The following is a 113,934-nucleotide window of genomic DNA, read 5'->3' on the forward strand; positions in this document are numbered from 1 at the left end:
GTGGGCTCCACTCTGCATGTAGGCTGGATACCCTGGCCTGAGCCTAGCCTGTCCTTGAAAAATAATAGCTGGAGGGTCAGTGAGGTCTCTGGAGTGTCATTGTTCAGACACATCTGCTGAACGCATTCATCTGGCATAGCTCATTGGGTTCACATGCAGTTCACACAGGCACGCATGCACGCACACACTCACACCTCAACAAAGAAAACACTCTCAGGAAGGAAGCCAGTGGCGACAGGCTGTCTGTCACCTGACAGTCAGTATGCAGACCTGACCCATTCTGTTGTATATTATGGATTTTCTTTCTTTCTTTCTTTCTTTCTTTCTGTCTCTCGCTCGCACGCACACACACACACACACACACACACACACACACACACACACATTTGTAAACAGATGGACACATGCACTCTGTCTCCTTTGAACAAATATTATTTCTCTCCCCCTCCTTTCTCTCTCTCACACACACACATTAACTGAGAGTTTGCGACTAGGCTACTTCCAATGATACATGAAGACAAATTATGTGAAAGGTCACTAATCAATTGTCTTTTGTGCTTTGCACCAATCTTTGGGTCAATCTCAAGTGACACCCTATTCCTTATATAGCGCACAGCTTTTGACCAGAGTTCATTCTTTGGTTCAGATGTTCCTTGCAGATATGATGTAAACATATGATGCCAAACATATAACATATCCTCTACATCAGTGATGGGCAACTTTGATGGGGGTGGGGGCCACAAAATAACAGAACTCATCATGAGTTCCCCCCCACCCAATGTTTTAATTTTTTATCCATGGGCCCACCAAACGGGGGCCATGGGCCGCCAGTTGCCCGCCCCTGATATATAGTATAATATGCGAAGCATTCTAAACTGCGGGAGGATGTCCACCTACAAATTTGCCCTGTCCTCTTACATTCAGCTGGTGACCACTTTATATCCACTGAGTTTTGTATATTTTTTTACCAGTAATGCTCATTGACTTGACATTCCAAATTACCCCACGATGACGTCACTCCCGTCCCCCCAGCCCTATAAAAGGGACCCCCATCTAAAAGTAATTCATAGTCTTATCTATCGATCATCTACAGTGCCTTGCGAAAGTATTCGGCCCCCTTGAACTTTGCGACCTTTTGCCACATTTCAGGCTTCAAACATAAAGATATAAAACTGTATTTTTTTGTGAAGAATCAACAACAAGTGGGACACAATCATGAAACTTTTTTAACAAATCAAAAACTGAAAAATTGGGCGTGCAAAATTATTCAGCCCCTTTACTTTCAGTGCAGCAAACTCTCTCCAGAAGTTCAGTGAGGATCTCTGAATGATCCAATGTTGACCTAAATGACTAATAATGATAAATACAATCCACCTGTGTGTAATCAAGTCTCCGTATAAATGCACCTGCACTGTGATAGTCTCAGAGGTCCGTTAAAAGCGCAGAGAGCATCATAAAGAACAAGGAACACACCAGGCAGGTCCGAGATACTGCTGTGAAGAAGTTTAAAGCCGGATTTGGATACAAAAAGATTTCCCAAGCTTTAAACATCCCAAGGAGCACTGTGCAAGCGATAATATTGAAATGGAAGGAGTATCAGACCACTGCAAATCTACCAAGACCTGGCCGTCCCTCTAAACTTTCAGCTCATACAAGGAGAAGACTGATCAGAGATGCAGCCAAGAGGCCCATGATCACTCTGGATGAACTGCAGAGATCTACAGCTGAGGTGGGAGACTCTGTCCATAGGACAACAATCAGTCGTATATTGCACAAATCTGGCCTTTATGGAAGAGTGGCAAGAAGAAAGCCATTTCTTAAAGATATCCATAAAAAGTGTTGTTTAAAGTTTGCCACAAGCCACCTGGGAGACACACCAAACATGTGGAAGAAGGTGCTCTGGTCAGATGAAACCAAAATTGAACTTTTTGGCAACAATGCAAAACGTTATGTTTGGCGTAAAAGCAACACAGCTCATCACCCTGAACACACCATCCCCACTGTCAAACATGGTGGTGGCAGCATCATGGTTTGGGCCTGCTTTTCTTCAGCAGGGACAGGGAAGATGGTTAAAATTGATGGGAAGATGGATGGAGCCAAATACAGGACCATTCTGGAAGAAAACCTGGTGGAGTCTGCAAAAGACCTGAGACTGGGACGGAGATTTGTCCTCCAACAAGACAATGATCCAAAACATAAAGCAAAATCTACAATGGAATGGTTAAAAAATTAACATATCCAGGTGTTAGAATGGCCAAGTCAAAGTCCAGATCTGAATCCAATCGAGAATCTGTGGAAAGAACTGAAAACTGCTGTTCACAAATGCTCTCCATCCAACCTCACTGAGCTCGAGCTGTTTTGCAAGGAGGAATGGGAAAAAATTTCAGTCTCTCGATGTGCAAAACTGATAGAGACATACCCCAAGCGACTTACAGCTGTAATCGCAGCAATAGGTGGCGCTACAAAGTATTAACTTAAGGGGGCTGAATAATTTTGCACGCCCAATTTTTCAGTTTTTGATTTTTAAAAAAAGTTTGAAATATCCAATAAATGTTGTTCCACTTCATGATTGTGTCCCACTTGTTGTTGATTCTTCACAAAAAAATGCAGTTTTATATCATTATGTTTGAAGCCTGAAATGTGGCAAAACGTCGCAAAGTTCAAGGGGGCCGAATACTTTTGCAAGGCACTGTACCAGGCGCCGTGGCCCCAGGGTGTCCCGTTGTCGCAGGAGAGAAGCATTAGACAGGCAGGGTAACCTACCTGACCTAACCACCCCTCCCGAACTACAATCATTTATTGATTCAACGGCTGGATTCCAACCATTATAAACAACATAAACATTTACATCTAAGCCTATAACATTGCACAACATCAACAGACAACTAAAGAAGAGGATCGGATGGACACGGGAATATCAATTAATAGGCTATTAGCTGAAAAGCATAACGTTTATAGGATAATTTCAATATCCAACCATTGATAAATGGTAAATCATCTATATTATAGTACAGTAAACATAAGCCTCTCAGTCGTTCAGTCGTGGGAGGGTCTACTCCTACAATTTTGCGCCTATTTTCTTAATTTTAAGATAAAAAGAAGAGCGTTATCCTCTTACATGCCACCTTATATTTAGCTTTGTTTTGTTTTTGCAATGGCACGGTTACTATGGGAGAATCAGCTGGCATAATGCAAATGATGTAAGCATTTGTAGGCCAATTTTGAATCTGTAGAATGACTACATTAACAGTAAGGCGACACTCTGGCCGCGTTCTGACGTCACAACGCGGGTCGGATTGGTGGATGCTGAGGACTAATTAAGCAGCGCGTGATGCTAGTGAAGATATGTTAATGCGTGCACCACAGCCTGAAGTAAATGTTTGCTGCCACTGAAGATACCGTGTGTTAAAAATGTGGATTTTGTGGCGTTCATTGCAACAGTTGTAAGCTGTACGGCTCAAGGCTCAAATAAGTCCAATAAACTGGACATTTGTGGCTGTTGCAGAATCGTTTTTGGTACTTTTACATCTGAAGACTTGCGAGGTGTACTGACCCCGGAAAACGTCCCGCCCTCCCAGGCTTCACTTGAGCCTGTGTCGGGATCGTATTTGTTTATTTTTCAACAGTAATGTTGTTTGATTTATTTGATTACATTTTTTGGTGATTTGGTACGTTTTTGGGGAGGGGGGGGGGGGGTCCTGTTTCCATCCCGCACAGTAGGTCGCAGGATGCACATTTTAAAGTGCAACAAAATTATTTTTCTGTGCCTGGTCGCACATACTTTTATGGTCACACAAGGTGCCACCAGTGGATTTAAAATGAGTAGCATAATTATTTACATGGCCACAGTTGCATCTTCCAAACTATTTTTTACACCCGGTCTCAGGGATGGCTAACTGGAAATGCCTTTGGTCTCAACCGAGTTAAGTAAATCAGCTTTTAGTTCTCTCGCACCTTATTTGTGGAAAAAAATCTTCAACATGTTCTTACATTTGAGTTTTTTGTGCCTCTGTCCAGGGCAATTCAAAAAGCTGATTTACGACCTTGTTTGTTATTAATTTTTCTTTCTGCTTGCATTTTGTATTTATATTTTCTGTAATTCTGGGCTCATCTGTAAAAGAGACCTAAGGGCTCACTTCCTGATAAAAATAGTGATAAAAATAGGGTGACAGTGAGCATATGACTGAGCAGTGAGTAAAATAACCATAGATGGGAAGTTGACAATAGCTTAAGGTTCTATGGTTGCAGTCCTCAAAATAAATAATAAATTGCATGGCATCAAATTAATCAGATCCAATGATGATACCACCTGTAGAGTGACGCTAGTGAGATTTAATCCAATAATTGAAAACAAGAACATCACATGTAGTCAAGAAAGTAAGAGACACATCAAAAGTATTACCGAATGTTTAATTCAACCATTTGTAGGAAGTTCTATACATAAGGTAGAAATTGTATCATTTCCATCAGTTAACACCAGGTGTTTACACAGAAGTTAAATGGGAGGCAATGCACACTATGCAGTTGTAGACGGTAGAATATTTCAGACCTTTGCTAGCTGTGTTCATACATTTGTATGGGGAAATAAATTAGTCAGTCAACCATTGAGATTCTTATATTTTTTTGTTCTTTAGCTTTTTGCTCTTGGAAGATATATTGTGCAGCAGTAATACTTTACTGACATTTCATTGTAACGTGTTCTATTCAGTAACTGAAACGCAATAAGGAAAAGGGTTTTTATTGACAACCTCTTTAGTTAAGTAATAGTGCTGCTAGTTAAGGGAATTCAGAGGGGGCGGCGTAGTCATTTGTCTGCAAGCAGTCAGAGAAAAGAGCATGGACAGCAACTTAGAACAGTTCAGCACCAAACCATATCTCTAGAAATTTACTGACACAAAAAGTGTCAAAAGTTGAATTATAACCACAGGTGGTCTGTGACAATGACATATCCAGGGGCATCAGACAAAAAGCAGAAAATAAAAATATTCCTACTGAGAGAAAGGAAGACGGTTAGAGGAAGAAAAAAAGGTGCTCAGGGGGAGAAACTACACCCCAGGGTACACTGACTCCAAGTGGATACAGCATACTGTAACCAGAACAGGTGGTTAAACATCACTTTATTATCATCATCGTTTCAACTTGGCAACAGAACATTGCCAATGCAACCTTGTGAGAAGATTTCTGCTGTAGGTAGTCAGCATCAGATCAGTGAGTTGTGCTTGAGCAACTTCCTGTGAGCTAAAATAGACATATCTTTTGAATAAGCGCTTCAACTGTAACAATTTGGCAACCCATCTCCTGTATAGGCAAGAAGTCACATACAGTAAGTACCATTCAAAAGTTTGGACACAGCTACTCATTCAAGGGTTTTTACTTTATTTCTCCTATTTTCGACATTGTAGAATAATAGTGAAGACATCAAAACTATGAAATAACACATACTGAATCATGTAGTAACCCAAAAAAGTGTTAAACAAATCAAAATATATTTGAAATTCTAAGTAGCCACCCTTTGCCTTGATGACAGCATTGCACACTCTTGGCATTCTCTCGACAAGCTTCTTGAGTTCCCACATATGCTGAAGACTATGTATGCTGCTTTTCCTTCACTCTGCGGTCCAACTCATCCCAAACCATCTCAATTGGGTTGAGGTCAGGTCATCTGATGCAGCACTCCATCACTCTCCTTGGTCAAATATCCCTTACACAGCCTGGAGGTGTGTTTTGGGTCACTGTCCTGTTGAAACACAAATGATAGTCCCACTAAAGGAAAACCTGATGGGTTGTGTATCACTGCATAATGCTGTGGTAGCTATGCTGGTTAAGTGTGCCTTGAATTCTAAATTAATCATAGACAGTGTCACCAGTAAAGCCCCCCCTCCTCCTCCATGCTTCACGGTGGGAACCACACATGCGGAGATAATCCGTTCACCTACTCTGCGTCTCAAAGACACGGTGGTTGGAAACAAAAATCTCAAATTTGGACTCATCTGACCAAAGGACAGATTTACAGCGGTCTAATGTCCCTTGCTCGTGTTTCTTGGCCCAAGCAAGTCTCTTCCTCTTATGGGTGTCCTTTAGTAGTAGTTTCTTTGCAGCAATTCGACCATGAAGGCCTGATTCACACAGTCTCCTCTGAACAGTTAATGTTGAGATGTGTCTGTTACTTGGGCTGCAATCTGAGGTGCAGTTAACTCTAATGAACTTATTCTCTGCAGCAGAGGTAACTCTGGTTCTTCCTTTCCTGTGGTAGTTCCCATGAGAGCCAGTTTCAACATAGCGCTTGATGGTTTTTGCAACTGCACTTGAAGAAACTTTAAAAGTTCTTGAAATAAAACATTTGAAATGTAATGTCTTAAAGTAATGGACTGTCATTTCTCTTTGCTTATTTGAGCTGTTCTTGCCAGAATATGGACTTGGTCTTTTACAAAATAGGGGTATCTTCTGTATACCACCCCTACCCTGTCACAACACAACTGATTGGCTCTAATGCATTAAAGAAATTCCACAAATTAAATTGAAATGCATTCCAGGTGACTACCTCATGAAGCTGGTTGAGAGAATGCCAAGAGTGTGCTAAATCTGTCAAGGCAAAGCGTGGCTACTTTGAAGAATATCAAATATATTTTGGTTACTACATGATTCCATGTGTTATTTCATAGTTTGTCTTCATTATTATTCTACAATGTAGAAAAAAGTAAAAAGATACTCTGGAATTAGTGTCCAAACTTTCGACGGGTACTGTAATAATAGAATTACTGCAAAAACTAAAATAAATTGTATGTCACAATATATAACATAATAAAAATAGATTTACATATCATTGAAATAATTTATATGTAGGACATGCAGTATTTAATCAGTTACCATGATTGGTTGACCTGAAGAATGGAGGATAAACCCATTTCCTCTCATGGCAAAATAGATTGGTCCCCCTGCAACTAAGAATTCCAACAGCTTCAGTATTATGATGGGTTTGTCCAGAGCAATAGAACAAGTCAATATGTTTCTAGCAGTGATGTCTTAACTGTTGGCATGCATTTCAACTCCCTTCAGTTGATCACTGAAAAAAGGAAGGGATATGTCAAGTCTATGGTGGAATTCCCACAGAAGTCTTCTCTGTATTGCTTTCATGTGATCAGGCCTTTCAGACCAGTGACTGAAGTGAAAGATGGAAAGGAAGGGGGAGCAACTAAAGGAGGAGGATCCATTTCTCTTAAAGTATTACAAAATGGTCTTTAGTTAGACTGTGCGACTGACCGACAGCTGGCCAATTTTTTCACACCCTACTCAGTGGATGAATGAGAAGAGGGGGGGGAAAGAACGAGTGGGAAGCTCATCATATGACAATTTTACTGTTAAGGCATCCCCCGCATACATAGATTTCGGTTTGCTCCCAGTAGAACTCGGCTAGGCGAAGCGAATGTTTGTGCTTGCGTACTCCCTTAAAACCTTCTCTTGAAAAACAAGAAAAAAGTGGCAATATTACTGTTATTTATCCCTCTTGAGCCAACACTTCCTCCAAAAAAATTGACGTTTTCACCGAGGAGGTCTTAGATTTTTGATGCAGTAAATCAAGTGAAATAATGTGCATGAAAACTAGTGGTGCAGTGCAGACAGTAGGGCCTGGCTGCTGCTGCGCTTTCCTTGTTGAATGACAGCATACACTTCTTTGAAGAATCCGGTTCATAGTTCCCACCTCTACTGTTGACCTATCACCGACTAAGGGACGTAGGCGTCGGCTACTGAACTTACGCTTGCCTCAAGAAAAAAAAAAAGTGTGCGTGAACAGCCGGAAAGGACCCTGCCGAACAACAAAACAAAAACGTCACATGATGTTGTCGTAATATATGCGTGAACTGTTTTGACTGGGAAGCACAAGATCGGCTTCAGTTTGGCTTATCGACAGTGCTCAGGTTACAGAACACCGCCTGGCTGAAAAAATACATACAAATAATACTTCAATTATACATAAGTAATCTAGCGTAAACATAAGTAAAATCATACATGGAAACATCTTACACAGACCCCGGGGTCAGGTTAACCTTCACAGTATGACAACACAGAATTGTCCCATGGTTTTAGACCCAACAGTTGTACACAAAATAAAACAAAAGGTATTGAGGTTAGGAGGTTGTAAGAATCTATAAATGTATATATGTGTCCATTGAGAAGTGAGTGTACTTCCTGGTCTAACAGGAGGGGAGGGGGCTCAGTGGCATGGAGGGAATTAAACTTTGAAGGTACAAATATTAACTCCTACTATCAGACAGTGTCTGGGGGAATGACACGAGGGGGGGGGGGGGTTGAGTTATCAATCAAAACCGTTCTATGATTGGCAGATAAATTGGGAGGTTGACTGACGGGTGTGAATTTGTACTGAAGGTATCCATATGAGGAAAGGAGAGTCAAGGGGGTTTGGTGATAGCTGATCCCAGGGTAAGGGCCTTAGGAATGGGAAAGGGGACGCCCATGGTTGCCGACGACCCTCTTATTTCTACAGGCAAGCAGAACCATCCCTTTTCTGAATATCAGCATCACAACCTCTTAGAGAGTTTGTAGCACAAACAAAATGGCAGAACAGTCTGATGATAACCCTGAACTGCAGGGTTAAGAATGGGTTGACCGTTGTAAAAAAACACTCCTCATCGGGAGAGACTACAAAAATCTGTTGTATAAAAATAGCAATGTTGATCATCGGTCGAAAAATAGAGTCGGGGAAATAAAAGTAGTCTTGGTTTTGTTGTGGCGTTGGTTGGGGAGCTGTTTGTTATTCTTCTGGAATACCTCTGCACCTTCACCACATTGAGAGCAGGAGACTACAAGCAGTCAACTGTATCAGTCCTGTCCAACCACAGTTAAAAGCTTGCTATACAACAGCATCAATTATGTCTTGAAACAGCTCAAATCAGGTTTTATAATATACATATATATTTGGGACACCCAACCACTTCCACGCATGTTCAATATGTGGTAGGGTGTGTATTACTTTGTATTAGTCCATTGCTCCATTCCCAATCAGAATGTCATTCCGTCCAGTCCAGACAGTCAAGAGACCCTGATGAAGTCAGTTTGCTGCCCAAACTATGGTGATTCTTTAGAAATCAATTGCATCGGAAACAAGAGTGTGCAGCTATATTCATAGTCATAACTCCCACCAGTCAGCACATTGCCATTTCAGGTATCCGTTTTCCTCAGGCTTTTATTTAAAAAAACGTTAGAATAAAAACGCTGACACACCTGACTCAACTGATCAAGGTCGTGATTGATTGGCTGAGGAGTTGAACCGGGTGTGTTAGTGCTGGAACAAAAAACATGCACCCCCTGTGACTCCCACTCACAGGAAACAGGAGTGAGTGAACAGCACCGCTGTTGTAGAAAGCTAAAACCAGTCCAGTCAGTACATGTCCTTGTAGATCTCCTGCAGCAGCGGGTGCAGTGAGGTCTCTGACTCAGTCTTCTTAATCTTCTGGACCAGCATGGCGTTCTCTGTAACCAGCTGGCGCAGGTCGGCCATCTTGTTGAGCAGCTTGGGGAAGAGGTAATGTGAGTCAGCGTGGTTGCCCAGCAGGTGCTGGTCCAGGGCCTGCAGGATGCTGTCCTGAATCTCCTCCACCTGCTTGATGTTCATCAGCCCCGGACGGTCTGGGAGGAGGAGAGAGCGGAGGTGGAGGGAGAGAGGAGGAGTGGGAGAAGCAGTTTAGTATGCTGTATGTCAACTGGTAGAAAACAAACTTGTACACGATTTCAACACTAAGCTCAGCTTGGCTAGGCTTATTATGACAGTGCATAGTACTGAATTATAAAATGGTAGTACCAGTACAGAACCAGCACGTACCTCCACAGAGGATGATGGCGGCCACAAACAGGGCCAGGTCACTGTCGTCCAGCTCCAGGGCGTTGAACTTAACGGCAAACTCAAACTTGGGCTCCATGATCTCGCTAAAGGGCCGCCGCAGACTGCGCAGGAACTCCCGGGTCACAAAGCCCTTCCCGTTGGCCACCAGCAGCCCATCCTTGTTCATGAGCGAGGGAAGCATGGCGAAGATGGCCTCGTGCACGCCGTACTTCAACAGCGTCACCTGGTGGGGGGGGAGGGAGAACAGCAGCCTGAATATCACTAGTCCAATATCTCAAATTGTTTTTGTTTTTTTAACTGGGTTTTTGCCCAGCATGTATACATGTTTTATGTTATATAGCCAACTATAGGATGACATTCCTGGCTGTACAGTGACTCACCCAACAAAACTATGGATTGATGATTTGATTGAATGTTGCTTTACTGTACCTGGTCTTGATTGATAATTGGTGTGTTCTTGTATATACCTGGTCGTTGAGGAAGAGGTCTACAAAGCCGGGGATGCTCTTGGCGAACTCCGTGAGCTCCCTGACCGTCTCCACCGTGGTGCACTGGCAGCGGTAGAACACGTGAACCCCTATCTCCTTGTTGGGCGGCGTCCCGTTGATCAGCTGGTTCCACACCAGCCCGTTCTCAGCCTGGTGCAACGAGTCCATGTCGTGGATCACGAAGGGCTACGGGGGGGGGGGGTATTTAGTTAAGTAATAGCAGTATGACAACACTAAAACAGACTTTTCACTGCATTCTGTAAGGCCATTCTGCCTGGGCCTAGTTTAGGAAGACAGTGTACGCAGACAAGTCCCGTGTGGCTCAGTTGGTAGAGCATGAGGTTTGTAACGCCAGGGTTGTTGGTTCGATTCCCATGGGGGACTAGTATGGGGAAGAAAAAAAAACATGTAAAAATGTTAATAATGTAAGTAAGTGGCTCCGGATAAGAGTGTCTGCTAAATGACTAAAATGTAAATAAGCACACAGCCAACCTGTAAATCAACTCATGAAAAAGAGTATGCTGTTCTGAGTGACACCGACATTTGGCCCATTGCCCTGTCCTCCACGATCTCAGACACAACAGTGATAAGGCATCAAGGCAACCAGGGTTTTTACAACACATTCATACACAGCGGCTAGGTTGCTAGGCAACCAACGCTACTGGAGAGCCAGGCAGAGGTGAAGTCAGTATAGCCTATGCTCCTTGGTGCTAAAGTGCCCTTCTGGAGTATAGGCGACATTCTTGTCACTTCGATTAGTGTGGATTGAAATGACAGAATCAAAAATGGCCATGGACACAATTGACGTGCATGGAAATTACTTCAATGCCCAATGCAGCAGCTACATTATCAAATCATTTCTGGGTAACAATTACAATGCCTTCAGAAAGTATTCACATCCTAAATTTTAAAATGGATTAAAATGTAGATGTGTCACTGGCACAATACCCCATAATGTCAAAGTATAATGATGTTTTTAAACATTATTACAAATTCATAAAAAAATGAAAAGCTGAAATGTCTTTAGTCAATAAGTTTTCAACCCCCATGTTATCACTGGTATCTCTGTACTCCACACATACAGATAAATGTAAGGTCCCTCAGCCGAGCAGTGAATTTCAAAACAGATTCAACCACAAAGACCAGGGAGGTTTTCCAATAGTTCTCAAAGAAGAGCACCTATTGGTATATGGGTAAAAAAAGAATTGAAAAGCAGACATTGAAAATCCATTTGAGCTCAGGGATGCCACTATGAAGCCAATTGTGACTTTAAAACAGAGTTTAATGGCCAATAACAGACGTTGATTAAAGAAGCCCCCCCCGCACCCCTCTGATGGGTTAAATGCGGAAGACACATTTTGGTTGAATGCATTCAGTTGTGAAACTGACTAGGTATCCCCTTTCCCTAATTGACATAGTGAAAAGGAAGCCTGTACAGATTTTTTTTTAAAGACGATATTCCAAAACATGCATCCTGTTTGCAACAAGGCACTAAGGTAATACTTAAAATGTGGCAAAGCAATTTACTTTTTGTCCTGAATACAAAAGTGTTATGTATTGGATTTGCCACAAACAACACATTACAGAGTAGCAGTATGCTTATAACCGTTAAGGTCTGGATAAAACGGACCCAGAATGGAGCTAAGCACAGGCAAAACCCCAGAGGAAAACCCGGTTCAGTCATCTTTCCACCAGACACTGGGAGATGAATTCACCTTTCAGCAGGACAATAACCTAAAAACCTAAAAAGGCCGCACGTACACTGGAGTCGCTTACCAAGAAGACAGTGAATGTTCCTGAGTGTCCGTTTGGACTTATATCTGCATGAAATATATGGCAAGACCTGAAAATTGTTGTCCAGCAATAAATCAACAACCAATTTGACAGAGCTTGGAGAATTTTGAAAATAATCAAAAATGGGCAAAAATTTTACAATCTAATCTTAGCAACTTACCCAGAAAGACTCACAGCTGTAATCACTGCCAAATGTGATTCTAACATGCAGTGCCTCAGAGGTGTGAATACTTACTTAAATGAGATATTTCTGTATTTAAATTTTCAAAACACTTGCAAACATTCCTAAAAACAGGTTTTCACTTTGCCATTATGGGGTGTGTCGATCAGTGAGAAGAAAAAAAAAAAAGATGTAATCAATTTTTAATTCAGGCTGTGACAACAAAATGTTGAATAAGTCAAGGGGTGTGAATACTTTATGAAGGCACTGTATGCATAATATTGACATGTGTATATTGTATTGAGCTGACCTGGTGTTAATGCATTATATGTATCATTTTTACATATGGATACAGTACTGAGCTGGTGTTAAAGTATTATATTTCATTTACATATGGATACGCTACCGGGCTGGAACTATTCTTGCCGGTGAGGATGCTGCGAGCTTTCTTCTTGGTCATGTTGAGGTTCTTCAGATAGGCGTTGTTGACCCGCTTGGCCAGGGATTTGAGGTCCGAGCCATTGGGGTTGGTGGTCGGAGCCGTATCTCCCGCAAGGAGGCCCGCCACCAGCTTCCTCTTCTCCGCCTCCGGCATGCGGCCGTACCGGATCGCTGGGAACACAATCAGTGTACATCCATAAATTGGGTATGCTCACAGGGTACACATCCTTGACTTTGTCTAAAGTGAAAATGAGGGAACGGAAAGGTGATCAGTGTGTGTGTCTCACCATCGTGGGACATGCCCAGCAGCAGACACTTCTGGAAGCGGCAGTACTGGCACTTGTTCCTGCTCTTCTTCTGAATCTTACAGCTGCGCTCACAGCGCTCGTACTCCAGCTTCATACGGATGGTCCGGCGGAAAAAGCCCTGAGAGAAAGAATAAGCAAAGGGGTGAATAAAATAAAAAAGCTAAGTGTATATTAGATAGACATTTTTAAATGATTAGATATAAAGAGCAGCAGATTTGATTGGAAAAGTGAAAAGGTCAGATTTATGAATTATGCAGTGGGCGACTCCAAAACACTGACATCCTGGGAGTCTCCTGGGATGTCCTCATGCCTTCCCTCTCGGCTTCCTCACCTTGCAGCCTTCACAGGCGTGTACTCCGTAGTGGAACCCCGAGGCTTTGTCTCCACAGATCCGACATTCCACGTTGATCCCGGCCCCCGTCCCTTCCTCTCGACCCAGGAAGAGCTGGTCCGACAGCGATGGAGACGACGTCTGGGACAGATCTGGAGACGGAGAGAGGTTCTGTTATTACATGGTCCTTTGAGTTTAACTAGGGACCGGAGTTTGTCCTGATCACATGACCAGACAAGGAACATCTCCTCATATAAAATGTCTTGGTATTATATTTTGGACTAGTGAAAAGGTCCAATTACTCATAATTCACAATCCACATAAAACATGTGTAATATGAAAGTATTGAATGCATTTCTCTAATACTGGAACGACCGTACAGAGCTGAACGTAAGACAAGGACGAGACTCGAGTCAAGACTACAAACTAAAAAGTTATTGTTGGTGACACCAGTCTGGACAGTCTGTATAGTATTTATTTGGCTCTGGGTATGACTGGGCTGTGTGTCAATTTACCAACGCTACCTCAAGATGTTATGTATATGTGCAATGTGAGCTGTGTGTGCTCATGTCCATGTTTCTATATGTGCGAGTGTGTCAGGAATCTGCTGGTGTGTTCCAGACAGTACCTCCCTGGGGTTTGATCTCTGCTGCTGCCTGCCAAAGAGTTCTCCCAATGGAGCCCAGGAGGTATGCCAAGAATGCTAATGGCTCGGAGACCCCATGGAATTACACTGGCTAGGAGGGACAATCAGATCTCAAGTTACGTTCCATTTTCAGAATATAGAACCATGCAAGTTTTATTATGTTCTAACCAAGATGTTCTGTTTTATCTGTTCTGTTTCTAGGGGGATGTCGCAACACCCTATTTAGAAGTAGAATGGCAAGGAGGGACATTCCGTTTTAAGGCCACGTTCCATTTCAGAAATTGGAACCGAGTGCGTTCTGTTCTATCCACTCTGTTACACTCCACATAACTAGAGTAGGTAGGACGGACAATACACCTCAATGTAACCATGTTAGAACCATGTTATGGGTGTTCTATTCTATCCGTTCTAATTCTAGGATAAAAACCTGAGGGCTGCGCTGCTAGGCCAGGATGAAAGCGTGGGAAACCCAGCACAGTCGGGGCAGGCGGGTTGGGCGACGTCAGGCCACACAACAGGAGAGACAGGGGGTCTGAGTTCCTCTGTGTGTGGGAGGAGAGGCCTAGGTGCCTGAGGAATTTATCACGAGGAGAAGTAACACCGCAAGAGCAGACTGACCAAGACCAGCATGGGTGGTGCTCCATGCCTCCTCCATGACCACTTTCCTCTGAGGCTTTTTCCTCAATTCATCTTTCCTCCATTCCTCACATCTCTCCTTGACTCCTTCCCAAAACCCATTGGAGAAGGTCAGAAGGGTACCAAGGTACCTTGGATTTTCTCCAAAACGGCTTAGGAGGAGGCGAGGACAGAGGATGCAAAGAATGAGTCAGTGCGCATGCGTCACAGTCAGTCCAAAAAGAGGGTTTTAATGACAGGGGAATTCAGTCAACTTGCTTTTCTATTTGTATAACCTAGATTCTGCTTAACAGCATTAAACATGAAGCCCCTGATTGCCGCCTTTGAGGTTGTTTTTTTCCTCTCCAAAAGTCACATGCAGGACACACACTGTGTAGCTCTGGTGTGGTTTTCCATCTCTGGTGTTTCCCCCCCATGGTCATCACTTAAAGGAGCCATCAGCAGTTGCTACATAATTGTTTTTAAAACCACACACACACACACACACAACCTCTCACTCTCTCTCTATTGATTCCCAAAGAATATTATTAATGAATGCCTCACGAACTGTCATACCCCATCAGAACCCAAAATATAAGCTTGTTTTACGCCAACGTTTGTAAACAAGGTAAATGTAAATAAGTACTGTATAGCCACAAAACATGGTTAAAACTATCATTTTGATTTCATGGAGGGTCAGTCTTTGCATCCATAGCTCGGTCTATGAATTTGAGAGTGGTTACATTTTACCAGCCCCATCCTTCAGCTTTTCACCGAAACAGGGGTGGGTAAACCACTGTTATTGTTTCTATACTGCTGATCTCCCACCTGCCAAGGCAAACACAAGCATAGCTTTACTGGCCAGAGATGAAAATGTAGGTTGGCAGAGCTGGGAGAGGAGGCCAAATCTGACCGGAATGTAGGAAATAGAAACGTATCCTATAAAGAAGAGTAAAGTAAAGAATTTCTGGACCAGAGTTTCCCAAACTCAGGGGCCACTGGTGGAGGAAAGTGGGTACAGTAGCTGGCTGGTCTGACAGTGGTTGGTATGATGGCTCAGAGGGAGAGCAGCTCAATGTTAAAAACACCAACTCAGAGCCCTATACCGGGACACACTAAACTGCTCCATGTACTGAGGATGTGTGTGGTTAAGTGCGCATGTGTGCGTATATGTGGATTGTGGATTAGAGATAACAATCTCTCGGCCGTTAAACAAAAACAAACAGCGCTCCGTATCAAAAGGGTATCTGTATCTGGAGGAGAAGTCAGTGGCCCCTCACAAGGACACGTGGCTGGCCATTCTAAAAAACATTTGTTGGCGAGATCTATTCCTGCAGATTAAGTTAAGGCTACTTGCCGACCGTTTGTTTATAAGGTAGTGAAGGAGTATTGTAAAGCATATTGTGATACAAAACGTTTAAATAAAGTTTGATTTGTTATTTTTCAAACCCTGTTTAAGCCATCACAGCTGGGTATGAAACATGTACGCCCAACTCAAATCGGTGTCAAGGGAAACCAGATTTTAACACTGGGGAGTCTTTTCTGAGTAGCTCCATGACGCTTCAAAAATAGATCAAGTGTGTTACGTGAGAAGACATTGTTGCAGTCTTTGGACCTCCTGTGAGGATTTCATCATGACCCAGCAAAGTGACTTCTTCTCACCACAATCTCAATGGACAATTCATTGTTGCAATGTAATAGTCAAATAAAGCGCTCTCTATACAAGCATGGTCACGTCGGCTGTCGCACTGTAGGTTGTCCTCCATGGGCCTTACTCAGATGTGTACAATTTGCAGTTGAAGTATAATGGACCCCGATTCCGACCTGAGTTAAGCGTGCTAAAAAATAACATAATTCCTTTTTATACACACACATCTCTTTAAACGTATTCTAACCCCGAACTTAAGAATGAGAATAGCATGCTATTCACCCGCTATTCCGTTTGGGGTGGAGATCTAAGAAATGAAGGTGTGGCGGAGGTGTGTCTACGGATAAGCCGTATTCTGACCTTCGACTTAATTCCACCACCTTTATGCACAAGGAGACTATGAATATGGTCGAGGGAACCTGTCGGTTCAAAGTGGAAAAAGCATGTATTTGTCCCCGATATAAATAACAGCATTCTCCATGCAGAGTCATTTCTAAATGGAGAAGAGCTATTGATAAGAGCTAGGTAAACGAGTAGTCCATTTCGAGAAGGGGATTGTAAGTGCACATAGCAATCGTTTTAGACGATTTTTCCTTATGATCCCTGGAGACAAATATGAAACCAGCAAACTGAAAAATCATTCAAATGGCATGCATTGCGGACCCTTTTCCACAGAGAAATGGGCTATAAACAGCTGCGCCGTTATTCCGAATAATAATTGTATGTCCTCATTTACGTGGAAGACATTTGGACACCCAAGCTATTAGGTTTCTGTGGGGAATAAAACAGCAGAGTTGATTCATGCGCTTTAGAATGGTGCAATTATAGCCTGTGTTGTGGGCTTGTCTCGATTAGACAGTAAAACTAGTAAAACGTAAAACTATGTTCAATATTTGCCACTGTAAGGGAGCCACCGTCAGTAATACCCACATACATTTAAAAACCGTCATTTTAGTGTTAGTTGTTTAAAAATTTACAGTTTATATTTTGGATCATTCCGTTGACCTTTCCTGTGTCACGTCTGTAAGTTGTTCCTGAGTGTCGCAAGCTTTAGTGGATCATATTAGGCTAACGTTGTGCAATAATGTTGGGACATGTAGCCTATTTTAATTATTATGGAATCCAGATCACACATAGGAGACTAAACTCGGAGCACGATTCACGACAACTGGACCCGTTGTCATACAGTTCCATGATCAGAGAGAATTAGGGTAGATTTATAGAACTATAGTTCAACCCCTATTGTACCATTTCCCCCCCTACCTTCCAATATTTCATGGCTATGACAACTTTCAGGATGAATCAAACCACTAGTTTTTATTTGTCAATATATTTTGACCGTAAAGGCTCTCCAAACCAGTTTTTTAAATTCATACTCACTTTCCTAAACCTAAAATGTACCTAAAATAATCTACAAGAGTATTTTTAAATCTACTAGTTGGTGCTGAAACAGAAACAAAGATGGATAGATGGCAGTCTTTAATTGATCCCTATTTTCTGAACCTTCTAATAAAAAAAAAAAGGTACACCGTATTTAAAAGGGACAGCTTAAGATAAATGTTTCATCTGTTGAATTGATTCAGTGCGCACAAGGGAATATCGCCTGCAAAGCATGTTACGTGACTGAATAAGAGAAGTCTGAATACCAAATACTGAGAAGTACATAGGAAAGGCGTGCGTAGGAAAGGCGTAAATTTTTAATTCGGAATCTGCCCATAAGTCTTTTTGCTGGGAAACAATGACAGGCTACTGAGCACCACTTTTCTCTCAGGGAGTATAAACACAGACAAAATGGAGGTAAAGGCCGACTGTACAGTTAAAACAGTTCTAGATTGCAGCATTGATTTCTAGATCAGCACACCGTTTTAAATCAGCACAGCAAGTTCTAGATCAAAATCAAATCTAATTTTCCACATGCTTTGCAAACAAGTGTAAACGAACAGTGAAATGCTTACTATCAAGTCATTTTCCAGCAACGCAGTAAAGATAAATGTAATTTTAAAAATTATAATATTGACATGAGGAATACATACACAGTAAATAACAATAATGAGTAAAAATAACATGGCTATATACAGGGAGTACCAGGTAATAACATGGTTATATACAGGGAGTACCAGGTAATAACATGGCTTTATACAGGGAGTACCAGGTAATAACATGGCTATATACAGGGAGTACCAGGTAATAACATGGCTATATACAGGGAGCACCAGTACCGAGTTGATGTGCAGGCATACGAGGTAATTGAGGTCGACCGATTAAATCGGAATGGCTGATTAATTAGGGCCGATTTCAAGTTCATAACAATCGGAAATCGTTATTTTTGGACGCCGATGTGCCGACTTAAAAATAAAAAAATATATATATTTTTTATACCTTTATTTAACTAGGCAAGTCAAGAACACATTTTTTAAACATTTTTTATTTTATTTTACCCCTTTTTCTCCCCAATTTTGTGGTATCCAATTGTTGTAGTAGCCACTATCTTGTCTCATTGCTACAACTCCCGTACGGGCTCGGGAGAGACGAAGGTTGCGTCCTCCGATACACAACCCAACCAGCCGTACTGCTTCTTAACACAGCGCACAACCCGGAAGCCAGCCGCACCAATGTGTCGGAGGCTACACTGTGCAACTGGCAACCTTGGCTAGCGCGCACTGCGCCCGGCCCGCCCCAGGAGTCACTGGTGCGCGATGAGACAAGGAGATCCCTACTGACCAATCCCTCCCTAACCCGGACGACGCTAGGCCAATTGTGCGTCGCCCCACGGACCTCCCGGTCGCGGCCGGTTACGACAGAGCCTGGGCGCGAACCCAGGGACTCTGATGGCACAGCTGGCGCTGCAGTACAGCGCCCTTAACCACTGCGCCACCCAGGAGGACACATTTTTATTTTCAATGACGGCCTAGGAGCGGTGGGTTAACTGCCTCGTTCAGGGGCAGAACGAAAGATTTTCTCCTCGTCAGCTCGGGGGATTCAAACTTGCAACCTTACAGTTAACTAGTCCAAAGCAATAATGACCTGCCTCTCTCTCGTTGCACTCCACAAGGAGACTGCCTGTTACGCGAATGCAGTAAGCCACGGTAAGTTGCTAGCTAGCATTAAACTTATCTTATAAAAAACAAATCAATCATAATCACTAGTTAACTACACATGGTTGATGATATTACTAGATATTATCTAGCATGTCCTGCGTTGCATATAATCTGACTGAGCATACAAGTATCTAAGTATCTGACTGAACGGTTGTAGGCAGAAGCAGGCGCGTAAACATTCATTCAAACAGCACTTTCGTGCGTTTTGCCAGCAGCTCTTCGTTGTGCGTCAAGCATTGCGCTGTTTATGACTTCAAGCCTATGAACTTTCGAGATGAGGCTGGGGTAACCGAAGTGAAATGGCTAGCTAGTTAGCGCGCGCTAATAGAGTTTCAAACGTCACTCGCTCTGAGCGTTCTAGTAGTTGTTCCCCTTGCTCTGCATGGGTAACGCTGCTTCGATGGTGGCTGTTGTCGTTGTGTTGCTGGTTCGAGCCCAGGGAGGAGCGAGGAGAGGGACGGAAGCTATACTGTTACACTGGCAATATTAAAGTGCCTATAAGAACATCCAATTGTCAAAAGGTTAATGAAATACAAATGGTGTAGAGGGAAATAGTCCTATAATAACTACAACCTAAAACTTCTACCACAAGTTTTCATATGTTCTCATGTTCTGAGCAAGAACTGAAACGTTAGCTTTCTTACATAGCACATATTGCACTTTTACTTTGTTTTTGCATTATTTAAACCAAATTGAACATGTTTCATTATTTACTTGAGGCTAAATTGATTTGATTGATGTATTATATTAAGTTAAAATAAGTGTTCTTTCAGTATTGTTGTAATTTATTTGTAATATTACAAATAAATAAATAAAATAATTTTAAAATAAAAATTGTCCGATTAATCGGTATCGGCTTTTTTGGTCCTCCAATAATCGGTATCGGCGTTGAAAAATCATAATCGGTCGACCTCTAGTACATATACACTGAGTATACAAATCATTATGCTCTTTCCATGACAGACTGACCAGGTGAAAGTTATGATCCCTTATTGATGTCAAATCAGTGTAGATGAAGGGGAGGAGACCAGTTAAAGGAGGAGCTTAAGCCTTGAGAATATTGAGACATGGATTGTGTTTGTACACTACCGTTGACAAGTTTGGTGTCACTTAGAAATGTCCTTGTTTTTGAAAGAAAAGCAAATGTTATGTCCATTAAAATAACATCAAATTGATCAGAAATACAGTGAAGACAATGTTTATGTTGTAAACGACTATTGGAGCTGGAAACAGCAGATTTCCTATGGAATATCTACATAGGCATACAGAGGCCCATTATCAGCAACCATCACTCCTGTGTTCCAATGGCACGTTGTGTTAGCAAATCCAAGTTATCATTTTAAAAGGCTAATTGGTCATTAGAAAACCCTTTTGCAATTATGTTAGCACAGCTGAAAACTGTTGTTCTGATTAAAGAAGCAATAAAACTGGCCTTCCATAGACTAGTTGAGTAACTGGAGCATTGGAATTTGTGAGTTTGTTTCTGTCCATTGTGAGCCTGTAATCAAAGGCTTTCTTCTGAAACTCATCAGTCTATTCTTGTTCTGAGAAACGAAGGCTATTCAATGTGAGAAATTGACAGAAACTGAAGACCTCGTACAACGCTGTGTACTACTCCCTTCACAGAACAGCACAAAATGCCTCTAACCAGAATAGAAAGAGTGGGAGGCCCTGGGGCACAACTGAGCAAGAGGACAAGTAAATTAGAGTGTCTAGTTTGAGAAACAGAAGCCTCACAAGTGCTCAACTGGCAGCTTCATTAAATAGTACCCGCAAAACATCAGTCTCAACGTCAACAGTGAAGAGGCGACTCCGGGATTCTCTGGCCTTCTAGGCAGAGTTGCAAAGAAAAAGCCACATCTCAGACTGGCCAACAAAAAGCAAAGATTAAGATGGGAAAAAGAACAGACACTGGACCAAGGAAGATTGGAAAAAAGTGTTATGGACAGACAAAACTAAGTTTGAGGTGTTCGCATCAAAGAAGAACATTCGTGAAACAAAAAAAAAATGAAAAGATGTGAAGCATGGTGGAGGCAATGTGATGGTCTGGGGGTGCTTTGGTGGTGGTAAAGGGAGATTTGTACAGGGTAAAGGGGACCTTGAGAAGTGACTGGAATGGAGCGATAGGAAGGCTATCACTACAATTTCCATCCTACAAAAGGACAATGACCCAAAGCACAGCTCCAAACTATGCAAGAACTATTTAGGAAAGAAGCAGTCAGCTGATATTCTGTCTATAATGGAGTGGCCAGCACAGTCACCAGATCCCAACCCTATTGAGCTGTTGTGGGAGCAGCTTGACCATATGTTATGTAAGAAGTGCCAATTTTTCCAGTTCCCCTGACTCTTATTTTGGTGATGGTTGGTTCTCAGATTATAATAATAATAATAATAAATTATCCTTTCTACATACTTTATATTTGGTTACATTGTTTAAGTTTACAGACTTTGTATTTTTTAGGGTTTCTATGACAGAAAAATCCCCGTTGTCATGATAATTACGTGCCGATACGATATGCATCCCAAGATTCTAAATGCGATTCGATACTGTGATTTTATTGCTATTTGATGTTCCAAACATATTTCTCATGTATGCTGCAGCGGGACAAGAGACCGCCATTAGTCATGGAAATAGGTGCTGAACACAAATTGGCTCCCTATTTTTTTTAAAGGTAGAAAATAAACAATGAATGAAAAATACTGGAGTTTGTGCAGGTACAGCAAACTAGACCAAAAATGATATTGCTATATCGTCAAAAATAATATCCCAATACGTAACTGTATTGATTGCCCCCATAGGCACTAAGTTCTAGATCAGAACAGTGCTATACTGAACAAAAATAAACGCAACATGTAACAATTTCAAAGATTTTACTGAGTTACAGTTCATATAAGGAAATCCGTAATTTTAAATAAATAAATTAGGCCCTAATCTATGGATTTCACATGACTGGGAATTGGCCACGGATAACTTTTTTTTAAAGAAAGTAGGGGTGTGGATCCGAAAACAAGTCAGTATCTGGTGTGATCACCATTTGCCTCATGCAGCGATCAGGCTGTTGATTGTGGCTTGTGGAATGACTGAAAAGTTGCTGGATATTGGCAGGAACTGGAACACTGTCGTATAGCTCGATCCAGAGCATCCCAAACATGCTCAATGTGTGACATGTCTGCTGAGTATGCAGACCATAGAAGAACTGGTATATTTTCAGCTTCCAGGAATTGTGTACAGATCCTTGCGACATGGGGCTGAGCATTATCATGCTGAAACATGAGGTGATTGTGGACGATGAATGACATGACAATGGGCCTCAGGATTCAAATTGCCATTGATAAAATGCAATTTTAGTCGACGTACATAGCGTATGCCCATACCAGAACCGCACTGGCACCATGGGGCACTCTGTACACAACGTTGGCATCAGCAAACCGCTCGCCCACATGACACCATACACGCCGTCTGCCCGGTATAGTTGAAAACGAGAATGATCTGTGAAGAGCACATTTCTTTGGCGTGCCAGTGGCCATAAAAAGGTGAGCATTTTCCCACTGAAGTCAGTTACAACACCAAACTGCAGTCAGGTCAAGACCCTGGTGAGGACGACGAGCATGCAGATGGGCTTCCCTGAGACAATTTCTGACAGTTTGTGCAGAAATTCTGCAAACCCACAGTTTCATCAGCTGCCTGGGTGCTTGTCTCAGACGATCCTGCAGGTGAAGAAGCGGGATGTGGAGGTCTTGGGCTGGCGTGGTTACACGTGGTCTGTGGTTGTAAGGACGGTTGGACGTACTAACAAATTCTCTAAAACAACATTGGAGGCGGCTTATGGTAGAGAAATTAACATTCAATTCTCTGGCAACAGCTCTGGTGGACATTCCTACCATCAGTTGCACTACAATTGCACGCTCCCTCAAAACTTCAGACATTTGTGTGACAAAACTGCATGTTTTAGAGTTGTCTTTATTGCATGGAAGTAAACAAACATGTGCACTAAATTTGAGAGAAATAAGCTTTTTGTGCATATGGAATATTTCTAGCATCTTTTATTTCAGCTCATGAAACTTGGGACCAGCACTTTACATGTTGTGTTTATATTTTTGTTGTGTTTATATTTTTGTTCAATATAGATCAGAATACTGAGTTCTAGATTGGAACATAGTTCTTTTAAGTCAAGTTAACGAGGGGACTCGTTATAGGAGCCATGTCTAAAAGTAAACGTCAAAGGGAATTTACTGTGTGAGGAGTGAAAGGTGATGCTGTGTGTTCATACTATAAAGAACAGCCCTGTCACTGGCTGATCAACACAGACGTAGCACACACATTTCATTAATAATCTTCAACTAGTACAAAGCTATCGAAGTTATGATTCTGTCCACAGTGGAGATTCCAGTTGTGTGAGTGTGAGGGAGTGTGTGCGTCTCTCTCACCTGTGCAGCTGCTGGAGGGGGCAGGGCTATCCGTATTGGAGGTGCTCTGGCTGTTACTACTACCCTTCTGTTTCTCCTCCTCTTTCTCCTGATCCTGAGAGTCCATTTCCCAGGAGCAAAGGACGTCCTCCCCCTCAGGCGACACCTCCGCTCCTCGCTCCCCCTCAGTATCCCATTTGCCCAGCCCCTTTGACAGCGGGTTTGGTTTCAGTTCCTTCAAGGCTGACTCCGGCTCCCTCTCTCCGTCCGAGGTGCACTCCCCATGTGGGGAGGCGGTCCTGTTCTGGCAGACACCCCCCTTCCTTACAGGACCCCCGACACGCCGCTTCCGATCCCGCCGTGGGTCGTCGCTCCTGACCGGCGCCAAGATGGTGGCCCTGGTGCCTTCCATGCCGCTGTGTGGCTTCCCCTGACTCTCAGCCACCCTCGATCATGGTGTCACCATTCCCGCCCTGTTGGTGAGGAGTGGAACAGCCAGTTAGTACAGATCTGTTACAGATTGGTTACAGGAATGATTTATTCCAAATTGGTGGTGGTTCAGGAGGATACATTGGTGTGTTGCAACCAATCGGAGCGGTTCTCACAGAATACAGTGACCGTTCAATCGGAATGCCTTTTACAAAGAGACATCCAATTAGATCCATGAAACACTTCTCAACGTTGTTTTAACTGGAGAGATAATGAAAGGCTTCCATGTAAGTGTAACAGGCACAGTCTCTTCTGGAAACACTTGTCATAAGAAGCTTTGACCTGGTCCCATTCAACAGAACCCTCCACAGCTGAGACAGCCTCACCCAGTGCACCTCCAAACCAGAAAGACAGAAAGAGCCTCCCCATAGACACACAGCATATGGGCCAGGTTAGAGGTCTCCGATGCGGGCCTGGAGTTGGCCTGCTGCAGATGAGCACCAGCTGTTAAACTCTAAACAACTGTAATTGATCCAGCTAACCACTAACAGAGGGAGTGGAAAAAATGGGGGGGATAGAGAAGTAAGCAAAAAAATAAAATAATGCACCGACACACACGCAGTGTAACTTCTGCGTCATTGTGTGCCAGAAAGGGAGGAGAGTGGGTGTATGCATGAAAAAAACACACACACACACACACACACACACACACACACACACACACACACACACACACACACACACACACACACACACACGAGTAGGCTAGCCTCCAGGTCACAGCACGTGTGGGCCATGGGGCAGGCAAGGCTGTTTTTCTTATACAGACACCTGTTGTTGGGAGGGAGAGCCCAAGGTCTGAGTGTCTGGTGTTGTCTGAGCTGAAGACGCTCTGTGTGCTGCGCGTGTGTGTCTAGGGACGATCTGCTCTTGGGATCAGCCAGAGCCACTGACCTTTCCCCACTTTCTGCTGAACAGCCATGCACTTTCCCCCACTGGCCTTGGGTGGCTGTTTGTGTGTGTGCATGTCTGCCAAGTAGAAATAGGGTTCAAGGGAACAGAGACTGTAGGGCTGATTTCATGGGGGATCACCAAGTTTATCAGTCTGGTGTGTTTAGAAGAGGGAAGAGAGAATACCCTAAAGACATGGAATTTAAAACGCCTCCGCTTTGTACAACATACACACTCCAGAACTGCCTGAGGTACTGATTTTACAAGGTGTCAGAAATGGCCGATGCTTCAGATGGTATCAAGGGACCTAACGTTTGCCAGGAGAACACTCCCCACACCAGCAGCCTGTATCAGGCCGGCTGGGTCCATGGACTCGTGATGCTTAAAGCAAATCCTGACTCTGCCATTAGCATGACGCAACAGAAACCAGGATTCATAAAACCAGGTGATATTTTTCCACTTCTCAATTGTTCAGTGTTGGTGACCGTGTGCACGCTGGAGCCGCATCTTGTTTTTAGCTGATACGAGTGGAACCCGGTGTGGTTGTCTGCTGCAATAGCCCATCTGGGGCGGCAGGTAGCCTAGTGGTTAGAGCGTTGGGCCAGTAACCGAAAGGTTGCTGGATCGAATCCCCGAGCTGACAAGAAAAAAAAAATCTGGTCGTTCTGCCCCTGAACAAGGCAGTTAAACCCACTGTTCCACGGTAGGCCGTCATTGTAAATAAGAATGTGTTCTTAACTGTGTTGCCTAGTTAAATAAAGGTTAAATACAAATACAATCTGTGACAAGGATCGACAAGTTCTGCATTCCGAGATGCCATTCTGCGCCATTATTTGTCTGTTTGTGGCTCGCCTGTTAGCTTGCGCCATTCTCCTTCGACCTTTCTCATCAGCGAGCTGTTTTCGCCCACAGGACGGCCGCTGACTGGTGCGATAAATAAAAACATCCATTCTTGGTAAACCCTAGACAATGTGTGTGAAAAGCCCAAGAGGGCAGATGTTTTTGAGATTCTGGATCTGGAGCGCCTGGAACCGATGATCATATCACGCTCAAAGTTGCTTAGGCCCACTAACGTTCAATCGGACAGTAACCAAATGGCTGTCTGCCGGCTTTATATAGCAAGCTCCAGCCATATAACTCACTTGCTGTAGGAGCAAACCATTTTCTTGAATGGGGTGGTGTACCAAATAAACAGGACACTGTATATTCACTCAATAAAAAAAGCAAGCTCCAATTAAGATTCATTTATTGAAGGCATAATATCAACTGGTTCTATTATATTGTGGAACACAATCTTAAAAAACGCAGTAACCTCAGCAGTGGCACTTGCTTGTAGAAGCCAATGGCATATCCTCGTTTTGTTAATTTGACAGATGCTCTTATTTCTCTAGCCATAACAGACACCTATTTTATAGTTAAAATAAATACAAACTTACAGAATAAAATATATATTTTTCCAAATGAAAAAAAGTTGCCAGCGAGGGGTAATGCGCATATTTCGTGCCTCAAACAGTTATTATCCAAGAGTAATCATTTGAAACAGGGTTCAATTTTGCGAGTTGAAAGACAATTCTTTCAGGGTTACAAACCACAATAGGTTCTCTTTTCAATATACAAAATATTGGATTTTATTTTTTCTGCCTGTTCTTCGTAATTTTCAAAATGGATGAACAATTCCATATTGAATACTGCATGGTGATTCATTCCGACAGCGACATCCGTTTGGCGAGTAGGCATATGCTTAATGATTCTGATGAAAGTACACTGTCTATAATCAGGTTTTTGCATATTTTCAGGGTGGAACCTGTATGTTTAGGGGGGTTATAGCCCAGTCTAACCAATTCTAAAAGGCACTAGCAGTTCACAAGGTAGCTTAATGGAAAAATAGACTGGACGCAATTATTCGAAAACTGCAGCTCATTGTTGCAAAACATATTGACCTACTTCAAAATCAACCAGTCCATTTTGAATTTGTGATAAAACTCATAATTTGGCAAGGAATGTAGCTTGTATATCCTATCCCATTTTATAGGCATTTATTTCTGTAGGCCTAACGGGAGCTTGTGTGCACACTCAGCATGTGTGTGTGAAGGGAGCCGTCGGAACGCAATTGAGTGAATGGGACACGGAGGGGAAAGGGAATTTAGGGAAAAGAACTGTGTGATGCTTGGCTTGGTTTCTTTTTTGTTGTGCCCCGCAATGCACATGTACAAATGAAACACTAGAGTGAAAGCAAATTATGTTGCCAAGACAAAATTTCACTTGCCATAATAGCCTATTTTTTTTAATTTAACCTTTATTTAACCAGGTAGGCAAGTTGAGAACAAGTTCTCATTTACAATTGCGACCTGGCCAAGATAAAGCAAAGCAGTTCGACAAATACAACAGAGTTACACATGGAGTAAAAACAAACATACAGTCAATAATACAGTAGAAAAAAAAGTATATATACAATGTGAGCAAATGAGGTGAGATATGGGAGGTAAAGGCAAAAAAAAGGCCATGGTGACAAAGTAAATACAATATAGCAAGTAAAACACTGGAATGGTAGATTTGCAGTGGAAGAATGTGCAAAGTAGAAATATAAATAATGGGGTGCAATGGAACAAAATAAATAAATAAATAAATACAGTAGGGAAATAGGTAATTGTTTGGGCTAAATTATAGATGGGCTATGTACAGGTGCAGTAATATGTGAGCTGCTCTGACAGCTGGTGCTTAAAGCTAGTGAGGGAGATAAGTGTTTCCAGTTTCAGAGATTTTTGTAGTTCGTTCCAGTCATTGGCAGCAGAGAACTGGAAGGAGAGGCGGCCAAAGGAAGAATTGGTTTTGGGGGTGACCAGATAGAAAAACCTGCTGGAGCGCGTGCTACAGGTGGGTGCTGCTATGGTGACCAGCGAGCTGAGATAAGGGGGGACTTTACCTAGCAGGGTCTTGTAGATGACCTGGAGCCAGTGGGTTTGGCGACGAGTATGAAGCGAGGGCCAGCCAAAGAGAGTGTACAGGTCGCAGTGGTGGATAGTATATGGGGCTTTGGTGACAAAACGGATGGCACTGTGATAGACTGCATCCAATTTATTGAGTAGAGTGTTGGAGGCTATTTTGTAAATGACATCGCCGAAGTCGAGGATTGGTAGGATGGTCAGTTTTACAAGGGTATGTTTGGCAGCATGAGTGAAGGATGCTTTGTTGTGAAATAGGAAGCCAATTCTAGATTTAACTTTGGATTGGAGATGTTTGATGTGAGTCTGGAAGGAGAGTTTACAGTCTAACCAGACACCTAGGTATGTGTAGTTGTCCACATATTCTAAGTCAGAGCCATCCAGAGTAGTGTTGTCGGACAGGCAGCGATCAGTTGAAGAGCATGCATTTAGTTTTTCTTGTATTTAAGAGCAATTGGAGGCCACGGAAGGAGAGTTGTATGGCATTGAAGCTCGCCTGGAGGGTTGTTAACACAATGTCCAACGAAGGGCCAGAAGTATACAGAATGGTGTCGTCTGCGTAGAGATGGATCCGAGACTCACTTGCAGCAAGAGTGACATCATTGATGTATGCAGAGAAGAGAGTCGGTTCAAGAATTGAACCCTGTGAAACCCCCATAGAGACTGCCATAGGCCCAGACAACAGACCCTCCAATTTGACACACTGAACTCTGTCAGAGAAGTAGTTGGTGAACCAGGCGAGGCAATCATTTGAGAAACCAAGGCTGTCGAGTCTGCCGATGAGAATGTGGTGATTGCCGATGAGAATGTGGTGATTGACAGAGTCTAAAGCCTTGGCCAGGTCAATGAATACAGCTGCACAGTATTGTTTCTTATCGATGGCGGTTAAGATATCGTTTAGGACCTTGAGCGTGGCTGAGGTGCACCCATGACCGGCTCTGAAACCAGATTGCATAGCGGAGAAGGTATGGTGGGATTCGAAATGGTCAGTAATCTGTTCGTTGATTTGGCTTTCGAAGACCTTAGAAAGGCAGGGTAGGATAGATATAGGTCTGTAGCAGTTTGGGTCAAGAGTGTCCCCCCCTTTGAAGAGGGTGATGACTGCAGCTGCTTTCCAGCCTATAGGCCAATATGCACAAAGATGTCTGCAAATTCTCTGAAAAGCCTAAAAGAAATTCTAGATCCTATATCTCTAGATCCTAGTTTGACAGGTTGCACATCAAAATATCAATTCCCTGGATATGTTATATGAAATAGCTTACTTTTTAAAATCATAGGCTACCATCTCAGTTGTCTTACTTGGCACTGGAAATTAATTGTCTGCTGCTAATGTAAAATAACAGTGCATTAAAAATAAAATTCTGCATTTATTGTTATTCAGCAAAATATTTACCTATATCCCAATATTACATGTCCATAATCGCCCAGCTCTAGCAACTCCCCAAAAAATATTTATCGTAATTTATGGCTAAAGTCTTTAAATCAGATTATTTTAATTGTGATATGGATTTTTGTCCACATCACCCAGCTCTACAACATAACCTGGTACTAAATAGGGCTGGGACGATACCAGTATCGTGATACTTATTGGTATCGTGGCAAGGAAACAAAACACAGAGGATAGAACTTCCTTAGGAAAACAGCCCTAATGTTTGAAACAAATATGCCACCCAGAGTCACATTTATTTATTTTCCAAGCTACAGCACACAATATTTTACATACAGTCTTTAAAAAGGATCAAAGTGTTCGGTCTGCTTTGTATTTTCCTTTTTGCCATAAAAAATAATAAGAATAAGAATAATATATACAGTGGGGAAAACAAGTATTTGATAACCTGCAAAATCAGCAGTGTTTCCTACTTACAAAGCATGTAGAGGTCTGTAATTTTTTATCATAGGTACACTTCAACTGTGAGAGACGGAATCTAAAACAAAAATCCAGAAAATCACATTGTATGATTTTTAAGTAATTAAATTAGCATTTTATTGCATGACATACGTATTTGATCACCTACCAACCAGTAAGAATTCCGGCTCTCACAGACCTGTTAGTTTTTCTTTAAGAAGCCCTCCTGTTCTCCACTCATTACCTGTATTAACTGCACCTGTTTGAACTCGTTACCTGTATAAAAGACACCTGTCCACACAGTCAATCAAACAGACTCCAACCTCTCCACAATGGCAAAGACCAGAGAGCTGTGTAAGGATATCAGGGATAAAATTGTAGACCTGCATAAGGCTGGGATGGGCGACAGGACAATAGGCAAGCAGCTTGGTGAGAAGACAACAACTGTTGGCGCAATTATTAGAAAATGGAAGAAGTTCAAGATGACGGTCAATCACCCTTGGTCTGGGGCACCATGCAATACCTCACCTTGTGGGGCATCAATGATCATAAGGAAGGTGAGGGATCAGCCCAGAACTACACGGCAGGACCTGGTCAATGACCTGAGGAGAGCTGGGACCACAGTCTCAAAGAAAACCATTAGTAAAACACTACACCACCATGGATTAAAATCCTGCAGCGCACGCATGGTCCCGTTGCTCAAGCCAGCGCATGTCCAGGCCCATCTGAAGTTTGCCAATGACCATCTGGATGATCCAGAGGAGGAATGGGAGAAGGTCATGTGGTCTGATGAGACAAAAATAGAGCTTTTTGGTCTAAACACCACTCGCCGTGGAGAAGAAGGATGAGTACAACCCCAAGAACACCATCCCAACCGTGAAGCATGGAGGTGGAAAAAATCATTATTTGGGGATGCTTTTCGGCAAAGGGGACAGGACAACAGCACCATATTGAGGGGAGGATGGATGGGGCCATGTATCGCGAGATCTTGGCCAACAACCTCCTTCCCTCAGTAAGAGCATTGAAGATGTGTCGTCATGCTGGAAGATCCAGCCACAACGACCCAAAACACAAGGAGTGGCCCCGTAAGAAGCATCTCAAGGTCCTGGAGTGGCCGAGCCAGTCTCCAGACCTGAACCCAATAGAAGATCTTTGGAGGGAGCTGAAAGTCCGCATTGCCCAGCGACAGCCCCGAAACCTGAAGGATCTGGAGAAGGTCTGTATGGAGGAGTGGGCCAAAATCCCTGCTGCAGTGTGTGCAAACCTGGTCAAGAACTACTGGAAACATGATCTCTGTAATTGCAAACAAAGGTTTCTGTACCAAATATTAAGTTCTGCTTTTCTGATGTATTAAATACTTATGTCATGCAATAAAATGCAAATTAATAACTTAAAAATCATACAATGTGATTTTCTGGATAAGTAAGTAGAAAAACCTGCATAATCGGCAGTGTATCAAATACTTGTTCTCCCCACTGTATATAGAGATACTGATATTGTCCCGGCCCTAGTAATAGCTACGCTACAAATAAACATCCAGACGATACACAGAACCAACAGCTAAAAGGATTGATCCAGGAGGCGAGCAGCTAGATGGCGGAAGGTGAGAGGAAGCACTGAAGGCTTATGTTGTTGCACTGTCAGTGTAGGCATCGCTTGTGGGGTCTTCACAATGACTTCAGGTGATCAGTTGTGGTTTGCTGATGATATCACACAGTCACCACTGGTAGCATCCACTCCGTCAACAAAAAAAATGTTAGTGGAAGGGCGGGAGTCGGGAGAAACCTTAGTCAAACTATGCCCTGTAACGTTACTGCCTATTCACTCAATCTGCTGCCTGACAGGCTAATGGCGATACAGGTTTTTTAATGTCATCTGGATCTTCATAACTATCAGCTAGCTATGTGTGAATCATAATAATCTAGCTAGTTTAACAGGCAAAAACAACCTTAAACGAATGTTATGCCAGGTAAATGATTAGCTGTCAATTCATTGTGGCTAGCTAGCCATTTAGCCTTATTGACTTACTATGGGCTTGCAATATATGCCCACTACACTGGGTATTGTAGGCAGGTGCCACAATTAACAATGTATTTATTAACGTATCAAAATAAAATATTGTAGTCAGGCAAACATATGAGATGCGAATGGGTAACATTTCGTTCCAAAGTCTGAGTTCTCCTAATAACAGTATTTCGCAAGTATACGTGTGCATGAGTCAAACAACCCATTCTGCATTCAAACTAGTTACGTCATCAAATCTCAATTTCTGAACACTAAGCAAAACAAAGCCCATTGGCTGAACTCCGATACATAACAGTGACAAGATCAAAGAGAACCCATTCTCTGATGAATCAATGACTGACTAGATGAGCCACACTGCCCGGAGCCCTTGGCAGTGGCTCATAATGCTAAACTTCTAAAATCTTTCCCAACAGTCCCCAGCTTTGGTGCGATTAAGACAAAGCAAAGAACGCATTCATTTCCCAGTGTTAAATAAGAGCAGCTTAGGCAGGAATGATTGAGGCTGGCTGCGTCATAGTTAATCTACAAGCTGGATTTAAAGAGCCAAAAAAATGACAGGAGAGAGGGAAGGAAGGATGGAGAGGGAAATAGATGGATGTGTCCCAATGCTTTTAAACAGGTTCCTTGTCACCTTCCCTTCACAAGACAGCAAATCCTTCCTTTCTTATAATCAGTAACTGATGATCTGATGTGACCGGATTGGTGAAGGAAATTGTGTTCAATCATTAGCTCAGGAAGGAGGGATGCATTTCATAAGTATTCAAACAAGCCCTAGGCCTTAGTTTATCATCATGTTTTGTTAAGTTATTTTAGACCAGTGATCATGAAGGACAGGACATAAGAAAAGGAAGGACAGGTGATGAGGAGAAGAAGCCAGTGGATTAGACATAACAGGGACCTGCTGGCAACAGCCTTTTAAACAATAGAGACAATCAAGGTCAAAGTTGCCTCGTAGTTAGTCTTGTTCCCGAAAACAAACTATCCTATGAGTGCCCCCCCCCCCCCCCCCATCCCCTCTCCTCTCCTCTCCACCCAGCTCTTGTATGCACCTCCCACTTCTCCAGTGAAAACAGACCAGATGAACTGGTGCTCCTCCCTCTGTGCCCACTAAAGCTCACTGAATGGGACGACCATTCACCTCCGACCCAGATCAGTGATAAACAGACATTGTGAAAGACCAGAGGGATTATTTTAAAATGAGGGGAATATGCCCTAGGTGGACTCTATGGAGCTCTTCATCAACTATAAGCATTTCAAGTGGGCAGCGACTTTGAATGGTTGGGGATTAGCCTACTATAGGCCTAGATGGTTAAATTTGGCAAGTTCTTACTTGCGTCTCTTACCCTAAAGATATAAATGCCACCACAATGGTATACATCAGTCAAGTCTACACATTCTATATTCATGGGTTAATTTGCGATCTAGGTTATGGGTTTCTGTTATACAAAGTATGAATGGACTGGTTTACATTGATCCTCTGTCATAAGAGACAAAATTATCACTTTCAAAAATGTTTATACTAGCGAAATCTGAAAACTAGTTTGACAGGTTGTGGGTGGGGGACAAGTCTAAATGCTCTTGATTTCTTTGGGAAAAGTCACCGGAGAGGAAACTTAAGCTTAAGTCATCAGTCTCTGAAGGCAGCCGATACTGTTTTTTTTGGTGTGTTGCTTAAGAAAGAAAGAATCAACCAGGCTTAGTGTCCATATAGACAGATACATCTTCGTACTCCCAAAACACTGAAGTTCTAGAAATGTGTGCAACATCCTTGCAAAATACAAAATACTAGCCCATCAACTTCAACTAGGCCTTATGCTATGCTTCGGCAGCAACACACAGCCTAGCTCCTGGTTTTCTAAACAATGAAAACATTGTGTAGCCTAAATATTACTCCACACATGACATTTGAAGAAAAAATATAGCCCAAAGCCACAATTGTAAAGTATTGAAAACAAAAGAGTTGGAAGCAATGAGGACAGACCCTAGCACTGACACTATATCCCGCTTTAAGTTTACACACACTTAGCGTGCGTAGATCTATGCACGTGCGTGAGCTGATGGACTTTCCTCTAAAACGGTAACATGATACCTCCATCTCTGCAGCACTCCACCAATCAGGCTTTTATGGTAGAGTGGCCAGATGGAAGCTACTCCTCAGTAAAAGGCACATGACATGAGAAACAAGACCATGAGAAACAAGATTCTCTGGTCTGATGAAACCAAGCTTGAACTTGTTTGCCTGAATGCCAAGTGCCACATCTGGAGGAAACCTGGCACCATCATGCTGTGGGGATGTTTTTCAGTGGCAGGGACTGGGAGACTACTCTGGTGAGGGAAAGATGAACAGAGTAAAGTAAAGAGAGATCCTTAATGAAAACCTGCTCCAGAGTGCTCAGGACCTCAGACCGTGGCCAAGGTTCACCTTCCAAGAAGACAATGACCCTAAGCACACAGTCAAGACAAAGGAGGAGTGGCTTCGGGACAAGTCTCTGAATGTCCTTGATTGGCCCATCCAGAGCCTGGACTTCAACCTGATCAAACATATCTGGAGAGATCTGAAAATAGCTGTGCTGCAACGCTCCCCGTCCAACCTGACAGAGCTTGAGAGGATCTGCAGAGAATTGGAAACTTCCCAAATACAGGTGTGCCAAGCTTGTATCATCATACCCAAGAACTGAGGCTGTAATCACTGCCAAAGCTGCTTCAACAAAGTATTGAGCAAAGGGTCTGAATACTTACGGAAATGTTATTTCATTTATTTATTTTTTAAAATACATTTCTTTCAATCCTAAAAACCTGTTTTTGCTTCGTCATTATGAGGTATTGTGTGTAGATTGATGAGGGGAAAAGGCTAACGTAAGGCTAAGGCTAACGTCACAATGTGTAAAAAGTCAATGAGAGTGAATATAAATATCAACACTTATGCACCTGAACATTCTGCCTCCTGAATATCTGGCCTGAAGACCGCATCTCTACGTTACTTATTTCACAGACTCTACAAGGTGTTGAAAGCGTTCCACAGGGATGCTGGCCCATGTTGGCTTCCCACAGTTGTGTCAAGTTGGCTGCATGTCCTTTGGGTGGTGGACCATTCTTGATACACACGGGAAACCGTTGAGCATGAAAAACCCAATAAAAATACAAACTCAATCTACTTTAAAATGACCAAATCAAAACTGTGTAGAAATGATAATGGACCTATATTCGGACAGTTTCTTGACTGTCCAGGTCGCTAACAATCACTAGACTGTCAAATTCCAAAAACAATGGATAGAGGACTATTTCTTGCTAATTTTGACAGCAAGAATATATACATTTTCAGCGGGGCCCTCTGGATATCGTTGAAATCCGAATGCGGCCTCCGGGGCAAAATGAGTTCGACACCCCTGGTTTAGACTATTTGGAAGGTTATTTTTCTCCCGCTTTGACCGTGCAGTGCGGTAGAAGCAATTGTTGTCCTCATTATGAAATTATCAACTTTCCCCTGTACATCTAAAAAATTACCATATGCACTGTTTAAAGCAAAACAACCTAAACTATTGCTGATGAACCTGATCGAAATAAAATGTAATGTAGGCTAAGCCCCGATCAGCAGGTAGGCTATATAGCCAGATGCGAGTCCCGTCTCAGGCGGTTGGTTAGGCTACTTTATTCCAGTAAACACAAATTTCAACAGCGCATTTGATAATAACCTAGCAACTTACATTGGTTGTCACTCAACTAACAAAGCCTAATATTGCGCAAGCCATTTTACAAACACTTGAACGCTGAAGGTGATGCGCAGCCTACGTGCGAAGCAGCGCACAGTTTGAATAGGCTACTGATATTGCCTGGGTTGTTCGACATGCAAAATGACTTGTTGATCAATGACTGTCAACACAGTAACATGCTTAGTTTGACACAGAAGGCGAGAGGCAGAGGGAGAAACAGAGGATGTCCAGACTCAGAATGTTTCAACACTCTTGGTTTGACCACCAGACAACAGAAAGAAAGAAAGCAGTATGGCAGTGGAAGGTAGAACAGTAGCAGGTGACCCGACTGTGGTTTGTGACTATTATGATATCCAATTGTAGCCAAATCAGTTGCAGTAATTCCGTTACAGAATTTATTCGGAAAACCTGTTACCAATTTGGTAACGGAGTTAAGAGTTTAATTACTTAAAGGGATATGCTAGCAGATACCCATACACTTCCAGTCATTGCGCTAATGCTAGTTAACATTGGCTCGCCAAAATACCACCAACTTCCTTCATACTGGACAGAGACAAAAATGGTATCCATGAGTTCATCTGACTCTAGGGAAGTAGATAAAAGGTTCTCATTGCCAAAATCCTTAAGTATCCCTTTAATAATTTATAAACAAAATTGATATCAGTAAAATCATTATAACTAATTGGTAGGTCTAGTATTACTTGTTACTTCTGTGAACTTTCAAGATTCTCCCTCATGAGGGAGAGACATTTTAAAATATCTTTAAGATATGTGGGTTTTTGGTAAAAGGTTAAAAAAAAACGTGAACAATTTCTCCAAAATGATATATTTTAGTGTTGATATTAGTTGGCAGGGGTCATTACTTCAACATTGCATTTTTATCTATTTCTGATACTTTTAAGGACTTTCTGGTAGATGTCTTAGACCTCTTTTCCAGCTGTTAATACAGAAATCAAAGCCTTCACTTATGCCACATTTTTAAGATGGAAAATGGTTGAAAGACTTACCAAAAATATAGACTCAGCTTTCATTTGACACCCAATATGCTCCTATGAACTTCACCTGTTGGTGCTCATGGGTTCTTTTCGATGAAAATGTCAGTCTAGTGTTAATTCTGGTAGTTCTCAAAAATGATCTTACTTAATAATATTTCGCTCCATTATATTTATTTTATACTTTATATCTGGTTTTAGTCTAAGTTTAAACTGATTTTTTTTAAACCAATTATACTGAACAAAAATATAAACGCAACATGGAACAATTTCAAAGACTTTACTGAGTTACAGTTCATAAGGAAATCAGTCAATTGAAATAAATGCATTATTGCCTAATCTATGGATTTCACATGACTGGGAATACAGATATGCATTTGTTGGTCAAAGATAACTTTAAAGAAAGAAACGTTAAAGCCCTAGGACCATGCCTCAGGACTACCTGGCATGATGACTCCTTGCTGTCCCCAGTCCACCTGTCCGTGCTGCTGCTCCAGTTTAAACTATTCTGCCTGCGGTTATGGAACCCTGACCTGTTCACCGGACGTGCTACCTGTCCCAGACCTGCTCTTTTCAACTCTCTAGAGACAGCAGTAGCGGTAGAGATACTCTGAATGATCGGCTGTGAAAAGCCAACTGACATTTACTCCCGAGGTGCTGACCTGTTGCACCCTCGACAACCACTGTGATTATTATTATTTGACCCTGCTGGTCATCTATGAACATTTGAACACCTTGGCCATGTTCTGTTATAATCTCCACCCGGCACAGCCAGAAGAGGACTGGCCACCCCTCATAGCCTGGTTCCTCTCTAGGTTTCTTCCTAGGTTCTGGCCTTTCTAGGGAGTTTTTCCTAGCCACCGTGCTTCTACACCTGCATTGCTTGCTGTTTGGGGTTTTTGGCTGAATTTCTATACAGCACTTTGAGATATCAGCTGATGTACGAAGGGCTATATAAATAAATTTGATTGATTGAAGAACAGAGACATGTTCAGCATCCAGGAATTGTGCACAGATCCTTGCAACATGGGGCTGTGCATTATCATGCTGAAACATGAGGTGATGGTGGACGATGAATGGCACGACAATGGGCCTCAGGATTCAAAGTGTCACTGTTAAAATGCAATTGTATTCATTGTCTGTAGCTTATGCTTGCCCATAACCCTAACACCACCATGGGGCATTTAGTTAACAACGACATCAGCAAACCGGTGCCCACAGGACACCATGAAACATTGGACCAAGACTTTACTTGTTGAGTTTATATTTTTGTTTAGTGTAGTTTTTAAACATTTTTTACATCAAATTTTTGGGAGTGATGGCCACATTTTAGCAGCAGCGGCCCATCGCTACTAAATTAATATAGGGAAAACACTGCAAGTGCCTGCTGCACCTCCCACTGCAGCATGAATAAGTCAACATCAGCAGACATGCCCAAGCCAACCCACAAGTCCATGTACTTTCACACAGTGGTTACTGCCTAGTCAGAATGATGAGGTGTGAAACCACACAATGTGTCCTCACAGCTCTAGTTAGTGTGTGTGTGGTGCCACTGCAACTAAACTGCACTCCCCAACGAGCAATGAATATGAAATATTAACAATGACTACTCAAATGCCAAAGACATGACCAAATGACAGGCTGAGGATAACTTTTGCTTATAGAAAAAAAACAGACATGACACCAAGTCAACAACTCTAGCATAGTATCCTGCTTCCACGAAAAGCCTGACTAGATGCTTATAGCAATACTAACCTCTACAGTCCGATTAACTAATAAGTAAAGGGACCCTTATCACCGAGATTTTCTTCACGACCACTAAACCCACAATAAATTGAGTGATGCAATTACGCATCTAATTGGATAGATCAACACACTTTCTGGAGAGAGTACTATTCACAGACCCGTTAAATCCTTATCTTTTAAAAAACAATCAATCATAATCACTAGTTAACTACACATGGTTGATGATATTACTAGATATTATCTAGCGTGTCCTGCGTTGCATATAATCTGACTGAGCATACAAGTATCTAAGTATCTGATTTAGCTGTGGTAGGCAGAAGCAGGCGCGTAAACATTAATTCAGCACTTTCGTGCATTTTGCCAGCAGCTCTTCGTTGTGCGTCAAGCATTGCGCTGTTTATGACTTCAAGCCTATCAACTCCCGAGATGAGGCTGGTGTAACCGAAGTGAAATGGCTAGCTAGTTAGCGCGCGCTAATAGAGTTTCAAATGTCACTCGCTCTGAGCTTTCTAGTAGTTGTTCCCCTTGCTCTGCATGGGTAACGCTGCTTCGATGGTGGCTGTTGTCGTTGTGTTGCTGGTTCGAGCCAAGGGAGGAGCGAGGAGAGAGACGGAAGCTTTACTGTTACTTTAGTATTGCCAGTGTGACTATAAGAACATCCAATAGTCAAAGGTTAATGAAATACAAATGGTATAGAGGGAAATAGTCCTATAATTCTTGTTCTGAGCAAGGAACTGAAACGTTAGCTTTTTTACTTTCTTCTCCAACACTTTGTTTTTGCATTATTTAAACCAAATTGAACATGTTTCATTATTTACTTGAGGCTAAATTGAATTTATTGATGTATTATATTAAGTTAAAATAAGTGTTCATTCAGTATTGTTGTAATTGTCATTACAATGTGCTCAGTCCCCTTCTGTACTCCCTGTTCACTCATGACTGCATGGCCAGGCATGACTCCAACACCATCATCAAGTTTGCCGATGACACAACAGTGTTAGGCCTGATCACCAACAACGATGAGACAGCCAATAGGGACGAGGACAGAGACCTGGCCGTGTGGTGCCAGGACAACAACCTCTCCCTCAACATGATCAAGACAAAAGGAGATGATTTTGGACAATAGGAAAAGGAGGACCGAGCACGCCCTCATTCTCATCAACGGGGCTGCAGTGGAGCAGGTTGAGAGCTTCAAGTTCCTTGGTGTCCACATCAACAAACTATCATGGTCCAAACACACAAAGACAGTCGTGACGAGGGCACAACAAAGCCTATTCTCCCTCAGGAGACTGAAAAGATTTGGCATGGGTACTCCATATCCTCAAAAAGGTTCTACAGCTGCACCATCGAGAGCAACATGACTGGTTGCACCACTGCCTGGTATGGCAACTGCTCGGCCTCCGACCGCAAGGCACTACAGAGGGTAGTGCATACGACCCAGTACATCACTAGGGCCAAGCTTCCTGCCATCCAGGACCTCTATACCAGGTGGTGTCAGAAGAAGGCCCTACAAATTGTCAAATACTCCAGACACCCTAGTCATGGACTGTTCTCTCTGCTACAGCACGGCAAGCGGTACCAGAGCGCCAAGTCTAGGTCCAAAAGGCTTCTTAACAGCTTCTACCCCTAAGCCACAAGACTCCTGAACAGCTAATCAAAGGGCTTCCCAGACCCTCTTTTACTCTCAGTTTATTATCCATGCATAGTCACTTTACCTCTACCTACATGTACATATTACCTCGACTAACCGGTGTCCCCGCACATTGACTCTGTACCGGTACCCCCTGTATATAACCTCACTATTGTTATTTTACTGCTGCTGTTCAATTTTTTTAATGAACACTTTTTTGAAAGCATTGTTGGTTCATGGCTTGTAAGTAAGCATTTCACTGTACGGTCTCCACCTGTTGTATTGGCACATGAATTGATGGTTACCAACATAATTAGAGCAGTAAAAACACATGTTTTGTCATACCTGTGGTATACGGTCTGATACACCACAGCTTTTGGTCAATCAGCATTCAGGGCTCGAACCACTCAGTTTATAAGTGACCTTATAAAATGGGTGGTTCGAGCCCTGAATGCTGATTGGCTGACAGCTGTGGTATATCAGACCGTATGACAAAATATGTATTTTTACTGCTCCAATTACATTGGTAACCAGTTTATAAAAGTAATAAGGCACCTCACCTCGGGGGTTGTGGTAAAAGGCCAATATACCATGGCTCAGGGCTGTGTCCAGGCACTCTGCAGTGCGTCGCGCATAAGAACAGCCCTGAGCCGTGGTATGTTGGCCATATACCACACCCCCCCGTGCCTTTGCTTAATTATAACACAGCACCATGCATTGTGGCGTTTGCAACCGTTAATGTGTTGAGTGGCAAAATTTAGGCCTGCCTCCCAGCTAGTCTAAAAAGACCCCCGCAGCCAGGTGTGTGTGTGTGTAAGTGTATTACGTGTGTGTGTGTAAGTAACAGCACACCCCCAGGAGAGCTGAGAGGGAGACAGCGCAAGCGTGAGGGCACGGAGTACAAGGAAGAACGGAAACTCAATTCTCCACCAGACAGACAGTGTTACCCCCTGCCATAACAAAACCAAAGGGGGGAGCAGGGGTAAAAGAGGAAAAGGGAGAGAAGGGGGGAGAGGAAGACCGAGAGAGAAATAGAGATTTAATGAATAAGAGTTGGAGAGTTTGTGGGAGTTGAAGAGGTATTTAAAGGAGATGAAATAGCAAGGAAAGAAAGACTGAGGGAGTGTATGAGAAAAAGTGAGGTCTCAAAAAGAGGAGTAAAATATGACACACACACACACACACACACACACACTAGATAGCTGATGAGAACATAACAGCATCATGTCTGCTCGTTATTCAGAGTGCCTTTCGGCCCAGTGTGGGCTGCTTCTCTCTGGTATCTGCTTGTGGAACAAGAGTTTAGGAGAAACAAACACTACCACAGCCGTTATTTTTTTACCTTTATTTAACTAGGCAAGTCAGTTAAGAAAAAAGTATTATTATTTTCAATGACGGCCTAGGAACAGTGGTTTAACTGTCTGTTCAGGGGCAGAACGACAGATTTGTACCTTGTCAGCTCGGGGATATGAACGTGTCCCTCTACCACAGCCGTTATGCAGACGTTTCCACTAACACTACTCGATAGACAAACAAACCACAACTAGACCAACTCAAAACCTCATCAACAGCTAAAACGACAAGGGTTCACTTAAAGTTCAACCTTTAGGTGTACTGTTTCATTTTCTGTTTGTGAAGTTGAGACATGGTGGGAGCAAGTGTCAATTTGAGAGACGTGTCCCTCTCCAAGTGGTATATTCCACTGATATGATGAGCCAGAACCCCTAGTCAGCTTGCAGACTGAATGAATGACTGACTGACTCAATGGTGGAATCTCTATCCCAACTGAATTAGATAAGACACTGAACAAACAGTTAGCGCTGATAAATTGTGAATTTAGATAGGATTCTAGGGAGAGAAAAAAAAAGAACGAAAATCAATATTGTGGTCTACAACTGTTTTTGCATAACTATAGCAAATACAGTACATATAGCTAGCTACAGCTTGTCATATTTAACAATAACTTTAGCACATTTCATTATTTCAAGAATCATGATTATTGAAAAGGGAAGCAGATTGTGTAATAACATTGTCATAAAAATTGCTTTCTACTGTTTAGCCTTGAGGTTATCGTATCTAGTTATATCATCTCTTCCTCAGGTCATACATATTCTGTCACCAAAGCAATGACATTGTGATGAAATAGGAACTTCAGTTAGTTACCGTGTGAAAACGGTCACTGCTATCAAGAATCCCACGTTCCTACGGTGGTATGGACAGTGGTGTAAAGTACTTGAGTAAAAATACAATTTAAGTAGTTTTTTGGTGTATTTGACTACTTTTGAATTTACTACAGTCCTAAAGAAAATATTGTACTTTTTACTCTATACTCTAAGTACTCGTTAGATTTTGACAGGGTTAATGGTCCAATTCACACACTGATCTAGCAGGCTCATTAAACAAACATGATTCGTTTGTAAATTATGTCTAAATGTTGGAGTGTGCCCCTGGACATCCATACATTTTTTTTAAAAACAAGAACATTTTGCCGTTTGGTTTGCTTAATATGAGGAATCTGAAATTATTCATACTTTTCCTTTTGATACTTATGCACATTTTAGCGATTGATTACACTTACACTCAAAAGTAACATTATATTGAAAACCAAATACTTTTTAATTTTACTGGGTGACTTTCACTTAGGTCATTTTCTATTAAGCCATCTATATTTTTACTCAAGAATGACAATTGGGTACTTTTTCCACCACTGGGTATGGACGTTCCAACCGTCCCAGATAGCACGGACCGTATGAAAACTAGACTAGTGTGGTGGAGCTGGCTAGCATGCTTAGTATCTTGGTAGGTAACGTTAATCATCTTGTAAAATCCAAAACTAGCCATGTTATCGCCTGGTGCTGTACTAGCCTCACATAGTTAACGTTAGACAACTTCGTGTGTGTTGAAATAGTTATTCAAGTGGGTGACCCAACGTAGTTTGTCAGCAAACTAAACCGATTGGTGTTTGATAACTAGCAGTTAGCTAACTGGCTAGCTAAAATAGCTTGTCATCTGGTTCTAATCCCTCACGTGATACTTAATCTATCCATAACACAAAAACAAATTATTTGTCCCATGCCGAGACATTAGCAAGCTAGCCAAACTGTTTGTCTATCTAACTCTAAAGTTAATTAGCTAGCTAGCAAACACATATGTATTGTGAGCTGGTTGGAGCTAGCTATCTAAATTGGCTAGCCAAACCAATTCCTATGTCTGCTTGAATGGGCTCTGATTTGGGATAGCTAGCTAACGAGCTAATGCTAACGTTAGCTGGCTAGCTACAGTAGCGAGCTATGCTTGAGGCTCAGCACAGTTCTGGTAAGCTTTCCGATATGCTAACGTTGGTTAAAGTCAAGTTTATATAATTTTACCTTTGCTGCATGCAAACAACTGATCCAAGCAGTAGCTAGGTAGCTGAGCTAGTTGGATCCTGGACAGTCCGACTTTCGCCTGATGAGGTGTTCCTTGCCTTCTCTATTCCACGTTCATTAACGTCGAAAACACGGGAACATTGTTTCTTCTACTTGACAAACTCGAGGTGGGACTTTGTCAAATTAAAATGTTACTAGCTTTGTCGCCTTTTTGTTCATTAGTTGCATATCCTGAAGGTTACTCGTGTATGTTGGTCGAATAGAGAAGGGCTTGTTATTCCCAAAGTTTTTGGGGTTTTCACCTCAGTCAGCTCCGCTCCACGATCTGTCAAACTCATACGGTCGTCACTAGTTACCACAGCCACAAGGTCATACTTATTGCTAAACCCCGCCTATTCCTACAATTTCTCTTCTTAAAATCTGATTTTAAACCTAACCGTAACCACACTGCTAACCTGATGCCTAAACCTAACTTTAACAAAAAGCAAATTTTTGTTTTCATGATGTTCAACGATAATAGCCAATGTTGACTTTGTGCTTGTGGTAACTAGCGACAACCCTCTGTCATACATCTGTCATGGTTTGACATCACACCATCCGATGAGCACGTACCACGTAGCGTAGTGTGTCACCAACGCATGTGTGTCAGTGCTTTCACTGTGTTGATTTTAGGGTCCTTTGCTTTTCAAAATAAAAAAAGCAAATAACAGCACGAGCAAAGTTCACGTTTAGCGTACAAAACATTTACTTAGACTTTAGAAATGAATGTGCACAGTGCTTTAAGTTAGCACATCCATATATTGAAATTCAGTCTTAACTGTCTGGAGAAAAAAAACGTAAAAAGGTTTGAATTCACCCAACAAATGTTGGAGATCTAAGTTTCTGTGACAGTCAGCAATCCACAGGGTTTTCTTCTCTCCCTATTCCACATTCTTGATAAGAATCATGATTTAATTGGATTGGTGATTCATCTATTCATCACCTGATATTTGTTATCTGATGTGATGGCTGTTTGTCTGTCTGTATGCCTGTAGCTTATTGAAAGACACGTTTCCCTATGAGATATTCAAGTATTCTATTCTATTATACTGGTACTCTGTTCACCACCTTTCCATTTGGCTTTATTGCCAGTATTGTCAACCATATTGCCACTAGGTGTCTATCTTAACCATGTTTTCTGCAGAGGTTGAGGACAGATTTTACAAAGTTTTACATGTCAGCAGCATAGTTTGGTGTAGGATGTGTATAAAAGCAGACTGCTTCAAGAGAAGTCGAAGGAAGTCGCAACCACAGGATGTAACAATCGTAAAGCGTTTATTTCCATTTCAAACTCTTCCGCCAGTTCAGGAGAAGATATAAAATAGCGTCGTCATCCAAGTTGTCCTGTGGAGTTATTTAGACTCAGTTTGTTTAATTATAAACATAAAACGTATCAATTGATTGACAACTGCTAAGTTTTGTCCAGTTGCAGAGTTTTTGTTTATAATTACAATTAAAACAGAATAAACATATTGATGATTTAAATTTGAAAACTCTCCTCCCATGAAGGCACCAAGCATTATTAGCATTATTTTGCTAATATTCCTACCATCATAATAATTCTCTAAGGTCAGGGAAAGAGAGAAAAGAAAGGGGAAAACACTCACAGAACATAAAGATATCCGTCATGCAAAAAACACATCCTTTAAGTAAACAGAAAGTGATATCAAATGATCTGATTGTACATTTAGATTTTAATCATATAGCTGACACTCTTATGCAGAGTATCTTACTCAAGGGCACATCAGCAGATTTCTTACCTAGTCAGTCTGGGGATTTGTACCAGCAACCTTTCGGTTTCTGGCCCAACGCTTTTAACTGCTGGGTTACCTGCCTCCCTAGTACAACCCCAGCGGTATGTATTTACATTAACATTCTTAGCTTGGGGATCTTAGGCCTCAGGCACAGTCCATGTCCTCATTGGAGGCTTGATACAGACACATCTCCTCTCTTCCACTGATGTTCACTCTCTCCTCACTTCTCCTTCTCTCTTTCGTTCCTCTGATGGTACAGGCGTAGGCCCGGGTCTCGTAGGGAGGGCACAGACACAACTGGGATCCCTGAGCTTCCAAGAGAGGGTCTTCTCTATGGGAGAGGGAGGGGGAAGAAATAATTTGAGAGAGCGAGAGAGTAGAGAAAGAGAAATAAAGAGAAACAAAATGCATGGAGGACAAGGACAAGGAGGTTCACACAGGCACCTGTTCAAACGTAGCTTTACGCACTAGAACACTTCCCTAACCACTAATCTCACCTACCGGTCCATTAAGGATGTGTCAGTCTGTTCACCTGGATGTTCCAGTGTTTGACGCTGGTGCTGGCATGTTGCAGCTTCCTTTGAGCAGCCTGATTGAGACCATGGAGAGGGACGGAGTGAGAGATGGAGGGGAAGCGAATGAGAAAGGGAGTGAAGGAGAAGAGAATGAGAGAGGGCAGTTAGAGAATACATTTCTGTAGTTTATACAGGATCCAGAGGCCACTGTGCTTCCTTTTGAGATGTTTATTACTCTCAGATAAGAAGGAGCATGATATAAAACACAGGGTCCACACTGACACACATACAGCAATTACTAAATAGACTTCATGGGACCTGAGTGGGGGAAAGTACAGCATAACTATCTACACTGACCTCTAAGACCATGAACCTTGTCTTTCCGTCCTGTGGCTTGTTTCGGTACATTCAACACCCACACATATGCACGTTCACACAGATATGTGTGTGCAGCAGAGGTGGTTAAGCGGACTATGATTGCTTGATGAGTAGCTGTAGTTGTCTGGACAGTGGTTCCCTGATATACTATACATTTAGCAGAAGATCTGGGTTCGATACTGATTTTGTTGCACTCACTGCAATGTCCTGGTCCATTCTGTGCCGGCTGGCCCGAACTTTCTCCAGCTGGTGTTGGGCCTCCTCCAAAGCCTGGGACTTGGTTACCATCTCTTGCCTGAGCTCCTGCTTCTCTCTCTGGGTCTTCAGGATGTACTGCTCCTGTTCCTCCTGGAGGGCCAGCAGGGCCTTCATCTTCTCCTCCTCCTCTACCAGCAGCCTTGGGATGAAGAGAGAGAAGGAGAGCCACCACCACGCAGGGTTCTAAGTCACAGTAGCACACTGACCCTTGTTGGAGCTCTAAAAATAATGGGCTGGACCTATGGCAATAATGTTACAGTTACAGAATAGGAATGCCCTAACTTATTGTGCATTCTAAAGCTTCTTTTTGTGACAGTTGTGACAATGTCATAATGAAGGGACAAATCAAAGAGCACAGTTATGACAATGTCATAATGGAAGGACCAATCAGAGAGCAGGGTTATGGAAAAAGTAAACATGAAAAGACATTACGCCCTAAGATGTTCCGTTCCTGAGTAAGTAGACAAACCACAAGTATCGCACAGAGATGACAGGAAATCGTTGGCGTCTCTCTGAGAGTAAACACGTCTACTAACAAAAACTGTTGTGATCTGTGGAGGACAACAGCATCATATGTATGTGTGTGCACTCGCTTGACTGAGGGTACCATGCATTTGGCTAAACAGAAGTACAGCCAAATCACTTCAGGTTAATATAAGCTTTAATATATTGCAGATAGGGATATGTCACGTTCACTGGAATAAATATCGGACCAAGGCGCAGCAGATGTTGAGTTCCACATAATTTAATGAATAAAGTAAAACTTAGCAAAGACAAAAACAAATTACCAATAAACTAACAATGAACGGTGACTACAGAGATGCTACGTGCACTAACTCAAAACAATATCCCATAAACACAGGTGGGAAAAATTCTACTTAAATATGATCCCCAATTAGAGACAACGATTACCAGCTGCCTCTAATTGGGAATCATACACAATCACCAACATAGAAAAACAAACCTAGAACCCCACATATAAATAATAAACTAGACTAACCCCGCAGTCACGCCCTGACCTACTCTACCATAGAAAATAAGGACTCTCTATGGTCAGGACGTGACAGGATAAGATTTAATAGTGCAGATAGGTTTTGGGTTCTATAAAATTAATTGTTTGCATAATTTCTACTCCCCCTTATTTATTTATTTTATTTGTATTGGCATTCCCCAGGGCAGCTGTTTAGTCCCATCTTTTTTCAATCTTTACTAATGATGTGTAAGTGTGTCTATGTTTGTGGATGACTCAACACTTTTACACGTCAGCTACTACATGGACTGAAATGACTGCAACGCTTAACAAAGATCACAGTTAGTTCCAGAAAGGGTGGCAAGGAATAAGTTAGTCCTAAATATAAAAAATATATAAAAGCATTGTATTTGGGACAAATCATTCACTAAACCCTAAACCTCAACTACATCTTGGAAGGAATCATGTGGAAATTGAGCAAGTTGAGGTGATTAAACTGCTTGGAGCAACTCTGGATTGCAAACTGTCATGGTCAAAACTTATTGATACAACAGTAGCTAAGATGGGGAGAAGTCTCTCCATAATAAAGGAAGGTTCTACAGGCCCTAGTTTTATCACACCTGGACTACCGTTCAGTAGTGTGGTCAGGTGCCGCAAAGAGGGACTTAGGAAAATTACAAAAGGCTCAGAACAGGGCAGCATGGCTGGCCCTTAAAAGTACAGGGAGGAGCTAACATGAAGAATATGTATGTTAATCTCTCATGGCTCAAAGTGGAAGAGAGATTGATTTAATCAAAACTTGTTTTTGTAAAAAATGTTGACAAGCTGAATGTACCCAGCTGTTTGTTTAAACTACTGGCACACAGCTCGAACACCCATGCATACCCCACAAGACATGTCACCATGTCACAATCTCCAAGTGAAGAACAGACTATGGGAGGCGCACAGTACTATATAGAACCATGACTATATGGAACTCTATTCCATATCAGGTAATTGATGCAAGCAGTAGAATCAGATTTTTTTTAAATGGTAAAAAAATACACCTTATGGAACAACAGGGACTGTGAAGAGACACACGCACACGCTCACAAGCGCTCTACACACAAGTACATTGTCATATTGTTGTATGATGGTGTTATACATTTTGTATTGTAGATACACTGCCTTCGAAAAGCATTCAGACCACTTGACTTTTTCCACATTTTGTTATCTTAGTCTTATTCTAAAGTTGATTCAATTGTTTTTCCACCCTCATAAATCTACACACAATACGCCATAATGACAAAGCAAAAACAGGTTTTATAAAAAGGTAAATATCATATTTACGTAAGTATTCAAACCCTTTACTCAGTACTTTGTTGAAGCACCTTTGGCAGCGATTACAGCATTGAGTCTTCTTGGGCATGACGCTACAAGCTTGGCACACCTGTATTTGGGGATTTTCTCCCATTCTTCTCTGCAGATCTTCTCAAGCTCCGTCAGGTTGGATGGGGAGGGTTGCTGCACAGCTATTTTCAGGTCTCTCCAGAGATGTTTTATCGAGTTCAAGTTCAGGCTCTTGCTGGGCCACTCAAGGACATTCAGAGACTTGTCCCAAAGCCATTCCTGCATTGTCTTGGCTGTGTGCTTAGGGTCGTTGTCCTGTTGGAAGGTGAACCTTCCACAGTCTGAGGGCCTGAGCGCTATGGAACAGGTTTTCATCAAGGATCTCTCTGTACTTTGTTCCGTTCATCTTTCCCTCAATCCTGACTAGTCTCCCAGTCCCTGCCACTGAAAAACATCCCCACAGCATGATGCTGCCACCACCATACTTCATCGTAGGGATGGTGCCAGGTTTCCTCCAGATGTAACGCTTGGCTGTCAGGCCAATGAGTTCAATCTTGGTTTCATCAGACCAGAGAATCTTGTTTCTTATGGTCTGAGAGTCTTAAGGTGCCATTTGGCAAACTCCAAGCGACTGTCATGTACCTTTAACTGAGAAGTGGCTTCTGTCTGGCCAATCTACCATAAAGACCTGATTGGTGGAGCGCTACAGAGATGGTTGTCCTTCTCTAAGTTTCTCCCAACTCCACAGAGGAACTCTAGAGCTCTGTTAGAGTGACCATCAGGATCTTGGTCACCTCCCTGACCAAGGCCCTTCTCCCCTGATTGATCAGTTTGACCTGGCGGCCAGCTCTAGGAAGAGTCTTGGTGCTTCAAAATGTATTCCATTTAAGAATGATGGAGGCGGGGGGGACAAAATGGCGCCGTAGAGAGGACACTGTGTTTCAGCGAGCTCCCGTGGCACTCATAAATGTATATTTTTACATGAATCTCCTAGCTTGTAAAAGTGGTAGAATTGGCTAAATAAGTTATCCTATAATGAGTCTTGACGACTATTTTGCAAAAATCTCAGACAACATGCCCAACAGAACTACTAAGAAGTCGACCAAAACCACCACCCCTGTGGATGTGCATGAGGAGCTAGCTAACGTTAGCGAAGCTAACACCATTGCGGATCCAGGCACAATGGACCTGGTGATTCAAAAGATGACTGATAACATTACTAAAGTGATCGATGTTAAGATAAGAAAAGGTCTTGGAAGCAATAGCAGGCTATTCAGCTGAACTACAGAGTGTTGTGAAACGTGTTGTTGAGGCGGAAGGAAGAATTGCTGCAGTGGAAACTTCAACTACATCTATGGACGCTAAGATAAAAGCACTTGAGAAACAGGTGCGCGAAATGGCGGAGCACATTGACGACTTGGATAATCGAGGACGCAGATGCAATATTCGTGTTGTGGGACTCCCGGAAAATTCTGAAGGGACACGTTCAGTAAAATTATTTGAGGAATGGATGCCTGGCTACCTACAAATGAACACTAAGGCTGGTCGTGTGAAGCTGGACAGAGCCCATCACTCTCAAGCACCGATACCCGGTCCCAACCAACGCCCACGGCCGGTGGTTATAAAGTTCCACAACTTCACCGACAAGCAGTGCGTCATGGACGCGGCTAGAAACATCGGCTCTGATGGTAGTCAACGTAAAAGTCCAAAGGTCTCATTCTTCAATGATTATTCCACTGCGGTTGTACGAAGACGCAAAGCGTTTGATGAGGCGAAGGCTCGACTCAGGAGAATGAAGATGGACTACGCACTGTTGTACCCGGCCACATTGAAGATTATGGTCAACGGATCGCCTAAAAAGCTCTACACACCTGAAGAGGCTGCTGCGTTTATTGACTCTCTCGGGTAAATAACTTTAAGCTGCACCTCCGCAGCATTGGATAACTTTGTTTATTTTTGGTTGAATCTGATCATGAAACAGTGGTGTGAGTCCTCACGTACTCCGGCTCAGTAATATTCGTATCTTTATTATTTTTCTTGCTAAAGTAATAGCCACTATAGCTCAGGCTGAGATATGTGTGAATCCATATTGGTACCCAGGCTTGGTTTTAGGTGGAAGAGCCTCAATCTTCTTCTATTGATTTTCTTTTTCATACATATAAAGGATGAGGCTATTGAGCGGCAATGGGGACTTAAGAGTCTACATTGGAGAGTTGAAATCCCCTGCATGTTAGCTTGTGGGAAAACCCCCTTTTGGATCTTTACATGTTTAATTTTTGGGTTTAGTATAGTTCGAGTTCAGGGTTCATATCGTTTGTTTATGCTCGGTGAGATAGAGGAGAGTTCAACACATGGAAAAAGGTACCACCCCACTTTTACTGTAGGATCCAGTCTGGATATTGAATGGTCAAGATACAATGGCAGGTAACGGACTCTGCGTGTATGTACATAGAACATTAGAGGGAGCCATAACCCCATTAAAAGGAAGAAGGTACTGTCTTTTTTGAAAAAAGAAAATGTTGATTTTGCCCTGTTGCAAGAAACTCATTTGGATGATAAGGAGCACCTGAAATTACAAGTGTTTTTCTCATCATTTACATCCAGAAGTAGAGGTGTAGCAATTCTGGTGAAAAATAACTTACCACTTAAGGTCTTGAATTGTGTGAAAGATTAATTTGGTCGCTTTGTTATAATTAATGGTACTTTACAAGGGCAGAACATTTCCATAATGAATATTTACATCCCCCCTGCTCACCCCCCTGATTTCCTTACTAAGGTATTTCTAGACTTTTCAGAATTAAACTCGGACACTGCAGTGGTTGGAGGAGATTTCAACTGCTTGTTGAACCCCCTTATTGATACGTTTCCCAGCGGTATAGCTTCACTCTCTCCTCAAGCTAAGTCACTTAAAGCTATTTGTGATGATCTGGGGTATGCGGATGTCTGGAGAGCTTTTCATCCCTCCAACAGAGAGTTCACTTTCTCTGCACCTCATGGATGTCAGACTAGAATAGATTATTTTTTTATGTCCAGGACGTCTTTGCAGTCTGTTTTATCCACTAGGATAGGAAGCATAGTCATATCTGATCATGCTGAGGTGATCCTGGACATAAAACTCAATGGGGCATTCAATCGGTCAAGACATTGGAGGTTGAACACAACCATTCTTAAAGACCATACATTCACATCATATTTTATTACAGAGTATAAAGCATCTTTCTCTATTAACTCTCAATCAACAGATAACCCCTCGCTCCTTTGGGAGACCTGTAAAGCGTATGCCAGGGGTCTGATTATGTCATACACAGCTACTAAGAGACGGAAAAAGCGTGAAAAGCAAAAAATGTTAGAGGGTGAATTAGGAACTAAAGAGAAGGACTACATTAAAACTCCCACTCCTGCCCTATTAAGGGAAATATCAATCATTAGATCAACGTTAGTCTCTCTCCTAACACAGGACGCTGAAAAGAAAATGAGATTTGTGAGGCAAAAGCTATATGAACATGGCGATAAGCCAGGAAAGTACTTGGCATACCTAGCTAAAAAGAGAGCTGACTCTCAGTCAATTGCTACTATTACTGATTCTGATGGTAATCATTTCTATGAAAATACATTGATAGTGACTCATTTAAGAAAATGTATACAAACCTTTATGCCTCAGAACTGCCAAAGGATGCACCCAAATTAATGGAGAACTTATTGTAAGATTGAGCTCCCTACTATAAGGAGGTCTCTCCTTATTGCCCCTATTACCAATGAAGAGATAATGTTCGCAATTAAGAATCTGCAAAATGGTAAGGCCCCAGGACCAGACGGGTTTTGTAGTGAGTTCTATAAAGAGTTCCATGGCCTGATTCTTGAGCCATTGCGTGATATGTTTAACCACTCATTTTCAAATGACCAGCTCCCTCAAACGCTGAGAGAAGCCAACATTTCACTTATTCTCAAAAAGGGAATAATGTCCAGAGTCTTGTTCTTTGTACAGACCAATTTCCATTCTGAATGTGGATAGAAAATTACTTTCTAAAATTCTAGCCACAAGATTAGAGGACTCACTGCCATTAATTGTGAAAGGAGACAAAACTGTCTTCATTAAGTAAGTAATGCAACAATGTCAGGCGGCTTCTTAATGTAATTCAAGCCTACCAACAAAGTGCTATGGATGGTCTTGTGCGCTCCCTAGATGCTGAGAAAGCATTTGATCGTGTGGCGTGGTCTTACCTATTATTTGCTCTAAATAAATTTGGTCTAGGGGACAACTTTATAAAATGGGTGAAAGTTTTATATGATGATCCTCAGGCTGCTGTCCTTACTAATGGGCTAAGGTCAAATAGCTTCTCTATACACAGAGGTACCAGACAGGGCTGTCCTTTATCCCCTCTCCTCTTTGCACTCGTTATGGAACCACTGGCCGAGGCCATCAGGGTAACGCCTGCTATACAGGGGCTGCTCATTGGTGATGTTCACCATAAAATAAGCTTGTATGCTGAAGATGTCCTGATATTCATCTCTAGTCCCGAGACTTCAATTGCATCTCTTATTAATATTATTGAATTATTCAGCGAATTCTCAGGCTACAAGATTAACCTAACTAAGTCAGAGGCTATGCCACTTGGTAGCCTACACTCTGTACCTAATACTTCTCCCCCCTTCCCTTTTAAATGGTCTCCCTCAGGTTTCATGTATCTGGGTATATTTGTAACTCCTAAATTCCAGCAAATGTACAAAGACAATTTTGTTTCCTTGTTTGATACAATAAGACAGGATCTGGAGCGCTGGAACTCTCTCCCGATTTCTTGGTTGGGTAGAATATCCCTCTTGAAAATGAACATTTTACCTAGACTACTTTACCCAATCCAAATGATCCCAGTATTACTCTCCAGTAAGGTAATAAAGGATGTAAATGGATGGCTAAGTTCCTTATATGGAGTAAACGCAAGCCAAGACTTAAGATGGCAATATTGCAGCTGCCAAGTTCTATGGGCGGCTTGGACCTGCCCAATATCAGGTTCTATCAATGGTGTGCCCACCTTTGTTATATTTCTGACTGGATCACAAATGATGACTCCTCTATTTGGTTAGACATTGAGACTTCTCTTTCAAAATACCCCTTACAGGATCTCTTATTTTTCAGAAGTTTTATGTCTGTAGAAGATCACTGCAATAATCCCGTTACACTTAACACACTCAAAGTATGGAGGTCAGTTCAACGCTTCCTGGGAAGGTCCAAACTAACCTCTGCTCTTACCCCAATTCTTAACAACCCAGATTTCAGTCCAGGATTGCTGGATGCTGGCTTTAACTTTTGGCTTAATAAGGGCATACACAGGCTAAATAACTTATTTGCTGATAAGATTTTATTGTAATTTGAACAGATGGTCGAGAAATATCGACTCCCAAAGCAGGACTTTTCCCGCTTCCTACAAGTAAGACATTATATTCTGAAGAGCACCACCTTAATTGGTAACCCTGATGTGTCTGTCATTGAAAGAATGCTTTTTTTTTCCCACAAAGGAAAATGTCTGTAAGTCTGTTTTATGATACTTTAAGGTCCTTTTCTGCTGTCAATAGACAGAGGGTGAAACAAGTGTGGGAGAAAGAATTGTCTGTTACTATTGACGAAGAGATGTGGGAGGACATTTGGAGATATGCAAAAACAATATCCATGTGTAATCTTACTAGAGCAATCCAATTAAGAATAATACACAGATTGCATATATCCCCAAATCGCAGACATGCTTTTAGCCCCACTTTTAGCCCCACTTCCTCTTCCCCTCAGTGTCTTAAATGCAAAACTGATACAGGCACCCTAACACATTGTTTATGGTCATGTACCAAAATACAAAGATACTGGTCTGGTGTTCTGCAAGAAATTGAAAAGATCCTAGGGGTTGATCTAGAATTGGACCCAGTTTCTTTACTGTTAGGTCTCCCTAGTAGGCATGTTACTTCTGTGGGTAAAAGGAGGCTTTACAACATCCTTACCTTCACAGCGAGGAAAAACATCCTTTTATCCTGTCTCAGAACTCTACGGACAATTCCTTCAACCTTATGGTTTTTAATCTGACATGCTCTATCAACTGTGGGAACTTATATAGACGGGTGTGTGCCTTTCCAAATCATGTCCAATAAATTGAAGTTACCACAGGTGTACTCCAATCAAGTTGTAGAAACTTCTCAAGGGTGATCAATGGAAACAGGATGCACCTGAGCTCAATTTCAAGTCTCATAGCAAAGGGTCTGAATACTTATGTAAATAAGGTATTTCTGTTTTTTATTTTTTACATTTGCTAAAATTTCAAAAAAACTGTTTTCGCTTTGTCATTATGGTGTATAAGGTGTCGATTGTGGATTTTAACTCCAACCCTCCGATGTCCACAGATTAACCCATATTTCCCAGTATAAGGCCTTTTTGCTATTTCCTTTCGCAATACATCCCTCCATTTTACTTTGATGTCTTGAGGTTCTTGAACCTCCCTATTTGAAACATTTCTACCGATATCGCCATAAAAATAAATACTTCACCCAAGAGTATAATGATATTTCCCATTGACTGTTCGTGGTTTTTCAGATCTCCTAATAATAGGGTCCAGCTGAACCCTGAATTTATGACATGACAACCATTCCTAGACCGGACTCCAAAAGCAAGCCACTGGAGGACAGTACCAGAAAATATGCTCTATTGTTTGTTTCCTTGTGACAGAGACTGCACAGGGATGAGTGTCCACATTTTGTATTCAAGACATACATTATTTTTCAATTTTACTTTAGTCCTTATTGCAAGGCATGGTGAAATAGTTTTATTCATTTCCCCAAATTTCTAAATATATAATTCCAGACATTATGTGGTATTGTGTGTCGGCTAGTGTCAAAATTCAGGCTGTAAAACAATCAAACGCTGAAAAAGTAAATGGGTGTGATTACTTTCTGAAGGCACTGTCTATAATGTACATGTGTGTGTGTGTGTGTGTGTGTGTGTGTGTGTGTGTGTGTGTGTATATGCTGTATATATATGTATGTGTGTGTGTTACCTGGCCTGTGCGAGGAAGTAGACCTGCTCGTCTTGTCTAGCTCTCATCTCCTGATGCAGGGCCTCCTCCAGGCGGAGCTGCATCACCTCCAGCTCCCTTATTCTCCTCCTCTGACGCTCCGTCTCTACATCCTTGAGGGCCATCTCTGCCTGAATGCTGGCCCGTGCCTGGCCCACAACAAACACACCAGGACAAAGCCACAATTATACCCGTAAAGATCTATAGAGTTGGGTCCTTCTCCTCATTGTCTCACCCCTCATACCTTCCTCCTCCTCAACTTTCCTTCCTTGAGTTCCTTCTTGCTATCCTTCTCCCCGCCTCCTCTCCTCTAGTGGGTGCAGTGCTGTTAGACTTTAGTGCTGCTTTTGATGTAATTGATCATAAAATGTTGCTAGGTAAAGTTATGTTATGGTTTTATTTCTGACGCTTTATCCTGGATGGAAAGCTACCTTTCCAGGGGAAGGCAAAACATTTTCTTTAATGGTAGCTTTTTGCACTGTAAAGATTTACACTGTGGTGTTCCTCAAGGCAGTTGCCTAGGCCCACTACTCTACTCTATCTTGACTAATGATTTACCATCAGGAATTAATAAAGCAAGAGTGGTTTGCTGATGACTCTACAATGTATAGCACTGCATCAGCATATAATGAACTAACAGATGTTTTGAGCAAAGAACTAAGAATGGTGTCTTAGGGGGTTAACGTTCAGAAATGTTTATTGTAATACATTTATTGTATTTGTGATTTGTCAATGGATGGGTTGTCTGTGGAACAAGTTAAAAAGTGTCACATTGGACGCAGCTCTGTCGTGGTCTGAACATATAGACAAGATTGTAATTAAAATGGGTAAAGGCATTGCCATAACAATAAATGTTCTGAGGTTCTGTCAGACTTATAGTACTGTTCAGTCATATTTTCATCTGCAGCAAAAAAATGTCTTAAAAATCTCCAACTCGCTCAAAAAAAGGCTGCAAGATTAGCTCTTCATTGACCTACCCGTATGAATGTCAACCGATTGCGCCATCATCTCTCATGGCTTCCCGTTGAACAGAAATTATTATCCAGTCTTTTGATTTTCTTTAGGAATGTGATATTTCTAATCAAACCAACGTTTATTTCTGACCAATTATATATATTATGTATACTAGGAACAAACATAACCACCAAACCAGACAGGCTAGTTCAGGACAACTGATAACCCCCAGACCAGGGATAAATATCCTCAAATCTACCGTAATACGGAGCCATCACTACATGGAATTCTTTACCAAATCACATTTCTCTGGTAAAAACTAAATCCGCCTTCAAGAAAACAATAAAATAACTCAGTTTGGTGAAGAAGGACAGCACCAACAGCACAAACTGTCATTCTGTTACGAAACTATGCACCTGCACTGTTCTTCAAGTACATGTATTTTTGTAAGATTTTCTGTGGACATTGATAAATATAGTCCTTGTGCATAGCGTTTTATGGTTTGTTTAACTTAGCAATCATTGTTTTTTGTTTGGCACACATTTTAAAGGGAAAAATCTGAGTCTCAGCATCACTCTGTTACCGTGGAATTGTCTTTCTGTGTTGGACCCCAGGAAGATTAGCTGACATTATAGCATCATCTAATGGGGATCCTAGTAAAAATTATAATTCTCCTTCCTCTTACATCCACCTTCTTTCCTTACCCTGATCAGCTCACCTCCTCCTCAACTCCCCGCTAAACTCTTCCTCTCTATCCCTCTCACCTCCTCAGCCTGCTGTAGCTGCTCCTGCAGGGTTCTCTGCAGCTCCACATGTTGTATCCTCTTCTGCTCCTCCTGCAGCAGAGCTGTCTGGGCCTGCTTTTGCGCATCCTGCACACAGATTATACAAATATAACAACAGTGATTGTGAGGCTATTATCACATTGCTATTCAAAGTTCAGTTTTCGTTGTAGTCATCTCTCTCTCTCCGCCTCTCTGTCTCTGTCTCTGTCTCTGTCGCTGTCGATCTCTCTCTCTCTCTCTCTCTCTCTCTCTCTCTCTCTCTCTCTCTCTCTGTCTCTCTGTCTGTCTCTCTCTCTCTCTCTCTCTCTGTCTCTCTGTCTCTCTGTCTCTGTCTCTGTCGATCTCTCTCTCTCTCTCTCTCTCTCTCTCTCTCTCTCTCTCTCTCTCTCTGTCTCTCTGTCTGTCTCTCTCTCTCTCTCTGTCTCTCTGTCTCTCTCTCTCAGCCACACACACCTGTAGTAACTCCAGCTCAGCCAACTTGCTCTCCCTCTCCCACTGGAGAAGGCGCAGACTTTGGAGCTCCTCCTCCTTGGCGGTGTGTCTCCTCTCCCTCTCCTCCCTTTGCTCCCTGCGTCGCAGCTTCAGGTCCTTATGCAGGGACTTCTTCCCCTCCACACACAGACGGATGGCTGTCTGGATCGCTGCAGTGACAACATACAGTAAGTAGCCTGAAGCATCATCATAAATCAAGCCAGATGACGCATTGTGGCTTTTGCCTTCATCAGGGTGTGAAATGGCTATATTCTCCAGGCTTTAAAAGCCCAGTGTGTACTGTACTGTATGATCTCTGACCTGTGGTCCACTCCTGTCTCTGCTTGGTGTCGGGGGCGCTCATCTCGTAGGTCTTAGTGAGCGTCTTCACACAGAACATGCACCTCTTCCCCTCCTTCTCTGGCAGCACCTGTCAACGCAACCACAGTGGTGAGAACATAACCACCATAACAAACAGCATCATCCGCACACAACATTTTGTATTGATCAAAATAATGGGGTGGTTCATATTCATTCAAGTATGTTACCCTATCGAAGTCTTCTCTGAACAAATCCCTCATCCCAGCTCTGTCCACATTGGCACCCTATGCCAGAGGATTTAGTGTAGGCCTACCCCCGGTACTACCTTCCTCCATTCTACATAACCCCTAACCCAGTGTTGTGTACCTCCACACAGCAGTTGTGGCTCAGCTCGATGCAGCCTTTACACTCCTTGCGGTCCTCACTGACATAGTAATGCAGAGTGCTGGGCTGGAGAGAGAACCAGCGCTCATTCCAGTTCCTCCGCAAGTGGCCCTTCTTCCACAAATACCCCTATAAGGACAGATACATACGGCCACACAAAGTTACACATGCCTAATTATATAAATGCCATATTACACGTGGATTACATTTATATTACATGCATATTAACACTAACATGTCTATATATTCTTTTTATGTTTAAAAGCACCTGTTTTATGATATTGCCCACTATCTCCTGGTAGACCTCGTCTATCGCCATCGTAACAGAGTCCTTCACCATCCCTCTGGTCAGCCTCCCGGTGTTGACAAAGTCCAGGAAGGCCCACACTGTGATGCCGCTCTGCTGCACAGCCTCCTGGGAGATGAAGTCTTCCATGTCCACACAGCTCAACTCCACACTCATGGCTATGCAGATCTTCTTCAGGAGATATTCCACCTGCGAGTTACCATAGGGAATGAATAGAGCACATCATGGGACAAATCCTAACTTGAGACAGAAGTTTCACCCAAATCTCCCTTTGACATTATTGCAAGGCATTTTCATGAAAAGAGGGAAGAAAGGAGGCAAATGATTTTGGAGTACCGTCCAGGGCTGAGAACTCACCTCCTCTGGGACCAGGACCAGTGGATAATTGTCTTCAGACAGGAAGTTGAAGAGGCACCAAAGATGGAAGGCATCTTTATCAGGCAGAACGTCCACGCCATTTTTAGGCCGGTAGTTCTTTTTGGCACAGAGAGTCCAGCAGAACTCATCTACGTTCTCCTTAGCAAACGTGCCCTCAACCACCTGGGGTCAGAAATGAAGGATGCCAAGTGTGTGTGTGTGTGTGTGTGTGTGTGTGTGTGTGTGTGTGTGTGTGTGTGTGTATGTGTGTGTGTCAGCATGTGTATACAGTACCTTGTCCAGTATGAATTTGTTGAGGTAGGGCATGTACCCCTGGTTGGACACCGGCCCATCATCATCATCGCTGAAGTGGTCCTCTAGAGCCACAGGGTCGTGTGGGATGTTCAGCGCAGTGTATAGGTTATGAGACAACACCTACAACTCATCAACACAGTGTATAGGTTAGGAGACAACACCTACAACTCTTCAACACAGTGTATAGGTTAGGAGACAACACCTACAACTCATCAGCACAGTGTACAGGTTATGAGACAACATCTACAACTCATCAACACAGTGTATAGGTTACGAGACAACACGTACAACTCATCAACACAGTGTATAGGTTATGAGACAACACGTACAACTCATTAACACAGTGTATAGGTTATGAGACAACACCTACAACTCATCAACACAGTGTATAGATTATGAGACAACACCTACAACTCCAACACAGTGTATAGGTTATGAGACAACACTTACAACTCCAACACAGTGTATAGGTTATGAGACAACACCTACAACTCATCAACACAGTGTATAGGTTATGAGACAACACGTACAACTCATCAACACAGTGTATAGGTTATGAGACAACACCTACAACTCATTAACACAGTGTATAGGTTATGAGACAACATGTACAACTCATTAACACAGTGTATAGGTTATGAGACAACACGTACAACTCACCAACACAGTGTATAGGTTATGAGACAACACGTACAACTCATCAACACAGTGTATAGGTTATAAGACAACACGTACAACTCATTAACACAGTGTATAGGTTACGCAACAAGACCCACTAAGCATGGACCGACGATGACTTATTTTGGATGTCTTTTTTGGTGTTGTCCGGACCGGATATCTTTTTTTTGTTTTTTGTTTTTGATGCCTTCCATACCAGCCTTGATTTCAACGTCAACTGACTTCGATATTTGATCTGGATCAGTCCAAATCTGAACCAATCATAGATGTCTATGTTTGGTTCAGATTTGGTACAGTCTGGACTGGTCTGGATTTCAACGTCCACGGCATATTAGCAATATGGTGTAACTGCAGACTGCAATTCGGAGAGTTTCTTGATGTGGGCGTTTGCTGATATCAGGAACCGCCCATTGGTGCCTACCATTGTTCAGTCCGTTGATACCTGCCATTGGTCAGTTCCGGTGCCAAGAGACTGATGGTTTCTCGACACAGATGATTTGTTTACATAGCAGGTTAGGAAAACTAATGTGGCAGGTTAGGATAATTAACAAGGCAGGTTAGGTGAATGAGGTTAAGGTTAGGAAAAGGTGTAGGGTTAGGTTTACCTACAATGACACAATTGTCAACAACTGTTGTCCCGGACGCGAAAGAAATGGCCATGGACCAATGGCGAGCATCAATGGGTGTAACTCGACATCAAGAAATGCCAATATCAGAAAACGCCACTAATTGCGGTCTGCAATTACAATCTTCTCTATACTAGGCCTAAACATAGACGTCTTTAATTGGTTCAGATTTGGTTCGGTCCGGATCGGCTTTGATTACTGATAAAACGTGACTGTACCATACTGTACTCTACTCTACTGAATTACAATGTACTGTACTGTACCGCAAGGCGTGAGAGAATGGCGCTGAAGTGCGAATTCAGGGTGTAGGCTATGTAAATTTGGACTGCTACAATTTTATTCATTGGCATTTCATTTTTTTTATTCACCAAATGCCGGCAATTACCAACTAAGGGAGACCCTGGAGCATTTTGGTATTGTATTGGCAGGTGCCCTCTGGTATTGTATTGGCAGGTGCGCTCTGGTATTGTATTGGCAGGTGCCCTCTGGTATTGTATTGGCAGGTGCGCTCTGGTATTGTATTGGCAGGTGCGCTCTGGTATTGTATTGGCAGGTGCGCTCTGGTATGGTATTGGCAGGTGCCCTCTGGTATTGTATTGGCAGGTGCGCTCTGGTATTGTATTGGCAGGTGCGCTCTGGTATTGTATTGGCAGGTGCGCTCTGGTATTGTATTGGCAGGTGCCCTCTAGTATTGTATTGGCAGGTGCCCTCTGGTATTGTATTGGCAGGTGCCCTCTGGTATTGTATTGGCAGGTGCCCTCTAGTATTGTATTGGCAGGTGCCCTCTGGTATTGTATTGGCAGGTGCGCTCTGGTATTGTATTGGCAGGTGCCCTCTAGTATTGTATTGGCAGGTGCCCTCTGGTATTGTATTGGCAGGTGCGCTCTGGTATTGCATTGGCAGGTGACTCTGGTATTGTATTGGCAGGTGCGCTCTGGTATTGTATTGGCAGGTGACTTTGGTATTGTATTGGCAGATGCCCTCTGGTATTGTATTGGCAGGTGCCCTCTGGTATTGTATTGGCAGGTGCCCTCTGGTATTGTATTGGCAGGTGCACTCTGGTATTATATTGGCAGGTGCCCTCTGGTATTGTATTGGCAGATGCTCTCTGGTATTGTATTGGCAGGTGCCCTCTGGTATTGTATTGGCAGGTGCTCTCTGGTATTGTATTGGCAGGTGCCCTCTGCTATTGTATTGGCAGGGGCACTCTGGTATTGTATTGGCAGGTGCCCTCTGGTATTGTATTGGCAGGTGCACTCTGGTATTGTATTGGCAGGTGACTGGTATTGTATTGGCAGGTGACTCTGGTATTGTATTGGCAGGTGCACTCTGGTATTGTATTGGCAGGTGACTCTGGTATTGTATTGGCAGGTGCGCTCTGGCCAACAGCTTGCAGATACAGTGCAGGTATAGCCTGCTACATAATGAGATAATTATGTACAAAAGTGCAAGAAAATTGTTATTTGTCAAATGGCAGCCAAGCATTGATGATCATGTCACCAGAATAAGACCCTTGATATTATTGAAAGGAGCATCAAGCTCATCATGTGCACTTTCACCACACTGTATAAACTGCATGCTTTCCCATGATGTGGTGATTTTCCTTGTTTCAAACATGTAGGCTACTTTGCCGCATATAAAAGGCAAATCGTTTAAAAAGTTCAACAATAAATATTTATGCCTCATTGAAGCGTTATGTTCTAGGTGTGCGAAGTATAGTCGTTTAGATTGGAGAAGAGGCAGCGCTTGTGTTTGGCTTTCCTGAATAACTGGGCCTGCCGGGAGAGTATGTGGCCACATTATTATAAAGGACGTCTTGGGAGAATGATCTGCAATCAGTATCAGAAATGCAGCCAGACTGGTCAGCTACTGTGCCTTTCTAGACCTTCTAAACAGTGGAGAGTAGACCCACAACTGATCAAAATGGAATGAAACATTCAAATTACAGGGCTTTTGAGCTGTTATTTAAATGACGTTTTCACTGCAGACTAAACCAGGCTGGAATGTTGTACTCACTTGAAAACAGTAATGCAATTATTCATTGCATTGTGGTGTTGTAAACTAGCCTAGGTAGGATAATTTTTTTGTCCCTAAACAAGATCGATAGGGGAGATTTTTGAGTTGTGTGTCTCATGTCTTCGCTGCTCTTTCTTAATGTATACAAATTTGAATGCATTTATGTGCGGTGTGATTGCTAGTTAGCCTATTGCAGATCTGGACAAACGATCCACCTACAACTATTGTCACTATGAATGGTGCATTATGGGCAGGATAGACCGTTAGACTGGTAGACTATACTGACCTGTGGTATAGTATAAGTTAGCATACGGAAAAGTGTAGTGCATAAGGGAAGTACCAAAACACCATGATATAGAGGAAGTGCATGCCAGAAGATGAGGAAATGTGGCTAGGATGGAAGAAATTATATAGTAAAACCTGCAAAAAATCTAATCTAAACCAAGGAAAACATTCACTATCCTCCCCTGTTCCCCCCAAAAAACACACAACCCTCCCCAAAGCAAAAGGTTTGACAACCCTGAACTATTTAGCCCCCCCCCCCCCCCCCCCCCCCCCCCCAGTAAATTGCGATTTGACCGTTACTGGGGACCTACAAGTACAGTACAACTCATCAACAGTATGTACAGGTTATGAGAGAGAGGGGTGGGGAGAAAGGGAGAGCAAGAGAAAGACAAGGAGACCCACTGGTTGAATCAACATTGTTTCCACATCATTTTAATGAAATTATGTTGAACCAATTTTACCTTTATTTAACTAGGCAAGTCAGTTAAGAACAAATTCTTATTTTCAATGACGGCCTAGGAACAGTGGGTTAACTGCCTGTTCAGGGGTAGAACAAAAGATTTGTACCTTGTCAGCTCAGGAGTTTGAACTTGCAACCTTCCTATTACTAGTCCAACGCTCTAACCACTAGGCTACCCTGCCACCCAAATAAACACTGAATTGACATCTGTGCCCAGTGGGGATACAGAAAGAGACAGGGAGACAGTAAGATAAGCGAGAGAGAGACAGACAGACAGAGGAAGAGACTCGACAGCAGAAAGATGGAAGTAGGCAGACACAGGGCCTCTTTGACAACATCGTCATAGCAACAGCTGGGATTTAGAGTCCGAGCTCCTCAGTGTGACTGGGATTAAACATGTCACAATGGCTGATTTCACACACAACGCAACACAACACAACATCACTGACCCATAACACACGACAATTCAGCAGCCACCAATACACCCAAACACCAGAGCTTTAACATACCACCAGCCACCCAGATGCATGATGGGGCTCAGAGAGGGTCTGCCTCTGAACATAGAGATAGGCCTATCACCATAGCAGATTACTGATTACTGCCTCTCCATTCCATAGTCTGGCCCATACATAATCCCAGGAATTAGCCCAGTTAGAGTCATGTGTTTGTTATTCTAGATTTGGGGAGGGAGGACAAAGGTTAAAAAAAAGGGAATCAAATGTCAACACAAGGGGTTTGATCAAGCAATAACATTGTGTAAGAAATCAATCAGTGCTGTGAAGCTCATGCTACAGGAAAGATCACACACAAACACACCAACCCACTGGGCACAAGTGTCAGTTCAACGTCTAGTTTTGATTTACACTTGGTTGAGTTGTCAACTAACATGAATTCAATGTGAAATCAACCAAACATTCCACCATGTCATTGGATTTAGATTTTTTTGTAAAGAAAAAATAAATACAAAATGACGTAAAAAGGTTGACTCCACATCATCACATTTAATGTTTCGGTTGAAATGAAGTGGAAACAATGTTGATTCAACCAGTTTTTTCTCAGTGGGAAGTGAAAGAAAACATTTAGCTAACAGGAAAGAGATTAGACCTTGAAAATAGTCTCTCATCTAATTCGGTTGACCTAACTAGATCAATAAATAAAACGTTTTTTTTGTGTGTTGATAACAGTGATATAAAAAACATAATTTTCCTCAAACAAGGAAAAGATAACAAACAAAAATAATTAAGGGTAAAAATGTCAATAACACACAAACCAACACATTGGAAAGGCAGAGAGACACACTGAAGCAAATCCTTGCAATCCTCCCAGCTCTTTGACCCCTATGCTGACCCCTTACTTGACCCCTGACCTCTCACCTTTAGCTGGGATTTGGACACCTTCCCGCTCTTCTCCACATCCAGAGAAGTGAAAGCATACCAGATGGACTTTAGCAGTTCAGCTCGCAACTCCATGACTGCCTCCGCTCAGCTCTGCTTATTTTATTGCATTGCTGTGTGTGTGTTTGTGTGTGTTTGTGTGTGTGTGTGTGTGTGGCACACAGACCTGTGTGTGTCTCAGTAAACCCCCACATCCTGCTCTTTGCTAAATGGCTGCCCTGAAGCTCACTGATACCACCTATCTGTAGCAAATGGGAAAACCTTAAGGGTCACCAATTGACACAGTGTGGGGAATATTTGGAATTATAAATCAAGGAGTTTTGGTCATGGATTGCCTCATGGTTGTACGATGTTACTCCCTGGATGCTGATTGATTGAAACAGAATTTCAGCCGTGTATATATCAGACAATATACCACAGGTATGACGCAAAAACACTTGTTTACTGTTCTACATTATACATATATAAAGTGTGTGGACACCCCTTCAAATGAGTGGATTCGGCTATTTCAGCTACACCCATTGCTGACAGTTGTATCAAATCAAGCACACAGCCATGCAATCTCCATAGACAAACATTGGCAGTAAAATGGCCATACTGAAGAGCTCAGTGACTCTCACTGTGGCACTGTCATAGGATGCCAGCTTTCCGACAAGTCAGTTCGTCAAATTTATGCCCTGCTAGAGCTTCCCTGGTCAACTGTAAGTGCTGTTATTGTGAAGTGGAAACGGGACCACCGAGTGCTGAAGCATGTAAAAATCATTGCAACACTCACAACCGAGTTCCAAAGTGCCTCTGGAAGCAACGCCAGCACAATAACTGTTTGTTGGGAGCTTCATGAAATGGGTTTCTATGGCAGAGCAGCCTAAGATCACCATGCGCAATGCCAAGCGTCGGCTGGAGTGGTGTAAACCTCGCCGCCATTGGACTCAGGAGCAGTGGAAACGCTTCACCATCTGGAAGTCAGACGGATTCATCTGGGTTTGGCGGATACCAGGTGAACACTACCTGCTCCAATGCATAGTGCCATCTGTAAAGTTTGGTGGAAGAGGAATAATGGTCTGGGGCTGTTTTTCATGGTTCATGATAGGCCCCTTAGTTCCAGTGAAGGGAGATCTTAACGCCACAGCATCCAATGACATTCCAGACGATTCTGTGCTTCCAATTTTGTGGCAACAGTTTGGAGAAGGCCTTTTCCTCTTTTAGTATGACAATGCCCCCATGCACAAAGCGAGGTCCATACAGAGATGGTTTGTCGAGATCAGTGTGGAATAACTTGACTGGCCTGCACAGAGCCCTGACCTCAACCCCATCGAATACCTTTGGGATGATTTGGAACGCCGACTGCGAGCCAGGCCTAATTCCCCAAATCAGTGCCCGACCTCACTAATGCTCTTGTGGCTGAATGAAGCAAGTCCCCGCAGCAATGTTCTAATATCTAGTGGAAAGCCTTCCCAGAAGAGTGGAGGATGTTATAGTAGCAAAGGGAGGACCAACTCCATATTAATGCCCATGATTTTGGAATGAGATGCCCGACGAGTAGGTGTCCACATACTTTTTTGTAATGTAGTGTATTCATGTTGGTAACCAGTTTATACTGTAATAGCAACAGGGGTTTGGGGTTTGTGGTATATGGCTGTATCCAGGCACACCGCATTGCTTAATCGACCACCAGAGGACTGATGTACTCCACACTGAGAGACTTAACTGCGTGAGTGTGGATTATTGGCCATTATGTGCACCTGTCCCAATACAATTAATTTGGACCTGGGTTTGAGTTACAGTTCAAAACAGTTTGTTTACATATATAACACTCCTGGATGCAAATAATCAGATATTATGCCTGTTAGAACCTGACCACCATCAATAAACTCACCTGACGATGAAATTACTCCAGCAAACAGAATACCACAATGGATTGAGACCACTACCATCGCCTTCATTCTCTTCCTTCATGTCAACAGTTGGCTTGATTATCTCATGTTGTTACTGCAGGACTTTTCTACTATTCTGATTGTCCCCTGGTTTCTGAAAAGAAGCAGAAGTCAGAACTACTGTGTGTGTATGTGTGTGTGTGTGTGTGTGTGTGTGTGTGTGTGTTTGTGTGTGTGTGTGTCTGTCGAGTCAGTGGATTAGAAAGGATTTATGAGGGGATTTCATTAATCAAAGGCATAGCCAACGTTGAGGAGCAACACCCACATCTCTCCCCAACCAGGGATGGGTGAGATGGAAGGTTTGGGTGAGTGAGAAGAGGAAGACAATCGAAATCCCTCATACTACCTGCCACCTCTAACGGACTAGGAAACCCATAACATTAATCTCGAGGGAAATAAAATAATCTGCTAATAGCTGAAAACAGATCTCTGAATAACAAAGGCCTCAATCATGTATGATAAAAACGCCAGTAGAGCAACCTTACGCTTATACAGCAATTATTATGAATGAATAAATATCATTATTAAATGTGCTTCTCATAATAAAAATACAAACGTTTCCTGGTTATTTCATTAAATTCAATGGAAACTGTACTGTACTAAACGACCAGGAATGCATTCAGTATGATAGAACGGTGTTCAACATTAAATTCAATGGACACGGTTCTGTACCAAACTACCAATTGAAGACTGGCATGATTCTGGTTGCCCAGAGGGTGAGTTTTGCGATGTAAAATGGTCACACCTCACCACACCCACCAAACAGGAGCAAATGTACCACAAAGGCTGTTGAAGAAGGGTGTGTAGCGTTTTAGGGAAACATGTTGTTCAGTACAAACTGTCAGGAAACATAGCAAACGTTGAACCGAACTGAACACACCCCTGGCTGGCATCTTTTGAAATTCAGAAGGCCCATAGACTTGGCAGATGCTTCAGAGGGGGGGGGGGTCTTTGATACCAAAGAGAATCTCTGCCCTAGTTCCTCAACGAGCTAGGCCAAATAACTTCTCCCACCCGAAACAAAATTGTTCACGCGAGATTCGGTTCTGGGTTGCCGAGATGAATATGAAGCTCAGCCTATAAAAGTATGTCAGCACAGTTGATTGTTTTTCCTTGAAATAAGACAAGCGGCCTGTGTTGACCTTTCTCTATATGGACTACCTTTTCACCGGAAGAGGGAACAGCCTCTAGTCATTTCCTCTGTCATTTGTGTGACTGGATGTAATTTCCTTGTGGTGACTTCTGCTGTTCTGAAGTATGTTGGTTCTGTCTCCACAGGGAGCCTTAGGCATTGTTATTGATGGAAGGTGAGGACAGACAGCTTTGAGGGGGTGGTGGTGGTGGTGGTGGTGTGTGTGTGTGTGTGTGTTTGTGTGTGTGTGTGCATCTGTGTGTGTGCGCATCTGTGTGTGTGTGTCTGTGTGTGTGTGTGTGTGTGTGTGCGTCTGTGTGTGTGTGTGTGTATGGTTATTGGAGAGTGGGGGGTTGCAGTTTGGGAGGCCAGTCTGAGTGCTTCTGCTTGTCCACAGCATGTCAGATTGACAGTACTGTGATCGAACCCCCCCCCCCAAACACACGTGTGTGCGTGTGCGTGTGTGTGTGTGTGTGTGCATAGGTATGACCTTGAAAGAGTAACTCATCACTTCCATTCTAACACACACCTGGTCCATACCTCCAGCCAGAGTGAGACACCTGCACAGAAACAGCAGTTACAGGCAGGTTGGATCAAACAGGTCTCCAACCTCGAAACTGTGGTCCTTTCAACTGGTAGTGTGGAATATAGACTTAGATAGTCTTGATCAGAAACAATAGCTTGTTGGAGGTTATTAAAGACTTTGAGTGTGTGCTTGCGTGTGTTCGTATGTGTCACTGTGGAGCTGTCAGTGGTACGTCTCCACACTGTTCAACGAAGGTGATGACTTATCACCAAAACATCCTCTGATTTCACTGGACTGGGCACTTCTCCAGACAGATAGAAAAAGAGAGAAAAGAGATGGGGGACGTGTGTGTGTGTGCATGTGTGTGTGTGTGTGTGAGAGTGTGTGTGTGTGAGTGTGCATGTGCGTGTGCGTGTGTGTGTGTGTGTGTGCGTGTGTATGTGGCTGTGTGTTAGGCCTGTGGCGGCTGGTTGGTGTTGTATTTTGTTTAGTTTTGTTCCTCTGAGCAGATCCTTGTTTTCACATCCGTCCGATGGTGAGCGACACTCTTCATCTCCGTCACCCTTCAAAGTATTTATCCAAAACAGATGAGGTGTGCACACACACACTTAGAGAGTGTGACATAGTTCTGTCCTTCTCTTAAAGGAAATTATCTGTCACATCTCATCTGTCACATTCTGTACATTTCCTGTATTTGTTGACTTCCCATCGTTGCCAAGTTGCCCTTAGATTACTATGGTAAGTGCACAACATTTCCTGACATAAGTGGACACAATATCATACAGCCTATAAATGATTGCATCGGGGTCACTTTGAGTCACTGAACACAGTAACCTATGTGGCATCAGCCAGTCTTCAATTTCACACATAACCAGGAATGTGATGCACCCCCAAAACCTGAGGAGGCACAAGAGCATTGCTGGGTGTGGTCCAAAGGGGGGCTAGGCTCCCGACCACAAGTTGCAGAATTTTGCATTTTCAAGCACCTGAAGTAGCTTTTTCCTGTAATCTAGAATCATCTTTTTTTTATGAACCTTTATTTAACTAGGCAAGAAAGTTAAGAACAAGTTCTTATTCACAATGACAGCCTACCCCGGCCAAACCCTAACCAGGACAATTTTGTGCTGCCCTATGGGACTCCCTATCACAACCAGTTGTGATACAGCCTGGAATCGAACCAAGGTCTGTAGTGACACCTCTAGCACTGAGATGCAGTGCCTTAGACCACTGCGCCACTCGGGAGCCACATTTAATTCTATGTCAAAAATATGTATATTTTTCATAAATAAAATAAATATTCTTCTCTGTGTAAAAGATTGAAAGGAATGTGAGTCTTATTCGGTACATTTAGTTAATCCTTGAATTTCTAAAGTCTACCAACCTTGCCAGTAGACATGCCAGCTAAGATCTCAATCAAGTTAGAGCTAGCTTCTCTAACTTGATTGATAGCCTGACATGTCTTCTTGGTAGCTGGTTATGAGGTTGGGAGATCGGGAACCTGTCTGGGCTAGCTAAAGCCAACTCCATAAAATTGCTAGGTGACTAATAGCATTACAGAGAAACAACAACAGCAACAACAACAAACAACAACAAAATGTAATACAAAAATATTATATACACTGCTCAAAAAAATAAAGGGAACACTGAAATAACACAACCTATATCTGAATGAATGAAATATTCTTATTAAATACTTTTTTCTTTACATAGTTGAATGTGCTGACAACAAAATCACACACAAATTATCAATGGAAATCAAATTTATCAACCCATGGAGGTCTGGATTTGGAGTCACACTCAAAATTAAAGTGGAAAACCACACTACAGGCTGACCCAACTTTGATGTAATGTCCTTAAAACAAGTCAAAATGAGGCTCAGAAGTGTGTTTGGCCTCCACGTGCCTGTATGACCTCCCTACAACGCCTGGGCATGCTCCTGATGAGGTGGCGGATGGTCTCCTGAGGGATCTCCTCCCAGACCTGGACTAAAGCATCCGCCAACTCCTGGACAGTCTGTGGTGCAACGTGGCGTTGGTGGATGGAGCAAGACATGATGTCCCAGATGTGCTCAATTGGATTCAGGTCTGGGGAACGGGCGGGCCAGTCCATAGCATCAATGCCTTCCTCTTGCAGGAACTGCTGACACACTCCAGCCACATGAGATCTAGCATTGTCTTGCATTAGGAGGAACCCAGGGCCAACCGCACCAGCATATGGTCTCACAAGGGGTCTGAGGATCTCATCTCTGTAACTAATGGCAGTCAGGCTACCTCTGGCGAGCACATGGAGGGCTGTGCGGCCCCACAAAGAAATGCCACCCCACACCATGGCTGACCCACCGCCAAACCGGTCATGCTGGAGGATGTTGCAGGCAGCAGAACGTTCTCCACGGCGTCTCCATACTCTGTCACGTCTGTCACATGTGCTCAGTGTGAACCTGCTTTCATCTGTGAAGAGCACAGGGCGCCAGTGGCGAATTTACCAATCTTGGTGTTCTCTGGCAAATGCCAAACGTCCTGCACGGTGTTGGGCTGTAAGCACAACCCCCACCTGTGGACGTCGGGCCCTCATACCACCCTCATGGAGTCTGTTTCTGACCGTTTGAGCAGACATATGCACATTTGTGGCCTGCTGGAGGTCATTTTGCAGGGTTCTGGCAGTGCTCCTCCTGCTCCTCCTTGCACAAATGCGGAGGTAGCGGTCCTGCTGCTGGGTTGTTGCCCTCCTACGGCCTCCTCCACGTCTCCTGATGTACTGGCCTGTCTCCTGGTAGCGCCTCCATGCTCTGGACACTACGCTGAGAGCCACAGAGTGAAAGCTAGAGTGAAAGCACCGCCAGCATTCAAAAGTGACCAAAACATCAGCCAGGAAGCATAGGAACTGAGAAGTGGTGTGTGGTCACCATCTGCAGAACCCCTCCTTTATTGGGGGTGTCTTGTTAATTGCCTATAATTTCCACCTGTTGTCTATTGCATGTGAAATTTATTGTCAATCAGTGTTGCTTCCTAAGTGGACAGTTTGATTTCACAGAAGTGTGATTGACTTGGAGTTACATTGTGTTGTTTAAGTGTTCCCTTTATTTTTTTGAGCAGTGTACATATATTTTTTTCAACAGGACAAATCTGAGGGGGCACATGCTCCTGTGCCCCCCACGGGCATGACGCCTCTGGACATATCTCACGATGATCTTCATCTTTTTTTATTTACTTTTTTGTTTTGTTTACTAAGATTCATTGATAATCATAAACACGGGATGATATATGATAATCAACAATTGATGACAATAATTATTGTAAGTGAATTAAGTTGTAGAAGTTAGTTCAGTGGTCGTTATGACGATAGTGGTGGTAGTGTGGAGTAGTTGTAGTGGTATAGTGGGAGTATTTCAGTGATTGTATTTCACTTTAGATTGTTAAAGAGCTCATTCCTGCTCTTCTATATTTGAAGGAGGAACACTTGAAGCGGCGACTTAAAGAGGGCATATGGGTGCTGTTTTGAGGGGCTGGCCATTCAAGATCACACCAGTAGTCATGTGGCGATGATTGTTGTTTGGGGTCTTTTAAGTGTGTCGTCTGCGTTTGATGTGAGTGTGTGTGGAGGTGTGTGTGTGTGTGTGTGCGCGCGCGCGTGTGTTTGGCATACGTGTGTGATGTGTGTAAGAGACAGACGTGGCTGCAACCCAATCCCCCTCTCTCTGACTGTCTGCAGCTCAATCCCGGGTCTCTCATGTGTAAACCCTTCGACAACGGGAGACACACTCTTCTCTAATCACAGAGAACACAGGCCCAGACCTGCCCTGGGCGGCCCTGCAAATCACATGGCGTATAGATATTTTGTCATTTTAGTCATTTCTAATCCGTTAAACTGGTAAGAAAGAAGGAAGAAAGAGTCAAGAACCTGTCCTAATTTTCAATAATGGCATGGCAGGAATGAAGCGATACGTAGCGCAGCTACCTGTTCAGTGTACCACTCTCAAACAGAAACAGTTCAGTAGAACCTGTGTATTAGTCATCACGATAACATTGTACAGTGTTGATTCAGAGAATGGTTGATAGCAGGCACAGGTAGCAGGTACGGTGCATTTACTGTAAATAATTATTAGTCCAAGATTTAGGAGAAGAGGGGAAAAGTGTGCTTCCTAGAAGGTGGTTCCACCCTTTAAATACCCTTTATTTAGTGGCCTATATCTTCATTCATTTCTATGATTCTGATGTAGACTGTTTAATCATGGTTGGAAGTGGGGGATTAGGGATAGGAAACAGCAAACAATCATTTCCAGGATGCAGCGCTTTGATTCAGCTCTGAAACAGTAACAATTGCTATTACTGCAACTGACGTTTAGAGGCAGTTTGAACAGTCCCTTCCTTTGAGTGAATGAACAACAGGTTGTTTAGACAATGCTCACTGCATTAATAATAGAAGAATGCTGTGAGGTACTTTTTAACCCAGCTTTTCCCAAACTCTGTCCACCCCTCCTTCATGTTTTGTTTTTTGCCCTAGCACTACACAGCTGATTAAAATCATCAACTAATGACCAAGCTTTGATTATTTGAGTCAGCTGTCTGGTGTTAGGGCAAAAACCAAAACATGCACCCTTTGGCGTCCCCAGGACTGAGTTTAGGAAACGCTGGATTAAGCTGTCTAAGAGATCAGTGAAGTCTGACTTGACACAACTTAACGCAGTAAGGTCGGGCTTCTCATTGATGTTAAACTATCATTAAACAATCTAATCGCCACTGGGAGTGGGTGTATTTATAAAATACCACACCTGCGATACTTCTTTAAGCCAAAAACAATATCTTCATCTCAGTTGATCTCCCACCTATCTCTTTGTGGGTGGGGCGTCCAGGGGTGAGAGTAGGTAATACCTGGGATCCACCTCCCACCTGACACACTGCTACAGAAGACATTACCGACCACACCATCACGGAACACCTGAGAGGAACCACGCCGAGGTCCTCACCCCAGACAGAGAACCCCAGGCTGGGTAGGGTCCTGCCTGTCTCCCCCCTGAACACCTGGAGGCCTGGTGCTAAATGTGGAGGACCCTGAGTATCACCTGTTCATCTGAAGGTAAGATGGAGAGAGTAGAATGAAGACATCCGCAATGGAGAAAACACATTTGACTTTCGGGAGTACGTACGATTCCATGCAAATACATTCCATGACCTGGGACATGTGACATGTAAATAATGCAGGGTGAAGACGTATTTTGTGTGGCCAGTCCACACAGTAAATATCTTCAGTAAATATAAATTATTTGTTCAATATTTTCTGTCATTAGGTTATATCCAATATAAAAACCAATGTAAAATTCAATGGACATCATCGTTTGCATTGTACATGATGCTTTAATATTTAATATGATCTCGTGTCTTTGATAATGTGTAGAGTATAGAGTGTAGAGTATAGATCGTAGAATATAGATAGTATAGGTAGATCATCTCAAGTCCTATAGATGATATTCGTGCCATTGTACTTATGAATAGTAAGTCATTATAACTATGCATGTATTACTGTGTATATATTCTAGCTAAGTCTGAATACTTTGAATGCAAGGACAAGCTCATCATACACGATTCCTCATCTTTACTTCACTCTGGGGTAGTTTTTCCCCAAGCACTACAAGGACACAGCGTGCCGATGGTGGTGTTTGTGTCTATGGCTCTGGGTGTGTTCATTTTCACTTCAAAAGACAACTGTCAAAGTTATATACAATAACTCTCGCCTTCAAATGCTTAAGTGGTTTTGGCAGACGTTTCAAAATGTCTTTGGGAAATCCAACACTGGCTTAAAGAGAGGGGAATTCCTTCTCTCTCTCTCTTCTCTCTCTTCTCTCTCTTTTCTCTCTTCTCTCTTCTCTCTTTTCTCTCTCTTCTCTCTTCTCTCTCTCTTCTCTCTCTATTTATGCCTCTCTCTTCTTCTGTGCAGCAGCCAGGGATGCAAGTCTCTGTAGAGAGAGAGAAGGAGAAGACGAAAAGGAGGGAGGAGGAGAGAGGGATTAGAAGATATTTCAAGATTATTGAGGAAAACTACAGTTCTGCCCGCAACGTTAACGCTTTCGTGTTCATTGTTGCTTCTCAGATCAATTGACTTTTGATTAAAAAATAAAGTAGAAGTAGGGGAGAGTGGGGTATGTTGAGACATTTCTTACATTCAGCATCACTACATCAAGCTAAATATAGTATTCCTCTTAACAACGAATATCTACATATATTTCCGGATGTTGTGTATCCCTGGAAATAATCAGAATTCATGTAAACGTAACATTTTTGAAATAGCTTGTCCAAGAAAAGTGATCTCTTGGCACGACTTAGTTAGGGACAGGGTAAATTGAGCCGCCTTGGGGTAAGTGGGCTATGGTGTTCTGTGACAGTGGGGTGATGATGCTAGTAGGTCAAAGGTTAATTAATGGTATTGGGGTGTGGTATATGAAATTGCCCATGAAATTGGTCTGTGAGATTCTTGATATGATTAGCGAGCTCAGACTCCATATCATCAGCTAAACTCTTGTGTGTCTCTGCTACTCTCTCATAGCTTCTCTTTCGCACAGATACATGTTCGTTTTCTTTTTTGTCAATGTGCCTCTTCAGTTTCACTATCTAGGGTTCCATCCAATTGGCGACAGATTTTCATGCAACTATTTCAAAAATATGCATTCAAAGAATATGAACATTTTCACACCAGATTGATATAAGGCTATAAGCGCATTGCGGATATAAGGCTGTGCGTGATGTCGTAGTGCACATGCAAATAACTTTTGTGGTTAAATTTCCATGTACCGAATAAAATAAAATAAAAGTTAAATGAGTGTAAATGCATCTTCAACTCTACTGATGACTTTGTCACGAAAAATTTTGCTGTTTAAAGCTAATGTGGCCACTCTGGATTGGTCTTTACATGCTTGCCAACAGCTCGCTGCTACAGAGCTGGTGTAGCCTACATTATGATATTATTATGGTCAAAAGAGCAAGATTGTTTTATTTGTCAAATGGCAGCCAAGCTACAATCATTATGTCACCAGAAAAAGACCCTCAATATTTATTGGAAAGGAGCATCAAGTTCTTCAGCGTTTTTAGTCACGAATCTTGTTCTGGAGGCAGCTCTACAGAGTGGTCACTAGCTGGCACATAAAATCTGATTTTTAAACCTAACCCTAACCTTAACCCTAACCTTAACCGCACTGCTAAGCCTAATACCTAACCCTAACCTTAAATCGTTTACGTGACTTTTTACAACAATTTACAACAAACAAAAATTATACAAAAAAAAATACAACAACATTTAAACTCTGCAGCTGACCTATCTAAATGGTAATCGGCTCAGTTCTGCCTCTAGGAAAAGATAACTCGCATAATTCATTTTCGAGACGCAAAAAATCCCACCTTGTCTAGCGTATATATTGTTTTGTCGACATTTGTAAAGTTTCCCGACAATTTTGCTGCGTCCTTCAAGCCAGTCGTGGAATGTTTTATCCAACATGTACTTTACTCACATAAAAAGGTTGGATGGAAACCTGGTTATTCAGTCCATTCGTTTCACCCCTTGCTGCTGCTCAAATGGACGTCCTTTTCTCCCTTCCTGGACTGCTCTCTCAAGAATCTCAAGCAGGGCTAGACCCCGGCTTGTTTTACGTTTCTATACACGGGGCATGATGATGTTTGCTCTGTAACAATAAAAATGCACTATCTTGAGTTCATATGCATGACACATTGCAGGCATGCTATGCATATTATTATGCATAAAACAGACAAAATCAAATCATAATTTATATGGGGTATGGTGGCCATTGGCTCACCTTATCCTAAGGCAAACATTTTGATTATATTAGCCCACACAGCTACAACGATGCACTTCATGCTTGGTTTAGGACCTCATATTGTAGCTTATAGAGACCCCAGCTGATATATAAAGCAATCTACTTTGGTTTAGATACAAGCATCATGAACCCTATAACACAATAAATAATTTAAGTAAAAAAACTTTTAACCTAACTTGCTTACCATTTTTTTTTCGTGTGGTTTCTTCCTTTACAGACTCCATGAAATGGTGACCTCACCCTAAATATTTGGTCACATGATACATTTTGTGTATGGTTTCCTCGAAACAAGGGGTGGCTCAACTTACCCCCACTCTCCCCTACAACAAAGCCAGATACTAGTCTTGGATTTGCATACTTTCAGTGTGATTGTAAATGTTCTGATTTTCAGGTAACGGTAAAGATCTTCCTTTGGTTTCTTAGCACAAAGTGCAGCTATCTAATCCCTTACTTTTGAAGTGTGTATAGCCTCATTGCTTCTTTAAATACATGCAACAGTCATTATTATCTTCAAAACCTCCTGTGTTTGATTAGGGCGGCTCATTTAACTAGGTTCTAACCTTTCATCCGGTCTTAATTCACTTCCACAGATCTACAAGAGGAGAGTGTTTGATGATGAAGCTCCACCTTGTTTCTCCTTCTACTTGAGGCGAACAAGTTCACCAGAAAACTGGATGCCACAAGTGGAGGAAACTCACAACTCGCTGCTCTGATTCCTTATCCATCCATTTGTCTTAAGAGTCTCTCTCTCTGTTCACACCATCACCATGAGTGCTGTCTTCTCCCACCCCTTCGTAGACCAGCGGCCCACCTACCTAAACAGAGGCAGCAGCCTGCCGTATGGTCTGTCTCCCTCTAGTGGCTACTCTGAAAACCGCCCAAACACCCACTCCAACCGCCTCCACTCTGGCTCTGACCCTCTGGCCCACACAGTGCCCTTCCTCCTCTACCCCACCACAATGGACCCTGGAGGCCTCTATGAAGCCTCGTTCCGGGGCCCCGGAGGCCCCAATCTCCTCCCCTACCTGTCCCCATTCCACCACGGGCACTTTGGGGTGTATGAGTGCCCCTTCGAGCCAGCGTTCATCCAGAAGCGTAACGAGCGGGAGCGTCAGAGGGTGAAGTGTGTGAACCAAGGCTATGCCAAGCTGAGGGACCACCTGCCCGGGGGTGTCAGTGAGAAGAGGCTCAGTAAAGTGGAGACACTGAGGGCAGCAATTCATTATATTAAATACCTGCAGGGGCTGGTGGAGGGGCAGGGGAAGGGCAGAGATGGGTATGAGGGGGGACAGGTGTGCCACAGCCCCAGTTCTGCCCACTGTAGGACGGAGGACTCGGACCACAGCAATGGGGGGTCACCTCACTCTCTCTCAGACTCCTCCTCTTCCTCCGCGGGGATAGACTGTGAGGAGTCAGCGGGCTCTGGGACCTAGATGATTGTGGGTAGTATAGTTTGTGAGCGAGACTGTGGATAGACATTTGTGGATTGAGGTAGGACTTCCCTCTCTCCAAGGACTGCTCACGAAAACATCAAACCCTGAGCACGAAGATATATAATTTAAGACTTATTCCAGTAGATACTATGTAATGTATTGGCAATATGTCTTGTTTTTTTTGCCACTAAAATGTTTTACCAAACCACTTTCAGATGCTGATTATGTCAAAGAAGATGTCACGAACACTTTAGATTTGAAGATAAACATCTGAAACTCAGAAAGCAATCCCAGCTAGCACATAACATTCTGAGAACAGCTCTACGTTTTTAGAGCTTGGTGAGACCGTGGATGTCCTATGGTTATTTTGCACACAGCCTTCCATCAACTCTTTGGGAATGGTGCATAGTTGTTTGGCTTTGGAATAGTCTCCGCTCATTTCAGGAACCTGATTAAAACAAAATCTTACTATTTCATTACATTAAAAGAAAGTTTCCGAAATGGTCAAACAGGGTTACATTTCATTTCAATTTTGGTAATTATCTTGGAATGTTCTCTAACTGGTTCGACGTTGGGAATGTTCTCAACTAGTTCAGAGAATGTTAAGAAACAATGTTCTTCTGTGGGAATTTCGGTACTTGAATGTTTCTTACAGGTTTCCTCATGGTTCTATTTAAAGTCACGTTCTCAAATTGTTCCAAGAACGTGAAGAAAACTTTCCATTAAAAAAAACATTTGATGCTGAGAACATACACATTCCATGCTCAGCCTCAACAAAACTCTCTCTATCTACTATCCTGTTAAGTGTGTTCAGGTGTGTTGGCTGTGCCCACTAATTGGCCACACCTGATCTTATTGAGTGCTGTTTTCCTTTGAAATGGGGTCTGTTTGAACAGACTAAAATAAACAGCCTTGTATGCATAAAAAACAAAGCATGCTAGCTCCATCCTGGTGGCGCAGTAGACTAATTCAATGAATAGAGAAGAGAAGATTATAGATTTGAATCTCACTAAATAAAAAAATCTGTAATAAATATGTTTGCATGATTAATGCCTAAGGAAAGGAATTTCCATGTGTCCTAATTGTGCTTGGATTTCAAGAAGTAAACCCCAAATAATCTAGCAGTGTTATTAAAAGACTTTCAGTGAAAGTTTTAAGGTTGTTATTCAAAATAACCTCTAATTTCAGTTCTCAGACCGTTAATAAAACCTCCCAGGAAAACGTTCAAGGAACCAGAGTAAAATGTTCTCAGAACCTCTCTGCAACCTAAAAATAACAGTCCCAGAACAGTCAAAATGTTCACGTCTGTTCTCAGAACATTTAAAAAACATTCAGTTCCTACAACCAATGTGAAACTAAAAACATATGTTTCCACAACTTCCAAGGATCCAAATGTGTTAATTGGGACGAATTCAAGTATGCAATGTTTATTGTCTTTCAAAATGAAAAACGGACCATTGTAGCAACACGTTACTGTTATCAAAAGAAACTGTATTTCCCAAAACAAACTGTATTTAATTTTATTACAGCGCATGACATCTTTTGGAAATTTCCGGTGATATTAAGTCACAAAACTGGTAATAAAGTAATGTGATTCCTCTTTTCACGAATAGAGTTTTTGGAAAAGAAACAGATTCTACAATGGGACAACTGATACTTGGATGCAATTTTTTTTCGGGGGGGGGTTAGACAGTATGCATAATGGTGTTAATCTAATTACTCTAATTTGTTGTAGTACTGTAGTTCACCATAATTGTGCTCATTCCTCAGACCTGGGGCCTGTCATTAATGTTTGGTTGCTGTGTTTGCGTTCTATATATACAAAGCCTTTCACAAACCCTGTCATATAATAAAAAGCATTGGGCATGATAGAGCACAAATTGATACCATAAATAATATTTGTTTCATCATAAGAGTCACCAACTGTTGACACAGATCTCACTGGCAATAATTCACAGACACGTTTCCCACCATCGAGTCCATTCTATGATGTTAACTCTACTCCCAAACATACATGTCAGAGGTCATGAAGGGTTAGTTCAACCAATGAGGGGACACCCCAACTCCGTTGGGCATTGTAGTAGCCATCATGTCTGTGAAGGCCAATAAAAAAAAATGTGAAAGTCAAATAGCACAAACAATGTCGGGGGACTCAGTGTTACAACCAATGACAGGACATCACTCCAACCCTGTTAGCCAATGACACGATACTACTATGGGGACGACAACAACATAGTATATGCCTTACGCTGCCTTAACCTTCACTCTTGGTAAATGTGCCCCCCCCCTTCCGACACCACCTCCCCAGAATGACACTCATTGTCTATATTTATTCTCTCCGCTGACCAACTGTTCCTCCAACCAATAAACAGGCACAGGTCTGTCATCTCAGAAAGGGAGAGAGAGAGGGGGAATGCCCGAGAAAGAGTACAGGGAGATATAGACAACAGAGAGGAGAGAGGAGTGTTGTGGAAGAAATGAGTGCCTACCCAGCAGGTTATGAAGAGGACCAGTAGGACCTGGACTAGCTGAGCAGGTGAATCGCTAGCTGACCTGGTGGAATACAGCACTGAAAGCAACCATCTTCACTTGGGCTAGGATCTGGACGACCAGGTCAAGTTGGGGGTACAGTAGCTGGCTGGCTGAAGAGGCCATTTTAGCGACCATCTTCACTTCCTCCAAATTCCCCAGGTAGAGCCAAGATGGCGGAGAGTGGCGGCGAGCCTAACCTGCAGTCCTACATTATGGACGAGGAAACTCTGAAGAGGAAGCAGAAGGAGAAGCTGAAGAAGCTCCTGGCCACGGGGGGAAACCCTCGGCCCGCACGCTCCCTCTTTTTCCTCACATTGAAGAACCCCTTCCGCAAGGCTGCCATCAACATTGTGGAATGGAAGTATCCTTTAGGGGTCAGGGGTCAAGGGTCAGGGGTTAGAGGTCAGGAGGGTGTGGGAACAGGAAACGGTTGTCACTAGATAACCATGCTCAGAGTTGTGTGTAGAAATGATGTAGCCTGGTCCCAGATCTGTTTGTGTTGCCTTGTCAACACAGCACAAACAGGCTAGATAAGAACGGTTATTAAACCATGAAGCATGGTCAAGCTGTTAGAAATAATGGCACAGTGCGTTCACACCATAAATGTCTAACATGGCCAGATAGTGAAGCCTGTCTGTGGATTGTCGGTATAGCAAATGATTGTTTATGACATGGATACATTTGGTCTTGTATTGATGGTCAATGCAACCCAGCAGTGTTTCCCACATCGTGCCCCAAGCCCAGTTTCTATTGAGGTCATGGATAGCAACTGGGTTGTTAGAGAGTTAAGGCTTTGTGTATTTGCTGGATGACAGAGAAGTATTTGAACAGCTAATCAAATGGCTACCTAGACTATTTTCATTGCCCCCCCCTTTTTTTTACACTGCTGCTACTCTCTGTTTATTATCTATGCATAGTTACTTTAACTCAACCTACATGTACATATTACCTCAATTACCTCGACTAACTGGTGACCCCGCACATTGACACCTGTATATAGCCTCACTAATGTTATTTTACTGCTACTCTTTAATGAATTGTTTCTTAAATGTTTTATTTTTTACTGATCTATATTTTACTTAACACTTATTTTTCTTCAAACTGCATTGTTGGTTAAGGGCTCGTAAGCAAGCATTTCATTGTAAGGTCTACCTACAGCTGTTGTATTCAGCAAATGCAATTGGATTTGATTTGATTTGTTTTGAATGGGTGGTAGCAGCCGAGCGTCTGGGAACAACTGCTTCAGGGTTCTGAGGCATGGCTGCCATCGTGACGAGTCAACACTTTATAAATCACCCCTCCTGTTGAGTCTCGTATTGTCTTGTAGTGAATAAGGTGACAGACGGCTGGACCATATCTCTGTATAGCCGTAGAGTTAAAACCACTCTGATACGCTCACACATGACAGTACAACACACACGTTATAACCACGGGACACAGCCCTTACATTTTCTGGTAGTCCAGTCCAGTATGCAGACATGCTGAACTGTAGAGTGGCTTGAGCATCAGAGCAACAGGTTGATGACTACGGGTTTCAGAACAACATGCATTAGCATCAGGGTAGAGCGGAGACGACCCATATTGGGTGGTGACAGGAACACAACAGAGTACATTTCTGTTAGAATCATCTTGTAAATGCAAATTGTCTCGAGGACAAATCCACCACAGCTCAGAATCACAATTGAACCGTGGGCGTACCATAGACTCCCACATCCAAGGTTACAGTTCTGTTTTGGTAGTGAGTAATGACTGTGGCTGCAGTAACGGTCCACTGAGATGTTAGAATCCAGTGAAGCTGTTGATGGATTATTTTTGACATGTAAAATATGAGTTTGTTATAGCGACAGTGTGATGATATTCCTGGGGACGGACGGACAGCTGTCCTCCCACGTCACAGCCTAAAAACAGACTCGCTAAGCTAAGAGAATGCTGCTTCAGACACGGACTGGTGGTGGAATTGGGTACTGCAGTCGGAGAGGGGAACAACAGCATGATGACTAGAATATTTGTTCTATTTAACTAGGCAAGTCAGTTAAGAACAAATTCTTATTTACAATGACGGCCCAGGAACAGTGGGTTAACTGCTTTGTTCAGGGGCAGATCGACAGATTTGTACCTTGTCAGCTCGGGGATTCAATCTAGCAACCTTTAGGTTACTGGCCCAACACTCTAACCACTAGGCTACCTGCCACCCCCAATGAAGTTGCAGTTGATTATCCACGGTATTACCCTTATTAAAGCTTTGCACTATTACACACCCAGGAGTGCAACATTGCACAGCATTGACCATTTTGAATGTGCTGTACTGAAGGGACCCAGATATTTGAACTCGCCACCATCTTTACCACAGGTGCCGACATAAATAGATCCGATTATCTTCTAATTGACCCATTGTTGGCCTCAAATGTCTCCCAGTGTGTTTTCAATACCCTTGGCTATATGGGGAAGTCCCTATTGAGGGCTTGCAAACACTGTACATCAGTTCAACTGAAACAGACTCACCTTATTGATATGTTTGACATTTTGTGATTCAGATGCATGGCCAATATTGCTAGTTATGGTTACTCTGTCAATAGTTATCCTGTAACTGATACAAAACTAGCACGAGCACTAGTTTCCTGTAACATGAAGTCTACAGTGGCATGTTAAACCGTGCACCTTATGGTTATTTAGATTGTGAACGTCGTCTAATTGGTGGGTGAGGTTGAAAGATCTCACTGAGATGCATGTGTACTTCCTGTAGGCATTGAATGGTGGAATAGCTATCCATATCCATCCATATCGCTTGGTTAGGTAACATCAGTTTGGATAAGAAAGGAAAATATCCCGCAAAGTATCTAATGGTATATTTTAAAAGGATATTATTTCCTACACCCTGCAGTTCTGGGATCTGCTGGATGTGTATAATGTCGCTTGAACCTTTCCTGAGCGTTCCCCATCAGACCGTTTGAGATCATCATCCTGCTGACCATCTTTGCCAACTGTGTGGCCCTGGCTGTGTTCCTGCCCATGCCTGAGGAGGACAGCAATAACACCAACAGCAACCTGGTGAGTCTGGACCCAATACACACCATCTCACATGGATTGAAAGTGATGGAGATCGTAATACTGCTAGTTGGGGTTTAATTCATTTAGGTTGGGAAGCAGGGTTCTATTTCAAATACTTGTTTTGATGTCTCACTATGGGATTTGCTGTCAGAGATACACAGGTCGATACCCACCCTCTGGTCATTCTCACTTTCTTCCTTGTGAAGATCCCTACACTCTCTGAAGCTCTCCTCAGCACGACTTGACCCCTGTCTCCTTGCTTAACTGTTCACAGGCAAACCGTGAGGTTATGCTGCCAAACGTAGGACCTCAGCTCTCGCCCTTTGTGTTGAGTACTGACCGAAAGGAACATTTTTGCTTAGAATAGATTTCTAATTCTCTGGTTGAGGCTAGCGTCACACGGCTAGCTACTGAGACTTGACTAGCGCAAGCCACAAGGCCTAGCTAATCCAGCTAGCTCGCTGCAAGGCCAGCTAAGCACCACTAGCTTTTCTACCTGCAAGGGTAAAAATGGCTAGCTCTCCTCTCTCGTTTAGCTCAACCTGTGTTCACTAGTTTTGTGTTGACTAAACGGACCAATCCAGCCTCACAAGCGTGGCGGTCAAGAGGCCGCCACGCTTGTGGTCACCGACAGACTATGCTGCAACACGCTCTTCTTTATGTTAGGCGAACGCTAGCTAGCTACAACTAGCTTCGCAGCTACACAGGGCTAGCACTCTCTTAACCCGAGTTTACAAACGTTTTGTTTTCTTCTCTGAGTTATGTAACCTGCTACCTGAGCAGGGCCGCTGCCAAAGCACCGCATACCCGTGTCCATGCGGGGCCATGATTGCAGTCAAGGATACACACTCCTTGTGTATCACCTGCTTGGTGGTTGAGCATGCCAAAGCAGCACTCACTAACCCTGAGTCCTGTGTGCATTGTAGGAAGATGCCTAAGACCTGCCTCAAACGGACTGTTCTCCCTTGGCTGAGGTTATGGATGGTTTTGAAGACCTAGCAGCTGGGAAGTTGGGAGGGGACATCTCGAGGCCCTCTAGCACCCTAAGCAATGCATCTTTTACCAGACAAAAAATGTCCTGCTCACCTGCAGGCGGGCAGCAACCAGGCTCAATATTGAGTGGCCTGCGCCCATAGGGCGCGAAAGGGACTGGCTCAATGGGAGGTGGACTGGCTCAATGGGAGGAGGCTCCTTTCTGACACCGTCCCAGGGAAACAGCCCCTCCCAGTAGGCCACTCCACAGGTGGAGGAGAGAGCCCTATGGTTAAAATTGTCCAGGTTGTTGGACAAGGAGAAAGCAGATTTCCCCGACGCTCTGATTGAGCCTAAGGAATGGTTTTGGCCGGCTGTCACTGCCATGTGGCAGAAGTGCAAACATTGAAAGAAGGAAGGCGAAACCTTCAACTTCTGCCTGCCCTGCAGATCCAGTTACCGTGGCTACCCGGTCTACCCTTCCACAAGCCATGGCTTCATGGCAGGGAGAGAGCAGCACACTGGCTCCAGCGGTAGAGAGGGGCAGCCAACAGTTCATACCATGTCTTGGTCTGTTCTCTCTCAGGTGGAGCACAGACTTTCCCCCACATCACTATGGGGGAGAAGCACATCTGTGCTCCTAAAACCCTATCACCCGTGCAACGGATCATTCCTATGCGTCCACTCACAGGGAAGACGAAGGGAGCGCACTCAACCACCAAGTGCCCTCCTTGCCACAGCTCTCCCTTCAATCGGTCTTGCCAAGGGCACAGAGCAAAAATACAACAAAAGGGCGCCTCGCCATGAAGCCACCAGAGGGCGCTTCGTCAACACTGGTGAGCAAGAGTCATCTAACTTGTAGGCAACTCGCTGCAAGAGCAGGGAACTGCAAAATGCACAGTCCAGCCCAGGGTCTTGTCCGCAGTTAAAAGGGTTACAGACTGCAGTTCGCTATGAAGCCACCCTTTTTCAATTGAATTCTAAATTCAGTATCAAGTGACGACTCAGCTCTCTCAACATTCTGCCTCGCTCTAATCCTCAATGCAACTGGTTCACTTCAGTCTTATTTTCACACAAGTCAGCAGACAGAAGGTTTTATCAGGTTTGCCTTTCAGTGCTTGATAACACTTTATTTGGGTAGTCCATTTGTAGATACTCTACAAACTATCTGCTACTCTTTAATTAATTAATCCTAACCTTAAACTTGACCCTTACCCTAACCCGTATTCTAAACCTAACCCTAACATTAAACTTTATCCTAAACCTAAACTTAACCCTTACCCTAATCATAACCTTAAACGTAACCCTTACCCTAACCCATATTCTAAACCTGACCCCAACCCTAACTCTAACCTTAATAAGCAGTTGCTTACCAACAGGTAGTTTGTTTATAGTTTGACCATCTGTACAGCATCTACATTATAGACTATCCGGACTATCCAAATAAAGTGTGACCAAGGGTAAAGCCAACAAATACCTCGTTGGCCCCTTTGGGCTAGCGCTAGCTCCCCGGACGTTCAGCAGGTGTGTGGAAGGGGCTCTAGCATCCCTGAGAATCAGAGGACTCCGAGTCGAAGCCTCCATAGACAATTACCTCATTTGCTGCACGACACAGGAGCAAGCAGTACAGGACACGGCTTCCCTAGGGTTCAAATTCAACCACAAAAATAACTGCCAACACAGAGAATAGAATAGCTAGGTGTCAAGCTGGACGACGATACGACTCTGGGGGCGTACATCAAACGCCAGGGCGGCTCTCGCTCTCTGCATCGACACAGACTAGCTGTCAAGATTATTCTGCGGAGCAGAGCGCACCTCCTTTCACTGCGTGTGACTCGACCTTCTGGAGAGAGGGAAGGTTTTCTCCACTGTAATGGCCTATTAAGCCACTATCTCTGCCTGCCATATAGGCTTTGACAACAACACAGTAGGGAGGCATCCCCTGTTATGTCGTTTTATGAAGGGTGCGTCGCTTACGTCCAGTCTCCAAGCCTTCAGCACCGTCTTGGGACCTGTCTATTGTACTTGAGGTTATTTCACAGCAACCTTTCGAGCTGCTGGAAAGCGTGGATATGATATCTCTCATTCAAAACCACTTTACTGATTGTCCTTACGTCTGCAAAGCAAGTGAGTGAGCTCCACGCACTGTCAGTCCACCACTCGTGCCTACAGTTTGCCCCGGGGTTTTCACCAGTGGTGGAAAAAGTACTAAATAGTCATACTTGAGTAAAAGTAAAGATACCTTAATTTAATAGAAAATGACTCAAGTAAAAATGAAAGTCTAAAAGTATTTGGTTTTAAATATACTTAAGTTTCAAAAGTAAATGGAATTGCTCAAATGTACTTACGTATCAAAAGTACAATTTGAAACCATACAAATTCCTTATATTAAGCAAATCAAATGGCACAATTTTCATATTGTTTTATTGAAGGATAACCAGGGGCACACTCCAACACTCAGGCATAATTTACAAATGAAGCATTTGTGTTTAGTGAGTCCGCCAGATCAGAGGCAGTAGGAATGACCAGTGACGTTCTCTTGAAAAGTGTGTGAATTGGACCATTTTCCTGTCAAAATGTAACGAGTACTTTTGGGTGTCAATGAAAATGTATGGAGTAATAAGTACAATATTTTCTATAGGAATGTAGTGAAGTAAAAATTAAAGTTGACAAAATATAAAATAATAAAGTAAAGTACAGTTACCCCAAAAAACGACTTAAGTAGTACTTTAAAGTATTTTTACTTAACACCACTGGTTTTCACAAGGTGACTTTGTTACCTAACCCCACCTTTATGCCTAAAGTGAGCAATACTTATAATTGCCATAGAATAGAATCAAGTATTTGAATGTGAACTCAAAGTTAATTGCTTAACCCCGGTTCTCTGAAAATACGAGTGCGACATCTCACCTCATGTTCCTGCTCGTAAGAGTGCAAGGAAGAGAAACATGCTTGAGATTGGCCAGAGGGTGGGGAGAGTGGCACCTTATAAAGAGGGAGGGGCTCACCTCATTCGCTACTCGACCTGTCTGCCTCCGACAGACGTTGTGCGATTGGTTCTTCGATAGTGATGCGAGTATCCAGCGAATCCCATAGCGAGACATCTCCCTCATATTCACAGAAAACCGGGTTACTCTAGTAACCTTGAGTTGTCCTCATGAAGCCTCCCTGTCTGTCATGAATACACAGAACATGTGTGAGAGTACATATGTGTCTGAATGTGTAGTGAGCACTGTATTCATACCTCGATCATGGCGGGGAATGACCTGATTATATCATGGTCCTGCTGCTAACTGGTCACTGTTCTGTTGTAGGAGCACAGTTCATAAAACAAGCAGACTGGGATCTGGCGCCTAGTGTAGTCACCTTGACTTTTGAATGGCACAATGGCCTGGATGTTTGGTGTAATCCAGTTTGAAATCTGATCCAGCAGCAAGTGCTAGAAAGTTGACCTGGTTTGTTTTTGTGGGCCAGATGCCAGACTGGCCACATGGAACTAACTGCTGTCCAACTCTGATAGTTCTGCTCATTTTGAGTTTTGTAACACTCTCTGGAAAGGATCATGAAATCAACCACAAAATGCCAATATTACAAATGGGTAGACAGATATTTCTGTATCTGAGTGACCCCAATCCGGAGATAAAGATAGAGGGGTCGTTCCACCGATTCGGGGCCTTATGAGAAGTGTGTATAACATGGTAAAAAAAAGGTTTGATTTCACCTAATTTTAACATTCTGTCATAAAGAGCACATGTTCAACTTAATAGAAATCACGTTTTCCCATCTCAACAGGTTAAAATAAGAAAGTACCTGTAAAGTGCCAAATAAAGTAACAGGGTTGACTGTAACAGGGTTGAAGATTTCATCTCAAATCAGCCTTGTGACAGGGGGAATAGAAGCATGTTTTGTGCAACAGGGAGTGGCAATTGAATGCAAGCTTCACAAAAAAAAGAAATGAAATTGCTAAAACATTTCTAGCCTGTCTATCTAGGTTTTCCACCACAAAACACCAGAAATAGCCAAAAAGAGCAGAAGCACCTCACCTGCTTTTACACTATGATTTGGCTATGTTCAATGTTCACTTTCAAAAAAACATTAAATTTCTTATGGCTGGGGGGCAGTATTGAGTAGCTTGGACGAATAAGGTGCCCAGAGGTTCCCAGAGTAAACTGCCTGCTCCTCAGTCCCAGTTGGTAATATATGCATGTATGTAGTATATTTGGATAGAAAACACTCTGAAATGTCTAAAACTGTTTGAATGATGTCTGTGAGTATAACAGAACTCATATGGCAGGCAAACACCTGAGAAAAAAATCCAAACAGGAAGTGGGAAATCTGAGGTTGGTCGATTTCAACTCAGCCCCTATTGAAGTTACAGCCGGATATTGGTCATCTTGCACTTCCTAAGGCTTCCACTAGATGACAACCATGGTTAGAAACTTGCTTGATGCTTCTACTGTGAGGTGGGGCTGAATGAGAGTGGATTGAGTCAGAGGTCTGGCAGCAGTCACGCGCTGGTCACGCACATTTCACATGAGAGGTAACTCCCATTCCTTTGCTTTTCTGAAGACAAAGGAATTCTCCGGTTGGAATATTATTGAAGATTTATGTTAAAAACATTCTAAAGATTGATTCCATGCATCGTTTGACAAGCTTCTATGGTCTGTAACAGAACTTTTTGACATTTCGTCTGCAACTAGTGAACGCGCTTCGTGAGTTTTGATTTGTTTACCAAACGCGCTTACAAAAGTAGCTATTTGGACATAAATGATGGACATTATCAAACAAATTAAACATTTATTGTGGACCTGGGATTCCTGGGAGTGCATTCTGATGAAGACCATCAAAGGTAAGTGAATATTTATGTTATTTCTGACTTCTGTTGACTCCAACATGGCGGATATATATATTTGTTTCTCTGAGCTCTGTTCTCAGATTATAGCATGGTTTGCTTTTTCCGTAAAGCTTTTTTGAAATCTGACACAGCGGTTACATTAAGGAGAAGTATATCTTTAATTCCACGTATAACACTTGTATTTCCATTAACATTTATGATGTGGCTCTCTGCATATTCACCAGATGTTTTTGGAACTACTGAACATAACGCGCCCAATGTGTACTTGTTATCAGTATAAAAAACACCTGTCCACAACCTCAAACAGTCACACTCCAAACTCCACTATGGCCAAGACCAAAGAGCTGTAAAAGGACACCAGAAACAAAATTGTAGACCTGCACCAGGCTGGGAAGACTGAATCTGCAATAGGTAAGCAGCTTGGTTTGAAGAAATCAACTGTGGGAGCAATTATTAGGAAATGGAAGTATTTTATACTGATAACAAGTTCAAACAGGTGCCATTAATACAGGTAACGAGTGGAGGACAGAGGAGCCTTTTAAAGAAGAGTTACAGGTCTGTGAGAGCCAGAAATCTTGCTTGTTTGTAGGTGACCAAATACTTACTTTCCAGCATAATTTGCAAATAAATTCATAAAAAATCATACAATGTGATTTTCTGGATTTCTTTTCACATTTTGTCTGTCATAGTTGAAGTGTACCTATGATGAAAATTACAGGCCTCTCTCATCTTTTTAAGTGGGAGAACTTGCACAATTGGTGGATGACTAAACTTTTTTGCCCCACTGTACCTGTATGCTTGAGGAATTTTAATTATGAGATGTCTGTTGTTTTGAATTTGTCGCCCTGCACTTTCACTGGCTGTTCCCATTAACGGGATTTCAGCCCTAAGAAGTTCTTAAGAAGGAATAATTACCACATATTAAAATGAGAGTTTAGTTTCTCACAGCAGGTTTGACTTTAAAATGGGGGACAGACGTAAAGGAATCATGAATCACATTAAATAAATAATAATCTTCAGAAATAACTTTGTCAAAGCAACAAGAAAACTAGGGCTTGACAATGATGGAGAATTGGTGTGTGTGTGTGTTGGAAACCTAAAGATACATACTATAAATTGCGCTATAGGAATGTCCATGACATGCCAGAATCTAACCCAATATCATTTAGGTTCACTGTGCTACAAGCAGTACAGTACAGCACTTTGAAACTTTATTAACAGCACTGTTATTGACGCTATAAAACTCCCTGCACATGCCCTTTCCCCGGGATTCTGAATAGTCCTACCCTATTAAGTAATCAAGCATCAAATAGAACATATGTAACGGCTCTCCTCTTCGTCTGATGATGAGGAATAGGAATCATCGGACCAACACGCAGCGTGTTAAGTGTTCATAGTAAATTTAATAAAATAAACTGAACACTGAATGACAAAAAACAACAAAGAGCGTGAACGACACAAAACAGTCCTGTAAGGTGAAAAAACACAAAACAGGAAACAACTACCCACAAACACAGGTGGGAACAGGCTACCTAAGTATGGTTCTCAATCAGAGACAACGATTGACAGCTGCCTCTGATTGGAAAACATACCAGGCCAAACACATAGAAATACAACACACAGAACAAAACAGAATGAAAAACAGAATGCCCACCGCAACTCACGCCCTGACCAAACCAAAATAGAGACATAAAAAAGGAACTAAGGTCAGGACGTGACAACATAGCATTTCATGTTACCCATGGCCACTTGTTACATTATCTATCCATCATCACCGTCTTATGCCTATTTGTTTACCTATTTATCGCTTGTCCGTGCTCAAAATCACGTTTTAAGTTCAAGTTCAAGTTCATTTGCATTGTGGAGTACAACAGTATGCAAACAGTATATTTCTTGCAAGTTAAAAGACAGGGCGATTAGTGAGTGGGTGCCATCTTAGGGACCTCAGCACTGAGGTTCCCAGTTGTTAATCAGTGGGGCCATTCTCTGGATGCCTGGCCTGTAATGGGAGAGGAGGAGAGACACAAATACACAGAACACCAGGGAGCTACTGAGCTGATGGATGTACCAAGCAGGATCAACTTAATCAGTTTAACTCTTGTAAACACTCTAAATGACTCAATATTTCAAGTTGAGTTTAAAATTAATATTCTTAAAATGATTGTTGTGCCATTGACTCCTAAACCCTTATAACTAGCTATAACTTGTTTGGAAACTTTGTCACCAAGCAGAATCAATGAATTATACTCCATTGCACATATTCATTATGGGTACTGTTTTATGGGTACTGTAGTTAGTACCTCATGATACACTAACAAGCCTTTATCGTTGTTTCACAGGAAAGTCTGGAGTACATCTTCCTCATCGTCTTCTCCATAGAGTGCTTTCTAAAAATAATAGCCTATGGATTTCTATTTCACGAGAATGCGTATCTGCGGAACTGTTGGAACATACTGGATTTTGTCTGTGTATCTGTGGGGTAAGTAGGGAAGAGATGAAAATGTTCTGTCATGTTCTCTCATGCTCTGTCACGTTCTGTCACGCTCTGTCACGCTCTGTCACGTTCTGTCACCCTCTGTCACCCTCTGTCACGCTCTGTCACATTTAGTCATGCTCTGTCACGCTCTGTCACGCTCTGTCACGCTCTGTCACGTTCTGTCACGTTCTGTCACGCTCTGTCACGCTCTGTTACGTTCTGTCACGCTCTGTCACGCTCTGTCACGTTCTGTCACGCTCTGTCATGCTCTGTCACGTTCTGTCATGTTCTGTCACGCTCTGTCATGATCTGTCATGTTCTGTCATGCTCTGTCATGTTCTGTCATGCTCTGTCATGCTCTGTCACGCTCTGTCATGCTAGAACTCTTCTGTGACTGTATGATCTTGTTTATCTCTCTCTGTACTCCCTTTTGTCCTCCTCTATCTTTCAACCTCTCCCTCCTCTCTCCCTCCTCTCTCCCTCCCCTCTCCCTCTCCTCTCCCTCCCCTCTCCCTCCCCTCTCCCTCCCCTCTCCTCTCTCTCCCTTCTCTCTCATCTCTCTCCCTCCCCTCTCCTCTCTCTCCCTCCTCTCTCCCTCCTCTCTCCCTCCCCTCTCCCTCTCCTCTCCCTCCCCTCTCCCTCTCCTCTCCCTCCCCTCTCCCCTCTCCCCCCTCTCTCCCTACTCTCTCCCTCCTCTCCTCTCCCTCCCCTCTCCCTCTCCTCTCCCTCCCCTCTCCCTCCTCTCTCCCTCCCCTCTCCCTCCCCTCTCCCTCTCCTCTCTCTTCCCTCTCTCCCCTCTCCCTCTCTTTTCCCTCATTCCTCTCTCCCTCTCTCCCTCTCCAGGCTGTTTGCAGTCATCGGGGACTTCATCACCTATATCAGTGGTGTGGAGGCTCAACCAGGGGACAAGGGAGGAGGCTTCGACATGAAGGCCCTCAGGGCATTCAGGGTGCTCCGGCCCCTCAGGCTGGTCTCTGGAGTCCCCAGTAAGGACCACTGTACAATAGGAACCCTGTAGCAGTCATAAGGGCAAAAATCAGCAGAAGGCAATTCAGGTTAAAGTGTAGAATGACAAAATAAATTGCCTCTGAATCAGGCTTAACATGTCCTATTTATATTAAATAAACCAAAACATATTTCTCACAAGTGTAGCATAGTTCGTATAAGCTCTACAAACAATATGTCTATTCCCGAGGAATTTGAACGGTAAGTTGATGTGATCATATATTTCATGAATGAACAGAAATGACCAATATAACCAAACGCTAACGTTTTAGATTACTGGGAAATCATTACTGGTGATATATCTATATGGGAATTGCTAAGCATTTAAAAAACAAAGGGAAAAACAGTGAATGCGCTTAAATTGGCGGGAAGCAGATAGCTCATTTGTGATAAGAGGAGCCTAGCACTCACTTCACCACAACCATATTCTGAGAACACTTACCTTCAGCAACAATGCTAGTGTCAAATACAATATAATTTGGTTAATTGCGGTTAGTTTGCAGTTTGATCTAGTTATATTGGTCAACTACTACAGTGGTTCCCCACCAGGGGTACTAGGACCCCTGGGGGAAATTGTCCTATCTACAATGGGTACTTGAGAAGACTCATGAGACCATAGACCTACTTGTAAAATGCAAGAGGGAGTACTTCAGGGGTACTCAAGGAAGGGGAAAATTCAGGAAGGGGAAGAATCAGCTGGTGGTACAGTAACTGAAAATGGTTGTCAACTACCGGACTACTAGGTCCACTGATGTTTACAATGTGTCTGCTCGTCCCCCAGGCCTGCAGGTGGTGATGAACTCCATCCTGAAATCCATGCTACCTCTGTTCCACATCTCCCTGCTGGTCTTCTTCATGGTCACCATCTACGCCATCGTGGGACTGGAGCTGTTCAAGTGCAAGATGCATAAAACCTGCTACTACACAGGCACAAGTAGGAAACGCACACACACACACACACACACACACACACACACACACACACACACACACACACACACACACACACACACACACACACACACACACACACACACACACACACACACACACACACACACACACACACACACACACACACCCTGCCTATATCTTCTCCCCCATTGCCCTGCAGATATCATAGCCACAGTGGAGAATGAGAAGGCATCTCCATGTGCCCAGGCCGGTAATGGTCGGCGCTGCACCATCAACGGGACAGAGTGTAGGGCGGGATGGGCCGGACCCAACAACGGCATCACACACTTTGACAACCTGGGCTTCGCTATGCTCACTGTCTACCAGTGCATCACTACCCAGGGCTGGACCGACGTGCTCTACTGGGTACTGTGTTACATCACCCCTATACCTTAATGTTACTGTACTGCTTCATCCTGTTGCATTATGTACTTCATCCCCGTTAATGTAGCCCGTACCTGTCCTCTCACTCGGTCTCATTATCCGTCTCTCTCAATTCCATTTCAGGGGCTTTTTAGGCATGGGAAACGCATGTTTACATTGCCACAGCAAGTGAAATAGATAATAAACAAAAGTGAAATAAGCAGTCAAAAAAATGAACAGTAAACTTTACACTCACAAATTTCCAAAAGACATTTCAAATGTCATATTATGTCTATAGACAGTGTTGTAATAATGTGCAAATAGTTAAAGAACAAAAGGGAAAATAAATATAAATATGGGATGTATTTACAATGGTGTTTGTTCTTCACTTGTTGATATTTTCTTGTGGTAACAGGTCACACATCTTGCTGCTGTGATGGCACACTGTTGTATTTCACCCAATAGATATGGAAGTTTATCAACAGCATTTTTAAAAATGTTTCATTATTTGTGAGTCTGTGTAATCTGAGAGAAATATGTGTATCTCTTATGGTCATACATTTGGCAGGAGGTTAGGAAGTGCAGCTCAGTTTCCACCTCATTTTGTGGGCAGTGTGCACGTAGCCTGTGTTCTCATGAGAGCCAGGTCTGCCTACGGTGTCCTTTCTCAATAGCAAGGCTATGCTTACTGAGTCTGTACATAGTCGAAGCTTTCCTTCAATTTGGGTCAGTCACAGTGGTCAGGTATTCTGCCACGGTGTACTCTCTGTTTAAGGCCAAATAGCACCATAGTTTGCTCAGTTGTTTTTGTTCATTCTTTCCAATGTGTCAAGTAAATCTTTTTTTTTGTTTTCTCATGGGTCTAATTGTGTTGCTGTCCTGGGCTCTGTGGGGTGTGTTTGTGTTTGTGAACAGAGCCCCAGGACCAGCTTGCTTAGGGGACTCTGCTCCAGGTTCATCTCTCTGTAGGTGGTGGTTTTGTTGTGGAAAGTTGGGGAATCGCTTCCTTTTAGGTGGTTGTAGAATTGATCCGTTCATTCTGGATTTTGATAATTAGTGGGTATCGGCCTATATCTGCTCTGCATTCATTATTTGGTGTTTTACATTGTACACAGAGGATATTTTTGCAGAATTCTGCATGCAGAGTCTCAATTTGGTCTCTCTTTCTTTCTTTCTCTCTCTCTCTCTCTCTCTCTCTCACTCTCTCGCTCTCGCTCTTCCTCTCTCTCTCTTTCTTTCTCCCCCTCACTTTGTCTCTGTCTCTCTCTATATCCCCCTCTCTCGCTCTCTCTCTCTCCTTTCCTTCCACTCCTTCTATCTCTCCCTCTCTCCCTCTCCCTCTCCCTCTCTCTCTCTTCAGGTGAATGATGCCATCGGTATGGAGTGGCCGTGGATGTACTTTCTGACACTCATCTTGGTTGGCTCCTTCTTTGTACTCAATCTGGTTCTGGGCGTGCTCAGTGGGTAAGAGGACAGACACACACACACACTCATCTCTCTCACTTTCATCTTTTCTCCATCTCTCTTTCCCCTCCGTCAGTGAATTCACTAAGGAGCGAGAGAAGGGTAAGGCGCGTGGAGAGTACACAGAGATGAGGGAGACCCAGCAGCTGGATGAGGATCTGAAGGGCTACATGGAGTGGATCACACAGGCCGAAGTCATGGACGCCGACGGGGAAGGACAGGGTACTTATGGCTTCCTAACCCTATCACCAACACACAATAGAATAGAGGTAGGACTACAATAGGAGTCAGCCCGTTGCAGACGTCCTGCAGGTTGGCATTTTATGTCATGAATCTTGTTCTGGTGGCAGCTCTGCAGAGCGGTCACTAGCTGGCACAGCCACAAAGTCATAATTTTTTTTAAAAACCTGACCCTAACCTCAACCCTAACCTTAACCACACTGTTAACCCTAATGCCTCACCCTAACCTTAAATATTTTTATTTTCATGAATTTTTACAATATAGACAATTTTGACATTGCAGCTGAATTATCTAAGGGGAAATCTCTCAGTTCTGCCTCCAGTTCAAGATGAATGAAAGTCAACCTGCTGACACCAGTGTCTCTTGTCCCCAGGCCTGCTAACGCTGGAGGATGGAGAATCCGAGGCAGGGAGCCTAAAGGACATGGACACCATGCAAAAAATCATGTACTACTAGTAAGTACACACCTACACCGGCCTCTGACCGGGACAACACTTGGGTGTTTTGATAAAACAAAAGTCTGACAGACCTCCTCCTAACATCCCACATCTTCCTCCTCCTCTCCCTCATCTCTCACTTGCTCTGTTCAGCAAGCTGGCTCGTAAATGGAACATTTTCTTCCGGCGTAAGTGTCTTGTGTATGTGAAGTCCCGTGTGTTCTACTGGTGGGTGATCCTTCTGGTGTTCCTGAACACGCTGGCCATCGCTACTGAACACCACAAGCAGTCCCAGCAACTCACCGAGTGGCAAGGTCAGGGTCTACATATCATGTCCATAGCTTCAACCCATATACACACAATCCCAGCATCTAACAGGGCTCTTGTCTACGCCATGGCTAACACATGCAGACCTCTCTCGCGCTCTACCCCCCCCCCCCCCCCCCCCCCCCCCCCCCCCCCCCCCCCCCCCCCCCCCCCGCTTCTCCCTTCCCCCTCCCAGACACTGCCAACAAGGTGCTGCTGTCTCTGTTCGCCATTGAGATGTTTATGAAGATGTACGCCCTGGGTCTCCAGCAATACTTCATGTCTCTGTTCAACCGCTTCGACTGCTTCGTGGTCTCCACCGGCATTCTGGAACTCGTCCTGGTCGGCATGGACGTCATGACCGTCATGGGGATCTCTGTGCTGCGCTGCATTCGACTCCTCAGGCTGCTCAAAGTAACCAAGTAAGACTTTACATTAGGCTGCATTAGGCTTTCGGGTGTGTTAGTGGTGGACTCCATTAAAAGCCTGCACACACCACGGTTCTCCAGGTCCAGGATTGGTCCAATTAATTGATGGGTTTATTGATTAATTGATTGTATCTTACATCCCCAACCCCTTGTAGCTTCATAGGAAGTGCATAGCACTTACCCTGTGTGTGTGTGTGTGTGTGTGTGTGTGTGTGTGTGTGTGTGTGTGTGTGTGTGTGTGTGTGTGTGTGTGTGTGTGTGTGTGTGTGTGTGTGTGTGTGTGTGTGTGTGTGTGTGTGCTTCAGGTACTGGACGTCTCTCAGTAATCTGGTGGTGTCCCTGCTGAACTCAACCCCCTCCATCGCATGCCTGCTCCTCCTCCTCTTCCTCTTCATCGTCATCTTCTCTCTGCTGGGCATGCAGGTGTTCGGGGGGAAGTTCAACTTCCCCAATGCGCCCAAACCCCGCAGCACCTTTGACAGCTTCCCCCAAGCTCTCATCAGTGTCTTCCAGGTGGGCAAGGAAATACAGTTTTTTTTCTCATTATTTTTAACAGATTTATCACACGAACAAGATGAAGGACAATATGGACATCTGAAGGAGCATATGTACACGTATGACAGGAAAATGTTGGACATCAGCCCTTGCTTTTTGTTTCATTCACTGTGGAAAAGCAGGCCGATCATTTGTCAGTGGGAGCCTGACTGTGTTCCTTCCCTGCCTCTCGCTCTCTGTCAGATCCTGACGGGGGAGGATTGGAACTCTGTGATGTATGATGGCATCATGGCGCATGGAGGTCCCACCATGCCCGGGATCCTCGTCAGCATCTACTTCATCATCCTCTTCGTCTGCGGAAACTGTATCCTCTGTGTGTGTGTGTGTGTGCGTGTGTGTGTGTGCGTGTGCGCGTGTGCGTGTGCGTATGTGCATGCGTGCGTGTGTGTGTGCGTGTGTGTGTGTGTGTGCTGCCCAACTACTCTCCCAGACAGAAATCAGACTTAAATTCTGTCCTTGGGTACATTCGTGTCTCTCTTCCATTTCCTACCGTAATGAACTTTGACCCCTAGCACTTAGACATCCTGCTGAATGTGTTCTTGGCCATCGCCGTGGACAACCTGGCGGAGGCTGAGAGTCTGACCATGGCCCAGAAGGAGAAGTCTGAGGAGAAGAAACGCAAGAAGCTGCTCAGGGCTAACATGCCTGACAAGGCCACAGAGGAGAAAGCCCTCCTGGCCAAGAAGCTTGCAGCGGAGAGAGCCAAAATAGAGGGCATCCCTACCACAGCCAAGGTCAGATATTTCCAGTAGCGGTGCGGGGGTAAAATGACAGAAGAAGCCAAGCCAGTAAAAAAACTAATATTGTGATAATTGCGTTGTTTGCTCTATAACCCATTCGTTCATACGCCACCGTGGTATACAATAACACCATGACAACAAAAAGACAGCAGTCACACAGTGGCGGAATAAATTAGACTACACATACGTTTGGTTCATCACAAAACTGGAGAGCAACATCTGTCCAGTGAAGTCCACAAAGCAACTATTGCATGAAACAAACAGCTATATCACCTGCAGCATGATCAAGCAAGGTAATGTTTTCGACAGTTTACTAAACAACGACTGGTTTAGAACCATGGAGTTACAGCAAAACAGCACAAAGACAACAGGAGCACTGCCTCTGCTATTCCAGAACCACTTCAACTTTAACAGTCAAACATCATCAAATCAACAAGGCTGTATCCAGGCTGTATCACAACCGGCCGTGATTGGGAGTCTCATAGGGCGGCGCACAATTGGCCCAGTGTCGTCCGGGTTTGGCTGGTGTAGGCCGTCATTGTAAATAAGAATTTGTTCTTAACTGACCCAGCTCAGCGCTGATTGCCTAATGAAAATTATATCAAGGGAGGCCAAATGTTTGCTGGCATCAATCAATCAAATTCTAAGGGCCAACATTTTATACGCTTTTGGTCCAGACAGCATCAAATCAAATCAAAGTTTATTTGTGACGTGCGCCGAATACAACAGGTGTGTAGACCTTACAGTGAAATGCTTACTTACAGGCTCTAACCAATAGTGCAAAAAAGCTGTTAGGTGAACAATAGGTAAGTAAAGAAATAAAACAACAGTAAAAAGACAGGCTATAAAAGTAGCGAGGCTACATACAGACACTGGTTAGTCAGGCTGATTGAGGTAGTATGTACATGTTCATATGGTTAAAGTGACTATGCATATATGATGAACAGAGAGTAGCAGTAGCGTAAAAGAGGGGTTGGCGGGTGGTGGGCGGGACACAATGCAGATAGCCCAGTTAGTCAATGTGCGGGAGCACTGGTTGGTCGGCCCAATTGAGGCAGTATGTACATGAATGTATAGTTAAAGTGACTATGCATATATGATAAACGGAGACTAGCGTCCGGGTAGCCATTTGATTACCTGTTCAGGAGTCTTAATGGCTTGGGGGTAAAAACTGTTGAGAAGCCTTTTTGTCCTAGACTTGGCACTCCGGTACCGCTTGACATGCGGTAGTAGAGAGAACAGTCTATGGCTGGGGTGGCTGGGGTCTTTGAACATTTTTAGGGCCTTCCTCTGACACCGCCTGGTGTAGAGGTCCTGGATGGCAGGCAGCTTAGCCCCAGCGATGTACTGGGCCGTACGCACTACCCTCTGTAGTGCCTTGCGGTCAGAGGCCGAGCAATTGCCGTACCAGGCAGTGATGCAACTAGTCAGGATGCTCTCGATGTTGCAGCTGTAGAACCTTTTGAGGATCTTAAGACCCATGCCAAATCTTTTCAGTTTCCTGAGGGGGAATAGGCTTTGTCGTGCCCTCTTCACGACTGTCTTGGTGTGCTTGAACCATTCTACTTTGTTGTTGATGTGGACACAGAGGAACTTGAAGCTCTCAACTTGTTCCACTACAGCCTCATCGATGAGAATGGGGGCATGCTCGCTCCCCCTTTTCCTGTAGTCCACAATCATCTCCTTAGTCTTGGTTACGTTGAGGGATAGGTTGTTATTCTGGCACCACACAGCCAGGTCTCTGACTTCCTCCCTGTAGGCTGCATCGCCGTTGTCTGTGATCAGGCCTACCACTGTTGTGTTGTCTGCAAACTTAATGATGGTGTTGGAGTCATACCTGGCCATGCAGTCATGGGTGAACATGGAGTACAGGAGGGGACTGAGCATGCACCCCTGGGGAGCTCCAGTGTTGAGGATCAGCGTGGCAGATGTGTTGCTACCTACCCTCACGGGGCGGCCCGTCAGGAAGTCCAGGATTCAGTAACAGAGGGAGGTGTTTAGTCCCAGGGTCCTTAGCTTAGTGATGAGCTTTGCGGGTACTATGGTGTTGAACTCTGAGCTGTAGTATGTGTAGCTGAGCTGTAGTCAGCTACACATATTGAGACAGAGGGGCGCTGTTTCCCTCACTCAGATGATTTCTACATGAGATTCAGCCACTTGCGTATTGACCTAAAATTATGAAAACACAGAGAGAGACAAAATATAAATGATTTAATAATTTGTATTTTTATTGGTCAAATACTTGGGGAAGCCTGGCTTCCCTTGGCATCCATGAATACACACCACTGTATATTTCATGGAGAAACCCGCCCCACGTTTGGTGTCAGCACAACCGGTGGGATTTGAACCCAGGCCCCACTCTAATCAAAATGCTTGTTTATGTCACAGCTGAGAGTGGACGAGTTTGAGTCCAACGTGAACGAGATCAAGGACCCCTTCCCGCCTGCTGACTTCCCTGGTAAAACCTCACACACCTCTGGGCACATTCATGTCAATCTAATCTGGATCTCAGAGAACTCCGAATTTAGAACGTGGCACGTTTCCTGCTCATTCTTTCATCCAGGTGATGATGAGGAGGAGGAGCCTGATATCCCTGACACCCCGAGGCCACGGCCAATGGCAGACCTGCAGCTGAAGGAGGAGGTGGTGCCTATTCCAGAGGCCAGCTCCTTCTATATCTTTAGCTCTGATAACAAGTAATGATGATTATGGTGATGATTATGGGGATGATGATGTACTTGCTAAGACTATGATATGTTGTTGTTTATCTGCCTTATAGTTGAATCCACTGACTTGGGGTCACTCTGGAAAAGACCAACTGCTAAATGACCAAAAATGTACTGATGATGGTGGTGATGATGAATGGATTACGATGAATGCATTATGATGTTGGCCTTATGTGGTTGTTTTAGCCTCCTTACTTGGCTGTCAGTCACTCTGCATAACAGTGTCTGCAGTTAAATTCCTGTGATGTAATTGCTGTCCCCCTCCAGGATCCGTAAGCTGTGCCACCGCATCATCAACGCCACCGCCTTCACCAATATCATCCTCCTCTTCATCCTCCTCAGCAGCATCTCCCTGGCTGCCGAGGACCCCATCGACCCCATGTCCTTCAGGAACCAGGTGCCCACAGACATGCGTGCTCTGCCTGCTGTATCATTCACCTCCTTATCGCAGATGGAAAAGCATTTGTTTCAGTAAAGAAAGTCGAAAGGGAATGAATTTTGACCAAAATAACTGACACAAAGGGGTTTTCTCTGCTTCATGGCATCACTGTCTTTAACCTACGCAGCATGACTGCAAGACTGTACGGAGTACCACGTTAGAGATTCTGCTGAAGAGCTCTGGCGCGCTACTAGGCTGAAATGAATCCGCCCACTTTGTCATGTTTCCCTGTTTCCCCTGTGTAGGTGCTGGCCTCCGCTGATGTGGTCTTCACCTCAGTGTTCACTGTGGAAGTTGTCCTCAAGGTAACCGGGCATTGTCGGCTCCACTACTAGTAGCTGTCCTGGATTAGAAAGGCACTTTTCTAAATGGGATCATGTCTTACATGTTTACATTACCAAGTACATGCACCTTTTCTGCAGCAACGGTACATCGGTAATGTGACAAACTCTCTCGACATTATGTTACATCCACTTTAACCTGCACCGCAGCCCTATTCAACTCTATGTGTTTTCACATGAGTAGCTGTGAGTTCATGTGGGTTAATTGTTTGTTGGTTTGAGAGGGTTTATGTCTCAACCAGTCTCGTCATCTTCAGTATCCTTCCGCCTTTACTCCAGATGACCGTATACGGCGCCATCATGCACCCCGGCTCCTTCTGCCGGAACTCCTTTAATATCCTGGATCTGATTGTGGTCAGCGTATCCCTCCTCTCCATGCTCATGGAGTAAGTAGTCCCTGGGAATGTATAATGTCATTCAAATCCTGTGGCACAACTGGATCTATTCCATAATGCTTGATGTAGCTTCAGTTATGAGTGTGTGTCTCTCTCTAGAAATACAGACTATAGACAAGTCAAGTGTGAGATGTGGTGCCTGCCCTATCTAGGTCCAGTGCTATCTCTGTGGTGAAGATCCTCAGGGTGTTGAGGGTGCTGAGGCCCCTAAGGGCCATCAACAGGGCCAAGGGCCTCAAAGTGAGCTTACCTGTGCTCTCTACTCCTCACTTCTACCCCTCAACAGTACTCCTTACCTGCTACACTGACACTATATTCACATTCTCATTGTTTTTTTTACATGTTCCCATTACCTAACACACCAAATGCAACACTTTGACCAACCCAGCAGCCACATGTTTTTCTAGTTCTGGTCCTGAAGTACCCGTCTGATATGCTGGTTTCTGCTGTCTCTTGTGGTCTAGCATGTGGTCCAGTGTGTTTTTGTGGCCATCAAAACCATTGGCAACATCGTGCTGGTCACCATGCTGCTAGACTTCATGTTCGCCTGCATTGGAGTCCAGCTCTTCAAGGTGAGCTCTAGATATGGATGTATGGTAATTTATAGGGATGTATGGTAATTTATAGGGATGTATGGTAGTTTATAGGGATGTATGGTAATTTATAGGGATGTATGGTAATTTATAGGGATGTATGGTAATTTATAGGGATGTATGGTAATTTATATGGATGTATGGTAATTTATAGGGATGTATGGTAGTTTATAGGGATGTATGGTAATTTAGAGGGATGTATGGTAATTTTTAGGGATGTATGGCAGTTTATTTTTATTCATTTTTTATTTCACCTTTATTTATCCAGATAGGCCAGTTGAGAACAAGTTCTCATTAACAACTGCTACCTGGCCAAGATAAAGCAAAACAGTGCGACAAAAACAACACAGAGTTACACATGGGATAAACAAACGCACAGTTAATAACACAATAGAAAAATCTGTATACAGTGTGTGCAAATGAAGTAAGGAGGTAAGGCAATAAATAGGCCAATAGTGGCGAACTAATTACAATTTAGTAATTTACACTGGAGGGATATATGTGCAGATGAGGATGTGCAAGTAGAAATACTGGTGTGCAAAAGAGCAGAAAAACAAAAACAAATATGTGGATGAGGAAGGTAGTTGATTGGATGGGCTATTTACAGATGGGCTGTGTACAGCTGCAAGCTGCTCTGACAGATGATGCCGAAAGTTAGTGATGGAGATATAAGTCTCAAATTTCAGTTATTTTTGCAATTCGTTCCAGTCATTGGCAGCAGAAAACTGGAAGGAAAGGCGACCAAAGGAGGTTTTGGCTTTGGGGATGACCAGTGAAATATACCTGCTGGAGCGAGTGCTATGGGTGGGTGTTGCTATGGTGACCAGTAAGCTGAGATAAGGTGGAGCTTTACCTAGCATAGACTTATAGATGACCTGTAGATGACCTGGAGCCAGTGGGTTTGGCGACAAATATGTAGCGAGGACCAGCCAACGAGATCATACATGTTGCAGTGGTGGGTAGTATATGGGGCATTGGTGACAAAACGGTTGGCACTGTGATAGACTGCATCCAAGTAGAGTGTTGGAGGCTATTTAGTAAATGACATCGCGAAAGTCAAGGATCGGTAGGATGTATGGTAATTTATAGGGATGTATGGTTGTTTACAGGGATTAAAGGTTGTTTATAACGATGTATGGTAATTTATAGGGAAGTATCATTTTTTATAGGGATTTATGGTAGTTTATAGGGATTTATGGTTGTTTATAGGGATTTATGGTAGTTTATAGGGATTTATGGTTGTTTATAGGGATTTATGGTAGTTTATAGGGATTTATGGTTGTTTATAGGGATTTATGGTAGTTTATAGGGATTTATGGTTGTTTATAGGGATTTATGGTAGTATATATGGATGTATGGTTGTTTGTAAGGATTTATGGTAGTTTATAGGGATGTAATTTATAAGGATGTATGGACATTTATAGGGATGTATGGTAATTTATAGGGATGTATGGTAATTTATATGGATTTATAGTAGTTTTTGGGATGTATGTTAGTTTATAGGAATTTATGGTAGTTTATAACGATGTATGGTAATTTGCAAGGGTGTATTGTAATTTATAGGGATGTATGGTAATTTATATGGATTTATAGTAGTTTATAGGGATTTATGGTAGTTTATATGGATGTATGGTAGTTTATAGCGATGTATGGTAATTTGTATGGTAATTTATAAGGATGTATGCCAATTTTTTGGAATGTATGGTCATTTATAGGGATGTATGGTAAATTATGGGGATATATGGTCATTTATCTGGATGCATGGTAATTTATATGGATGCATGGTAGTTTATAAGGATGTATGGCAGTTAATAGGGATGTATGGTAATTTATATGGATGCATGGTAATTTAGATGGATGCATGGTAGTTTATAGGGATGTATGGTAATTTATATGGATGCATGGTAATTTAGATGGATGCATGGTAGTTTATAGGGATGTATGGCAGTTAATAGGGATGTATGGTAATTTATATGGATGCATGGTAATTTAGATGGATGCATGGTAGTTTATAGGGATGTATGGTCATTTTTAGGGAAGTATGGTCGTTTATACACCTGATGATCAAAACAGAAGTCCACACACAGTCAAAGCTAATATTCTCGCTCATGTTCTGTATGTATGTGTTCATGTTCATCCCTGCAGGGCAAATTCTATGCCTGCACAGATCCTGACAAAATGACAGAGGAGGAGTGCAAGTAAGAGAGTGCAGTGATATTGTTTATTCCCTCGCACACAACATTGCATGAAAGTACAGAATGGAGCATGAAATTAGTCCTGCTTTCTCTGCCACACTCTCCTCTCCCATGTACTCTCTTTCACTCATTTATCTCTTTATTTCTTTCATTTTTTTCTTTATCTCTTTCTCTTTCTCTCTCTCACTCTCTCTTTCTCTCTCCCTCCCTCGTTCTCTCCTTCTCAGGGGCAACTACATTAGGTACCAGGAAGGTGCCATCCATCCGATGACCATCCATAAGAGAGAATGGATCAATGCAGAGCTCAACTTTGACAACATCCTCGAAGGCATGCTGGCTCTCTTCACTGTGTCCACCTTCGAGGGCTGGCCAAAGTGAGACATACATAGAAGCTTGGGATTTTGTATCTATCACATGGCATGCCTAGTAAAGTACTATGGAACACATAACAATGTATGTATGTCATGCTTGCTCAAATGCCTGTGTGTGTGTGTGTGTGTGTGTGTGTGTGTGCGTGTGTGTGTGTGTGTGTGTGTGTGTGCGCAGGTTGCTCTACAAGGCCATAGACTCTAACATGGAGGATATGGGTCCGGTGTACAACAACCGCATCGCCATCTCCATCTTCTTCATCGTCTACCTCATCCTCATCGCTTTCTTCATGATGAACATTTTCGTGGGTTTCGTCATCGTTACATTTCAGGAGCAGGGAGAGCAGGAGTACAAGAACTGCGAGCTGGATAAGAACCAGGTGTGTGTATCTGGGTGTGTGTGTGTGTGTCTCTCTCTCTCTGTTATGTTTGTTGTTCTAACACACAGCCGTGTGTAACCCCTCTGTGTCCCGTCTTCCCTATGACAGCGTGCGTGTGTTGAGTACGCCCTGAAAGCCCGGCCGCTGCGCTGCTACATTCCTAAGAACCCGTACCAGTACAACGTGTGGTACATCGTCACCTCCTGCTACTTTGAGTACCTGATGTTCCTGCTCATCATGCTGAACACCATGTGTCTGGGGATGCAGGTAACGCTATTGGAGGTGGTTCAGGGAACCTTCTCATTTCAAATACTAAAACGGGATTCTTTGAAAGGACTTCTCCTGCGTCACATCAATACGATGGCCCCTGCGAGATGTTCCTACTAGATATGTCCATCCCTTCTCCATACCTAGGAGGTCTGTTTTTTTGGGGGGGGGGTCTGTTTTTTTTTCTTCCCTTTTTAATTTCCTTCTTCTCTCCCCCCTCTCTCTTCTCCCACAGCACTGTAACCAGTCAACCCATGTGACCGACCTGTCAGACATGCTGAACGTGATCTTCACTGTGCTCTTCACTGTGGAGATGGTCCTCAAACTCATGGCCTTCAAAGCTAAGGTCAGTGGTCCATAGCCATGTCCTGAATGCACTACACTTCCCAAGATGCCTTGCAAATCAATGTAGGATCACAATGAATCCAGAATAATAGCACAGTGGTTATGTAGCAACTTCGTACTTCTTCATTGTGTGTTGCCCCCTTCTCAAACTCATGGCCATCAAGGTTCAGAGCTGGAGTGTCTGTAGGTTAAGATACCTTTTATACACAATATCTTTCCTTCCCCCTAGGGTTACTTTGGAGACCCTTGGAACGTCTTTGACTTTGTCATCGTCATCGGCAGCGTCGTTGACGTCATCCTGAGTGAAGTCGATGTGAGTATTGCCATTGCGTAATGTTATTCTGAAATATGTAAGTACTGTTATGTACTGTATAATGTTATGTACTGTAATACTCACAATCCCCACTGTTCCTAAAATGTTTAAGGTTTACTAAACAGTTCAGGTGGACCCACTGTGCATTTTTGTCTTCACATTTTGAACTTCTTCGGTTATTATTTATAAGGCTGAGGAAAATCTACAGATATTTCACAATAAAAGCTCTGTCCTGTCATCTGACTTTCTGGACTGTGTTTACACCCCTGTCTGACACCCCGCCCACTTAGAGAAACTCAGGACAGGCTCCCCTGTCAGAACTCGGCCCCAATAATAGCACTGAGGATGCGGTCAGTATTCGCCATGGGGTAACCCTCGCACTACCACCCACCTCTGCCCCGGCTGCACCCTCAACCCCCCGAACACACCATCCTCCTGAAGCCCTGCAGCACGTGGCTGGAGCTTGCCTCACCCACCTGCCATGCCTTGAACACCACACCACACCCTGTCTGCTTGGTTACTTTATGCCCCTAACATAATAACTGTTTGGTCATTTCCCTCATTGCTTTTACTGTTTGAGACTGAGAGGGCTGATTCCAGATCAGTTGTTAAGGGCAGAAAACAACCACTGTCACCTTGTTTCACCTCCCACCACCATGTGTCCAGCGAACTGTCAATCATTCCTACTAGTAAATAAGAGATTGACATCCTTCTGTGGTTTTTACTGTGATTCCTGTACGAGGGACTGAGTCAACAGGTTTGGCGTCAGGCTCTAGATTTAAAGCAGCATTTCACATGTTTCGCTTCGGAAAAGTAAATGTAATTTTAGAAAACATAATGTTAACTCAAGTTGCCATTACAGTAAACCTTCAGAAGACCCCATCAACCATTTTCACATCTTCACTCCTCAGCCGTCATCCAGTCGTATATTACAACGTTGTCCTTTTTTTGTGCTCAAATGCATTCTCTCCCTCTCTCTCCCCCCTTACTGCAGTCTTTCGTCCTCCATTTTCTCCTCCACCTTTTGCCCCACGCATACCTCCAAAGCTGGCCCTGTCCCCTTTCGCCACTTCCTGTTCCACCACCTGGGTCTGATGTCACTTCATGTCTGACTTCACTTCCTGTGTCTCCCGTCTCTCCCCCTCACAGGCAGCCCTGGCCTCCACTGGAGGACTATACTGTCTCCACGGCTGCGCTGTAATTATTTGCCCGTAGACACTGCAAGAGAATTGCATGAAATCGCATGAAACATTGCATGAAACTCTGCGTTAGCATTGTTTATTCATTGTACCAGACATTGCGTTGCAAATTGTTAGATACTACTAAACGGTTGGAGCTAGGAACACAAGTATTTCGCTACACCCACAAATAACATCGGCCAAATGTGTGCATGTGACCAATAGAATTTGATTTGATTTGATCTTCAGTCTCAGTAAAATCCAGGACAAGAAGCATTTTCAGCTGTTTATTTCTTTGATGCCTTCAGGAGGTGAACCCAATGCAAGCGATAGCAGATTCTGAAAATGCCCGTGTGTCAATCACCTTCTTCCGACTGTTCCGTGTGATGCGTCTGGTGAAACTGCTGAACCGTTCTGAAGGGATCCGGAACCTTCTGTGGACCTTCATCAAGTCCTTACAGGTCAGAGTTCACTCCGTTTCTTTGCCTTTCACTCTGTAAGATTCACAAGTCTCATTCCGTAAGATTCACATTTCTTTGCCTTTCACAAGTCTCAGGATTTGATTGGACAGTGTGCACCAGTCTGACTATGTAATTGGTTGTTGTGCTGCAGGCCCTGCCCTACGTCGCCCTGCTCATCCTCATGCTGTTCTTCATCTATGCTGTGGTTGGGATGCAGGTATTGGACACACACACACACACACACACACACACACACACACACACACACACACGTACAGCACTCTCAGATGAGATGTATGTGTGTGTCTCCTGCAGATATTTGGTAAGATAGCGCTAATAGACGGGACGTACATCAACAGGAACAACAACTTCCAGACGTTCCCCCATGCTGTGCTGCTGCTCTTCAGGTGGGTGATCTGATCCATCAGTCCACTAACTCTGTTTCCATTTTCTTCCATTGTCTTTGTAAGTTGTACTGTCTCTCTATCCCCTACCCCCTCTCTCCCTCTTCATACCCCTCTCCCTCCCCCTTCCCCTCTCTCCTGCTTCCTCCCTCTCACTATCTCTCTCTCTTTCTATCCCTCACCCCACTCTCTCTCTCCCTCCAGGTGTGCGACAGGTGAGGCGTGGCAGGAAGTAATGTTGGCGTGTCTGTATGGGAAGAGGTGTGACCCTAAGTCAGACTACCTGCCTGGGGAGGAGATGACCTGTGGAGCCAGCTTCGCCATAATCTACTTCATGAGCTTCTACATGCTCTGTGCCTTCCTGGTGAATGACACACACACATGCATACACATATACACACATTTGCATGCTGAGACATACGTTCACACACACACACACACACACACACACACACACACACACACACACATATGATGCTGTTGTCCTCCACAGATCATCAACCTGTTTGTGGCGGTCATCATGGACAACTTTGACTACCTTACACGTGATTGGTCCATCCTGGGTCCTCATCACCTGGACGAGTTCAGGAAGATCTGGGCAGAGTACGACCCAGAGGCCACGTAAGTGTGTGTGTGTGTGTTTGTTGCCCCTTAATTTACTATATATGGACGGTATAAATGGGGCTTACAGGTTTATCTTATGACTCGTCTTTTTATCCTATTATCAGTGTACTGCAGTTAGATTATTTACAGTAGCTGTTGTTTCCCCTCCAGGGGGCGTATTAAGCACCTGGACGTGGTGACTCTGCTGCGTAGGATCCAGCCTCCTCTGGGTTTTGGAAAGTTCTGCCCCCATAGAGTAGCCTGCAAGGTGAGAGATACAGGAGGGAATCTGTTCAATTATTGTATGTGTTAATTTAACATATCTATTAAGGCAGCAGACACCTTTTTTAAATGTCTTTATTGATTCTGCCTGCAGAGACTGGTGTCCATGAACATGCCACTCAACAGTGACGGAACGGTCACCTTTAACGCTACGCTGTTCGCTCTGGTCAGGACCGCGCTGAAGATCAAGACTGAAGGTGTTTGTGTGTGTGTGTCAGTCAATTACAGAGTACTGTAGTCAGTGACTGGTCCAATTGAAAGTGGTGTATTAATATCCCCGGCCTCACTGTTGCTATCTCATTGGTCAGGAAATTTTGAGAAGGCCAATGAGGAGCTGAGGGCCATCATCAAGAAGATCTGGAAACGCACCAGTATGAAGCTGCTGGACCAGGTCATCCCACCAATCGGAGGTGAGTTCAAACATCCTATTGTAATCCTCAACTTTATGGTCCAACAACAAGCCGTTCATTCTAATTTGCTGCCATGTTTTTATGGGTGTGTGTTTGTGTGTGTGTCAGATGATGAGGTGACCGTGGGGAAGTTCTACGCCACCTTCCTGATCCAGGACTACTTCAGGAAGTTGAAGAAGAGACAGGAGGAGTACTATGGCTTCCGCCCCACCAAGAAGAACGCCAAGAATGAGATACAGGTGAGACCTTAGCCACGTCAGAATTTGATAATTGCATACCTTCTAGTTATCTTAATGACGTGGAATAGAAATGTCATCTAAACTTTTTATGAATTATCTAACAAGTCTTAATTGGTATCCCCTCACCATCTCTCTCTCTCTCTCGCTCTCTCTCGCTCTCTCGCACTCTCTTGCTCTCTCTATCTATCTTCCAGGCAGGTCTGAGGAGCATTGAGGAGGAGGAGGCTCCAGAGCTGCAGAGAGCCATCTCCGGAGACCTGATGAACGAGGAGGAGATGGACAGAGCCATGGAGGACGCAGCAGAGGAGGGTATCTTCAGGGTAAGAGGAGAGAGGGAGTGGGGGGGGGGGGGGGAAGAGAGGAGCGTGGGGAGAAAGGGAGGGAGGCAGAAAGAGAGGAGGGAGGACAAGTTGAGGGTGAGAAGAAAGAGAATAAAACTCCTCTCTATTGTGAAATGTTGTTCCTTTCATCCTCCCAGCGGGCGGGCGGTCTGTTTGGGAACCACGTTGATTCCTTCACCATGGAGGAAGGAACCCGTGACCCTAACGCTACACAGGTCATCATTTCATCATTTCAACCATTTCAGTATTAACACTTACAGTATGTAACCTTCTTCGGACTCAAAGTGCTTTACATGGTATGGACCCAGATCATGTCGACAGGAAAAACTCCTGTCCCGATGGAGGTAACTCACCTGTCTGTGTCTCCATGCAGGTGACCAGCCAGCGGCCCCTGCAGATGAGCAGATCAGACGACGGGGAGGCTACCAGTTCACCTGCCTACCATGCAAACGAGGACTTCTTCCCCTCAACGCCTAACAAAACCAACAACAACAATGTCAACAACAGTGCCGGGGAGAGGTGAGTGTGTGTGAGTGGTTATTTTTTGTGTGTTTTGTGTGTTTGTTTTCCTTAGCTGAGAGGTCACACTACATAGTAATAAAGCAAGGGGTTAACAAGCTGATTCTTTGTCCTTCTGTAGCTTTTCTTGTGGGACATATGACCGGGTTCAGGTCTATACCATCTCAACCAGCAGAAGTCCCCCAGACAGAGACTGGCAGCTGCAGACAGTAGCAGGAGCCAGGCAGGATGCTGAGCCCCACAGAGAGCCGCTCAGCCTCCAGCAGGCCCAGGGCCCAGACAGCGCCTTCGATACACTTATACAGGAGGTGAGTGGAGAGACCAGACACTGCATTTCGTACATACTGAATTCATATCGTATTAATGACATTGACATGGAACACTGGTCAAAACTCATTTTGAATCAGACAGAGTCATTCTCTCTCGCTCTCTTCTCTCTCTTCTCATGTCTTTGACTTCTGTTAGGTCTTGATAAACGGTGGGCTGGAGAGCTTGGCCAGGGACCCTCGTTTTGTGTCGGTGACGAAACGGGAAATGGCTGAAGCGTTGAACTTTGACCCTATGGACATGGAAAGTTCCGCCACTGAGCTTATGAATGGTCGCAGAGGGAGCGTTGTCACGCCTCCAATCAGGCCCCCTCGCAGATCACAGAGAAAGGCCAACCAATCAACAACACCCAGGGATGTTGTGTAGGCCAATAGGTCTGTCTGGCGTAGCAGCATAATAAAGAGACACGTGATCGTATTCAAATGTAAGCAAGGTTTGAAATGATTACGCTTTAGTCAAATATGATATATGTTTTGGCTTCTTGCAGTCAAATTGCAGTCTACAAATGATTTGTAATTATGTTCCCGTTCCCCCGACCATCGCTCAAGAAAAATCGTCATGAGGCCGAATCAAGCTGCCTCATTGGGTGCCTTCATAGCGAGTGATATCATCTGATTGGTTAAGCAGGCATTATGAATCCAGTGTTGTCGTGATATTCTGACTTTGGATGATTTCTCTCTTGGTTGATTTAAAGACTTTCCCCAGAAGAGAGCAGACTTACGATATGTGAACATTTCTTTACCATGTTATGTTCACAGAACAGACTTCCTGTTCGGACAGTTCAGGTGAACATCCCGTCGCCCCGATTAAACATGTTCCCGAGTCTCAACTTAAGGAAGTTTTGCTTGCATAAAATGTCGGCCCTGTTTAAAAACTAATGTCTTTCCCTCCATCCTTGAAGTAATCACTAATGCACCTGTAGATGGGTAGGTACTGAATACGGTTGTGTGAGTGATTAGCTCAAAGAGGAAGGGAAGGTTGTGTTTTCTAAGTGTTCTTGCAGGGTCCGGACGTTACTTTTCAGGGGATATTCTTTGAATTCTGTCATGACGACAAGGCAAGACATAGCTGGGTCAGGATGTCTCTGGGCTGGATCATGTATACGGTGTCCATATTAGGACCATCTCAGGATGTAAGCTGTGTTGACAAAGCGGGCAAAACGGGCATGTTCAAGATACACACATTCTGTACAGATCTCCACATATCAACATGTATTCACAATGCCTGGACTTTTTTTGCTATAAAATCCCATATCTCAAACATGTACATCATCTCCAGCACGGAGAGGATGACCATGTAGTGTAACATGGGAGAAAAGCCTTGTGGTGTAGGGTAGTCACCAGCTGGCCATGCTACTGTAGAATGGACTAAAGTGCAGATAAGAGGATGTGGTTAAAGACAAGGTTAGGATGAAGAGTAAGGTTAGGGTCAATGGTTGGGATTGTATTTGTGGTTGGCGAGCAGTGTGTATGAGATATGGACAACTTATTAAGGGTTTAAAGTCCTCCCTGTAGATGGCATTTTGTCTGTTCTTCTATTTTCTTTTTGAGGTAGGGCGATTTGGTTGAAACCTACAGCCTTTATTATGAAAATTAAATGTTAGATTACTTATAAAGAATGATAATTGTCGTACCTGTAACCCCCCCCCAACTAAATAAATACGAAATAAAACAATTTGGTACAACATTTTTGAATTCATTGTTGTTTAAGTATTTAAAGTGACTATCTTCAGTTCAAACAATAATAGAGCAGCTACCTCACCCCTGTTTTGGTAAACGGCTGAGTAATGGGACTGGAGAAATGTAACCACTCTCAAATTCATAGACAGAACTATGGATGAGAGGGGATACCTAGTAAATTGCGCAACTAAATGTATTCAACCCGAAATGTGTCTTTGGCATTTAACCCAACCACTCTGAATCAGAGAGGTGCGTGGGCTGCCTCAATCAACATTGTTGGGGGTTAAATGCCTTGCTCAAGGGCAGAATTGCAGATTTTTTTCACCTTGCTCGCTTTGGGATTCGAAACAGCAACCTTTCGGTTACTGGCCCAACACTCTCAAACGCTAGGCTACCCGCCAGACTGACCATCAAATCAAATCATATCAAAAGTGTTTATTAAGCACTTCTTACATCAGCTGATATCTCAAAGTGCTGTACAGAAACCCAGCCTAAAACCCCAAACAGCAAGCAATGCAGATGTAGAAGCATGGTGGCTAGGGAAAACTCCCTAGAAAGGCCAGATCCTAGGAAGAAACCTAGAGAGGAACCAGGCTATGAGGGGTGGCCAGTCCTCTTCTGGCTGTGCCGGGTGGAGATTATAACAGAGCATGGCCAAGATGTTCAAAGATGACCAGCAGGGTCAAATAATAATAATCACAGTGGATGTCGAGGGTGCAACAGGTCAGGTTAATAGCTGATCATTCAGAGTATCTCTACCTCTCCTCCTGTCTCTAGAGAGTTGAAAACAGCAGGTCTGGGACAGGTAGCATGTCCGGTGAACAGGTCAG

The 113,934-nt window shown here is 43.3% G+C and overlaps 4 protein-coding genes across 6 annotated transcripts; 2 read left to right on the top strand and 2 right to left on the bottom strand.

The window, feature by feature from the left end:
- Positions 1–4,313: 4,313 nt before the first annotated feature.
- On the bottom strand, positions 4,314–43,778 carry LOC139370828 (peroxisome proliferator-activated receptor delta-like). 2 transcript variants are annotated; one of them, XM_071110620.1, is made up of 8 exons: positions 43,435–43,778; positions 23,817–24,268; positions 13,382–13,533; positions 13,030–13,168; positions 12,693–12,913; positions 10,327–10,533; positions 9,839–10,082; positions 4,314–9,645 (listed from the first exon to the last, which is right to left on the bottom strand). In XM_071110620.1, exons 2-8 carry the CDS (start codon positions 24,205–24,207, stop codon positions 9,398–9,400), a joined length of 1,602 nt encoding a protein of 533 aa, XP_070966721.1. In that variant the 5' UTR covers positions 24,208–24,268; positions 43,435–43,778; the 3' UTR covers positions 4,314–9,397. The 2 variants fall into 2 exon arrangements, with proteins under 2 accessions (XP_070966721.1, XP_070966723.1); XM_071110622.1 differs by having other exon boundaries at positions 4,392–9,645; positions 12,708–12,913.
- A 953-nt stretch (positions 43,779–44,731) lies between these two features.
- LOC139370827 (differentially expressed in FDCP 6 homolog) lies at positions 44,732–65,212 on the bottom strand. Of its 2 annotated transcripts, none has more exons than XM_071110619.1 (12): positions 65,059–65,212; positions 59,600–59,740; positions 59,306–59,488; positions 58,910–59,137; positions 58,624–58,770; positions 58,258–58,366; positions 57,919–58,106; positions 57,445–57,552; positions 55,709–55,875; positions 46,319–46,517; positions 45,729–45,816; positions 44,732–45,558 (listed from the first exon to the last, which is right to left on the bottom strand). In XM_071110619.1, exons 1-11 carry the CDS (start codon positions 65,152–65,154, stop codon positions 45,736–45,738), a joined length of 1,647 nt encoding a protein of 548 aa, XP_070966720.1. In that variant the 5' UTR covers positions 65,155–65,212; the 3' UTR covers positions 44,732–45,558; positions 45,729–45,735. The 2 variants fall into 2 exon arrangements, with proteins under 2 accessions (XP_070966720.1, XP_070966719.1); XM_071110618.1 differs by having other exon boundaries at positions 44,734–45,558; positions 45,760–45,816; positions 65,059–65,200.
- Positions 65,213–77,093: 11,881 nt separating this feature from the next.
- LOC139370840 (achaete-scute homolog 5-like) lies at positions 77,094–77,923 on the top strand. Its single transcript, XM_071110653.1, has one exon. The coding sequence runs from the start codon at positions 77,258–77,260 to the stop codon at positions 77,921–77,923; it is 666 nt and encodes a 221-aa protein (XP_070966754.1). The 5' UTR covers positions 77,094–77,257.
- A 2,359-nt stretch (positions 77,924–80,282) lies between these two features.
- On the top strand, positions 80,283–113,111 carry LOC139370815 (dihydropyridine-sensitive L-type skeletal muscle calcium channel subunit alpha-1-like). The gene is made up of 42 exons (XM_071110597.1): positions 80,283–80,816; positions 83,398–83,503; positions 91,670–91,809; positions 92,650–92,792; positions 93,593–93,745; positions 93,926–94,131; positions 95,489–95,592; positions 95,669–95,814; positions 96,207–96,288; positions 96,424–96,584; positions 96,773–96,998; positions 97,310–97,517; positions 97,743–97,863; positions 98,079–98,293; positions 100,688–100,757; positions 100,863–100,995; positions 101,293–101,422; positions 101,710–101,769; positions 102,085–102,191; positions 102,353–102,440; positions 102,665–102,772; positions 104,939–104,991; positions 105,216–105,362; positions 105,535–105,736; positions 105,845–106,003; positions 106,239–106,349; positions 106,578–106,661; positions 107,811–107,858; positions 108,148–108,300; positions 108,452–108,517; positions 108,616–108,707; positions 108,909–109,068; positions 109,198–109,325; positions 109,479–109,575; positions 109,684–109,786; positions 109,898–109,999; positions 110,108–110,238; positions 110,433–110,558; positions 110,717–110,794; positions 110,953–111,098; positions 111,220–111,406; positions 111,564–113,111. Exons 1-42 carry the CDS (start codon positions 80,626–80,628, stop codon positions 111,789–111,791), a joined length of 5,499 nt encoding a protein of 1,832 aa, XP_070966698.1. The 5' UTR covers positions 80,283–80,625; the 3' UTR covers positions 111,792–113,111.
- Positions 113,112–113,934: the final 823 nt, after the last annotated feature.

The sequence above is a fragment of the Oncorhynchus clarkii genome, chromosome 17, assembly GCF_045791955.1.
Source record: "Oncorhynchus clarkii lewisi isolate Uvic-CL-2024 chromosome 17, UVic_Ocla_1.0, whole genome shotgun sequence".
Taxonomy (NCBI): domain Eukaryota; kingdom Metazoa; phylum Chordata; class Actinopteri; order Salmoniformes; family Salmonidae; genus Oncorhynchus; species Oncorhynchus clarkii.

Excerpts from the sequence above, each read along its gene's own strand:
- LOC139370828 (XM_071110620.1), bottom strand. The coding sequence starts at position 24,207 with ATGGAAGGCACCAGGGCCACCATCTTGGCGCCGGTCAGGAGCGACGAC. Across the intron at positions 10,534-12,692 it reads GCCCGGTAGCGTATCCATAT|CCCTTCGTGATCCACGACAT; the intron begins GTAAATGAAATA and ends CCCCCCCCGTAG. Across the intron at positions 9,646-9,838 it reads CGCCATCATCCTCTGTGGAG|ACCGTCCGGGGCTGATGAAC; the intron begins GTACGTGCTGGT and ends TCCTCCTCCCAG.
- LOC139370827 (XM_071110618.1), bottom strand. The coding sequence starts at position 65,154 with ATGGAGTTGCGAGCTGAACTGCTAAAGTCCATCTGGTATGCTTTCACT. Across the intron at positions 59,741-65,058 it reads TGTCCAAATCCCAGCTAAAG|GTGTTGTCTCATAACCTATA; the intron begins GTGAGAGGTCAG and ends GATGAGTTGTAG. Across the intron at positions 46,518-55,708 it reads TACTTCCTCGCACAGGCCAG|GCTGCTGGTAGAGGAGGAGG; the intron begins GTAACACACACA and ends CTTCATCCCAAG.
- LOC139370840 (XM_071110653.1), top strand. The coding sequence starts at position 77,258 with ATGAGTGCTGTCTTCTCCCACCCCTTCGTAGACCAGCGGCCCACCTAC.
- LOC139370815 (XM_071110597.1), top strand. The coding sequence starts at position 80,626 with ATGGCGGAGAGTGGCGGCGAGCCTAACCTGCAGTCCTACATTATGGAC. Across the intron at positions 93,746-93,925 it reads CTGCTACTACACAGGCACAA|ATATCATAGCCACAGTGGAG; the intron begins GTAGGAAACGCA and ends ATTGCCCTGCAG. Across the intron at positions 110,239-110,432 it reads ACGCCAAGAATGAGATACAG|GCAGGTCTGAGGAGCATTGA; the intron begins GTGAGACCTTAG and ends TCTATCTTCCAG.